The sequence below is a fragment of the Ptychodera flava genome, chromosome 4 (assembly GCF_041260155.1).
Source record: "Ptychodera flava strain L36383 chromosome 4, AS_Pfla_20210202, whole genome shotgun sequence".
Taxonomy (NCBI): domain Eukaryota; kingdom Metazoa; phylum Hemichordata; class Enteropneusta; family Ptychoderidae; genus Ptychodera; species Ptychodera flava.
The window spans coordinates 39060571-39204749 of NC_091931.1; the positions used below are offsets into that span (position 1 = coordinate 39060571).

The window sequence follows — 144179 nt, forward strand, 5'->3', positions numbered from 1 at the left end:
GTATTTATGGACGTTTGATAATTCATTTTAAAGTACTTAGTTAGACTAGGATGGTTAAAGGTTGATATGTGTGCAAGAAATTGATTTTGGAATTTCACCAAAATGTTGATTCACTATACATTGGAGTCTATGAGAAAACTATGAATAATATTTTTAAAATGCTAGACTAAAATAATTTGTGCTTTTATAGGTGTTTGATAATTGATACAAATGTACTTGATTTAAATAGGTTATTTGAAAGTTCAGATGTTGACAACAATTATGATATTGGAATTTTACCTAAAAGTACAATTTCACTTTTCATGGTACTAGTAGTCTACAGGTTCTGTGACAAAAACTGGCTATATATCTGATATGTAAGTAATAGGAATTGTTCACTGCCCTCAGTGAGCTTGATTTACAATAAGACAAGCCTCAGAGTTGCCAAGGCAAGATATTCATATGACAGGTAACTATACTTTTGTTCAGATTTTACATGGACCCCCCTCTGCAGTTTTCACATTGAAGGTGACCCCTGGATTTTGCCAGCTCACCCCCGGCCATAATTACTGAACGCTCCCGTACCTATACATTTTCATAAGTCCTTTTTCACCTTGTTTGGTCTTGATCACAATATGAGCTCATTTATACTTTAGAACTTCTATTGTTTGGAGCTATATTTGGCACAACATTCCAGCTCTCACTTGGAAACACTTTAATTGAAGTTAGAAGTATGTGTGTGAAGTTCAACTTAACAAGCAGCATACAGCAAATAATGTTTATCAACCTGTTCACCCCCATTGCCTGTCAAAGGTCCACCCTCATCGTCAAAAACAATTGGTTTGGGTCAAACCATGGTGGTGAAAGGGTAAACATGCTTTAGCGAAGACTTCATAGTCAGGGATCCTGGATGGTTGAACTGTGAAGTCCTAAATTCATCATAAGGTTAACGTCCAGATATCTTGTAGTGAAAGTGTCAATGAATACTCAATATCTCAGTAGGCCTTGAAAATTAGCAGCTAATGTGCAGCGTGCTCGGAAGGTTATATGTGATTGGTTGATTGTCACTATTCCCAGCAACTTAGGGAGTCTTTTTGTACTCTTTCATTATAACGGTAAGATTCAGCCATCAAATTGGATATCAGCTTCCGATATGTGATTGGTCGATGTCATTATTCACAGCAACTTAGGGAGTCTTTTTGTATTATTTTATTATAACGATGAGATTCAGCCACTCAATTGGAGCTTCGAGATGCTACACATTGCCCCAAAATTGGCAATATTTTAGTGACAAATACAGCTACTGTACACATACAATTTTAGCCTTTTCGTTTGTAGATGAACGTTACAAGCACACTGGTTACTGTTTGGCTAACCATAGTGAACAGCCATATGACACCAGTACAGGTATGTAAGCTTTGATGTGTTGGCATGATTTCAGATGCCAGAATAAAACCATTGGCTTGTGATGATTGTCACTAATATCAGGCCTAACCATCAAAAAGGAAAGGGTTCAGGGGAAACCGTAATGGCATTCACCAGGATATGCTGTGTAATAGAACAAGGAGAAGAATTTACAGATTATTCTGCATTCAAACCATGATAAAGAAAAAAATAACAGTACATGTTACTTTCACTCTCCAACCTTGATCCTCAGTGGCAGAGACTCAGAAATATTCCTAGACATGACAGCAAAGACCACACACTACATTTAATAGTTTATGTATATATAGATACATGGTAAGTTTTAATTGAAAGAGGAACACATGTACAAGTAACATATTTGCCTTTTTGGAAATAAAAAAAAAATCTTTTGAGGATCAAAGTTTGGGCATGCCACTTGTAAAATCATACATAACAAAATTCACTCATTAAATATAGAGACAAAATATGTACACTGCAATTCTCCCATCCTAATCCACAACCAAGTCTGTAGACTCAGAGATCTGACTGTTTAGTCAGTCCTATGTACCGACCTAACACTCCAGCACACGTCATTGAAATCAGGAATACTGATATCTTCTGGTGCATCATCATCATATATCTGCTGGTTACTGTTCGCTGGCATTCACAGAGATTTCTGACTCACCAAACCCTCACAGAGTACTTCTGCATATTCTGCCTATCACTCCACCACCTGTTGTTGCTTTCCTACAAAGAACTGAAGCATGCAAATGCTATTAATGAATTTACAAGACAAATAGTGAAGACTTCAACATAAGGATAAAGAAATGAACACACTCCTTTGAAAAGTGAGTAACATTAAAGGGACAAGAACTGTTTACTTCACATTCTTATGATGGCTTTCATCATCACTGTGAATGAAGTTTACCCATCCTTACCACATAGTATTCAAAATATTGGCAGTTATCTTTTGAAACTTTTCAAACAATATTTTCAAAATCTTATCTTACTACTAATACTGTAAATTGTTTGCATAAGCACCCTGGGTTCAGGGAGAATAATATTCCTCAGAAATAGGGTGTGGGCACGTACTCAGACCCTACCTCGACATTTTCAAATAGAATCAGTTTCATTGTCATCAAAAAGAACATTATAAAATGTGACATGCCATGTTGTTCCAAATTTATGGTCAAATCTCTCTGATTTCAAATACATAATAAATGCCTCTATTTCAGACCACCACATATGAAAAGAGAACAATGTAAACTGAAGGAGACTTAAATACAATGATTTTTAAATGTTTTATTTTGCATGCCCTAAAACAAACTGAGAAATCAGGGTGGGCACTTGCCCAAACATCATCTTGATTTGAAACTTTCATTGAAGTTGGGGATGGGCCTTTGCCAGAGGGTGCTTATGCAGATAAAAATGGTACACCGACAAAAGATAATATAACTTAGGACATAATGACATGAACAGTGGAAATGCATCCAACTTTATTGATATTTAAAAAATGCTTGGGTGATTTTTTATTTGGTTGAAACTACCAGAAAAGTCATGAGTTTATGCACTATGGAGCTCTCAGTGTCCTTGATCTCTAAATTTATGCACTATGTAGCTCTCAGTATTCTTGAACCCTCAATTTTGGTGGATATTTCATGAGACATCTCTTTCAACAAGAAAATTTAATGTCCGCCTTTTAATTTTGTAAACATTTTAAACATACTTTCTACCAATAAAAACATGGATTTTTTAAAAGTTGAAGCTTTCATTTGGTTTTCAAGATGACATTTACAATCAAAATAAAAATTTTACAAGTTTGATAGGTTTAATGACATATGACTATGCATAAAACTATGTCAACACTCAAGCTCCAACACTAGAAGTTTTCATATGCAAATAGGCTCAGGGTGCAGCATATTTGAAATGTTATCAACTGCACACACCCATTGAATCCTTAAGTATTGACATTTAACATCATAAATCATACCTTTCTGATGGTGGCATATGCCGGTCCAAATTTGGTCATGATTTGTACTTTGTCACGAATCCAACCAGGAAGTTTACTGTGGACATTGGATCTGGAATAGCGATGGTCTAATAACACAATGGTGGCATAGTCACCTCGATGACGGATTGCACGACCTAAAATAAATAAAGAAGTCCATTTATATTTACAGATGGCAAACACTGCGAGATATTACTTCTGTATGTTTGGAGTTGCATATTTCCCTCTGCTGGTTGATTAAGAACTTCAAAAGTGAAAGACTGAAAACTTTTGCTCAAACTTGTCTCAATGAAGCTATCAAACATTCTCTCACCAAATTGAGAATAAAAATCTGGGGTCATTGTGCAAAGTTTGGTAGTATGAGAACAAAGTGCCTGACATTTACCAATATTTGAAATTCAAAATGGCTGCCATCCCTCAGCTACCTCTATGGAGCAAAATAAAATTTTCAATTTTCGAAAAAATAAGATGGTGAATTTTTTTTACTCTAAGAGCTCTAAAATGAGCCCCATTGTGGTAGATCAGAAAAGGATTGTAAAAATCTGAGTCTGAACATCAGTCTTCAAGGTGCATCCTACCATACTTAAGCAGGGGTGTTATTTTCATGATATACACTCACAGGCAAAGGAATTTCCAAACTTTATATAGTGACCAGAAACTCAATTATTGTAGACAAGTACTGAAATGTTGTTCACTATAAATGAATTGTTGTTTGAAGGTAAAACATGTCAAACAAAAGTCTTGAGATATTTAGAATCAATTGGTCACTGTCACTAGGCTGCAGCTGCACATGAAATCAGTGAGTGGGAAAACTTTCACGTTCAAGGTAAATCCCTTCATGAAAGTTTCCAGATATATGAAAAGCCACCACCGGAGGCCTCTACAGCATAGGGTAGCAATAAGTGTCAATTTCTGTACAGCCAATGTGACATGAAATATTCTGAAGAAACTGAAACCATACGCTGAACAGAACAGAGTTCAAATTAGAAGCCACGGGCACTCGGCACATTTCTGGGATAATAATCATATTTGATATGTAGAATTTCTATAAGACATGAGCATTCAATAAAGAACCAGGGTACATGATATTACTGTACATGGCTATGGCGCCCTGTGAGAGAAGGGCAACTGACAAAAAGTATATCGGGTGGTGAAAAGCCTTTACACCTGTGGTTTTTTTCTGTGCAGCAATGCACCGTGTCGCCAGGCAAAGCCATAGCCACTTGGTTATGCTAGCTGACATGTACAGTAATATCATGTACCATAATTCTTTATCAAAAAATCAAGTCATATAGACATTTTACGGACTAAATATAATTATTATACCAGAAATGTGCTGAGTGCCTGTGTTAGATGTGATGCCAGGTACTTTTTCCTTCTTGTGCGTACATATTTGAAGTGCATTTTTTCTTAAGATGAAAGCACAAAATTGACGAAACTGATTGAAAGAATGTTCAATTTTGCCTACTTCCAGAGTTACTTTTATTGTCACCATTAACCCCTGTAACAGCAACCTTTATTATAACAATTGATGTGGAGGGGTCAGAAACTTGTGTGCTATCATGGGTTGCATTGTGGGCAAACAATTAATGCTATTTATTTAGGTAAAATGACCAGGTTCTCTTGTCAGTTTGGCTGAAATTCTTTGTTGGTGGAATAAAATGTTTCACCAGAATTTTTTCCTGAAAATCTTATGGAATGAGGGCAGAATACTTAAATTTACAGATTCAGCAGTTTGAAAATTGAGCAATAAACTACACCGAGAAATGGTATACCATGAGATTTTGACCAGTTCCTGACATATACGCATGAGCAATAGTGAGTGTATATATGTCATGAACTGGTCGAAAACAGAGGGGTATCGGTATACCCTGTGCTGGAGCGACTTATTTCTATTTTATCATGACTCAGTATATTGAAATTCTGGTGTGAAATGTTGGAAAAGGGAATTTTCTCTAGGTAAGAGCTCGCACATGTTTGTAAAATGAAAATAGCTCAGTGTGCTGCAATGCCATGGTCAGCATGGTGTTGGATATTTGAAGCTTGCAATTACACTTTGCATCTTTAATGTTAGTTTTGACAGGACCTTAGCTTCACATTGCAAGCTTACTGCATCATAATTGATTAGTGGTATACAGGTTTAAGAGATCATTTTGTCCTGATAACCAATTGCACAATAATACAACATAAAATTGATGCACCCACCTATGGACTGATTGACAGCTTTCATACACAGGTTCTCATAGTGTACCTGACCTGGCTGTCTACCATCACTCGTACTCTTCTGTAAGAAATCAAAACAACCATGTGTTTTCATTTAGGCTCACTTCTGCATGGTTGCATGGTAGTTTAGAATAGTAATTTGCAGTTGCTAACTTTTGTCACTTTCATGATCACCAAGCCATGAAATAAATCTCCAAATAGCAGACATGGCAAAACCAGGAAAGTTGTGTATGTATGTTTGTGCATGTGTGTGTGTGTGTGTCATCAAAAGATACATGCAGTGTGTACCAACTCTATTGATCTGGCAAAGCATGTAACTGACCAAATAAGACCAATTCAAGACAGTATCTCAGTTTTTTAGGAGACAATACATCTGCACTACAGCTATGGCTGGGGCATATCCTCATTATCACTATGACACTCATTATGGATGATGCATGGAAACATCTGATAGAAATGTAGAGTGAATTCCTTGTTAAAAGTCACTTGCACATTGATTAAAGCATAGACTGATATTCTGTCTGATTTGAAAGATATCCTCAACAGCAGAAATATGGTGGAAAGTATGTACATTATATCTTACCATGGTACTGTTGAGGTAGTCCATCTTCTCTTTCAGTTCTGGTGATTTGACGTTGGGATAGGGTAGACCTACCATTACCACACATCTGTTTCCATCAAACCAAATGTCAAATCATCCAAGGTCAATACAGAAGTCTGACATGAATTCAAAGTTCACTCTCAAATAAATTTTGTTTTCCTTTTAACTTATCAGGCTGACCCAGAGAAATTGCAGAATGTTTTTCTGCTGTTTTAAGTGTTTACTTATTTTTGCCGGGTCATGATTTCGCTTTGTGCTGTTCTTAGAGACTGAAATGAGATCCTACCTTCCAAGATGATCAGAGAAGTTTATTCCCTCACTCATTTTACCACCAACTACTGATAGCAGCAGTGCCCCGGTAATACCTCCAGACTGGCCACTCTTGAGACATCTCTGAATGTGAAAATAAACAAATTCTGACATTAGACATGAATCTTGCATTTTTAGACATGATTTTATGATACATTAGTTCCCTGATATTGACATGATTGAAGCCATTTGCCTTATTTTCAAAATACAACTGACAAATATTCCATCATTGGTTGTGGCATCTGCTCTCTATCACTATCTGTCTGTTTCAAGTACATGTGTGACTCAGTTGTCATAAAATTCACAGATATATGGTATGTCATCAAAGAAATTACAGCTATAATTGTAATTTGATCATTTCTGTCTATATCTCATGATTTCATGACAAATTCCCTGAACCTATCATCCTAGATTTCCTACACAAATGTCAAACAAAACAATGACAACATTGAAACACAGATTATCAGTAATAGCAAGTTGGACACTGGAAACTGACAGGTGATGGAAAACACAGTCAAGCCTTTCAAATCATGAAAAAGCAGACCCTCAATTTTGTCTTCAATAATCAAAGAAATGTGGTGCGTATTCTGGCACTTAAGTGTCCAAGGATGATTAATACCATGACTATGACAGCACTACACAGATGATCACAATTGGCCAATTAGAAGGCTAAAAGTTGTTTAAATTAACTTGAAGTTGCTGAAAATTTTCTTGAAAATGCAACAATAAATCTATGGCTTCTCAGCTTGGCTGAAACTGGCAGCCATTATGAAAACACCCTTCACAGTAGGGCTCACATGTTCATTTGTAAGCTTACAAAAGACGACAATCGCTAACATATATAACGCGTTAATTTTCAGGCGTTGATCTTGGTTTTCAAATGACTTACCTGATTTGTACTGTGAAAATGTAATTGTTTGTATTTAGATTTTCTAGGAACAGCTTTCCTCACATGTATTTAACTTTATTTTAAAGTGACTAATAAGCCCGTTGTGGTTGGTGTTTATCACTAGTCACTATAATAAATTACTACTACTACTACTGTATTCTTTGAGTTGTGGTTTATGAGTTATGATATTTTTTGAATACACCTTTATTCTGATGTTTGAGTGTAAGTGTATACAATTGATTTGCAATGTATGTAATAATTGAATAAATGTTTCATTATGACGGCTGCTAGTCCTGGACAAGTTTAAAGTCATTGATAACTGTTCCAATTTCCAATAAACATTAAAAGCACCCCAACCGCCTAAATGGTGAATTGTGATCATTTCTGTACTTGGATTGAAGATCTTCACTAACCTCAATACAGCTTTTATACTCTGTGAGTACAAAGTCTAACTGGCTAGCTTTCTTGGGCTCCCTCAGTATCTTCTTCCTGTTACTGAGTCTGGTGATTACACCAGACTTTGTCCAATACGTGTGCACTTGATTCTCATAGTCGTACGATGGAAAGAAACACACCACTCCCCCAGGAACCACACTACAGACATTACATAGCACCCTACCAAGTTCATCCATCTAATGATAAAAAATATGGAGTTACAGATCTTTATGTAGTTTACACCTTGAAATGAAAGACTAAAACCTTTGTTCAAAATATCAAACTTTCCTAAAGCAAACTTTCAAACATTCTCTTTCATAATCAAAAATAGAAATCGGGGGATCAACATGCAAATTTTGGCACTAGAGAAACAAAGTACCAAATATTATCAATATTTAAAATCCAAAATTGTTGCCATCGCTGTGTTCTCTCTATGATATTCCTGATGTTCACAAAACTAAGCTGCTTAAAACTTCATTTATTTCATAAGCTTCAAAATGAGCCCCCGACAAATGGTAGGCCATAAGAATATTTCAACCTGTTGATGTCCAACAAGTGTTTTTTTTCATCACTTTGACAAAGCAAACAACAGAGTCCAACTTACTGTATTTGGCAAGTCCCTGGACTGGTATGTGAAATCAAGTTCAACTCCTGTGGGTCCCTTGCAAAGTACCAATGGCAGTAAATGATCATGTGGTATGACATGCCCTGCAATACACAATACATATTAACAACAGACTCACAGGCTATTGAAATTGATAGAATGACAAAAGATCTTGATGACAATGGGTTGAGAGGTGCGTCTTAGATCAAAGATCATTATGATGTTGATTGAAATCATGCAACCTCCAAACAAGCACTGTCATCTTGATCACGGTCCCTCCACAAAACGGTCAAGAAACGCTTTTGTTCAAAGGTGCTAATCACCTACACAGTTGCAACAGTCCGCGTTGCGGTGGACGCAGGAAGCGAATGACGTCATAGGCAAGTTAGCGTCTTGTTTCAGTGGCGTCTTGTGACACGGTCCCGCTCCGGTATCCTACGATTTTCAGTCAATCAAGCTACTTTATTTTCATCTTTCTGCACTGTTTCGCATGTATTTGAAGACTGGTGAGAAGATGAGTAAAACAGTTTCTTAAAGATCTAGGTCACTATCGAGAAATCTTGGATGATATTTTATGGCTGAGTTCAGCTATGAGGTGATCTTGACCGACGCCATGCATTTCGGAAACACTGTGAATTTTACTCCCCCGTTTGTTTTTTCACCTTTCATCAAAAAAGTAAGTCATGCACCTTCTAACAAGGCAAAGACTTCGAAAAAATAGGGAATCGTGTTGTGTTGTTATTTTGAAACCTAATTCGACAAGAAAACTAGTCTTTTTATATTTTCAACTGAAAACAAAATGGCGTCGCTTGGGATCGACGAGTCGTATCTGCATTACATGGGAAAATCCTAAAATGTCTTCCTTAACTCCCTTTTGATATCGATTTAACATGATAATTCCTCAGTTCCAAACTTTGAGAGTTCGATTTGAAATTTTTAATCGTTTTCAACAAAATTCAATGCACGAAATCAAGGAACTCTTACAATGACCTTGTTTTTGCAAGGTGCTCCCGTCGACCGTGCGTCGACCCATTGAGAGTTGGCGTTATGGTAATAGTGCAACGTTTTTCGCCCCTTTTTTCTCCTTTATCGATCGTTCAGAGGTTTCAAGTGCGTCCCTACCGATCGTTCAGTCTTCTCAAAAGTAGGCAATCAGGTTCATGACGGAATCTGTTCTTTCTTAAAGACACAAGTTACTGCCGAACCCAATGTTTTGATTTTGTCGACCTTTCGAATTCTCAGACCGCCAAACCCTACAAGTGTCGCGACATTTTGGTGACATGACCTCCCCAAGCCTGTGTGCCAGACTCTCTGCCATTGATTTTCCTGATTGAGGATCAAGTGAGATACAAATCATGTCGTGTATGGGTTTCGTATGTTACCCACGAGAGACCCGTGGTACAGCCCATCGATGGGTATTTATGTACAAACTGATTGTATCGGTTGCTACACTGTGGACATTGGAAGACCACGCAAGGCTTGGGTTTCGCAGCAGTACTATTATTATTATTATTATTATTATTAATCTTTATTTAAACTCGATAACTCCATAGGTGAAACACCTCTTTTCGTGGAGGTCGAATAGACAAAAGAAAGTCATAAAACACTTTACAGCACAGACATAAAAACACAAAATCACACAAGAACAAATAGATATAAAAAACTACGAAAAGGCATCAGACAAGTAAGTATTATACAAAAAGTTGTTACAAGATTTCTTAAAACTAGTCAGTGACTCAGAGTCCCTTATTGATTTGGGGAGATTGTTATATTCATCCACACCCGCAACTGAAAATGTGTTCTGATAGAGAAGTGTACGTGCCTTGGGAACTTTAAGGAGATTCTGATTGGAAGAACGAAGTGATCTAGAAGGGATGTAATTATTGAACAAACTGGTTATGTAGTCGGGGGTTAAATTGTGAGTTGCTCTGTAAATTTGGGCCATACGGTTACAACGGAGTTTCAAGTTAATAGGCAGCCAATGAAGCTGAGTATACATTTGAAAAGTGGAAAGAGGCGGAACAATGTCAAGAATTAGTCTCATTGCACGTCTCTGTAGACGCTCCAATGCATAGATATTGCTACTGGAAGTAAAGCTCCAAACATTAGAACAGTAATTGATGTGTGGTGAGATGAAACAGTAATAAAATAGCTTGCGTGAGTGGAGAGGGAGAAATTTTTTTATGCGTGCCAAAAGAAACAAATTGGAATTGATTTGCTTTCAATGGTTGAAATGTGTTCGCACCAGTCCAGATTATTAGAAATAGTGACCCCCAGCAACCTCTCTGATGAGACGCGGTCAATAGTTTTACCAGCCAAAGTGAGGTTGAAGTTTTCATTGTTAATGTGCCGTCTCTTCTGAGAAGATGTGATAATCATTGATTTTGTCTTACTGGGATTGATACAAAGTTTGTTAGTAAGACACCAATTTTCAACTATTTTTAGATCAGCATTCAGGTAAGTAGAAATGGTGTTTAAGGACTTGTGTGAAACATGAAGTGTTGTGTCGTCTGCAAAGGAAGTACAGGATGAATTTCAAGGTGAAGGGCAAATCGTTAACATAAATAATAAAGAGTAATGGCCCCAGTATGGAACCTTGAGGCACACCGACCCTGACATCAATAACATCTGAGTTTGTACGATTAAATTGCACAAATTGTTTACGTGTAAATAAGTATGATTAAAAAAAGACAGGGTATGATCAGAACACCCGTAGGTTTTTAGTTTGGACAACAAGATTGTGTGGTCAACGAGATCAAACGCTTTGCTCAGGTCTAAAAATGCTGAGCCAACGATGTTTCCACAATCGATTTCTTTAGTCCATGAGTTGACCAGACCAACAAGAGTACTTTCACAAGAATGTTTGGCACGAAATCCAGATTGATTAGAAAAGAAGAGATTGTGTGTTTCCATGAAATTTACAAGGTGATTGTGAACATGGCGCTCGAGGAGTTTGGAAAGTACAGGAAGTACACTTATTGGCTGTAGTTACCAGGTTCGTCTACTGGACCTTTTTTATGGATTGGACTAACACGAGCCAATTTCCATAAAGATGGAAACTGACTTTTAACAATGCAGCAGTTAAATGCATACGTGAGAGAAGGTGCTATAGTGTTGGCTGCCAACTTTAAGAATTTGGGTGGTAGTATGTCTGAACCTGGAGATTTCTTACAATTTAGACAATTGAGATGGGAGAGAATGAAATTAATAGATATGTGTCACATGATTCTCCATGGTTCAGATCATATCTTTAATAGTACGTGTCGACGCAGGATTTTTATCTTCCAAAATGAAGTCCCAATCAACATGGGAGTCGTCAAAATTGACGAAATCGTCTCCGAACTTGTACATAGTTCACGCTGCGTGACTCCACGGCAGGCAGCTAGATGTAAACAAACTTTGGCCTTTAGACGCATGCGCAGACAATAATCAGAATGCATTCTGGGAGAATAAAGTTTCTGCTTACGATAATTTTATGCACGTAACTGTTAACACCTCCCGCCGCACGCGTGATAATCCAGGATTATCCCCATCAGTAAAATCATAAAATCAACAGAAAGCCCAATCGAAACCCGGACTATAACAAAAGAAACTGGTGGCGTTTCTTGACCGTTTTTGTGGAGGGACGTGTCTTGATCCACTGCCTACACCTGTTCTCAAGGAATGCATCGATGTCCTGCTACCAACCATTGTCAAAATTACCAACACGTCTTTGTCCATGGGTCAAGTTTCCGACTCACTGAAGAACGCCATAATAACTCCTTTGTTAAAGAAACCACAGTTGGATCCTGAAATAATGAAAAACTACAGACCTGTTTAAATTTATCATTCTTATCTAAAATCCTTGAAAAGGTTGTTGCAGCAAGGTTAACAAACTATCTTCAATCAAACAAACTGGATGAAATTCTACAATCAGCGTATAGAAATGGGAATCACAGGTACAGCCTTATCCTGTTCAGATCATATCTTTCCAATCGTAACCAATCGGTGCAGATAGGTGATATTTCATCCACACCACACGTTCTTGAGTACGGTGTTCCACAGGGATCGGTCCTTGAACCGATTTTGTTTACTATGTATACCACACCTCTTGGAGACATCATTCGGCAAAATAATACTGACTTTCACGCCTATGCGGATGACACACAATTATACCTGAGTTTTGAGATGGCAAACATTGGTTACAGTTGTTCACACATGGAAACCTGTATTGCTCACGTTCATAGTTGGATGACAGATAATCTCTTGAAACTCAATGCGGATAAGACCGAACTGCTATTGTTTGGGTCTCGTCAAAACTTGTCTGACTTGACCGTGCCATCTGTGCATTTGCAGATCAATGGAAATGTTATTACACCATCAACAACAGCAAGGAACCTTGGTACTATACTTGATATGCGAATGAACATGGAGAATCATGTGACACAAGTCTGCAAATCAGCGTATTTTCACATAAGAAACATTAGCAAAATAAGAAAATATCTCACTGAGGATACAGTCAAGCTATTGGTCCATGCATTTGTAACATCGAGGCTTGACTATGGGAACAGTTTACTGTATGGCATTCCCATTAATAGTGTCAGAAAACTTCAACGAGTACAAAATACTGCTGCTCGCTTGATCTCTAAAACCAGAAAATACGATCATATAACAGGAATTTTACAGAATCTCCATTGGCTTCCAATATCTGAGCGGATTAAATACAAGTTACTACTTATTACATATAAAGCGATAAATGGACAGGCCCCTCCATATCTCTGTGAGTTACTTCATCTATACAAACCAACACGAAATCTCCGCTCAAAATCCAAATTACTTCTTGAAGTTAGAGCCTGTAAGTTGTCCTATGGTAAACGTGCCTTTGCAAATGCTGCACCCTTGTTATGGAATCAGCTTCCCCTAGATATTAGACAATGTGATAAACTGGTGACTTTTAAGACAAAACTGAAGACCCATCTTTTTAAAGTGGCTTACAATATCTGAGTTTAGCGTTTGAAATTTTGTATACGTATTTTTGACTACATTTTTGCGGGTATTTTATTGTGATTTCTACTGTCATGTAAAGCGCCTATGAACTTTTAAGGAAATATGGCGCTCTATAAATCTTTTATTTATTATTATTATTATTATTATTAAATCTGGAGGTTTGGGCATACAGGATTTTATACCTTGGTTGATCTGATAGATAGATGTATGGTAGGTGGAATATGAAGATCATCAGGGATATGGAAGAAACACTGCACCTACCACAGGAGAACTCTACAAGTCTGTCAGCCTGTACACCAGCACTACTGAATAGCTGTTGTTTGAACTCAGAGACTGGCTGCATAGTACCGCCTGCTATGACCATGGCCTTGCATTGCTCTACAATTTCACTGAAATGAACTGCTGGGTTTAGCAGGAGAAACTTGATACTTGATTGACTTAATAATTCTGAAAAAGTCAAAATACAAAACAAAATTTGTTTGGGTCAAAAAAATACCTGAATCCTCATCAAGAAAAAATATTATCAAAGTTCTGCCCTGAAAAATAGCACAGCAATTTAAAGATTTATCTTGTTTGGTTTAGTTGAAGGACACCTTTGCAAACATGTCAGTTTAAAAAGTATATGTTTCAGCAAAGCTTTCTAGCCACAGAAAATTACTCTATGTAGTGTATTGGTCAACCCTTTCCCCATCAATGGTACGGTCCACTTTTCAATGGTGAGCTGGGCCAAAATACAGCGAAACGGAGTCGAAAAATTTAAATGTATCTATCGAATATTCATAAAACAGAATGCATCCTAAAGTCAAGCGAACATGCAAGCAACATAAAGGTAATTGATCAAAAATAGGCAGACACAGTACAGATAAATAATATTCCAAAAGCAAATTGGTTTGCCTGCATGACTACTTCAAATTTGGATACAGATGGATTCAGATGAATTCTATTGGTGCACACACCTTGTCTATTACTGACAACTCTACCATCCTTGTCAGCATTGGTCAATGCCAATAAAAGCTCTTCAATTTGACGTAGAGGTGATGTCCAGCTCTGATATTCCTCATCTGTCCTCTCATTCACTTCTGGATGATCAAAAATATACACAAAACATGTTCACCCACTCAAAACCTCACATAAAGTTGCAGCAAACCTATTATTTTGGGGGCACTTATCGGGGTTTTACCTAAAAAGGAACAGATTTTTGAGATGAAAAGTGACTGGGCTATTTCTAATTGCTTTTGAAACAATTTTTTCTATTATTGTGTGTGAGTTTTATTTCAGCATAAATGTGGGAATCTATATTAAAACACTCCCCATGTACTGATATTGGCACAACATACTTTATTTTCAAATGTTATGTAACTTGTTTCAAATACTGCCTTCTGGTAGCAGATTCTAAAACAGCCAGAAAATAAAAAAACACTACATAAAAATTTTTAAATTTCTACATTTGTCACTGCCAACATGGTTGCCTGATGAGCAGAACTCTCTAATTTTTTACATACTACTTAAAAAATTATCATAGTGATATATGCTAAGATACAATATTGTATTTTATCTGGTATTTGAAAATTCCAGTACATTTGGAAACAAAGCATATAACCTTGATTACTGATTTGGTCAAGAATACATATATCGCATGTCAAATATATGCAGAAAGTGGCTGATATAAGAAAATTCAGGCTGCAGAGGCAACACAAGGCACATATTGCTGTTACGTACCGACTATTGGTGCAGCATTGTTTTTCGCTGCTGCTAGAGGGCGCTTGCTGATTTCCTGGAGAAACTTGCTAGTGGCAGACTGGTTAGCTGGTTCTTTAGCTTCAATTTTGACTTCCACCGATGGCTGATACTTCTCAACAAAACCATTCAGCTGTGGGAAATAAATCGAGGAATGAGTATCCATTTTAGAGTTAATACTTCAAACAACTACGTATGGCACAATTAAGGTGTTTTTATTTTGGCATGTTCACCAGTATTGAATTGAATTGAATTGAATTTATTTGGCAATTAAAATAAAATATATAAAATGTACATTTCACATTACTGCCGAGGATAACACAAGAAAGCAATTGATGCTTATTTCCATTGTGGTCCTCGATGTTAAAAAAAAACAAAATGACGGATTTGATTTTGATAAGACGGCAATTGTTCTGCTTGATCTATGGAATACATGGGGAAAATGTCATGACAATTATGTTTTAAAAAGTGTAGATAGATATATATCATTCATTAAAATCAGAGAAACATTCTTGACATTAAGTGGTCTTTTACTCTTTTTTTGAATACACTGATTGACTCACAGTGTCTTAGTGACAAAGGTAAACTATTCGAAGTACGGAACCTGTATAATTAAAGGAATTAATGCCACAACCTTTTACCCTTGGAATCTTGAAAGATGCAACACTATTTCTTGTATTGTAACAGCTTATGTGTCTTTGTACTTGATTTCTCATGTAATCGGGAGCATGGTCATTGAAGATATTATGCATATGATTAAGTTTAAGTTGGTTTACTCTCTGTTCAACAGGCAACATACCTACTTGACGGAATTCGCCCGGCCCAATGTGAGCTCTAGGCGGGACATTCAACAGAAATCTGATAACTTTATTTTGAGCCACTTGTAGCCGTGATTTAGATCGTTTTGTAAGCCCAGAGTACCATGCAGAACAAGCATAATCGAAGTGACATTGAATCAGCGCCGAGACAAGGAGCTTCTTTATATCAAGTTTAAAATCCCTTGCATTTCTGTAAAGAAATTTCACTTTTTTAGAACATTTACTGACAATATCATTTACGATGGAATCACCCGACAGCGACTGATCTAATTTTACTCCTAAATATGCAACTTGCCGCTTTGACTCAATGTCAGTTCCACAACACTTGACCTGTAGTTCGTTTGAATTTTTAACTTTCTTTTTGTTCCAAATAGAATTGACTCGGTTTTACCGAGATGCAAAGACAACTTGTTGTCAACTAACCATTCTTGAATTGTCTCCATTTCACTACTCAACGCCTCCTGTATTTCATTTATGTCTTTGCCAGATACAAACAAAGCCGAATCATCGGCGTACAATAGAATCTTACACTTAACAGCTGCTGGCATATCATTTACATAAATTAAAAATAAAAGCGGTCCCAGTATTGACCCTTGTGGCACACCACATGAGCAGAATGAAGTAAACATGGCAATTAGTCTCAGTAGCTTTATACCCAAATTGTATGTCTATATGCTCTGATTTTCTGTCGAAGCAAAAAACTGCTCATTTGACTGTTGATTGTGAAAGGTCTCAAGCCCAGAAAAATTACGCGATTCACATCCCCATGGGGCTCATTCAGGCAAACCTACGTAATGTACATACGACCAGTATCCAGGAGACAGAGTTGTGTTGGGCAAAATATACAAGAATGAAGTAACTCCCATGGCATTCATAGCCAATTACTAGAGGGATAAATATAGTAATTGATTTCAAGAAGATGCCAATTTACATAAACATTCTCAGCTTGGGTCCTTTAATAGTTGAAAAAGCAGTCTCATGGGTTTGATAGAAAATTACAACACGATGCTTGACATAAGTTCTGAGGTACCATACTGACGCTATGGAGAGTTTCTAGACACGCCGTCATGCACAACAAGTCATTTCAAGTTTTCAAATGGGGAGCATATGTAATAACTCCGATTCATACTTAATTACTTTGTTTTTTATTCATGACTGGTTCCACAGGGTAAAGAAAGCATCATCTACAATGCTACCAGTATTACAAATAATCACAAAGTTCCTCTCAGATTCATGACAGTAATTAATAAAATACAAATGTTCAGTTCTGTTATCACATCCACACATAATTGATCAAATTCAAGAAATATTTTAGCAATAAACCACACCAAGGCTTCCAAGCAACGGTATACCATGAGATTTTGACCACTTCACAACATACATGCGCAAGCGACAGTGAGTGCATATACAGAGTAAACTGGTCAAAATCAAGTGGTATATCATTGCTGGGTGTGATTTATTGCTATTATATCATAAGGGTATGTTGAATTCCTGGCCGGAAATGCAAAAATATGGAATTTTTCTCCAGCTGAGAGCTCTCATGTGTTACAACCGTGCTAAATCACAAATACAGCATAGTTATTTTCACATCTCCACCAATCAGATCGCTGTATTTGTGCCATCAATATACTGGTATGATATAATATGTTTTATTATCTAGAAAGTTGAAAGGTGAAATATTTTGAGGCAGAACCTTCCAAATGTATTACTTTTCATCAGCTTCACAATCATTTACAAAATTACCTTTTTTGATATCTCACTTCTCTCACAGTATTTCTGCACCTACAGCACAAAATGGAAAAAAACGAACATTTTTTACACAAATACCGTACTCGTCCGAGTATAAGCCCCGGTTCGGCAACATTTAACAGCCGTAAAACTAGGGGAGGGGCTTATACTTGAGCAACCCCATGTTATCTGGCATGGACACTTAATTTATGCTAATTTTATGCACAATTTTTTTTCAACACCACTTGATCTTTCTGTCGCTTTCAAAATCGACTTACACATCCAAAGAAATTGATTGTACAATCTCTGAATACAGAAGTGACATTTTGGTGAAATTTCAGCGTCGAAAAAACCCCAAACTTGAAACAAAGACGTCATGTATGCTGCTGATCAACAGTAATGTGAACAGGCATGCATTGCCCACGCGGAAAGGCAACTCAATATTCCAATATCAAACTGTCTACATCTTGTGAAAACAACAACATAGCAGTGAAAATTGTAATAGTCACCAGGAAAAGTCTTCACAAATGAAAGGATAATTGCTTCAAACAAAAGAAACTGCATGTTTCAAGTATGAAAACATCGTGGCCGTGAATGAAAATAAACAATGGCGGACGTGAGTGAGACTATTCTATTTAGACGACGGGGGTGAGCAGGGTCAAAGAATCAAGATAGTACTGGAAAAACGTGTCATTTTCCTTACGATATTGTCAAGGGAACTCCAGTTTCCATTGTTTTAACATCTTTTAATAGTTTCTTTTATCTAAAAGTAATTTTACCAAGTTAAATGACCATATATAGTCTCCTAACCTTTCTGTATTTGAGTTACACTAGGGTAGGGGCTTATACACGGATGTAATGCATTTTCTAAAATCCTCTAAAATCAGTAGGGGGGGGCTTATACACGAGCAGGGGCTTATACTCGGACGAGTACGGTAAAACCAAATGCTATGCATTCTATATGGTTGATTGCTGGTACATTGTACATGCATTATACCCTTGAAAATTACATCTTAAAAGTAACTGAGGGGAGAGATTTGTCCGTCAATCAAACTACGGAAGAATGATTTCAGCCAAATACGTAGGGACCAAGTATAAGTATCCTACTAATTTCATCAATCTGAAAGACAAAAAGTAATCTAGCAGTTAAAGCAAGTCATACTATCAATCTGCGACAAACACCATGATAGATCAAATGTGAATCCATGCTGGGTTATATTTACACACATGGGAAACTTTGTACTACCAAAATATGTACATCAAAATGAGAAAGACTATATCAAAATGTGGGGAAAATAGACATGATAAATTAAATTTTGCACTACGTTACCAAAAATGGGAACAAAAGTACTTATTTTTATTATTTATTAGTAATCCATCAATTCTAGAGGACATAGCACATTTTTATTTAGTTCAACAGGCCACATGCATCTGATATTTGTGAGCAGATTTAAGTATAACATCTTCACTTTGAAGAAATGGTGAAAGAGTCGTCTTCAGAAAGTGCACCTTGTGTTTGAAAAAAAGACAGATTACTATAACAGTGTAGACATTTTACATCTGTTACGCAGCAGTGTGCAAAAACTGCTGCTACTCAGTAGTATATCAAACAACATATCCTGCTAACAACAATTCTATGGTAAAGTGTCTTTTTCTAGGGTCTGTAGTTGTATGCCCTGTGTGACTGAATGGTGATTGGTTGATGGGTTCAGGTCAAAGGTCAGACTTACCTTGAAGAGGTTAATATTGTCCATTTCATTTGTAAATAGGAAGTCATTAATGGTCATTTAATCACGTCACTGAATGGCGATTGGTTGAAAGGTTCAGGTCAAAGGTCAGACTTACCTTGAAGAGGTTAATATTGTCCATTCCATTTGTAAATAAGAAATCATTAATGGTCATCAACTTCACATTGCTTGGACCTGTTTTCTGAGCATGAGGTGCTATTCCAACTTTACCACCAAGGCATTTGATGAGGCAGGTCAGAATGTATAAAATCTGTTTGATATACATCAGATTCTTTGCTTTAAGTCGACTCTTGTATCTTTCCATGTACTGGTTTAGCTGTGAGTGTGCCTTTACCAGCTGGAAATATTGGGACAAAGTGCACGTCCATGAGCTAGAAAGCCTTGCATATTGTACTATAGTTGTTCAAATAGAGTGCATTTAAAACCCTAATTCCAGTAATCTTATACAGGAGGTAACCTGATCTGAAATATTCCTAATCTGACAAACTATAGCATATATTGTAGTGTATATGAAACCAAGAATAGTGGCAAACTTCATAGGTAATTTCATGAAAGCCGATTCTTTCATTATGCTTTGCCAACAATGTTATGAAAAACATCAACAAAATGATATATTACACCCTTCTAATATTACAACAAGTTTCCAATTACAATAACTGTACTGACAAAATCCCGTAATGTTATCACTTGATGTGTTCATAGATATTAACAGAAGTGGGGCTGGTCATTGACGTTACAAAAATACCATACAATGATTCTGTTTAATTTACTCCAAACCAATGTAAAGGGACTCATAGCCATATGGGAAGTTTTTATCAGATTGTGATTCATATAATAGAAACACTGTAATTAAGGATATATTAATATTGAAAGTGAAATCACTGAGGAAAGGTTGTAACTTGCTTCATACAAAAATACACAACATAATGAATATAATTTTTCTCACTACTTGAAATTGGGCTCTTTCCCGGTTTTCTGCTCTGAATTTGGAGCAAAATTTTTTTTATTTTCATTTTTTATCTTTTATATGCATACTTCATGGGAAAATCAACATGTCACATTTCACATGAACTTCTCTAAATTCACCTGTTCACTAGTAATGGTAGTATGACTGTATAAATATCATTGGGTAATTCTACAAGTATACAGTGATGTTCATAATAAAAGTTATGACTTTGTTCTACATATAAGCTCCTATTTTAAAAGACTGCCAAATGAGATATTTTTCTTGATTTACCAATGTTTGTGTATAGTCCATATACAAATAAAGATAAAAAAGTTTACAAAGTTTTCAACAGCTCGAAAGCAAATTTTTTTTTCAAAGGTGAAGTCATGAAAATGAAGTTGTATGTGAATTATCAGCTTTCCTTAACAGTGTTTACCTGCATTCCTGTGATCTGTATACTGTGGATGTTACTGATGGTTTCCAGTAAATTGTGAGCTTCATCGATTATGATGATGTTCCCTTCAAGTTTAATGCCACACGCTTGCCTTGTTGACCTGTGCAACAGTGTGTTGTACGGCAACACAACTAACTGAAACACAAGCACAGCATAAGAACAAGGAGTCATCTATTGCATACAAATAATTCTACCGTACTGAGAAACATAGCGGTACAGGCAGTTTACAAAGTTCTTATCCATGATGTAGTTCAGTTTATTTGCCAAGGCAATTGCAAACAGAACACACTGTTTTACCAGTAATTTTTTTGGTGTAATTTTACATTGCCTTGCACAGCAGCTGCACAGGGCAGCCACTCTGAAAACATACTTTCAAGCAAACAATAACTCTCAATTCACATTTTAAATGAGGAAACAGCACTTTTTGTAAAAGTCCCCACTGATTGTGTCTTCAGCTATACAGAAGAGAGACTGTCTTATGAAACAAACGATGTTGATTTTTGTTAATGGAAATGGCAAAAGAAATTTACATGCTGACTTTCCTCAGACCCCTTCAGTTTGTCATAACTTACTTCCATAAAGTATGGCATTTACAGTACCTGCAGAATGTAACTCTAACACTTTGAGTGCCATAATTTTTTCCACCAAAATTTTAGTGCAACATTTTATCAGTTTTTATGAATTTTTCAGTAATTTTTTTTGATTATTTCGGACCAAACGGGTTTCATATTTCATTGACTACAGTTTTTCATCAAAATTTTGGCAAAAATCTGTAAAAATTTGACTAATGTACATTTTATAAAGGTGACAAAAATTGACTTTGGCACTCAAAGGGTTAATGGCTAGTTAATGATTATTTTGAAAATCTTTGCCTAAAAATCTGAACATACCTTTACTCAACAATTATTTAGATGTTTCACATCATTGCTTAAATGTAGTGCAGAAAAAAGTTATAAGAAAAGTAAGCTTCATTGGTGCAAATCAAAATGAATTGTGGGTATTTATCGTGCTGTTCTATCTGATAAGCTCTGTGTTGTTGACAATGGAGCCAAAAAGATTATCAAAAAATAAACTATCATTTACTAGCATTTTAGAATTGAAATTTCCAAACCTTTGCTGTATGAGCTGAGGGGTTCAGCCCCATATTAGTTAATACACAGGTAATTAATTCTTACCTGTGCTAGTGGTACAGAGTACCTTGTGCCATAGTAGGGACAAGTTTTAGTTTCTTTACCCATGCCGACCAACTGTTCTATGTCCTTGACCTCTATGAGAACCCGGTCTCTGAAATCTGTCATGTTTTGATAGAATGGGCAACTACCTGAACCAACTTTCCTTTTCTTTCTTGGTTTATCATCTGTCTCTGAGATTTGTGAGTCTATCACAAAGAAAACAACAGATATAAGTATTTCAGCACCTCCCGTCTGTATTCTATCCAAACACTCAAATGAGTCGGTTCTTTTTATCTACAATGTTATCTTCAAAACTTGTGTGTGACGTACAAAACAGTAAATGTAATGTATATGAGACTGTCAATCCTTCCTGGTTCTTGCTGTAAGCGTTCTAGTTTCAAACGAACATACAAACTTTATGACCATTTTGCCAGAGCTGAATAAAATCATCCCATGGAGCCTACACCCTAAATGTGAAAGTTATTGGAAAAAAAGTTTTATGGAAGAATAATTTTGAAGGAAATATTCTCAATAAAATTATGAGGGAGAATTTATGTCAATTTGAACAAATCTGAATCAAGACATGCCTTGGAATACTTACACCAATTATCAAAGTTGATTGAGGGTTGAGAGAAGAGCTTCTGCTTAACAAAAAGCTGACCACCCTGACCACAGACATAACCAGTCAGTCACCCATCAGGTAAGTTCAATGTCATTGATAGTGGAGCATATGGTTGTCATAAGAATGCCACAACAAGGATGTAGAAAATAGTTGGCAGCAGGCCAAAAGAACTGGCTGTCAGCTAAAATTTGCCTGCTGTGAAAATTTAGTAATAGTAAAAAATTGCGACATTTTGCACAAACTTAATGTGCACATACTCTACTTGTAACCACCTGTACTTTTATTTTTGCCATCTGTTACCAAAATTTTCTACATCCCTGCACAATATAGACTAAAACCGTAAAGTAGCGTGAATTAAAGTTGTATCTAGATCCAAAAATCTTACTTGTTGGGTATAGTGTTGAACTCATTTCAGCAACAATGGAGAAAGTACGAAGTTTTAAAGTTTGACTCAGTTATTCTAGCAAAATTCTGAAGCAATCTAGAAAAATCTTCTTCACTAAATAATGATAAAATATCATTTGTAAATGAAAGACGATGTCAGAACTTCTGATACCACTGACCAGGCTGAAACATCAATCCCAATACTGTTATGTTTGATCACATATGCCCCTGGGACCGATTTTTGGACTCTCAAACCTTTCCAATACTTTGTAGTCCACTCCTTGAGAGGGCTCATTTTGAAACTCATGGGGAAAAGGAACTTTTCACCAGCTTTATTTTTATGAAAATGGAAAATTCAATTCTTCCAAACAGAGTTCACACAAAGATGGCAGTCATTTTGAATTTGAAGTTTCAGTAAATATATTAGGTAACTTGTTTCTACATTACAAAATTTCGAACCATGACCCCTGATTTTTTTCTTTATTTCCAAACAGGAATGTTATTGAGATTTCTTTATGAAAAGTTTAAGAAAACGTTGAACTCCTTCAATTTTGAGGTGCAAACTATCTTCAAACAACACAAAAAGTACAAAACATATTTGAACTACTAAGTTTTTGTCAAATGCTTTCCACAAAGGCATACATTTCTATTATAGAGGGCCATACCTTTCTTCTTGTTCTTCTGCATTTCTAAGCATTTGTCATTCATCAGTGATACAGATTTAAGCCTCTTGACAGCTTCATTGATGCACAAATTCTATAAAGAAATAGTTGTGAAAAATGTATGACTTAAGGTCAGACACAGAAAGATGAATCAATCTTATACAGACTTTTGCCTGCATTACTTTTATTTTTTTAAGAATATATTTCAAATAATAAGTTGGGAGAAGACTTGAATTAATCAGCTAGAAGACATCATTCTGCGGATTTAACAAATATAACTTTTTCTTCTCAAACTTAGGAAATAACAAAATTTATGCCAAAGATCTAAAGTATTCTCCGCAGGTACATTTTGGTGTACTTCCTTTGAATAATCAGTAACATAAGCTAAGTCGATCACTGAACTCTAAACAGAGGTCACTTCATCCCCAAATAAACTTTTTTGAATAACTTGTGTGTGATTTGCTAGAATTTGCTTAGCTATGACATCACACTAGCTGTAGAGTGTGGTGTCTGAGAATGATAAACTTTTAATCTGAGTACAATTTTCGCCATTAAACTTCATAACCACAGGACATTTCTCACTACTACACTTCATCTATCAAGAATATCTGTCAGAAAAAAATTCACTCTTTGAAATCGTCGGTACCTGTCGAGATCCTAGTGAGACAACCTTTGTATCTTCACCAAATGGACTCTTCTGTACCTCTCTGACAAACTGTGCCAGCTGAGAGTGAGTTCTACTGCAGTAATATATCTGCAATAAAGAGAGGAGTAGGCATCACAAGAACAGCACAGTGCTAGCTCACTGTCGGCTTATCTTTTTTGTTCATTTTATGAAGTCTGTGTGCCATGTACAATAGAGAGTATGCATGCACAACTGCTCCATAAACTTTACAGCCATGTTGAGGGGACATGGTCAGAAAATTGCAACAACTTAACTTGGTTATTGAACACCTTTTGTAAAGATGGGGATACAGTTGGGTGGTTATTCTGATAGCTGATCTCTCCTAAAGCTAGGCAAATAGGCACTGTGGTATGTAAGGTGTTGTATCACATTAATCCATGTACGAGGTATATTAGCATGTATTTCTGATAGATAACGGAAATTGTCATAATATCTTGTCGTTGATCTTTTCTATCTTTGTTGGGAATTACTGTTGTTTTACGACTTATCCGGACACCTAACTTGCTAATTACCCAGCAACTTCGCTGATGATATTGAGACTTTGATCGGTAATTACCAAAGCACTTTTGGTAATTCACCTCAAACTTGATACTTGATCTGGCTGCATGAGTGCTCCATGGGGTACACAATGTGTATACAAAGTCACTGATAAGTATCATACTAGTGCCATAAACTAATTTGTGACCAGGGGTTGGCATTCCACTGAACAGCATTCCTCAGTAAAACCAACATATGTACATGTGTGCTGTTCATCTGTGCTACATGTAAAACTCAACTACGGAGAGGTAAGGAGAGTATAATGGGTCGTTAGAGTTTGTTAAATTACTTCTTAGAGCAGAAAAACTATTACTAACGTTAAAACAAGCTGACATTGGAATTCCTGTTACACCATTGTGAGGAAAATCCTACATTATCCAGTTTATTTATAATCCTATGACCCTCCGTCTCCGTCACCTAAATATAATTTTCCCACTCCACGCATCCGCCATTGGTTTTCCTCCTCTAAAACCTGCAGTTTCATTCATTTGAAGCAATTATCCTTTCATCCGTGAAGAGTTTTTACCGGTGACTATTACAACTTTCACTGCCAGTTGTTGTTTTCATAAGATGCAGACCATTTGATACTGATGTAGGTGAGTTGCTTTTATGTGCAGGCAATGCAGATGCCACTTCACAGTTCACACTGTGCTGTTGATCGGCAAAGTACAAGACGTCTTTGTTTCACTTTTATTATGTCAAGATATGATTGATTTTACCAAATATCACTGATGGGATTGTGTTTTCAATTTCCTTTGATGCAGGGATATGAAATACTGCGTCAGTTTAGCTCTGAATCGTTGCTGAGTTTTGCTGCCTTTTGGCAATGGTTGTCTATCAGCATAAATGTGATCGAGGAATGCCCGTTCATGAAGATAGAGAGATTGAAAATCTTTTCTGTATTCTAGCTTCCTTTACAATTTCTTCAGGTGTAAGTTGATTTAGGAAAGTGATTGAAAGTTTTAGTGGTGTTCAATAATTGTGCCTAAATCAGCACGAATTGAGCGGAAAAAGTATTTAAGTAGGACTGTTCAATCAGACATGATGTCCATTGAAGTTACAGAAATCTTTGTGGTGCAGTGGGTAGGTTTACTGCAATGCAAGTTGTATTTGTCCTGTGTCATTTTCATCACTTTGTTCAGCAATTTTTTGTATGGGTACACTGTTGAAAACTTTGAGTGCAAACTCATGTCCGTCAAATTGGTTTATGCTATCACTGTATGCACTGAGATGTCGGCGTCTGTGTTTACACTTTGCCACCCATGGAGTTACTGCAGCCAGATCAAGTATCAAGTTTGAGGTGAATTACCAAAGTGCTTTGGTAATTACTGATCAAAGTCTCAATATCACCAGCGAAGTTGCTGGGTAATTAGCAAGTTTGGTGTCCGGATAAGTCGTAAAATCACTGTAAATGATTTTCAGTCAATAACTCTGTCTGTTATATTAAAACATGTTAAACAATGAAATTTACTCCTCATGAAATTTCAAACAAGAATTTGTCCCTTTTGCTATTTTGTAAACTGTGGGTGTTGTTGGTGCCTTGTTACCTTGGTAATATTAGGTTCATCATCATTTTCTGTTTCATCTTCATCATCATCATCACCAATTCTCCTTGCAGCGCCTTCCTCATCACTGTGATACTCTGTCACAACCAAATCATCATCATCTTCATCCTCCCTGATGCTACCTGAAGGTTGCGACACTGAACCCTCAACATCTTCATCTTTGGTGACAGACTCGGCCGTTTGCTGGGAGTGAAGATTGCATTTGGCAGAGGAATCATAAATTTCATTTTTAAAAGCAACAGTTACACAGTAAATAAAAATGTGAAATTTCTATCAGAGATTTCTATCCAACAAAAGATAGCAGATGTGTCAGAAAATTATTATTTCATGATAATTATTATCCATTTACTTGTTTCCGTTCAGTGTTGATGGCAACAGAATACCGTTGATAAGGACAAATGTGACTCATCAAGTGAGGTTGGTGTCAGGAATTACTATCTTTGAAATCAAATCTTTCTACATCGCTAAAAGTAGATAAGAAGAACATCCAATGCAGTGAGATATGAATCCTAGAACATGACACGACCACCTCAGAGAACAATTATCCAAAACACCTGTGTGCTCTGGGGAGGCCATTTCATAATACGCCTATTTCACCACATCAGTGAAAACCCGCCACCTCACCCAGCGAGTTGGTCCAGGTAAAAATGGCAACAAAGGACGCACTACAATAAACAATATTTGCTCAGTAGAAATTTTGTCATCTACGATACCTCCTTACTGTAATTCTCAGTGGCTGAGTCTGGGAAATACTTCTTAATCACTCAAAATTGGTTTGTTGTGAAGATGGACAAGTAGCTCTTTGTGTCGTACTGTCTTGTGCAACACTTCAATTATGAGGCAGCCGACACGTTGTCACAATGGCAGCTCTGTTATCACCGTAACAACTGTGGACCCTACTGGGATTAATCTCCATGGAAACATTCAAACAAAAGTCAACATGACCATGAAACACTCCCTGAGATGAAAATGTTAGTTCTATGGGGTCTGTGACTGCTGTGTCACTGCCAGCAAAGATTTCACACAAGAGTTTTACTGTAGTGAAGGCTTACCTTTCTTTTAACGGAATATTTATGCCGAGTCTCATTTTTCAACTGCCGCAACCTCTCCTCATATTTCAACTTTCTTTCAATTTCTTCCTGTCAAAGGTACAACACATGTCTTAAATAAAGCTCAAAGCATCAACATGATTCAGGATCGGAAAAATTTAAACTGTAGGTACTGTCAATCAAAATACAAACTTAAGGTAGCTACATACCAAATAGACACTTGATTTCTATTTTTTTCTCAGTTATAGAAGTCCCAAACCCCTATAAAGTATATATTTTCTGAAAGCCCTGATATTGGGAAATCAGACCTTGCACAGTACATAGTCATTATTTGCATAATAGTCATGTGACAAGTGTTTTGCTGAACCTTTCTAAAATCTGTTTTTCCTCCTTTTAGCAAACACACTGCAAGATTTCCGATAGAATTTATGTATTGACATGCCCTAGCAACACCCTGCAAATCCAAGTCTCCATTCAAATTATATGGTGCGACAATTACAATTCCTTGAAAAACACCTCTCAGTATAACACCGTTAATAGTGGATTACAAAAAAAAGGCATATAAATGAAATCCCAGACATGGATTTGAAGGGTACTACCAAGGCTTGTCAATGCACAAATTTCGATCAAAAATCTTGCAGAGTTAGAGAGTTGACTTTTCACTAGTCAGCCCTGTCACCATTTGTCTTTTGGCATGGAATGGACTCTTATTCAGTTTCTTGTGCACCTCTGATTTTCCGATACCTTTGCCATGTTCCCATCTAATCACATGATTCCATCTAGGTGATTGCTGTCTATCATTTGCTCTTGTTCTTTGGTTTTCGCAGAGTAGAGGAAATTTAATATTTGACCTCACTCGAATATTTGTATTTATTTGTAGAGGCTATTTTTCAAGTTTTAACTTGGAAATTTCGAACTCTATAAGATGTAAAAATCTAGTTTGTGTGTTGATCTGCAATCTTTGAAAACAGTTCTGTGGTCATACTTCAGTAAAAATTTCTAAATAACATGCACTTGACTTCAAAAATATTTTATCAATAAAAAATTTAAAAATTTAGACACAGCTAACGGGGCTTCAATTCCCATACTTTAGGATTGTCTGTTTTAACTTCCTGTACGTTACAGTCCCAGACATCGACTACAGGATATTGCACATGAGAAATACTGAATTACTGTAAACACTTGCAGATTTTCATTGTAATCTGCAGTATTTTAATTCAGCTAAAAAAAACATCATAACCATAGTATATAAAGGGAAAAATTTAAATAATCATTATCTTAAATTACTGAATTGACAATTGATTGAGTGATTTTGAACTTACAATATGAAACAAGTTCCCATGGTAACAAAAAAGAAGAAATGCTGATGGGAATTGGGGATTTAATGAGGCTAATCTTGGCAAGCCAATGGTGTGAGAGTGTGTCGTGACGTCAATTTCAAGGTGGCCTAGCCACACTTACGAACAGAAGGTAAAAACGGAACAACAGCGTCACCACTGAACAGTGAATCGTCTTGTCAAAAGCAAGGGACAACTTGCACTTGAAATTATTCTGTTGATGTACGGGCGAGAGCATATAGATGCGATCGCCACATTACGGCTGAAACAGTTCACCAGACTGCTCAAGATCTGAACACAAAGTCTTATTCTGTCATCGCAGCTGATCCACACAACATCCGCCCTGTGTGGCCACTGGTGAAGTAAAACCCGTCTGATCTGTTCGAATGATGTATCCAATGCCAGCTTTGCCCCAGGAATCTGATGGAATCAACGAAACCAAAAGGATCCCGACGAATACCGTCATTGGGGTGTTAGCCCCTTGCATCCTAGTTGGAGTTGTTGCCACACTGATCATCATCATAGCTATTCTACGGAATCAGTACCTGAGGACTTTAGCCAGTGCCTTCATAACCAGTCAGAGTTTCCTTGACTTGCTGACAATGATGGTCGTTGTTCCCCTGCAGTTCTACATGTACATGTTCAGTGGGGTAGGTGAAACTACACTGTGCAGAATTCACCAGTACTTATACCACGTGACCATTTCTCTGATGTTGTACCACTCCATGTGCCTCGCCATCAACCACTGTGTGGTGTTGGTCTATGCCAGTAAATGCACAGGTTACTCAACGAACACAACGGTGGTGATGTCCCTGGTGCTTTGCTGGTCTTCCAATCCTCTCATCTGGTTCCCAGTTTTGATGGCCAACACCCAGGTCAGCAAGGAGCAGATTGCGACGTCAACCGGCCACTGTTCCTTCTGGTTTGGCATGTACTCCTACTTCACACTCTGCATAGCCTATGTACTGCCATTTTCAACGACACTGTACTGCTACGGCCTGACCTTCCACCAGATGCGCAAACATTCCAGACAGGTGGGGAGCACCACTGACTACACAAGCTCGCCTGATCATCCGGCACAGAATGCCGCTATGCAACTGGCCAAGGCATCTCAGATCATATTCCTAATCAGCTTGGTTTCTGCACTGCCATACACCATCCTCAGTTCCCTAGCAAGATCACAGGTGTTCTCCGAGGCACCAACGCTGGGTCTTGTCGTGACCTCTGTGGTCTTCACAGCTGGCTGTGCGATTCGGCCATTTGTGTACGTTGCGTTCAGCGACAACTACAGGTCGGCTGTTAAGAACATGTTTTGCCGCAGACGGAACATTAGAGTGCCTAAAATCACAATACAGAGGCCAACAGCTGGACCCATTGAAACCCCATCTGAAACAGTTTCCGCAAGCTCCAGTCAAGAACACTTATGTCCAACCAACAATGTAATGTTTGAGAATACGATAACAAATCCCGTTTCTTCTGAGGTTTAATTTGCAAAAAAAATTCAGACTCATTGAGTGTTCCACTGATATGCTTCATAACTCAGATGAAGTTTGTGTGTACTTTTAAATGAAACCCGTTTTCTGAACAAATAAGACAATGAACTGAATTGCTCCTTCTATTACATTTCAATTTTATTTTCATTTTCACTGTGACATTTTACTTATGTCTATACAGCGCTTTCAAACAATTTTACTTGGAAAATAGAAGAGCCACCAAACAAAATAAGCGTTAAATGTTAGGTTTGAAGAAAAATCGCCTTTGTCTGCAACTAAAAAATCCTAAGGGTCATAGAAACTGTAAGATTTGTATCTAGCTCTTTTTATAATAATGTGAAATAATTCACATTTCCATTCCATTCCAACATATATAATTGCCATATTTCGACAGTGAAATTTCAATTTCTTCAACAGGCATCTACAGTATTGAGCTGGAAACAAAACTATAATTTTTACCATTGTATATTGACATTGAGATGAATCATTCTACCCAACAATGATTTTTCATCTATTTTTTAATGTTCTCTATGATATGAAATATGATTCATATTGATTAAATGGCAAGCTAAACAAAGTAAGTATTACCTTTGGTTATGGTAATATTAAAGCCCCATTAGCTGTAGCTTTTGCATTTTGCTTACCGAGAAAATACCAGCCAGTAATGATAGAGATGTGTTGGATTCCTGTTATTACACCACATTGTCTTTGAAAATGTCAATATTTCAATCTTTGGTGCTGGATTTGCTTGCACATATATATGCAGTAGCTGTATTAGAGTTGCAACTCCAAATTCATTTACTTGTTAAAATCTATGCTGTGCATCCGTCACCAATTTTTCTACAATGTTCTACGGTCACACTTGGGTAAGCACTTTTACATTAAAGTTGTGTGTGATGTCCAACCATCATATTGAAAATATAAAAAAAGATACAGCTGATGGGCTTTAAAATGAGCCATGTTCATTCACCTGTTATTTTCATGATAGACCATTATTTTGATTGTAAGTCAAACTCAAAGAAATTGCTGACTAATTTTGATTGATGATTAATACATTAAATGTCAATGACTAAAATGATTTTACAAATGTGCAAGATTAGCAATCTCTATATTCTATAAAACCCCCATATTGTTAACTCTCTCACCACCATGGTTTGGCCCAAACCCATTGTTATCTATGGTGAGTGTGGACCTGTTTACAGGGAATTGGGGTGAACAGGTCAAAGAATTCCAAATACGACTGATTGGACAGCAAAATAGAGCATCTTTATTTTTCCTTCTTCACAGCCATTAGGGCAGGGCAATCTACACTACGCTACACACCCTGCATTTACAGTGCTTTTTAACACATTTTCAGAAGCACAGAGTCAAATTGCTGCCTCATTAATTCTACAAGAGATTATGTATGATATTAAACGCTGATTGCAACATTATCAAAAATTCAATATGGTTCCATTCATACAGAGTATCAAGTCCCTAGTGCATTAGTAACAGCTAAAAAGTATATTCTCATTTTTTTTTTCATTTGTCCTTATTCATTAAGACTTATTTCAACTTGTGCTTTGAAATCTTAGTTTATCTATCTACCTCTATTTCAATGTCATCGCAATGTTCATATCACCTACTTGCTCACACCACCCCTCTTATTGAATTCCTTGGTTGTATATGCTTATTGCTGCAAGCATAGGTAGATTGACTCTGGGTGCAATCACAACTTGATTTCATACATTTGAGAATAAAATGCTTATTTTACATCAAAAAAGACATCCTGACGTAGATTTCTGTTGTTTACATTTTGATATAGAGTCCTTCACACATTTCACCTCCCCTACATCCTGCAAAAATCCTTGTTTACAGATCACACTAAATTGCTACTGATAACGTAGTATTCATTGTTAAGCTTGTCAAAGACTAACATCATTTTGAATGCAATGTGAAACCAAAATACTTTTGTTGAGGAGGTCGCTGTGGCCTTACATTTCAGCCCTGTATGATTCTGCCTGTTTTGTTTCTATGACAACCTCATTATCTGCATCACTCATTGCCATAGCGACTGACAAACTGAATGCAAACAGTATTGGCAATGAAGGCCTTCAATGGTGGCCCGGAAATTGCTGACAACCTGTGAGAGGAAGACAAAACACAATCACCCTTGAAACGGTTCTTTCCTTCTTGTAAGGCTATCTTTTTACCTTGAGCTCAGCGGCTTTTTCAGCTTGTGCCCTCTTCTCATCAAATTCTGCCAACCAATCCGGCTCATCAGTTGTTTCCTTCACTAATATTTTGCTATCGCAGTCGGCACTGGGGATGATAAAAAAAAATGACACAGCAATATAAAAACATATTCTTTTTCGACAATATCAATATTTTAACTGGTTTTTTTTTAGTTTTTGAGAAACCTGTAAATGGGACTTGATCCAGTAGGATTTCTGAATAAATAAATATAAATGAATAAATAAATCATAATGTACACATTGTAGAATCCAACTGCTTGGTTAAAAAGCTTTAATTGATCCCTAGTGTCGAGAATGGGCAGTAATAAATGGCAATTATATCCATGTGTACAAGCTAGACAAGGGCTTACTGGTACATCTATGATACCACTCCTATGAAGAGATAGGTATTCGACCCTATATTGTACCTGTACCAGTAGCATCATATTTTTGCTGTCACTGATAAAAATTATCATCGCATGTATTGTATATGCCTTGGTGTAAAATTCCTATTCGCTCATTACATGGCCTGTAGCAAAGTGGGTCAGTCATTTTAAAAATCTTATTCTTCTTTACCAATTCTGTTTGGAAATCAAATTACACAGTACAAATGAAATTCATGTAAATTTGATGAATGGTTCAGATTTCAAACAGAAATTCAGAAAATCAACAGTTTTCTCTGAATTTTATTATCACAAGGATTCTTGGTATCCTGCTTCTTCACCTAAGCATACTAACATATTTGGATAACTTTTATTCTTCAAATCCCTTTCCCAAAAAACACACCACTCAGTATGTTCAAAATTGTTCTAAATAGGCAGCAAATTGTGATACCACTGATGTTCTAATTGAAACATCACATCTCAAACTATGACTACTGGCTGCAGGAATAAAGAAAGGCGCACAAAGACACATGTTTGTTTGAACTTTTGTCACTGGCAGCAGTAGCAGCACATACTGGAGTACATTGCTGTATTTAGAGACAAACCAACCATCACTAGTCTTGCCATTCAAACAACACATTGGTGTAAACAGATCATTTCAATCTGACAAGCCATTTGCGAGATATCAAACAAAACAACAAACAGATAGCTTCACAAACATATCTGGCATGTGTGAGACAGAAATTCCCCAATGAGTGTGTAACATTCCATTTCAGTCTATTCGGGTGTGGGAGTATTTTTCTCACGTCTGTTCAATACTTGTGAAAACTGCAGTTATATTTTATTGTCGAAAACACCATTTTCATCAATATCTTTCTTTGATTCATATTAGTCAACATCTATTCACATATAATGTTTTACGAAACATGTCTATTGATCAAGTTTTCTTCTCATTGCTCTATCGGCATTTAGTATTAAAATTTTGCAATGTATTAGTCAAAATATACCATGTGGCATTGTGCATAGTGCGTTGGCCAATCTTCATACATATTTATCGCCGGTGGGGAGTGCACAAATCCATTCACTTTGAAGTGTGTCGTCTGCCAGCGCTGTAGTTCTGGTTTTGTAATGTGCGACCCCACATTTGTCAAGTAGTATGCATGGCTTGGGTACAGGGACAGCAAAGGACCGATGAGTACTTGTCAAATGAACATGTATTTCACTACCCATGCAACAATACAGGATGTGAAAACAAACAGATCCGACTCAGGTGCTCTCACAATCCTCGCATACTAGGCACCTGAGAAATTAGAATGACATTAATTCCTGCATATGTGAATGGGGAGCCATTACAGGTTTCATGAAATGCAAGTAATCAACTCCAATTACACTCTGTCATATCAAAATAACTGACTAGTGTCGAGCAATTTAATGCTATATGTAGGTAGTAATTTCAGCACTTAATCAGCATATCACAGAGTGACACACCTTGTTGCCACGGTAACTTTCCCTTGGAGGATATCCTCTAACTGTTGCCTCTGCTCTTCTTCGTATTTTCTCAGCCAGGTCAAAGCACCACAAATGAGACTTAATGATTTACCCTGAAAAAAAAGAAAAAAGAAACTTATATAAACACTAATTACAGTAATACACTCCTTGGTGAATTTTAACTTTTCTTGCTTCAACCATGCATTGTTCAGGACCACAATATCTTTTCAAAAGTCATGAAGGCATAATAAATTTGGTGTAAAGTCAATGGTTCAGATCTGTCAGTAACATGCAATGGGCAGTGAACAGAGGACAGCTTCCTCCAGCCCCTGGGGATGCAAATGCTGATGCGTTAAGAATTGTCCATGATGAAAGAAAATTTGTTACATTGCCGATGTGTTGGTGGTTGTGTGACTTGATGAAATTTCTAGGGCATCTTGCATAAGATCAAACTATTAATAAAAGAGTTGAGAAGGTGCGCCTAGTCTGAAGTTGAGAAAGTGACCACAGATGAAACCATCATCTAAGTTCTAGCACAGCCAAGCGTCAGTACAGTCTACTGATTTGCTTTGATATATATACTGCTGTACTGATCATGTTAGCAAAACTTCAATTAGCTAGTCTGATATTTAAATGAAAAATAAATTGAAACAATTAAGGACAGTTTCTCACCATTCCCTTACATCTGACAGTAGAGTGACAAATACAATGCTGTCCTGACAATATTGTTCTTTTTATGATAACATTACTGTTGTCTTTATGATACACCTATCTATTATACTTCATGCAAAAATAGATTATTGCTTCACCTGTTTTAAAATTTTTTGATGTAGAATCAGAACATCCAGAGAAAAGTCCAATTTAGCACAACTCTTTTTATTCTACTTTGATATCAAGATCTCAACACAGGTGCCACACTCAAACACTGGCAAATGCTTTGAAATAAATGTCAATGATTGATAAGATATATTTCAAGCATTAGCATCAGCAGCCAAGCCTTTGTTAGATTCAGTTCTGTAACCGCATCGCTGCTTCTGCTACAGCTTAGCACTTTCAATTTTCCATCAATGCGCCATGATTGGTACGTGTTTGAAGTTTGGTGTGGCCAGTTTACCACAACTACAACACATTTGCAATCATCGAATATGAATGATAGAATGTGTATGACAGAAAGTGTCAGAGGGAACAGAGAAAAAAAACTGTGACTTACTGTTCCTGTTGGACTCTCAAAAATTCCAACTTTGCCCTGATCCAAAGTTTTATATAACTCTCTCATAAAACGCTGTTGGATATCATATGGCTGAAAAGGGAATGGGAAAGACTCTGGAACTTTCGTCCTTGGTTCCCTTTTCAGATCCATGAATGTCTTCTAAAACCTTGTCTGGGGTCTGTTACTCTGGATGTGTTTCAACTCTGAAGGCATACCACCTATGGAGACAAACATACAGGTGCTAGCAATCACTCATGGGAACATTCAGAGGTGATTCAGAGGAGAAACAGCGCTGTCATACTCAACTGGATTACAGTAACACAAACACTCGGTGGAGCACATTCATAGAATTGTTGAAGATGGGTATTCATGATGTAATTCATAGTCTCTCAATGAAGTCATCTATGAGCATATGTGTGTGTGTGTGTATTTATGTATATCGAAGTATACAGATGTCCTCATGGGAAATTACAGTGCTTGATGCTAAAGCAGAGCGTTATAAATAATAACTCAAATTATTTGCAGTTATTTGTGTTATATATATATATATATATATATATATATATATATATATATATATATATATATATATATATATATATATATATATATATATTTATATATATATATATATATATATTTATATATATATATAAATTTATATATATATAGTATATTTGTGTGTCTGTGTCTGTCTGTGTGTGCATATTTGTGTGTACATGTTTTCTTTGTGTTCTACATTCAAATAGCAATGCTAATACGCTGAAATTATTTGTTGTCAATACTGTGATGAGAAAGGCATCATATTAAAGGTATCCGGTCACCTGTTTTTTAATAGCCAATCGCAGATTTTACGCGGGTGGCCACTTTTTAAAAAGGGCGCCCCCACACGACTAGCCATGGCATACTTAGCAGCGTCGTCTGCATGTCATTTGACGTATCAAATATGGAGGACCGACAGCTACAGGTGTTACGGGTAGTACGCTAAGCCCCGCCCCTTTACCATTTATGGAATATGCAAATTTACGGTGACAGTGTACCTTTAAGGTATACAAAAGAGAATGGGCTGTTCTCCTAAATCCATGAATTTGGCATAGCCTGAAGTCTGTGCAAGGCCATTGTAATATGGGGGCATTTGTTGACCTCCTAAACACACCTACAGTTCTTGCTGTAGTAGAATTTAAAGATGCAAATATCAATAACAAAATTGCTTGACATACGATTGTCAATGCCAACAAAGAGAATAACTAACAAGATTTTTCATTGTATGACCTTTAATAGCGCAGCCAGCCTGCGCAAAGTAATAGTAATATAATCATAAAGTGGGATTTTTTCTATTGAAATAATAGTTGATTCAATTTGCAACCATAACCTAGTTACAGCTGGCTTGTCTCTCCCGGTCTCTCTACATGGATACTTCAGAAAACAAATGCTACAAGTAAATTTTGGAAGAGCTGAACATTCAGAACTGTTGCAGAGGTGCATGGCAAAACAACTTTTCCTGGTTGATTTTGTAAACAAGTGGAAAATCAAATTTCTCAATCCATTGACAAAATCAACAATAAGTGCAAAAGTATAAGTATTGCGCCGGGAACAACATGAAACTGTGAGATAACGACCATAGTTCACTCCCGGAAGTCCACTGGGGCATGGATGTAAAAAATAGATTGGGGTGAGGTGGGAATGGGAGGGAACATGGGACAGTGGACATCGAATCATGAATGTGCAGTTGCTCGACTAGCAAGCTGGACACCGTTATCCACCATTCAAATAATAAAAACCTACCCTACTTAGAGGATGGGCCTATGGGGCGCATTCCAATTCATGAAAAATACCTGGTCGACGTTTTGGCTTAGACTTTGTCTCCGTATTCCTGTTTCTTATCCGCCGCCTTCCAGATAAGTTCGAAAGGACCGCTTTACGCATGCGCTGTTCTTTGACGTGAAGAGTGACCACATGATGGCGGGCTAATTGCACGGTCCGCCAGTGTTCTTTTCTATCTCCGCATACTGACGGTTAAGCCGTTTTGACTCCCCTTTCTCGGTCTATGTAAGTAAACTTTTGACGGGAGTTACAATTTTTTGACTGGAAATTTTGATATGAAGGGAGACCTTCCACCCTGTCTGTAATTATTTAGCCTAATGTTATGAAATTCGCACACTTCAGACAGACGTCAACATGAGACATATTAGGGCCTACCCTGAAACACAATTCACACAAACTGCTTTTTTATTATCGCATACATCTTTCGCCTTTTCCCCTACTTCCCTTCTGTTTTTTGACGTCAGCAGGACTTTGGACTCTCCATTCTGCCACTTTTGATCCATCCTTTTTGAGAAAATGTAGAGATTTGACATCAAAACATGTGGCAAAAATGAAAATTATTAACCTCCCTTTTCCTTTATGAGACGAAAACCTGTAGAGATTGTGTCTTGTAGTTTGAACCGTAGGCCTATACCTTTTTGTTTTACGGCCATGCTCCAGACGACTATCCTTGAACAAACTCGAATGCTCACACAGGACAGCGTCCACGGTCCAGATTTCTGCATATACTCACCAGGCATATAGACTGCAAAAATATTTTTAAAATATCAAATTTATTAATTTATGTGTAATATTATTGATTGGACCATATCGGCACGTCATCAAGCTTAGGCATCTTTTCCGCACTGCAATAATTAGAAAGTCACTGATCGGTTCAGTGGAGACTGTATCATGAATATAATGACTTACGTAATTCCTTGTAAAACGTCCGTTAACCGGTTGGTACCTGTAGATACCTGTGTCAAACTCGAAGCTACATGTCAATTACTTCCCATTTCAACTGACAAACTCTGCAGCTATCACATCGAAGATTGCTTTCAAATCTTTGCCCTTGATCAAATTTCAAGGGTACGCATTACGAGTAGGCCTACCGGATCCTTCTCGAGTTAAAGTATACTAGTATGCTTTCACAGTTATACTACCATTCAGGTGGCAATATAATACATCTAGATTTGCATGCGAATGCTAAAAAGCAAACATATACTGAAACACACATTCATGAAGCGTGATCTTTATTTAAATGTATAGATGGATGGTTGTGCATTCGGAGAGAGGGAGAGAAAGGGAGGGAGAGGGGGAGAGTCTATCTGTTCGTCATTCTGTCTCCATCGGTCTCTACGTCAATTTTGTATTGAAACCGTTGGGAGTGGACAAATTAAGCAAAGTTAATTAAGATGCGCATTGCACCAGTCGCTTAGAGAGCTAGTAAGAGTGTTTCTGACCACAACAAACATCGATTAAGAAGAAACTCTCGGAATCCAGCCTACAAGATAATAACAGTGAATCGTTTATTCGTATTGAACTTTCATGAAGCTGCACATGTGAAGTTTTGTTCAGATCTGAGAAAGTTAAATATAAGAGTATTAAAGCTATAAAAGAAGGTGAACACTTAAAAGACGCTCTCAGATGCCATAGAAATTTAAATATTTGACTAAAATCGAATACCATCTTATGAGCAAAACAAGACAGTATTGAACAAAACATTCTTGAAAAAAGGCCGATGACCCGAAGAATTTCAAAGGTAATTCCGACATGTCTAAATTTTAACAATAACGAAATGAAAAATATTAAATATGCATGACATGTAATCATTATTTGAAAGTGTCTGATCGGAGATAATAGACTATAATAGAAATTTGAGACCCTGATGAAGAACAACGGTTGCGCAAATAAAGGTGGCGTATAACAATTTGGTATGTTGCAAAGAAAGTCCGATTGAAACACATGTTTTGCGGGTAAAGTAATTATCTGCAGATAAAGACGGAACATCGCAATGTTTGATTGTGTGTATATACTCGGTTGGCAGCGTAATCGTATCGGCGTCTTCACACCCACCAGGTATTCTCTACTTGTTCAAAAATCCGCTTTGGATGATCTCTGCGATCCTTCAGGGTTCCGAGACATTTGTATACAATGTCCCGTATATGTGGCAACCGTGGATTGATTTGTGGACTGTGAAACAACGACAACGATCGACGCGAAATCCCTGAATGGAGAGTTTGTCGACAGTTTGTCGACAGTTAACTACTTCTAATAATGCCAGGCAAGGACACGTCACGTAGGATTAGTCGGATATGTGTCAGGAATTCACAAATCTCTTTTGCACAATTCGTACATCAATAGGTTACCAGGTCTATTACATGTAAAAAACTTTGGAAACGGCAGCAGACTCTAAAATACACACAGCTAATTGCACAACAGGTAATTGACAACAAAAGAAAGCTATAACAATCGCTTCATACAAGAATCACAGCCAGTGTCACAACACAGATAAGGAGATCACATGGTCACAAGTTGTCACAGTATATCATGCTTAAAACCGTTCTGAGTAATTTAAGTTCTAGGCTGAAATATCCGTCGCTCGAGGGCGCTCTCTACGGAGCGTAGAGAGCGTCCTCGAGCGACGGATCTTTCAGTCTAGATAAGTCCCACTCATAATCTAAAATATGAAAAACGACAAGTTTAGAGAAAACACATTTAGTGACGGCTACTTATTGTCAAGATGCTCTATCTTTTTTATGTCCATTCACATTCATACATATCATTCAACAACGATTACATTGTTTTGATTTGTTTGTTTACTTTTCTTACGAGCAAGTACCTGGGTTAGATTTCCCTCCTAGCACTAGTTTAAAAGTGACGCTCCCCACTATTTTCCTTTATCCCCCCGAATGCAGGCAACGCAGCATCCACATATGCCGATACAGCAACTCAGCCCGATTAGAATGTAGGTGACATTTAGCAACCAAAACGAAAACAGGTACAGCGTCTTGTTACAGTAATCGGCGGCATTGACGTCATCGTAACTTGGTTCGTATGTTCGGTAAATCCAGACGTTACCTGGAAATGCAGAAAGAAAGAAGCGTGTTAAATAACGGTTTGAAATTGTAATAATGATAACTCAAAGCTAATATCTGTCTAGCAGTATTCATGCCTCTACCTGCTCGTATCTATCGATCTATCTATTGCTCTATCTTCCGACCTACTTATCTATTTGAAAGGTCTACTTATCTACTGATATTTATCTAACTTATTAGTGAACTTTATTGCTGTGTAGTTTCACCGCCATGACACCGCCATCGTCTATTTTACAGTTACAACGAGCGACCTTAAAGGCTTACGAGGCAGCATCATGAGATATTATTATAAAATTGATTACGTGAATAGGAAGGGGTTCTTCTGTCTTTACCGACAAGAATATTTCGGGTTTAAAACATTTCAAAGGAAAAATAGGATTTGTGCCCCCCCCCTCCCCCCGCTGAGTTGATCAGACAACACAACTTCTTTATAATAATACATCAAGCTGGCGCAGAATGTTTGGTGGTACACAGACATTAAACTAAGATTACACGAATGATTATGAGATACAAGGCTGGCGTTTAGCATAACATACAATTGAGCAAATGTTGGCCCTGTTTCAGTGTGCCGGGACTCTATGCATTAAAGTATAAGATAATTACTGTAGTTTTATGTCTTCTATTTACCTGCGATGAACCAAGCAAAGAGAAATGGTCCAATAAGACATGATATGCATCCTGCGCAGCCGGTAACAGCTCCTCCTTTTCCTGCGGCGTCGCCTTCGCCCTCAGCATTTTCATCTTTCTTGCCCCTTGATTTACCCAAACAGACTGACAGCAGATAGGACAAAATGGTGAACACGCCGCACACGATGAGATAAATGGGGATATTCTTTTCAGCTGGGCAGTCATCTAGGTAAATAGAGCCTGTGAAAATAAAAAAAATACAGTGCCCCGTGATTATCGAGGAAGTATGGTTGTTCTGTAGGTCAGGAGGGAAACTATCTTTGTACATTGTTGGCAAAAAAAAAGGCATGGGCATGGCAAAGTCGTGAGACTTTCACCCGGGACTTTCACACAGTCTTTCATAGTCGTCCGATTCAGTTGTGCCACAGTTACGAGTGTAGTGATACATAGCGGCCGCCGCGTAGTATGCATAGAATAATATTCTATGCATACTACGCGGCGGCCGCTATGTATCACTACACTCGTAACTGTCAGTTGTGCCGTCGGAGAATGATCTCAGAAGGTCGATACCAGTCGATACCGAACAATATCGCAAACTGTTGAGAAAGGATGGCAATTTCCATTCCACACAATTCAAAACTAAACATAATTGCGATGATGCAAACTCTGGAAGTCTGAGACTGTGGATAACTAACGTTGCTAACGAAATCACGCTTGTACTGTATGTAGAGTGACAATGCTGCTGATGTGCAGCGTTGAATAAGCTGTTTCTCTGATTGGTCCATTGTCACTATTCACAGCGACTTAAGGAGTCTATTTTATTGTTTTAATTATATTGGTAAGATTCAGCTACCCAATTGGATAAGAGCTTATTCAATGCTGCACATTAGCCCTGACAATGTAACGCTCGAGACAGAAAACAGCGCCGCCTGGTGTCAGCATTACATCTGTTCACAGAAAAACTTGCAGTGTTCACTGCTCAGTAGGCTTTGTCACGTTGACTAAACTTACCGATGACAATCATGGCGATTGGAATGCCCATTGTTAAGCCTGTACAAATAAGACATCCAAAGACCAGTCCAGCTGAAGAGGAAAAACAGATGGAAAAACATAAACGAACGGTTTGGTGACATGAAATGCAAAATATCAGAAGGCTGTTATGAACGACCTTACATTTATACGATAGATCACGCACTCCTTATCTTGACAAGCGTTATAGACGGTGAATCATGAGCAGACCAGGAACTGAATTAATTTCAGTCGATAGCTTTTCTCTGACACCTTGCACAGTTACCAGCGGAGACAGTTGTGTAAGATCGTTAAGCTATAAACGTGTCGCATTTGATGTATTGACGTTCACATCCCCCCCCCCCCCCCTTTAAGGACTTTGGACGTGTGAAAGAATAAGTGTACACGATGCATTCGATATATTTTGTTTGTAGTTATGTTTTTGGTGGCTTTCCATAAATAACATGATCGGAACTAATTTGGGATAATTGGATTTTAATATTTTTTAAATTTCTCAAAAGTGTTAGGTGCCAGATAGGTGAATGTAGCAATAATACAAATTACTCATAAAAAAGAAAAGCAGTTAAGATTACATTTGTAGATTAAATCGGTATTACTTCACCATCCAATTATCCCAAATTAGTTCCAATCGTGTTAAATGAAAGGCTTATCTCGACATCAGCCATGAACTGTTACATTCACCATGCATAATATATATGAATACGTAATTCTGTATCTATCATATATCATGGGATTTGCAGTTCGTGTGTCCGAACAGTCCTTGGATAATCAGAATACCTGGTGTATATATTCCCGGTAGATACCTGAACTTATTAAGTTCAGTGTTTTGTAAGTGGGCGCGGGGCTTATGGTACGTTTTATCGAACAGTGTTTCGGCACATTACAAGGTTACCGACGTGCACTACTTGGACAAAGTTGTCTAAAATAATGGCTTCGTCCTGTTGTCAATCAACATAGGATTGACCATTTTATGTTTGGAGAGTCAGTGGAAATGTTGACATGCAAATATGGTTCCAAATTTCGGACATATCATTTGGATTATTCACAGAGGGCATACTGCATGTATTTCTTTTCAAAATTCACACTTTTTTCCGAATATTTTTTTCATCGAAAAATTGACAATTTTTACTTGGCAGAGTTGTCCCACTTTTGACGGGCCCATTCCAAGGTGCTTAGACCAGCCCCTCCACAGATCCGATGGTACTTAGACCTGTCCACCCAAAACATGTGATAGTGCACCCATGGACTACTCACTTGTTCCGAGAATGATGTCACAGACAGAAGTTGTGAAATCTTTCACACCGGATGAATCCTGTTTGGCTTGTTTGATACGGCCAATTATGGAACCATAGTCAGGTGGTGGATCTGAAAGTTGAATGAACATGAGAATAAGAACATGTCCTGGCATTAAATAATAATAATAGGCTTGCGCTGAAAGTTTTCACCCCAACGTTTGTCATAAGTTTATGTTATTCTCCTTCCTCTAAGTGACTTTAAAGGGCCAGTAATGCAACTTTTGGTAATATTTTTAACACTTTTGTTGTTCAATGTAAACCATAAATCGTTGTTCTATTCCCCAAGGCATGTTGATTTACTCAGTGCCCAGCTTGTCAACTCAGCTTGTACGTGTAGTAAGAACTGCATTGTTATTGTTGAAAGTGAATTCTGGTCCGGACTAATGTAAATAATAACAATGCGTTTTGCATATATAGACAAGCTAAACTCGGGTGTTGAAACATTCTTTTTGGAGTAGCACAAGAAGCAGAAGTTGACATGCAAAATAAAAATAATACTCCGGTAAAAAAATCACCAAAAGTTAGCATTATTGGCCTTTTACATGTAATGTTTTCTTTGCATGGACAATGTAGACTTTGTTGTTGTCGATGGGAATTCATTAACCCTGCGTAGTTAGACACTTTTTCAAAACGTGTACAGTAAAATAGTCACGGAATTTACTATGAAGAGCGAAATCTGGTGCGAAGTGATCAATGGAAATTGTTTGGCAGCGATTTCTGTCGCATGTTCACGCACGCACTGTCGTTGACGCATTTACAAAGTGCCAAACACCATGATGCACTTGTATGGCGTCTTTGGGGTCGCTTCGAACATATCGGGATCATGGTTTATTGTCACGGTTTAGAAGTTAAAAATATCAGTTTTCTTGTGTAGCGTCGACTGTAGCGCATGAGCATACTGAAATTTAAAGCGATTGGCTATTTAAGAAGTAAAAGTGAAGGAGCGCCCGGGGCGTCAACAATTTGTGCGTATTGTGATATTTGCGGACGTTTTGTGTTAAACTGTTTGTCCTCATTGTGTTTTGCATCTATTCTTATCTCTCGAAAGCGTTTTCGATGTGCATACTGTATTCGCTCTGTAGCCTTATTCCTGAAAGCCGAAGTCATACTCAAAGATGAATACTCTGTCTGTCTGTCTGTCGGTCTGTCTGTATATGTGTGTGAGTGTGTGTGTGCATAGATCGAAAATAAAATCTTTTGAAAAAAAAACTAGTATAATACCGTTTCTCTTAACTAATAATATGATGACTACTGTAAATAATGGGAAAGCGAGCTACCTTAAAGCCGCACTTTTCAATCCCAGGTTCTCGCATTAGTGGAGTTCTCCTCCCAGTCAAACGCTTGGCCAGTACGATGTTTGATTTGTATAACATTGATTACACAAACTGATCTCAACCTTTTGTCACATTTTGCTAATCCTGCAAACATAGTTTATGCAAGCTTTTGATTGACGGTCGATTCAAATCGCAAACAGTCATTGATTCCCCACCACAAAGACTTGAACTTCCTAAAAAAAAGTCTTCCAGTCGCGTTAGACTTTGAATATAACCACAGAGTTCGATCGGCAGCAACTTCGCGCTGACCGCTTGGCAGTCTGTCTATGTTTGTGCGGCTGGGGAAAACTAAAAAGTTGCATTTTCTGGAGCGTGTGCCTGCGTGTTGCCTGTTTGGTGTCCACTTACACAATGAACGCCACCATAACTTGACGTCCTTTTAAAGGGAGGCTCCGCCTTTAACTAAGTTTAATTTTATTCTGACACTTGGGGACTACTTGCCTTTCTGAGCTTCATCGTAAGAGGGCGGGTTGTCTTCAGGATTGGCTTTCACTTCTGCTGCTTCTAAGCTTATAGTTACATCCTGTTTTAATAGAGAAACAAGTTACTTCGACCATTCTTTGAAGTTGAACAATTTCAATGCATTTATTATCTTTCTCTTTCACTCACATAAGGTGTTAAGGTGTCAGAGTGAAGGACCGTAAGTCGTCATGATTGTCTGAACAAAGACTCCGGGCTTCTTAATGAAGTTACGTAACACAAAAAGGGTTATATAATTTTGTCGGAAAATAATCCCAACGGCGCGGCTTATTATCATTTACATGTCGGTAGCGCAAAGGTTGATCGAGGAATATTTCAGGATATCCTACGACGACATACAGGTAGTTCAATGGAAAGCAATTCGCATCTGATCCACACACTCTTTTTTGCTGTCCACACACTTCTAATGCAAATCGAGCTCTCTATGAAATGTCATATTCACTTGTCATTTTTCTACATCGACAGAATTGCTACATTTATTCAGGTTTTGTAAAATTCAATCTTTCTTGCTTCCTTTCTGTTTATACTCAGACAACTATCATAAGTCGTCAGCTATTTATGTTTTGCCAGCTTAGGCGACGCTCTTATTTTCCTGTTCTCTGATGACAATGTACACCAATAGCAGGTTGAAAACAGATAGATAGATAGATAGATAGATAGATAGATAGATAGATAGATAGATAGATAGATAGATAGATAGATAGATAGATAGACAGACAGATAGATAGATAGATAGATAGACGGACAGATAGACAGATACATACATACATACATACATACATACATACATACATACATACATACATACATACATACATACATACATACATACATACATACATACATACATACATACATACATACATACATACATACATACATACATACATACATACATACATACATACATACATACATACATACATACATACATACATACATACATATAAATGTATATTTATTTGTGTTCACATATGGATGGACAGATGAACGCATAGATAGATCGATCAACATATAATATATAATCTATAGAATATAGTCAGGGATATAGATAAATAGATGGATCGATAGGTAAGTAAATGAATAAAAATAAGTAATGTAGAAAACGAAATAAGGCGCCATTTACACTGAACTCATGGAATAAGACCAAGTCAATACGAAGTTAAAATGAAGTGCCTGGATTGCAACATAAATAATCAATTAATTATTCCTCATTGCGCATGATCACCTTGATATATAACCCCCTACCGTCATCCCTTGATCGTTGACCCGCAGATTTACATACATAAAGGTCACGGGTAATTTATTTCACATAATATCACATAATTAGTGGACATTAGAAAACGATTACTTTACATAGGAGCCAGACATTTTAATTACGTTAATTGCAATCTTTAGCAGATAGATTTTAGGTTGTTTCTTTGGTGTAGAACAGTATATGTGGTAATGTTGTTACGATTTTGGGAGCACTCACTCCATACAGTATTGCCAGATTTATTTTTTTCTATTTGGCGTGGGGACATAATATCGTCAGAGCACACATGACCTGGACGCGGCAATAATAAAAATAAATATAAATTTATGCCTCTCCAATGCAAAGCCGATTTGACTAAATATAGACTACACTTATATTCAAAAACCGCACGACTTTTTATGACAGTAAATCATATGCATAGCTGTAATGGATGCTGTGTAATGGAGAGATATAATTGTAAACGAGCGAGGGTAAACCATTTTAGCAACAATGCCCGTTAAATTTCCCGCTGTGCTATAGCTATTATACTTTTCCAACCATTCCTCTCATAATGTCCATTTATCCCATACACTTTTTTACGATGCATTACGGTATCGGGTGAATCAATATACCAGGTATTGATCTCAATTTTTCCGGGCGTTGTCGGTCGACTCCATATGGTGTCACGGCCCACCTGTCTCAAAGTGTTGTTTCTGATCCGAGATGTTTTCCTTTCGTGAATTGTATTGCGTGCAGATCTCTTCGTAGAAAATTTGCAGCCCTTGATCTACCGATTCGAAACTCATTATCTGGTTGGCTGGCACGTTTAACACGATGCGGTTGTCAACAACGATAGTGTGTTGTCAAGATCGACTCAAAACCGGCAAAATACCCTTTCTCAATTGAAGCAAGATTAAGCGAAATTGAAACAATAAATTCTGCACACCTCTTCTTTATTACTCTTGTAGATAATGTTAGCTTGACTTGCGTAAGGTTTATACTGATGTGTTGGGTTGCATTGTCATTTGGATGTGGACACAAAGATGACAGATTGGTCATTGTCTAACCGCCAAACACATTCGATTAATTAGAGACGATACGTGCGACCGCAACCTGAACGTAGAAGTGAACAGCTGTCATCACGAGTTCTGATCTCGCGACTCAGTGCTATCCCAAGATCATTTAATGATTTAATCTCTTCCCATTTCGGCACTGCTTCGTTGATTGTGTGGTATCGTTTGGGCAATGATTACAGAAATGTGTACATGTGGCTCTACAAACAAAACTATTAGAGCAAGTGAATGGTTTCCGGAGGCATCAAAGGGGAGATTTATTTTTGCCATGCATTGAATATGAACTTGAGGTACACAGGTATCACCCCTCCACCCTTTGACAGCCTGGCAACTATAAGATACACAATTACTGGTGTTTATAAAATTGCTAGCCCCTATATAGCTTCTGCAAAATGCAAAATTAAGCCTCTGATTTTGAATTTCGTTCTTTAAATGACTTTTGAAAACATACAATGCAGACTGGGATAGAAAAGGCATAGAACATTGTATACGACAGACTGCAATGCGATTTTGAATCACATTCAACTGTTGTGCATATTTTTAGATGTTTATACTACATCCTTCGTCTAAATTGTGTGTTCAATATGGTGGATTTTCATAAATTCTGCAGGGACTAATTTGCCTCTGCATTGCTCGAACACAGTATATCTTGAACAGTACAACGACAAAACTGCTTTCATCACGAAGCCCCTGTACGGACAACAAACCAATTGTTGTACTACTACTAGCCATGACGATAGCTCTGCGCCCACGCGGTCGTCTGCTGTGAACAACTGAACCATACTTCCAACAGTCCCATTGGCACAACGAGCTGTGACAACTGCAGTGGTCAATAAAGCAGGAGATATTAACGGTTTCCGTTCTGTGTCTTTGAGACGTGAAGACAAAGCAAATTAAGTTGCCTGCGCTTTGTAAGCTGATCCTAACAATAGCTGTAGGCGTTGCTGACATCATTTTGAGCTGATATTAGAAATGAATGTCCTACCTGTTCGAGTTCCTGCTTCTCCGACATCACGCTTTAATAAAAAAGTAACTGTAGTAGTTGTTTGGACTGGCACGCTACACCGCAAGTATGGAACAATACGGAACAGAGAGGCAAACCGAGTAAATGCAATGCCACAGCGAATCCACCCTTGGTGTTTGTACGGTTATGTAACACTTCTTTAGTTCAAGTACATATCTGCGTAGGTGTATTAAAAGTGTTGGTTTCTGGACTACTTTGTGTCACACAAATATGCATATCAAGAGAGGGGATGGTAACATTGCGACGACGATGAGTGCTTTGTAGTTTGCTGTGAATTGATTGGCTGCTTTTTAACTATTGTGCGATTATTTGGTGTCGGACCTGCTTGGCAGGTCGACGGCAAGTAGGAAAAGTAATATCCAGGGTCGTGCTCGATGCTAACCTTGTGGAGGCATCGTCACATATTTGGGATTGAGCAAATCATTTGCGACAGAAAATTTTTATTTGCCATTTTCTGTAATATGATTTAATGCTAATACCACCATACACTTTTGTACACTTCAAATTAATCCCTGGAAAGACACCGAGATGGTTATTTTCGCGAGCGCAAAAATGGGATTGTTTATTTGCAAGTTGCGATAGTGAACTTCGCCCAAATGACACAATCTACCATGTTATTGGATGTTTAACTATTACCGATTGCCACATTTTGCTGGTACCACGAAAATAATTGTTGAAGTCCCATGCTACGTATGTACTAATTTTGAAGGTGTCTATCTTCCAAATAAATATAATACTATCCATCTTCAACTTTCCGCTTTTTAGTTTTCTCAAGCTGCCTACATGCTTCCAAAATTATATATATATATATATATATATATATATATATAATATATATATATATATATATATATATATATATATATATTATTGAAACCTGTCTAAACCGAACCTTTTTCCAAGTCCCATTCCAATACAACTATATGTTAAAAGGACCTCAAAAGGAACTCTTTAAACCAAACACCTCACCAAACCGAACAATTTTCTCAGTCCCTGAACGGTTCAGTTTAGACATGTTTTTCTCTGTGTGTATAGATAGATAGATAGATAGATAGATAGATAGATAGATAGATAGATAGATTGTATTATATACTGTCAGAAAATCTAGGAACTTGTAGTTCTCATTCTACAGGCTGAGCAATCATCAGGAGTGAGGAGGGCAGAAATGCATTGAGCACTATACTTTGCCTGCATTTACTAGCAAATCGCTTTTCGAGTATTGTATATATATATATATCTATATATATATATATATACACACACACACATATATATATACACACACACACACACACACACACACACACACACACACACACACACATATATATATATATATATATATATATATATATATATATATATAGTACGTATACCTATTACTCGAGTTTCACTCATTTACTCTATCGTGGGATACGTAAATTTTATTGCCAGAAATGCAATGAGGTTGATTCAGTAGTAACAGTTGCTGAAACGGTTGAAAAGGACAATGTTGATGATGCATGTAATGTTTAGATTGTTGTATTTGCTCTCCCACACTTTCTGAAGCATGTTGTTATGCAACAGGGTGGATGTTTGAATGATCAGTGTAAGAGGTGAACACATTTAATCTGACTATTCAAACGTTAAGCTTAGCTGCTGCAAACAAGTTTCTGATATGTTGATGTGCTAAATGTAATATTTCTGTAATTGTCATGTTTTATTGCTATTGCAGGCCATTGTTATCGTAGAAAATGTACAGTCACAGCGAAAGTCTTTGTCGCTTGTGCCAGCGTTGTACTGGATTACATAAACAAGGAGGTGGTAGAGGAACTACGTCACTTGTCATGTTCCAACTGGCACTTTCCAAAGGCATTCATGGAATGAAAATAATCAACATATAACATATTGTATCCTTAGTCGATCTTTTTTAAAGTATTCGCAGTCCTCTACAAGGCCCTCGTGTAGAGGAGTATATTTGATGAAATTGTCAAACAAATAGGATTCTATTCTTGGAATGTGGCAAAGCATGGCAAACATCGGTCAATCGAAGAGGTAGCTGATTGTATAGAGAGACTGAAAGCTGCGGGTCTACCGGTGACCAAAAACCACTCCAAACGAAGCGGGTACAGCGGGTACAATTACTGAAAAAATAAGGCAAATGTGGAAACTACTCGTCGAAATATGAAAAAACAAGAGAAAGAGAAGTATAGAGGAGACAGCGCTATACGGTTAATATCATTGTTATTGCGTATTTGAAGTCCCCTTTTTGTTGCATTCAGACTGTATTGCAATGTTTACCGATGATTCAGCAAAAAGTATTTGTCATTCAAATATAACCCCAAGTCTTTCTGTAGCAAGGAACAAATTAAAGTGCAGTGACGAGCTGCTGTATACATTGTTATTCAATTTGAAAGGAGACTTGAACAAGAAAGTGAACAAAGGTTGCCTTCATAGCCCATAAAAAAAGACTCAGGGCAGAAAGCGCTCCGAAGACAAATATCGGCGCTCTTAAAATTGTTGTCAGCTACTTTAGTGTAGTCAGTTCAATCCTTTTGGGGAAATGGAGTTTTCAGCATCTTGTTTTGTGTTCAAATCGAAAACTGAATTTTCAGGATAGAGCTAAAGCAGTCATTTGTGAAAATCGAAAATGTAATTAAAATATTCACATCAAGGACGAAAGTATTTAAATAACTTCCAAGTAGTATGCATCTACAGCCCCATGTCACAATGGACTCATGCTCTGGAAGTGTACAGTAACAATATCGATGGACAACTATGCTGGTACAGCATGTAGATATGCTAGCAAGGGATAGACCATTTGATATCCTTAGGGGGCTATGAAGATGGACAGAAGAGCGTTATTTTTTCTTCTACCTTCATTTTGAATCATTTTTTTCCAACTTGGCCAATTCTGACGACAATTTTTTACTTTCCCTCTCCGCAGAATCTTTTTCTTTTGTTTGAGTCCTGCCCGCACACATCACCGCTGATATTTCTTTTACTTTATCTTTACATATCGTTACATAATTTTAAGGCAAACAGTGTCTGCTTTATGAAGTTGAAAAGTTAATAGTGATGAAAGTTCGTTCTACTCAAAACGAACCTTCTCGGCTTGGAGTATTGAAAGACTGTGCAATGCATAGAGAAGAGTTATCTTTATGATTACATGTATTAACACTAAAGTGAAACAAGTTGTTGATCTATTGTGGGTAAAGAGGAGATGACTCCCTCCTGACATTGAAAATTTCGAATATAAGAAAACAGAGTCATGTGGTGGCCCTCTAGGAGTGCAATTCAAAATTAATTAACACAAGATTATTCCCCAGGCCAGTAGTTGTCGTCAGTGAATAGCTAAGTATTGGAAGTAGGAAAAAATCCTATTGGAAGTTGGGAGGGAAACTTTTGTTAATGCCAAGAAATACAAATGCAGTATCTGCATATTTATATGTTACAGAAGCATTTGGAATTTTTTATTTTTCAAAAAATTAGTAATGGTATAGCTATTAATTTGGATGCAGCTTTGGCAATTACCATTTGTATCCCGTAGCATGCAAAACCAATAATTAAATGAGCATATTCTGGCATTTAAGTTGGTATGTTCAGATATTATAAGAATGATATGCGAGGCCGCCTTATGGGAACGCCGAAAATGAAACAAGTAATATGACAGAATGTGACTTGTGTAAGTGCATTATTTTCACATCGTGTCTTCTTGGATTTTTTTCGATTTACCTGGGGCTTTAACATTTTTCAAATACAATTTATCTTAATTCCCCCAAAAAATCTTCCACGCCTCCCTCTCTCAGGAGATCAAATGAACCATCTCTTGAGGTCCGTTTTTGAAAAAACTAACAAATCTACAAAACTGTGAATGTGTCGAGCGAACGAGCAAAAATTATAAAGTTAAACCCCTGGATTTGAGAGGTCCTGAGTCTAGAATCGCGCCCTCCACGCCCCGTACAAGAAAACATTATTGGAGTTAACAGATTCCAGACATACACACGGAAGTATTATGCTGCACTACTACTGAGCTCACCCAGGCAGCTGGGTGCAGGTGTGCAAAGGTGTGCACCAGTATTTCTGTTCTCAAAGTATGTAAGGTCATCATGGCTCAAGAGCTGGACGACGTCGACTTCGCCGGTCTACCGGAACCCATTCTGGTGAAAATATTCAATATTTTAAATTTGACTGACCGAGGGAGGGCCGCTCAAGTTTGTCGTGCATGGGCGGACGCTTTTAACCACCCAAGCGTTTGGGATGAGGCCGAGGTCGTTCTTCGAGCCGCCAAAGATGAAGAGGAGGCCAAAGTGCTTTTCAACGTGTACTCGCTGGACCATCAGACTACGATGCTCCAGCGTTTCGGTAAATATCTCGACACCTTAACAGTATCGGCTATTTACCTCAGAACGGAATTTTTGTCGTCAGATTACGATGTTCTCCGTGCTGTATTCCGAAACTGCAGCGAATTGGATACCTTGCGCATAGGTGTTTATGGCGCGCACCAGATCATTAAGGTAGTTAGGTTTAAAATTCACCCGATCACAACTCTGAAGGGACTTATTCCAGTTCACACGATTATGCTGCATTTGAAGCGCCTCAGGAAGTTCCACCTGATGTCTTGGCCTCACAAAGATCCAAATGGTTTCACCATTCTGACGACCATGGCAATGAATGATAACATAAGTGACATTGAGGAGCTGAACCTGTACTGGAACTTTGTGCCGAACAACCCGGCGTGGGCCGCGAGAATACTGGAGATGCCGGAATCGTGTGAAGTCTCCTCTTGCTTGAACAAGTTCAGACACGTGAAAATCTTTTCGATTCAAATGAGCATTCTGACAGATGAGATCGTGTCGGTGTTTGCCCGACCGAGGGTCAATCGACTGGCGAAGTTTAAAATTTTGATCGCCTATCAACGGGGGCCCGGCGAGTTCGAGAAGTCCGTAATTCCCGATTCTACATGGAAAGCAGTCAGGATGAACAATCCACACATGAAGGTTGTCTTCACTTTTGCTGGTAGAATCAGGCAAAATGATTTGCTTGCCATATTTCAGCCAATGATTCCCCTGCAAGCTGTCATATTCATGAAATTTTCCCGCGCGACCCAGGTTGCTTTAGAGGCGCTGGCTACCTATTACTACGAGAGTCTTGAGTACTACCGTGACTATTCGGATAGCTTTGGTATTGACGAGGATTTGATCCGAATTGCTAACAGGTGTACCGAGATGTCTCGCCTCATCCACCGAGGTTCTATTCACCCTGACACAGTCCTTTCAATCGCTGAGGTTGCAGGAAAGAGACTGAAGTACTTCGAAGTGTACGACGCCAAAATTTCAACCAAAGGAAGCAGTGCCAGGGAATTCTACGATGACGATGAAGTGTTCACAGTGCAAGAAGATGGGACGTACGCTCTAGTTCAACAACAGCTCAACAAGAAGGAAAAGGAAATTGAAGACGGGAGGACAGGTCTCCTTGAGGAGCTGTATGGCAAAGTGTCAGCGTTACTTGGAAGAAGTTGGAAGGCAAAGCCTGCCCCACCTGAAGAATATTTCAAATTTTGACAGAATAGGCCTTTTAGGTACAGATTTAGCGACAAAGGGTAAAAAAATAAAAAAAGCGTAGTAGGATTTAATTCCCGAAGCCCCGTAATTGAAAGAGACGTACAAACCATTTGGGAACGTCCTGTAGAACAACTAAAATTAGCCACGCCGGACAAGAAAAAGATGGCGACTGGTACTTGAGAAAGCCTTTTGCTTCACAACATTAAATAGAAACAAGCACAATTACAAATTTTTAATAAGTAAAGTCAGAAATTGTTTATTCTACAAATACTTATTCCATGTCAAACATGGGCATTAAGCGTAATTTCGCATAAAATTGAAACGTGCAATTTTTTGAATATGTACAATGAACCGCTACCTTGACCTGACATAATTTTCAACTCTCGACACACGACCGGATGCGTGGTAGAGTAAGCCATGTTAAAACTGCCTAATGCAATTCAAATACAATCGGTAGCAGCTTACCGCCGAAACGACTCTGAGATTAAGCATTCTGATTCGTTCATGTTACGACATCAAATGGAACAACATGTATGGTTCTTTCAAGACACTGAGACGTGCGGGTTTATTTTCAACGGAACCGTGGCATCTAAACCTGAGTGGGATGAGAACACTGAGACGTCGGAAGGCTTCTTATTGCATCAAAGTTAGTTCCTACATCATAACGTGGAGCGATATAGCCTAGATTCTATTCGTCCGCTTTCCTCCGTACCTCCGACCCACTCGGAGGTACGGAGGCAAGTGGACGAATATAATCTAGGCTAGATCATAACGTGGAGCGATATAACCCACGCCACCACGGCAATCACTTCTGCACACAGCTATGTATGTAGTACATTATAATGAAAGCCAGAATCACTGCCTTATGCCTCTTCTCATGGCTTTGTAAATCAAGGTATATCAGCGATATTGAACTTGAAGATTCTATTACGATGATCCACATCAGGTCATTGCCGGATTCTGGCCATTCATCCTGCGCCACTGAATCACATGAATACTAAAAGGAGAAACATGACACAAGGTGTTCCTACAGTGGTCGATGAGCTCCGTCAAGAAACGTACCTCGTAAATGTCAATAAAAGAACTAGCGGTATCGATACATTGAAGAAGCTACACGGTTAACACAGAAATTGAACATTAAGCAAAATTGGTACTCGAGGGTACCCGAAATTAACTTTGAAAACTCTAACTATACTGTCACCACCCATCACACCACTATACCATAGTCAGAGTGCTGCCCCAAACTTAACATTTTCAACTTCTTATAGAAAAAAAACAAACTAAACTGCTTTCGTTTCCCATTCTCCGGCTCGTCAAAAGTGTAATGTTCCAAGGACAAGGATAAAAGGGTCCGCACAGCGTTTAATATTGATTCGAGATAATATAACTTTGTCAAATTTATGTATGCATCAGCAATATATTTTTATATAAATTGTAAGTCTGTCCTTTCACAGAGTGAATTCATATTCCCACAGCTTGTATCTCTAGACCGTCTTAATAGATAAAAGGCGTAGCTATCTCTAAGTACATAAATATATGGCTAAAAAATTGACTATTCAAAAGTGATATGATCATCATTCATATTTTAAGGAAACATTTCTTGAGTAGACGTTATAAGTAAAATTGGCATTAAAATGCGTGGTAAATGACGAATATACGAAATTACTACAAGTCAATATTTTAGGAAGCTTATTGGATACAAAGTGGCCAGTTACTAGGTAAAACTCTATCAACGACGCCACAGTAAAGCTACTCTTAGATAGTTGTACATAGTTGTACAATAAGGTATGATGACGTAATCAGTTTTTTTGTGTGTAATATCTGTAAATTTTTACTCCGAAAAAAGACAATAAAGTATCTGGATCAAATGACACAGTCAGATTAACGCATGAATTTTCGATCGAAAGCAAACTGCTCAATCTGAGCATCCAGGATAGCGCGAAAAAAAACATTTATCAGAATTCGGAGATGCGGAAATTTTAGACGTTTATCCTTCGATATACAGCGAGTAAATTCCGGAGCTAGCCAAGTTTGTTATCAGTGCAAAAGTAAACGAAACCAACAAAGATCAAGTTGATCAAAGCTAGGAAATCCGACTGCATGATGTGAGATATGTAATTCTGTTAAAATCACTTTTAATACAGGCAGAATGTGAAGTTGCCGGTGTGTGTAAAAACAACAGCTACCACTGACACGATTGGAACTAATTTGGGATAATTGGATCTTTATGTTTTTCAAATTTCTCAAAAGTGTTAGGTGCCCTATAGCTGAATGTTGTGATATTTCAAACTAATAATAAAAACAAGTGTGTAACTCAAAAAGAAAAGCAGATGAGCTTACATTTGCAGGTTAGAACGACCTTAATTCGCCATCCAATTATCCCAAATTAGTTCCAATCGTGTTCACGGTGACTGACAAATTGCCAAGGCAGCTCATTTGATTGACTACTCGTGACAACACCAACAGTATTTTAGTTTTTACTCACGTCTACAACCACCAATTTCTCTGGCACTGCCTTTCTATAATCTTTGTTATTGCATGCACACTGTACTGCAGAAGACGTCATTTCATTATACATTAGCTATTTATTTTCTATATAAAAAGAGGCGAATCTACATTGGGTATCCGTTGAAAAATGAGACCAGACCATTGAAGAAACATGTTGTGGAGATTGAAAACGGAATAATAAGGCAGAGATCGTTAACAGTTGGGCAGTTTCGGAAAAGTGAAATCACATGACTTATGCTCGGTTGAGAATATTAGAGATCGCAGAATCTGAAATTGTTTAAAGGGCGGTGGTCGTCGGAACGGCGCTCAAAGGTCGCTTGGGACCCCTACGACCGATATAAACACTGTATCCAAGCTACGTTGGCGATTGATGAAAGTTAAAACATATTTGTCTTAATGCACATCGTAAAATTTAAATGTTGTAGCTGTTTTGACATGATGTAGCTATATGATGCATGAAATACAATGTTTGTAAACAAGAAAGTTGCACATGCGCCGGTCCGACGACCACCGCCCTTTAACAAAACTGTTGAAAAGTAAAGTCAGGAGTGTTCGCGAGAACAAATATTTCGACGAAATCCACACCAACATCGAATGCCTTTTATCGAGTAGTGTGCATCAAATTTCACTTGTAAGCCTCACTAGCCGACGATGAAGACATCGGGGTAACACGTACGACAGCGCAACCATCACAACTCGACATTTCGCCGCTGGATCCAACCAAGTAAAGGAGCAAACCAATTGAACGGTAAATGCTGTGTATTTCTTCAACTCGTCCAAAGCATGCCTTGTTTTGGTACCAGGCAATGTCAAATTCTCGGCTAGGACTACAATATGACTTGCGAACGGCGAGCGACGTGCAACCTCGATCATTGCATTCAGCTTGCGTAAATTTCTTTCGGCCGAACGATCGCCAACAGGTCTCTCCAAAGCGTCAACGTCGTTCAAAACCCAGCGCTGCAGCAAGTACCACGCTAGTGCAGCTACATCCACAGGTATCCCGAAACAGACGTAGAAAACGGCATTTCCGAGGGACTTCGTTCCATTGCACACTGATATTACCAGTGAACTTATCAGATGAAAGAGTCTTTCATACAGACAAAGGGCGGTTCCAACTATTGGCAATTTCTTCATCGCGGCGTAGGCGTTGATCGTGAGAATCAAGATCAAATAAACCACTATCTTTTTAGAAGCCATTCTTGAAGAAGGTGCATTGTCAGTAGCATCAATTACGACCTTTGCTTCTCGGTAAACAGACGCCATCGGCGGCACCAAAATGTAAAATAGTCTCTCGTAAATACGCAAAACTGTTCCGACTAAAGGCAGTGTCTTCGTAACAGCATATACCGTCACCATCAGGTTCACTGCCAAGTAAATTGTTGCCTTTTTCGGGTCCATCTTTGCAAACTGCGCATTGTCAAGCGCATTTGTCGCAAATTCTGTCCCATGGAGAATGATAGATAATGTCTCTTCCATGAAATGAAATAGACCCACATACATACGCAGAATTGAGCCAATCACCGGTACTCTCTTTGTCCCGGCATACACATTACTCCCGAGAGTGACAACCAAGTAGATGAGAACCTTCCTTGTCTCCGATTTTGAAGACGGTACAGTGCCGATGGCATTTTTCACGAAGTTTGCTTCGTGTAAAACCAAAGATACCGGTGTTGTCAACAGGTGAAATACCGTTTCGTAAAACCGCAGAATTCTGCCAACGATGGGTACTTTCTTCATCTGTGCATATACGGCGGTTACGAGAGTCACTATCAGAGACATGATAAACTCTGTGGCCTCCATTTTTGAAACAAATCGTCGTAAAACAGGGAAGTAATATTCAGGATGTGTCCGATGTTCGGTGCGTATGGGAGGAATGGTGTTTCCCTGGAAGAATTTGGGTAAACAAACCCGCGCTTTGTCAAGAAGTTTGTTCGTCGAATCAGCTTTCGACGTTTCGATATTCCAATAATCGAATTGTTCTTTGCGTTCTAAAGAATGCGCGATACCATTATATTAATCAATCAGATTAGGAGGTTACGATACACAAGAAAGCTATTTGAAATACATATTATTTTCTATCTACGAGATTTTTACGTCCAACCCACCACACATAGCATCAGAGTTTTTCTTTGGAATGCATTTTGATAGGTACCAAGAACAATCATAAGAGGTTTACCGAAATTCACCTTTTGGAAATATGTCTCATTTGCATAAATTCAATAGGGCTGCCATCATTCCTTAAAATAACGTGTTTTGCCATATATCACATGTTAAACAAGCTATTCGGTGATTTTAAGTCGACAGTTATTTCTTTGGCACGAGCACGTAGAGTAACCGTGGCACGAGGAACAATTTTAGCGTTTTTATAATTTGCATCAATCCGACATGGCTCCTAGCATTCCTACAAACATCATTCGGCCGTACATCATTAAGCATTCACACTGCTTGATTAGAGTTCAAAGACCGTCCGGTTGGTCCTTTTCCGAACATCGAAGTAGAGGAGAACCCCTGATCTGACAGGCCAATCGTCATGGTGACTTTGATCAAACTCATGTAGCGGAATACAATAATCTTTTGTCACTTCATTTGTCCGTTTTCCTTCAAGACATGTGCCTGTTGCAACTCATTCATATCGTATCACAGGTTGTTGCTGGCACTATTCGTCCAGGAGTTATGATCAATAGTGTGTCATGTATTAAACTATTGTTCATTATACAAGCCTTACCTGTGTCATGTGTGTATCTATTACTTTACCCTCGCTATGCCCGTATAGTATTTTAAAGAAAACAGTCTGTATTTGTTAACAGTCTGTATATCATGTTAACAGTCTGTATCTGTTAACTGCCCTCCTTAATCCCCTTCATTAATTTGTTCTACCGATCTCGTGCCACGAAAACAAGCACAGCGATCCTCTTTGATAAAGACAAACCTTCTTTCTCTCTTGAAGTGTCACCAAATAGAAAAAATCAACGACGTCATCATGATGCCTTTATTTACTTACACGCACGCGCGATCCTGCAGGCGGGTCCCTCATACAGTACATGTTCACACAGGAATCTACCTTAATTTGTTTACTTACACGCACGCACGATCCTGCAGGCGGGTCCCTCATACTGTACACGTTCACACAGGAATCTACCTTAACTACACATTATGAACTTCAATCCATTATTTTAAAGGGAGAACATTCAATATATATCTTACGAAGAAAAAACGTTTGACACATTTCAAGTTTCAAACGGCGAAAAAACGTCGGCTTAATTGTAGTTTTCCCTTGAACGTTAAACGTCTTTCCAGTAGGTCTTTGTCCTTTCCGTTTCCGCATTTTTTGGTTATTCTGTTCTCGATGAACGCGAAGATAGTATTATGTGTATGCTTGCAGAAAAGTCGTACTTGGTACCATCAAACAGCTGAAAGCCACATACATATATTTGTATGGCATCAAAGTCAGTGGTCTTTCCTCTTCTTCTTGATTCTCTCTTTCCTTTCTGCTTGATGCACTAGTAGGTTGTGTCTCTCTTGATCAGACTTAGGGTACTACAGGCATTATTCGTCTAGAAGTTATGAATATAATCAATAAATGTCGCATTTAAAGTTTTTTTCGTTATACAAGCCTTACATACGTCACGTGTGTACCTATTACTTTACCCTCGCTATCTCAGTATAGTATTTCAAAGAAAACAGTTTATATCACTTAATTCATTCCTAATCCCCTTCATTAATTTAATTTGCCGATCACCAACGCGTGGGCCTATCGCCATGACCAAATAATTCGTTAGCAGTCATAAGTGTGTATGTATACGTATATGTGTATCTATAGGGCCTACACACACAAAGTAATGATATATGTTCATGCATCCTGCAATCTTCAGACAGAAGAAGTGAAAGGATTCTTAGCTCGACACTCTCATTTATATGTTCGGGACGTACCATTCTATTTGTTGGCGGTGTAAAAATTTGATAAATAATATTTGTTTTGGTGGCGACGTTTAGAAATCAACTCAGGGCGTTTGTTTAACAGCGTAAATTTGTCACATTGACAATATGTAGCTTTTCTGATTTACAAAGATTACATCGCTTGCTTATGTTAACGTTGAGAGTAACTCGATGTTTTGTCAATAATCAATAACGAGATGTCATAGACTTGGTTCTTTTGTTTTAAGGACCAGACGAACTTGGAAAGCTCTGTGCAGTGCCCGATCATACCTTTCGTTACGCAACGATTGCATATGATAAGCAAAGCGCTTCTTGAAGGTGTTATAAGTGAGGCCGAGGGTTTTTCTTCTGCTTTTTTATTTAGGGGGTCCTGAATTACCACTATACTTGATATAAATAGGCTTTTTCCTCCTTTTTGATGACTTCAAATCAAAACATAGACCCAAAACTTGTCGGAGAATAATGTCATTTTTCTTATTTTTGCATCCATTGTGCTCTGATTAATATCAAGAAAAGGGGTTCCCGGACTTCCCGTCTTATTGGGGGTCCTAAAGGAACCCTACCCCACGCTCTTTTCACCAAAAACAGGCTCGTTTTTGTTATTTTTTATTAGTTTCAGAATAACAGACACATAAACTTGTTAGAAATATTATCATTTCGGTGATTTTGCATATGTTGTGATTTGATTTATTTCAACAACAAAAATTAACAGAAAAAAGGGGGGTCACAGCTCTACTTTTTGGGTAAGTTGTTCCTTGCTTTTTCATCTGCAGACATACTATTCGTCATTGTTGTTGATAATTTCAGGGAAACACATGGCTGAAAGTTGTCAGCGAATACTAGTATTGTCAATTTTCTGCTTTTTGTACATGCAGTGTAAAGTACAGTAAGTAGGCAAAGGAAAATGACTAGTAAAAGTAATGTTCCCATATTGATTTTTTAAATACGTTTTATAGAGTTATTGCTATACCATTTGATTTTATGGAGTGTTAGGACATATTTAAGCCCTTAAACATGTAAAATTTTTGTTTTCTTTGTCTTCTTTATTTTCTCTTCCCTCTTTGATACAAGTTTTGGCAATCTCTTTCTAACACAACATTGCAGAAACAAGGTTTTGATACCCTAAAAAGAATAAAATTGTCGAAGCAGGTACCACTATTAGTGCACAGGATCTAGGACAAAATTGAACAGTTGTGAATTCACCCTTTATTATTACAGAAACATAAGCACAATAACCATTTTGACATTGAACGATACCATCAACTTGAAAATAAACAATACTACCTGGTTGGATACCAGTTGTAGGTTGAGCATTCATATCTACATTTTGTAATGACTTTGAATTTCATTTTGTTGGTTTCACCTTTTTCAACCGTCATGAGGCAACTGATGATCTGTTAGGGTAAACCAGGATGTGTAAATTATACGAATACATGTATTGATATTTAACTTTTCCAAGTTGCAAGGGATAGGGGGTTACTGAAATTCATCATGGTTAGCGGGGGATGGGGGTGTGGTCAATCGAAATTTCGGAGTTTCTTATGTAATTCCTCCGACCCCCACGGCTTAAATAATGTAGGCTCCCTAAAGAACGTAAGCGCTGCAATAGACCTGCAGGGTCAGAGTTCATGCCAGAGATGCAAACCAATCAGAGATTGGTTTAACTATCCATATCTTATTATTGAAAGCCTCAGATATTATATAAATTTAGAGGAATGTTAGAGTAATGGTGACATAGATGGCATTTTGACTGAATATTAAAAATATTTTAGTGTATGTGAAATGAGTATCTCTGTAAATTTGCGATTATTCTGTCTCGATAAATTCGCTTGTTATTTCACGCGGTCATCGAACACATAGACTGTAAATGTTACACTTCATATCACACAGTTAGAAAGGATAATGATAACTCACAAATCGTAGGCACTGGAAGCTGCTTTTTCGGTGTAGCTGGCGTGTTTGTGGAAGTGCAGGGTTTCTTAAGTTTTATACAGCTGTAGAGACTTCTTTTGAACGACAGAGCGAAGCTGCATTCACCAGAGTATGTGAGCGAAAGCCCTGACACTGGTGTCTTCCGTTGATGCATGGACGCTTACTTTACTCTCTGTGACCCCAGCTGAGCAGAGAATCTCGAGTGAAAAAATGGACTCCGACGAAGAATACGACGAAGGAACCAGGCTTTCACTGGCCGGTTTCCTCTTTGGAAACATTGACGAGAAGGGAGAGCTGGAGGAAGACATTCTCGATCAGGTCAGTCTGTTTCTACTAAACCTTAAGTACAGGCGAACTATTATTGTTGTGTGGTGCCCAGTGGAAGCAACTTGCATTCATTGTTTACATCCTTACATGTGCATCTATCTACCATAGTGTATCTACAGACTTTATTCATCTGCAGTGTTCCAACTCGAATTTTGCTTCTGGATTTTCAACACAAGGCTGAAAATTATTTCAACCATTGGCATGGGATGGGTGAAAAACAAATTTCCACAGTCGCTCGTGTGATTTTGTCGGACAGTCCCAATGACGTAGACACCAATTTTTTCTGTGTCATAGGGCTGTCCGGCGTCAACTATGAAGATTTCCCGCAAGTGAAAGCCTATAAACGTGACTAAAAAATCGTGTTCATGAACGTTTATCTGACAGTAGCGGTACTTCAGTAGAACATGGTGGTTCCCAATAGTTGTAATAATGGTCCAAGAACACAGTCGCAATATTTCCCCTCTCAAAGCCAATGCATGGCAAACAAGAAGCAGCACAACAGGCAAAACACCAATGCACTAACATTACAGATCAACTTTGCACACTCAGCAAGAGTAAGCATGGCTATCAGTAAATCTTGCCCAAGCTGGGAAAACGTTCAGATGAGATAGAAAGAAACTAAGTGGCGAATGTCTTCAGTATATATTATTTCATATCATGGAGGTAAAAAAAGAGACCTCAATGGTCAGATTACATGCTGGGTTAGACTGGAAAATCCATTGCTCAAGGGTGCTCTCTACGCTCCCACCTCTTGTAAGAGGAGGGGAGCATCCTCGAGCGATGGGTCTTTCAGTCTAACACCGGGTAACACTAGTCTCTACAATAACACGGCATACCCACAAATCAGGGGGAAGTTAGTACAGGTCAAAATGTAGGTCATAATGGCTACAATAAAAATAAAAATTAAAAGTATCGGAATACACTACAGAAGTATCCGAAGCCACCTTTAATGTGCATTTATGTTTATATATATGTGTGTATATATATATATATATATATATAATTTATATATATGTGTGTTAGATGTCCCAATCAGTATATGTCAATTTTTTTTCTTATGACAATGACAGGAATCGAAACGACACCTATGTCAATTGAGCCATCTCAGTGGTTTTGGTAGTTTGGTGAAGGAAATCACCGATGATACAGACGCTAAGGATGACGACAGTTCCTATGATTCCCATGATGATTCAGGTAAGTTTCGTTCTCCCCAGAACAGTGATGTCATCTTCATTCATTTTGGATTACCTTTTCATTTTCTTAAAGAGCAAATGATTAGGACCAGACAAAATTAATGAATTGATTGTGTGATTTGAATCTTCTTGATCTACAATTATTTTACCAAGCTTTTGAAAATGAACACAAAATCAGTCGCAGGCTTGTTATATGGCGTCCCTCTGTTTTTTCTAAGCTGTGGAGAACACTGCTGAAGAAATTTTTTGGCAAGTGAAAACATACAAATATTCACTTGCTGGTTCCTTTGTCTCAATAAGAGAATATCTGAACAACAGTATCTTTTCTTGCTTGACATAGACTAGTTTAAAAGATACAATTAATAGATCAAATATTTAAAGAAGAATAATCAGATGAGAATCTTTTGAAAATGTTAAATTCTTGTGAATTTAGGTAGAATGTGCCCCAGGGACAGATATTTGGACTCTCAAACTTTTACAATTCTTTTCTGATCTTCCACTTTTGGGGGCCCATTTTAAAGTTCTTGGTGTGAGAAAAATTTTCACAGTCTTAGTTTTTTGAAAATCAAAAATTTTATTTTACTCCATAGAGTTAACACAGGGATGGCAGCCATTTTGAATTTCAAATATTTGTAAATCTTGGGAAATTTGTTTCTCTAGTACCAAAATGTGCACGGTGACCCGTGATTTGTATTCATGATTTTTAAAGAGAATGGTTGAAAGATGTAAGGAAAGTTTGAACAAAAGTTTAAATCTGTAGATGCTGTGAGGAAAGTTTGAGCAAAAGTTTAAGTCTTTCACTTTTGAGGCGCATACTACCTTAATACATACACAGATAACAAATTATATTCCTCTGTGTGAAAGTTGCTTATTTCAAATTTAATCTGCTATTGGTTGTTGATGATATTGTAGAACAAGTGGCTGCAGATGAGACAGCTGTGGATTATTCAGATATCAATGAATTAGTTGAAGATGAAGAGGATACCAAGTACAGAGAAGCCATGAACACAGTGGCAGCGTCTGCCTCTGGTAAGAATGAGAATCTTAATCTTGTATCTGCTGCTAGAAGGTGAATGTGGGAAAACTAAACTGAAATGTGTGTGGGGGAAAACCAATTCAATTATTGTGCCATGAAAATATTCAGGAAAAGTCTGCAGACAACACATTTGAGGCAAAGGTTCAGATTGATATAAGTCATGATGGACCAGTTAGACTTATTAGTCTGTGTCAGATCTAGGGCTGATCATTTTAACACATGAACATTTCATCCTTTCAGCAGTTTGGGATGAAAAGGTCTGTTCAGTGTTATGCTTCATGAATCTTGAATGATTTTGATATCTATCTGCTGTCATTCTCTGTTTATTCCTGCTGTTACATAAAGCTGACAAGGTGATGATCTGAAACATGATACACTTAGGAGTAGGCATATATGCATTCAGTTAACAAAGTGTTGGCCTTACATTTTTATTGCTCCGCTGTCAGCAACGCGGAGCTTATCAAATAGGTTGATTATCCGTCGTCGTCCGTCGTCCGTCGTCGTCTGGCGTCCGTCGTCCGTCGTCGTCCGTCAACAATTGCCTTCTCCTCTGAAACCACAAGTCCAATTGCTTTGAAATTTTATATGCAGTTCACTTGGGGTGACCTCACTTCAGTTTGTTCAAATCATGGTGAAATTTGCATATTTGTATTTTTGGGGCATTTTTTGGTGTTTTTGGTAAAAAAATCTTCTTCTCTGAAACCGCTCGTTCGATTGCTTTGAAATTTGATATGCAGTTTGCTTAGGGTGACTTAAATCAGATTTGTTCAAATGGTGGTGAAATTTGCATATTTGTATTTTTAAGGCAATTTTTGTCATTTTTGGTAAAAAAATCTTTAAAAATCTTCTTCTTCAAATTACTGGTCAGATAGCGTTTATATTTGGTACATATGTCCCTAGGGATGATCTATTTCAGATTTGTTCAAATTGTGCAGAAATATGCAAATTTGCATTTTTAAGGCAACTTTTGCCATTTTTGGTCAAAAAATGTATTTCTCAAAAAGTACTGGTCTGATAGTTTTGAAATTTGGTATACAGATTTCTATAGATGAACTAAGTAATATATATTGAATTTCTGATCAAATCTGTAATTTTGTATTTTTTGGGGCAATTTTTGCCACTTTTGGTCAAAAAATGTGTATTTCCAAAACTATTCATCTGATAGCTTGAAATTTGGTATAGAGGTTTCTACAGATGAACTAAATGATATTTATGGAAATAATGATGAAATCTGCAATTTTGTATTTTTGGGCAATTTTTCCATTTTTGGTCAAAAAATGTGTTTCTCATAAAGTACTGGTCTGATAGCTTTGAAATTTGGTATACAGGTTTCTACAGATAAGCTTAGTAATAATATATATTGAATTTCTGATGAAATCTGTAATTTTTTATTTTTTGGGCAATTTTTGCCATTTTTGGTCAAAAAATGTGTATTACCAAAACTACTTATCTGATAGCTTTGAAATTTGGTATACAGGTTTCCATAGATGAACTAAATGATATTTATTGAAATAATGATGACATCTGCAATTTTGAATTTTTGGGGCAATTTTTCCCATTTTTGGTCAAAAAATGCGTTTCTCAAAAAGTACTGGTCTAACAGCTTTGAAATTTGGTATACAGGTTTCTATATATGAACTAAGTGTGATGTTTTGAAATTATGATGAAATCTGCAATTTTTTATTTTTGGGGGCAATTGTTGCCATTGTTGGTCGGACTATTTTATTCTCAAAAACTACTCATCAGATAGCTTTGGTTGATATATTCTTAGGGATGATCGGATGTGATATATTCAAAGTATGATGAAATCTTCAATTTTGTATTTTGCAGCTTATTTTAGCCACTTTTTTCTGGCCACTGCATTGAGTTATCAAGATTTCCACCTTATTTATCAACATGTATCAAAAATAGTTATTCTGTACATAAACACAGCGGAGCTATATCGGCCGCTAGGTCGCCTTACATTTTTATTGAGTAGCTTTAGAAATTTGCACTGTTGATTAATTTTTGATGATCTCTTCACAGGTGGTGCAGATGATGATGATGATGATTATGATGCAGATGATGATGACACCAGCGATAAGAAGACCAAACCAACCAGTGATGCTGAACTAATGCCGCCCCCACCTGTCAAGGGACCAACACCAACTTTTGAAAATCAAAAAGAACAGGATGCTCACAGTGACAGTCAACTTACAGAGCCTTCGACCACGGGAGTGAATTCTGGGAATTCTAGCCATGGCCAAGATGTAGCTGCAGTAGCTGATAAGAAAGCAGATTCTGCGACTAAGGCAGGCACAGTGACTGGTAGTATACAACTGCCAAAGTCAGATACCAGTGGTAAAAAGATAATGCCAAGCGTAACTGAACTGTTTCCTGAATTTAAACCTGGAAAGGTGAAGAAATTTAATAATTTCATCATGCTTGTTGCTATCAACTCTCTGCTAATGTTTTTCTTGTAAAGAATTTGAGAATTCTTTACTCCAGTAGGTTGGTTGATTACCAGTTGTCACACATGGAGACAGAGGAAAAGTTTAAATTTTGTCATCATTGCATATTCAGGGTGTTTCTGCAATTACCTATCTTACCAAATTGACATATGTTGTCTGTGTGTGTCAAAACATAATAATGGAGCCAGCTATCACCAACCAATGACAGAAAATTCTTTTAAATACAAAACGCTAATGATATTAAACTATCTCATGGAATTTTAAGACAATCTCAACTTTATTAGACAAAATATGATCTTGTTTTGTTCACCAGTTTTGGTAAGACACTGTTCTATCACACTGTCACTCATGACTGAAAGATCCGTTGCTAGAGGGCGCTCTCTACAAGGGGGAGCTCTAATAACTGTTACGTCCAGTTTTACAGTGGCCATGCTATCAGCAAAGTTAATCGCCAAACTGTTTACGATTTCAGCAAATGACTGGCTGTTTTGCTAGTCATTTCTCCATATGGCTGGCCTTAGACTTCTTACTCTGTAATTCACAATGGTTCAGTCATTAGAACAACATAGATAGCTTCTCACAGGAACAAGGGTTACCAAATTAATTTGAAAAGATAGTGTGATTTTGTCCCTTTAATAATGTCCTGAATTCTACATAACACAGGTTCTAAGGTTTTCAAGACTATTTGGAGCATGGAAAGCCACATCACAGCCTCACATATGGAGAGGTGCCAGGAGAAAACGGAAAAAGAAGAAACAAGCTGATGGCCAAACAGAGCAGGAAGCAAGTCAGCCGAAGAAAAGTTCTGGATGGGAATTCCAACCAAGGCCAATGCCAACACCTGATCAGTGCATGACAGATGATGAGGTCAGAGGTCAACCATCATCATATGTAAATGATGCATGTTTCTGATGAAATTGATCATTGTAACAATTGATGTACCCTACTTCTGAAATACATCCTGATTATGTTTATCCACTTATGTTTTGTGAATGCTCCTCCATGCCCAAGAAAAAGTATTAGTGGTTGAATAAATGTTACAAGTGAGAATTAAAAATCATAACAAAATTTTTATAATTTTGATTTATCAGAAAGCATGCAGAGAAGTTCAACTTCTGACAGGCATCATATGGTCTTCAGATCACTGCATTAAAGAAACTTTTTTAAGTTAGAATGCACCTCAGGGACAGATATTCAGACTAGATTTTTTTAATGTGGGAGCTCATAAGTCTTTTGGAGTAAGAAAAATTTTCACCATCTTAGTTTTTTGAAAATTGGAAATTTTATTTTTCTCCTTTGAGTTAGCACAGGGATTGTGGCCATTTTGAATTTCAAATATTGGGGTAAATGTTAGGTAATTTGTTTCTCTAGCGCCAAACTTTGCACATGACCCCTGAATTTTGTTTTTGATTTTGTAAGAGAATGATTGAAAGTTTCATTGAGGAAAGTTTGAGAAAAAGTTAGGTCTTATATTTTCGAGGTGTATACTACCTTAACTTCAGCATCACTTTTTATATCTTTTTTCACTATTTTTGATTACACACATGCCCATAAATAAATAAAAACAGAAAAAAATTGACTGAATTTATCAAGTAGGACCGAAAATAACGCAACTGCTCATGGGTATACATGGAAAAGTGGATGTAGGTTTTTTTATTTGTGTACCTAATGCAGTTGGAAAGAAAGTGAATATGATCACACATGTGTATGCAAACAGTAGTTGGACCCTAAATCATATGCTGTGAAAGCTTTTGAACTGCATCTGCATGTTTGAGTGAAACATCTTGGGAGGGTATCAGCAATATAAAATATTTTTGCTGTAAAATGAATGTGATGTCAGTCTTTATTGTAGCATAGTGTTGTGTGTGCCTTTGCAGATCAGCCATGGTACACCTATGGAAGCCGTCAGGGTTCAAGATGATGGCAGTGGGTTGAAGGAGACAGAGAGAAAGCCACAAATTCCAGAGTGGAGGTACGGACCAGCCCAGTATTGGTATGATATGATAGGAGTTGAGCCAACTGGTGAAGATTTTGATTATGGATTCAGATTAAAGGTTGGAATGTATATCTTGTATTGAACCCTTTTCGTGGCAGTAGTTCGCTTCTGCCTCATTGCATTCTGTTTCAATGTTTGGCCTCTACAGACAGAAATAGAGAAAAAAAGTTTATGAAGGTGTAGGTATAAATGGGAAACTATGCTGGCTGCTTGGTTACCAAATTCATACTTTGATGAGTCCCATAAAACAGAAAAGCAGAATATCTCACTATCATAGCCAATGGAAATCCTGCAATCTTAACATCAAGAGTATGAATTAAGTACACTCATGCACTACTCTATGCATATACATACCTGTAAAATCTGTAATCAAGGAGTCTTACAAAGACAATCTTTTTTTCACTGAAGGAAATATTTTAGCTGAAACCATATGGAAGTATGGAAACAACCAAATGTATACACATTCACTCATAGGGTTTCTTTTTTATTCTTTTAACACATTTGGTCATTTCAGTCAGATTATGTGAATTTATGAGGCAGTGACGTTTCTCATAAGTTTTTCGTAACACTTATAGTTGTCAAGGTATCTTAGTCATGTACTGTGATCAGCCTCCAAAACATTATGATGTGATGTGGGTGTCACCCCCCTACCCCCTCACCCCCTACCCCTGTTGGTTATAATATGACTGTTACTTGCAATTTCCTCAGCTACACTGTGAAATTCACCAGGTAAGATTATGTCAACATTCCATCTACATAAACTTGCATTCTTGCAGCATGAAGTAAAGCAAGAAGAAGAGGAGGAGAAAGAGAAAGAAGATGACGTCGTTGATGAAGAGGGAGAAAACAAAGAAAACGAGAGTGAGGATTGGAATCCGACAGATGAATGCTTTGAGATGGTGACCCAGCTACAGTGGGAGGATGATGTCGTCTGGAATGGAGAGGAGATAAAAGAGAAAGTGATCAATTCCATGGCAACAAGCAAAGCTGGTTGGATTCCCACAAGTGCTAATAGGACAGCTCACCTCTATAATGTGCATATGGGTATGTAGGAAAATGATTTCTGGGCATGTCAAGGATTAATGGCAACATTTGGGAAGAAAGGGCAGTTTTTTAAAGGGCGCCCTCTAACGATAGTCAGCATACTGTAGCATCCTGCATGAATGTCCAGATATTCATTTCTAGTGTGTTGGCTCCCCGCTGCTTGAAGCGTGGATTGCAAATGTCAGCAAACGAAGCCACGTCTCTCAGCAAGGGCACTTTTTATCCACCTGAGAAAAATTTTTCTGAAATTCCTGGACTGCACTAGAATTTTCACTGTCATCAGATGAACTCTGCTGTGAATCATCTTGGCTCTGTCAGATTGTAGACCATCAAATTATTACAAAGTGTTACATCACAGTGTCAGTAATAGTTGTATGGTTACTGCTAAGTCACATGTGGGAAATTTGTAGAAAATTATGGCAGGATATGATCGTGTCGCATACATCAATTTCACATTGTATTCAATTTTTGATTACACAAAGGTATAGCTTTCAAGCAAACTCAAATGATATGGTCATGATGCATACATCAATTTCACATTATATTCAATTTTTGATCCCACAAAGGTAAAGCTCAAGTGTAACCCCAAGTATGTATTTGGTGTATACTATTCATTTCAGGTAACAAACATGCTGAGTACTTGAACACCAAGGTGCCACCTCCGATCACTCCCATACAAACAAAGACTGTTGCTCAGATGACCAAACAACAACCGCAGTTGAACCATAATGGTGAGTATGTCAGATGTTTCTTTGATAATATCCAAACATGCATGTTTAAAGTGATAACCTGAAATAGTAAGTGTATTTTTTGATAATTTATGGACTGTCAAATTTTAGAAACATGAAAGAGAGAAATGCGTTTTGGAGATCTTCGAGTTTTGCATTGACATGAGTGTTACTGAAATGAGAAACGGTTTTGGAATCTCTGATACAGTCGGAGTCTCTACAATCCTGTGATCTGAGATCTGCTATTCACTGTAGAAGTCTGCTGTGAGAGACTGAAATAATTGGTGATTGTTGATGTCAGTGATATTTTACTTTGCCTTGTGTTTGCATGTTAGAGCTTGATGTTTAAATAGGAATAGGAGCCTTAATTAGTTTGACGTCATCGTTTGAACATCATTGTACGGGTGATTTTTTTCATAGCACATGACCTTGTAGGGCATATTAGCCAATGACTTGCATGTTTAGTGTTACTTTGAACCAATCATAATTCTGTGTTACATTTCCTGCTGTTAAAGGTATACTGTCACCTGTTCCAATTTTGCCACAGTTACCATGGAAAGAGAAAATCTAACCAATCACAGATTTTAAACAGGTGGCCACTTTTTAAAAACAGCGCCCTCACATGGGCATTTTGAATACCAAGGAATGCCCCTTTGACCATGTATGGGCATATTTAGATTACGGGTGACTGTATACCTTTAAGGAAAATGAAAGCATTGTTTTACTGTTCAGACTCAATATAACATAGTTACGACTTGAGGGTCATTTTACAGTGTCCACTAGTTTCTCAATGAATAGTTATGTGTTTGTTGTTAACTATCGCGAGCTTTGGTTTCATCTTTGTGAAAGAACCCTTCCCACAAAGTTCCAATTCATCCTTGCTCCTCAGTGACAGTAAATCTTCACCTTCCTTTTCTCATTTTCAGCTTCAGCGGATCAACAAGAAGAACACACCTGGTTTTCCATGTTTCCTGTGGAAAATGAAGAGCTGGTGTACGGCAAATGGGAAGATAAAGTGATTTGGGATGCAGAGGTTTGTAGTAATGGATCTCAAACATGCATTTGAAAATGAAATATGCATGTACAGTCTATCAGAGACTGTTACAGAAACTCTATTAAGTTTGTCCTTTTGAACTTGACTCTATGGCCTTGTCAGCATCAGGGGCAGTTATTAGCCTCCATGTGCCATTGTCAGGTCAACTGCACATATATTCCTCTGTGTCTCCAAAGGAGGTCTGTAATAAGATTTGTCAGTAAGTCAGACAAACATGTTTTGAATTTACCAAAACACTCAGATATCATCATTCCCTTAATTAATTTAGCTTTGTAACAATTACTTTCTGAAATTGGTATTCCTGACTTCAGTCCTTCTGTGATGTTAATGAGCAGCTCTAGCATATATGCTGTTAGGACAACAATATTTAACAATAATGAATCCCTCAAGTGTAGGCATAGAGAATCTGGTTTGCGATATTAGTTTAGTTCACTTGCCGGGCAGAAAATGGCAATATTTACAAACAAGCAGGAAGACACCAAGTTTGTTCCTTTGCTTTTTTTTCAGAATATGGAAACTATTCCGCCACCATTGATCATGGAATTAGACCCCAATGATGAAAACCTTGTGCTGGGTATCCCGGATGATCCTGATCCCAATCAGGAAACTGCCCAAGCCAAGGAAAAGAAAGAACCCCGCAGGTCAAGGATTTTGCTGGAGAAGTCTGGTGTTACCAAACCAGAACAGGAAGTAAGAACTACTTTCACTGACTTTATGATGAATGAAAATCATCCCACAATCTTATCTCATCAAGCTTTATGGGTGATATGGTAGTTAGTGTCATTTACAAAATTTGGCTACTGAAGTGTTGCATGTGATATCTGTGGAAGTTTTATTGGAAATTTGTCCCATTAAATGATGCTTAATGTAGCTTTTTGCAAATACTCATAATTGGATATGGCAAGGTTACATTTATTGACATGTAAGCCTATTTTATGACAAGAACAACACAAAAATTCATGTGGAAATTTTCTAATATATTTACTGCATTTTGTCAACAGTTATTTACAGTTCTGATTTCCTCAATATATTCTCCAAAGTTCTTGACAAAATTTAAGTGTCAAATCATAGGTATTTAGAGTTTTTGACAGAGTAAATGTTCATGGATTGAGCAGCCTTGAGTCAACAGATCATGATCAGGTGACTACAACTACAAACCGGACCAATGCCAACCAAAATTGCTTTGATTGGATGTTTCTAGCAGCAGATCCTTACCAGACAAATCAATTTGCAGTGACAGCGTTACACGTAATTACAAAGGTATTTGTAAAATATATCTCGGTGTCCAATTACAGAACCAGAGTCTAAGTGAACCAGAAAGAAAAGACATGTTCAACATTTCCAATGATGAGTATTACAATCCCAAAGAAACCAGAGAGAATTCACTGAGAACAACCATGGCGGGTGTGTTACAGGTGAGTTTCTATTTTGTATCCAGAATCTATGTGGCAGTAAACTTTGAAAGCTTTACGTAAGATTTTAAATGTGGAATGCTGTTGGCAATATCAAGGCAAGAGCATTTCATGTATACAAAACATTTAAAACAACTTAAACCATGAGCCTCTTGACTTTGAAATAACCACTTATGTTTCAATATAAGTTATCTTAGTCTATGTTTTGGAAAGTGGGAAAAAGTTGTTCACGTAATGAGTACGCGCATGGACAGTTGAAAGGAGGACTGTGTATGGTTACACTCACAAATATAACTTTTGGTATCTGACTTCCAGCATTCCACACCAGCCCTCGAACTGAGACAGCCTTTCTTCCCAACTCATTACGGACCTATGAAACTAAGACTATTTCATCGGCCACAACTGAAACGTTACTCGCATGGACTGCTGTCAAATCCAGGTTCACACCCAGTGTATCCTCTCCTCAGGCAAATTAAGAAGAAAGCCAAGGTAAGTCAGGCAGTAGTACTGTCTTCCTTGTTTTACTTATAGTTTTTGATAAACACAGGCAAAAATGATCACTGTAGTACACTTCTATGATTGCACTTCAAGCAAAATCTTGGAGATTACTGGTTATAAGAAATAAGCACAGAGATGGATAGTATAATTATATATTTTAATATCGTATGCGCCTCGAAAGTGAAAGATTGAAACTTTTACTAAACTTTCCACAACTATACTCTTACTGAATTGAGAATAAAAATCAGGGGTAACTATGAAAAGTTTGGCATTAGAGAAAGAAATTACCTAACATTTACCAATATTTGAAATTCAAAATGGCTGCCATCCCAGTGTTATCTCAAAGGAGAAAGTACCGGTATTTCCAAAAATCTAAGATGATAAAAGTTCTTCTGACACCAAAAGCTTTAAAATGAGCCCCCACAAGTGGTAGATCAGAAAAGTATGGTAAAAATGTAAGAGTCCGAATATCTGTCCCTAATGTGCATTCTACTTTTACATTGTAACAGTTGGACGTTAAGTTGCATAAGCAGACTACGTGGAAATAAAGACATAAATACAAACGATTATAGTGGAACACATCTAAAGATTCACTACGTTTGTGTAGAATGGAGATAAAGCAGTCAGTTGTGTGAGCAGTTAGTTAACTCCCTAGAAATTTTCATGACAGTAAAAGTGATGATGTTAATGAGTTTGTCTTTGTTATCTGCTCTGCTTTTATTGCCCTGGGAAGAACATTGAGTTACCCTTTGTTACAGAAAACTGTCAAACATTACGTTTACATTTTATTTCTCTAAGTCAATGCATACCTGAATGGGTTTCCATGCATTGAATAAATAGAATAGAACAAAGTTCAAAACAATAAATTGGAATGAAAAAAAGCAGAGAGGAAATAGAATGAATGTATTAAATGACAATACTAAAAATCACACCAAAAGTATAGAACATGACAAAATGGAAAACAATAAACAATAAAAGAAACATTACAAAGAGAACAATAAAACTGAATCTTAAAAAGGTAAATTAGCGTTGCCTTTCATTTTCAAGAACAGATGTATGATATCTAAACGAACAGTGGTGGGCTTGTTTGGTGTTTACTTTTGAGTGTTGTAGATGCATGATCAGTGCTCTTCAGCCCACAATAAAATGGACTGCAAAGTTGATAATGCAATACAAGCTACTTTTCAAAGTTGTGTTGTAATTTGAGAAAACTCTGTCGCTCTATCTATTAAACAAAGAAAATTGTCAACAAGAATTATGTAGTGCTCATTCCTAATGACATCATAGTTTTATTATTAATCAATATACTAAATTAATGTTTATCTGAAATTTTTGACCTGACTGTCAGAAACTACCCACACAGGAATGGTGAAATTGGTAAATTGTTGCCCACAGATGTTCTGATGGAAACTATAAAAGTAACACGTCAGAGGATCTGAGGACTAAACTCCAGTAATACACATAGCGACACAAAGATAAAATTTGTCCAGATATCTATCAGCCACAGGAAATGTCATGCATATAGTTATATTGAACAGCAAACCTAGAAATTATTGTGATCAGCATGTAGTTATAGATCGGCATGTAGTGATCAGCATGTAGTTATAGCTATTAGAGCATTTGTATGCAAACAGTGTCATTAACTGACACCAACCAAAGACAGTAGGGTTTATGCACTAACTACTCGACAAATCTACAAGTTCTGCTCCTCTCTCATTGAGATATACCGACCGAAAGGTTCCTTAACCCATTATGATGGTCAATGCACTAACTTCTCTATGTAATCTGTGTAAACAAATGTAATTATTTTAGGGTCTATGCACTAACTACTTGGCAAATCTACAAGTTCTGCTCCTCTCTCATGATGATATACCGACCGAAAGGTTCCTTAACCCTTTCATCACAATGGTTTGGCCCAGTCCCTGTGTGTTCCATGGAAAAGTTTGACCTCTACACAGAGAAAATGGGGCAAAAAGGTTAAACAACAAGTATATGTATTTGTGTCACTCCACAGGAAAGAGAACAGGAAAGGCTTGCTTCAGGTGGTGGTGAGATGTTCTTCATGAGAACGCCGGAAGACTTGACCGGTATGGACGGTGAACTTCTCCTGTGTGAATACTGTGAGGAATACCCACCTCACATCATGAATGTCGGCATGGCAACAAAGGTTAAAAACTTCTATAGGAGGGTAAGTTGGCCATTGCGGTTGTCGATGTCGATGTGAAATCTAGCAAGTGGTTTCATCGAAAAGTAGGCCTACTGTGCATACAGTATGATCAAGTGAAATCTGTCGTATTCTGTAATGTTGTAACAAGGGCTTGTCAATGTAATAATTCAGAAACATTTGTGACTTACTGGTACTATTAAAGGTCAACTAGCTGTAACTTTTGATGAGTTTTTCACTATTTTTGTTTTTAATGTCAAGTACAGTTTCTTGTTCCTCTCCCTAAAGTATGTTGAGATATACAGTATTCAGTTTGCCAACTCAGGCTGTACGTCTGTGAACTGTATTGTTATTGTTGGCGTTCTGCTGCAGACTAGAGTTCAGATTTAAACAATAAACATTGGAGGTGTATAGACGCTATGTTGACAAGTTAAATAGTTGGTGTTTCAACATGCTTCAGGCAGTAGAACTAGAGGTTGCAATAGACGATGTTCCGCTGATTGCGAGATCTCGCAAGACTTTAATACATGCCCGTAGAAACAGGATTCCAGCTTAGTAATACAAGTCAAATTTTGTATGGAACTAGAAAAAGTGCAGAACTGAGCAAAGATTGCAACTTCATATATTTTATGCAGTGTTTAACGTAATTAGCGACTTGTCCTGTTTTACGCAGTTTGTCCTGTGTTGTGGGAACATGTCCACTGCGAACCACATATTCTCGCGATATCTTGGAATGTCTCGCGCGGTTCGGAACAAGGTCTATTGACATATGGAATAAAAATGGTGACAAATCATCAAAACAGCTAATGGTCCTTCAAGTATTTGATAGTGCTTTTGTGTGTGCTTTTGTAATCATTTGAAACCGCCTACAGTACAATATTAATATTTTTTGACCTAAAAATTAAAACAAATATGGAAGGGGCAGAACATTTCCAAATGAATAACAAAAAAAAAAAATCATCTTGCTGGTAAGCGTTATGTGGGACATTCCTGTTCAACCAGGATATGCAACTCCCATAGTCTTCTGTAAGGAAATAAATTTGAGAAAAAACACTCAAGAAAGAATGCTATTGATGATGCTGATACAATATTTTTGTTCTGTGAGTTTCATTGAGTATAAACATGTTGATGCCACAGATCACTGACTTTGATGTCCATGCTTGTCATTTCAGAAACCTGGCATTGATCACAAACCTGTGGAGTACAAGTTTGGAGAGACCAGCTATGCCCATTCTTCACCGTTCCTTGGATCGTTGGCACCAGGGCAGTCATTGCAGGCGTTTGAGAATAACCTGTTCCGCGCCCCAATCTACCGTCACGATATGCAAGTCACTGACTTCCTGGTGATCCGGACCAGACAAGGGTAAGCCACCTAGAGTCAACATCTGGCAATGCTTTTTCTTTTTTTCCCTGCATGTACCACGGAGAACTGAATGTACAAAAGTATGAAGAGTTTTCAAAATGCGATAATCAGTGTATGCTTATGGAGGTTTTTAAAAGTGTGCATGTTCATGTTATTTAATCATTTGATCATATTTGCTGTGTGTATGAATCAAATTTTAAACACATCTGATTTGACAATCAAAGCATATCGGCGCATGGTGGCAACCTCTGTTGTAACACCATCACAAATTTCTGTCTAAAATTTGATCCATGGAAAATTTGTCCATCGATGATCTTTTATTCCAACAACTTTTTGGAATTTTCATTTTAACATTGCACATTTGGTTGAAATTTACAGCTATTACATCCGTGAAGTTGAGGATATTTACACTGTCGGTCAGACTTGTCCACTTATGGAAGTACCAGGTCCAAATTCCAAGAAAGCCAATAACCATATTAGAGACTTCCTGCAGGTAAGCTCTTCCCCGACCTGATAATGCCAGGGTTTGCTGTGCCCTTTTGTCTAATCTAGGGCAACCCAGTCTACTGTATATCTATCCATGTGAGTGGGTATCTTTGATTTATATTTCAACGAAATGAAATCATGATAATTACTTACATTCCTTTTCTTGAGAAATTGCTAGATATATTACAGATACAGAACATTTATTGTGATAAGAATACCAGGAAAAGACTAGGTTGTTAGTAAATACCATACTTTGTCAAAGGGCAAGTGTGTCATCTATAAATAGTACCGGTAGCAGCACTACAGTATAAATCAATATTTTAAAAGTCAGTAGCGAAGCACTGCATATGATGAATGTTACATACTTTACCAAAATATTCAGTGCCAGTCTTTGGAACCCTTTCACCACCATGGTTTGTCCCAAATCCATCGTTTTCTATGGTAAAGTTGGACCTGTATACAGGGAACTGGGGGTGAAAGGGTTAAGGTGGTACACCTCAAAATTAAAAGACTAAAACTTTTTTCCAAAACTTTCCTTAAGGAAATTTTAAATCACTCCCTTTCAAGAAGAAAAATCAGGGGTCACAAAATTTTGTACTAGAGAAACAAATAACCCAACATTTACCGACAATTGACATTCAAAATGGCTTCCATCCCTGTGTAAAGTCTATGGGGAGAAATAAATTTTTTTCTTTTCACAAAATTAAGCCAGTGAAAACGTTAAAGGTATTTACTCAATAAGCTTCAAAATAAACCAACACACTAAAGCAGCAGACCAAAAATTTATTGTAAAAATTTGAGAGTCCATATATTTGTCTGTAAGGCACATTCTACCTTAATCTTGAAAAAATGTTCTCTAAGTCAGGAGATTACTGACAGTATGCATTTAGTCTTATGCCAGGAAATATTATAAATTTGTGTTTTTTTTCAGGTTTTCATTTACAGATTGTTCTGGAAAAGCAAAGATAAACCAAGGAGGATCAAGATGGAAGACATCAAGAGAGCTTTTCCCACCCACTCTGAAAGCAGCATTAGAAAAAGGCTGAAGCTGTGTGCAGATTTCAAAAGAACGGGTATGCCATTTATTGTCTGTAGCCAAAGTATGAAATACCCTCCCACTGACTTGGCTCAGGGCAGGTGAATTTTTGGCCAGTAGCAATTTCTCAATAAAATTACGGTACAGATGAGAATGACCAAGGCCATGGTGTTACATCATGACACATGTGTACATTTCTTTGCCCTTTGTGATATCCAAATAGCTGATGTCCAGTGTCTGTTATATTTTATTGTACTCGGTATGCAGTACCTGAGGAATAAATTATCAGGCCAGGTATCATTTTGCTTTCGTGAACAACTTTTCAAAAACGCCTGCCTGGATACTTAGGTGCTGTTTTCCATGAATTTCCCGGAAAGCAGTAGCCACGTTATAAATTCATAATATTTTCTCTGAGGATTGAGAAAAATTTTCAAGAGGAAACAATAGTATTATCATCAAAGCCTACAAACAAAGACCAGAACTACCGATATGCTGTTGATTAATTGTACTTTTTCACTGTAACAGACTTCAATCATGGACCAAGGTTTGGTATTTAAGAGTGAAATGAACTGCCATAGTCCCAACTGAATTTTCAGTTTTGAAAGGAGAGTTGTCACTCTGACTACAAAGAGTTGAACTCACCAAAGCCAAAGACTGTGTACAATGGAAAGGCCACTATCAAACACTATATACTATATTCACACTATATTGGCATAACTTAATCACTGCTGGGAATGCATTAAAATTCTCAGTCTATTGTCATTAGAGTTTCTTACAGGGAAGCATCTCACATCTTCCATTATTAGCCGCCTTTTCCATTGAGCTTTGTATTTCCTCTCACAGGCATGGATTCCAACTGGTGGGTGTTGAAGCCAGACTTCCGCTTACCAACCGAGGAAGAGATCCGAGCCATGGTGTCTCCTGAACAGTGTTGTGCATATGCCAGCATGTTAGCTGCTGAACAGAGGCTCAAGGTTAACACACAAACTTTTACCGTTATATTAGATTAGTAGATTTTGAATAGATATTAAAGCTATCTTATTGGAAAATTATTCATAAATTGAATCATGGCAGGAGTAATCACATAAAAACACACAAAGATGGCCACATTTAAATGTTCAAGCAATTATATTGCAATGACTCTGAAGTTCGAATGTAATTACCATTAATTATATAATGTATATTCAATAAGCAAGTGACTAATAATAGAATTTTTGTTAGTTCATAATGGTTTCAATTGTTCAGTAAATGTGTTTGCACATGCACTCTTCAAATCATATTATTAAGGGAATATGGTGACATTAGAAAACTTTTATATAATCCTACTGTGACCAAGTCTAATCTGGTTGAATATTTATTTTCTGCTGAAGGCACGTCCCTCAAATGTTTCTAATTGAAGTTCAGAACAACTAACAATGTTAATGTAATTTTGATATTTCAAAAGATAAGCATCCATATTACTGGTATGAAAGGTGATGGGTGTTGAATGGATAGCGTATTAAATTAAATCAATAGTAAGGGAGATATGTTGAACTGTAGGATCACTGCTGGAGTATTGCGCTTGATTCCAGTAAATTTTTACCTGCAGGTAGCTGTGAACTCCTTGGAGAAAGAGGGCATTGATCTGCTTGTTTGTCTGAAGAAGCTTTTATTTTGCAGTTCTAAAGGGGCTAAATGTTTATTACCTAGACAAAGACAAAACTGTCCAGTTCTCAAGCACAATCACACATAGGAAGCTACAAGGGTCAATATTAGCCTGTTGCTGTCTGTCACACTTCTGTCTTTCAAACACATATTTTGTTTGCTTTCGAACAACTCCCAGATCAAAGATCTTGGCGTGTTTTTACCCTGTTCTGGAAAGTCTGTACTACTAAGCTGTTACTAATGAACCAAAAGGCTGTGTGGATTATGAAAGCATAGAGTATGTCTTGCACACTAAGGGACGAACCATTTCATATGTTGGGGGAGGGAGAGGGGAGTGGAGGAAATGGGTCTAAACTACTGTGATGATAAATTGCTTTTCTCAAAATTTTACTTCAAAGTGCAATTGTTTTGTTCATTTGAGATAAAGCAAATTTTTTGAGCAAAAACAAAATATGCAAATAAACACAATCTCGGTACAATTGACTACCATATAGCTTCTTAAAATCCAGTACTTAACTACTTGTACACATGTATATACCTGAATGTATAGATTTCAATGAAAGAGCTTCACTATTGTTTTATTTCACACTGTCTTCTATTAGGATGCTGGCTATGGTGAGAAATCATTATTTGCTCCCGATGATGAGAATGAAGATAATGATGTCAAGATTGATGATGAGGTATGTGTGTATTGCAACATCATGGATACCTATGATGTCAGCAGTCTCTGTGTACATTTTAGATACATCACGGTATCAGCAATCTCTGAGTACATCACAGATATCATGATACATGCAGTCTGTGTGTGTATCCCGTACTGATATATGCAGTCTGTGTGTGTATCCTGTACTGATATATGCAGTCTGTGTTTGTATCCCATACTGATACAGTGTATATGCAGTCTGTGTGTGTGTCCTGTACTGATATATGCAGTCTGTGTGTGTGTATATCCCATACTGATATATGTAGTCTCTGTGTGTATCCCATACCGATATATGCAGTCTCTGTGTGTATCCTGTACTGATATATGCAGTCTCTGTGTGTATCTTGTACTGATATATGTAGTCTCTGTGTGTATCCTGTACCGATATATGCAGTCTCTGTGTGTATCTTGTACTGATATATGCAGTCTCTGTGTGTATCCTGTACCGATATATGCAGTCTCTGTGTGTATCTTGTACTGATATATGCAGTCTCTGTGTGTATCTTGTACTGATATATGTAGTCTCTGTGTGTGTCCTGTACCTATATATGCAGTCTCTGTGTGTATTCTGTACCGATATATGCAGTCTCTGTGTGTATCCTGTACCGATATATGCAGTCTCTGTGTGTATCTTGTACTGATATATGTAGTCTCAGTTTGTATCCTGTACCGATATGCAGTCTCTGTGTGTATCTTGTACTGATATATGTAGTCTCTGTGTGTATCCTGTACCGATATATGCAGTCTCTGTGTGTATCTTGTACTGATATATGCAGTCTCTGTGTGTATCTTGTACTGATATATGTAGTCTCTGTGTGTATCCCTTACCAAATGTGACATGGCATCGGTGTGAATATTTTCAGCATTTTACAGTTCAAAACTTCACGTTGTTCAATTCTTTTGAGGCATCAAACATTCGCATCTATAGTACTTATGTTTGGTTAGGATGTTGCGCATCAGTTTGAATATTTTCAGCATTTTACATTACAGAACTCACATTGTTCAATTTCCTTTGAGGCATCAAACATTCACGGCTGTAGTACTTGTGTGTAGTTAGGATGTGGTGCAATGAAACCTTTGACAAACAGTTTTTGATTATAAACTAAGTTGAAAGTAAAGTAAAGTATAGAAGAGCTTTAAAAAGTAAGTTGTAAGTTTTGGCTAAGCTTTGCGTAAACTTTACTTTTCCATACAGAAGCCCTCATTGTCAACAGAGGAAAATTCAGTCCAATCTTTGTTTAGTTGTTTTCATGCACCCTATTTTCCAATAAAGCAGTATTTGAACTTATAGGCAAAGTACAGCAGTGTTGTTTGCGCTGAGCTGGTTGGAGCATTCACTTAAACCAAGGATAGCACATCGGTCCATTTGTTGTACATGTATATTGATTCTCAGCAAAATTTTATCCCGACATTTTAGGTACGCGCAGCTCCATGGAATACCACCAGGGCATTTATCTCAGCAATGAGAGGTAAATGTCTGTTAGCAGTCACTGATCCCATAGCTGATCCGACGGGATCTGGTGAGGGATTCTCTTACATCAAGATTCCGAACAAACCTCAACAACAGAAGGTAAGCAACCTACATGTATGTGCACATAATTACGTTATTCCCATATTGTTCTTTAGTTGACAGAATAAGATTGCTTTTACAGTTTGTCTGTTGAGGGCTGCAGAGATTCTACTGCAAAGTAAATAAATGATTGTCCTATGAGATAGAGTGAAGAGAGGTTTTACACACTGAAAGTCACAGTTGAAGTAGATTTGTAACTCCATGTCATTAACCCTTTCACCGCATTGGTTTGCCCCTAAACCAACTGTTATAAATGGTGAACAGGTTAAGGATTCCTTTTGTATTTGAAAGGATATCCTTAATCCTTTGAGTGCCAAAGTCAATTTTTATAACCTTCAGAAAATACACCCCTGTTATTTTTTTTAGATTTTTGTCAAAATTTTGATAAAAAGCTGTGGCCAATGAACTGTGATGTCCATTTGGTCTAAAATTATCAAAGAAATTACAGAAAAATTCATAAAAATTGGTAAAATGTTGCACTAAAAGTTTGGTTGGAAAAATTACAGCATTCGAACAGTTAGTTGATACTTTGACGGTGCAAAACAGAAGCAGTATTTCCAGAATAATGGAGGAAATGATTTTTTCAGTTACTTTTCATATTGTAGTTTACCCATTACCTTTTCAGAATTCATCTGTTTTGATCACTCACATCCTGTACTAATTATACTCTGTATTACCATCTGAGAGGTAGTCATGTAATAAGAAATATCTATCAAGTTACAGCAAGCCAATGTGTTGTTGCCTTCACAGGATGACACAAACTCACCCCAGTCTGTCAAGAGAACAGTGACTGGAACCGATGCAGATCTCAGAAGGCTTTCGTTGAAAGACGCCAAGGCACTGCTGAGAAAGTTTGGTGTTGTGGAAAATGAGGTATACGATATAATATGTTTTGTTAATTCTTGAAATATCTGCCTTTGGTGTTGGTCATAATGCAATAATCCTAAAGAATGAGATCTGAGGGGGAATTGGTTAATGAGAACCAACAACACTCAGTATGCTTGAAGTAGACTACATGAAAATTCTCAACTGAGTAGGTACTTTGCCACAGCCAATGATTCAATACAGTAGGTAGCTGCATACACATAGGCTGATAGCCCATAAGGTTCTCCAGTCGAAATTTTATCTTATTTTCTGATTGAAGAATTTCATTTTCGACCTGAAATATCCCTTCAAGTCCTTGCTGATCCCAAAATTTTTGATGACCTCAGATGCCAATCCAATATAATATAGAGCAAGTCCTTCAACATGTGAATGAATAGGTCTTTCCAGTTTTATTGTGCACCAGCATGGAAGCGCTTCCATATTTGTATCAACAAATGTCAACTATGTTTTCAGATCAAAAAGTTATCACGTTGGGAAGTCATTGATGTTGTCAGGACAATGTCCACGGAACAAGCCAAGCAGGGCGAGGGAACCACCAGCAAATTTGCCCGCGGCAACCGATTCAGCATTGCTGAACATCAGGAAAGATACAAAGAAGAGTGTCAGAGAATTTTTGACCTTCAAAACAAGTGAGTAAACGGGAAAAAACACGATATATCCATGTTCAGGCCATCATCAGATACATTGGAATATAGAGTTAGTAGGTGAACTGTTGATGATTAATTGCCTTTTGAAAAGATTTTGATGTCACGTCACAATTTGCCATTTTCATGACTGCTACATGAGCTGGCATCCTCTTATTTATTATGGTGTTATTAAAGTATCTGAAACTCACCACTTTGCTGTGAGAAAATGCATTTTTACTTGAAAATATATAAGTTACAATAACTTTTGGGTAAAGTAGGAAGAGAGAGGGTCATGAAAATTGCTGATTTCCTCATCCATCGGCCACAGTCTCTGCAATATCACCATATTTGCTACTCTAAATGAATGAACAAATAAAAGCATGTGTCACGTTGAGAAGTAAACCACAGCACTGGTCAGACAAACACCGGCATCCACCAACTTATCCAAAAGTGATGAGAGAAGTGGTTACCATGTCAACCATGGACACTGCCATCTTTCTGTACTTTGGCCACACTGGTGAGCTGAAGTTGTAAATACTGAAATTGCATTGTAACCGTAGTAACAGCTATTTTGTAACCATAGAGAGCTCCACATTTCAGGGTGTTGGCATCTGATGAGGTGTTGTCCACTGATGAAGACAGCAGTTCCAGCGATGACAGTGACCTTGAGGAAATGGAAAAGAACATTGAAAGCATGCTATCAAACAAGAAAACAAGCTCACAGGTAACCATACACAAAATATATCCACTTATTCTTTGACAAAAATTTGGAAGCGATGTCAAATCCACACTTACATTTGAATGTTTCTGTTCTTCTAATTGAGTGAAATATACTTCAAACCACTGTTGGCCAAAGATCTTTTATGAACCGTCAACAAAAATCTACAGACAGCTAGCTAGCTAGTCAGGTCAGACATATATATTGAAGGGAAAACAAACAGGCCGAGAAAAATCTTGTTTTATTATTTATATTCAGAGAGAAGTGTTGCTGACAATTAACAAGCTCAAGTTCTGTTTAAGTTCTTCTTGATTTGATTTCATTTGATTAGAGTTGCATTTGATTTTTTCCAATGAAATATTGTATTTGTTTTCTTACCTGTTTCTTTTTCTTGAATTGTAGTTGTCACATGAGAAGGAGGAACAAGAGAGAAAGGAACTGCAAAGAATGCTGATGGGTGAGGAGAGCAAAGATGGAAAATCCCGCTCCAATACACCCATACCTGGCTCCAGTAGCTCTAATAAGGATATTAAAGATGATGATATGACATCAGTTGTCAGTTTTGGATCATCTTTTGTGAGTACATGGTTTGATTTAATACAGTGTTTGCCTAGCCAAGTAGCACACCTATAAAACTGTGGTGTCCGTATCATCATCATGAAGGGAATGCAGAGTTCATATGCTCCTGGAAAGTCCTTGAATTTCAAAGCCTTGTGGATTGTCTTTGAAAGTCTTTGAGAATGAAATGGAGTCCTGGAAAGCCCTGGAAAATTGATAATCCACTGACAATTTTGAAAAAAATGACAAGATGATCAGTTATGGTATTGTGAAAATGATATGCAAGATCATAAATAATGATATATTGTAAAATTGATATGTTGAAAAATGGTATTTTGGAGCTAAACAGTCTTTGAAAATTTCTAAAAAAGTCCTTGAAAGTCCTTGAATGTTAAGTGACTTTGTGTATATGGACCCCCCCCCCCCCCCCCCCATATATATTCATATCCAAGGTGTTATCAATAAGTGAGGCAGGATTATTAACTCCTGGTACATGACATATCTCTCCCTTTTTGGGAGATTCGTGTTGATGGTTATGTAGGGATACAAATTTGAAAAGTGATAAGGATGAATAGCGAAATCAAAAGGGACCCATTCTCATCAAGTCATTTCCCATACAAACATCTCTGATTATTTGACTGAAGTAACATAACATTTATGCAATACTGAACTGTCATCTCCATCTGTTATCTGTACATGATTTGTTATTGCATTGGATCATTTCCAGACTGGAAGGAGATTGAAGATTTACCGTACTTTCCGTGATGAAGACGGCAAAGAGTACCAGCGTATAGAAACAGTCAGAAAACCAGAGGTCATTGACACCTATGTGAGGATAAGACAGACCAAAGACGGAAATTTCATGTGAGTGGTTCAGTTTCCATGTCAGCTGTAAATCAGTGGAAATGTACTGTGTCTTGCACTATAATAAGGTTAGATTTTATACTCAAAGAAAACTGATCAGAGAGCCCAACGCATGCTGTAGTGCGTTTTCCTTTGCAATGGTCAGGTTAGATCGGACAGATGAGAGTCCCAGCACATACATAGTAGTGCTGAGTAGTGTGCAATGGTAAGGTTGGACCTATATTCACATTCGGCGAAAACTGACAACAGAACCCAGCACACGCTACGTTGCTTTTCAGTCTGTCAGGTTGGAGTTAGATGAAGGCATTAATGAGCTCAGCACTCACAGCGGTGCTTTGCGGTGTGACGGTAAGGTTGGACCTACTTTGAGGGAGAATTTATGATAGAATCAAGCATGCACTATACTGCTGTCAACAATTTTGTGTTTATTGATTGTGCAAAACGCCATAAACTCCATAGACAGGTCACTCACAGACTTTTAAATTTTGTTTCGGACTGCTCCAGACGTCAGTTCGCCCTGCAAGATGAGCAACACAGAGAAGAAATGAAGAAAGAGAGAAGGAGAATCCAGGAGCAGCTGAGAAGAATCAAGAGAAATCAAGAAAAGGAGAAAAATGAGCCTCCAAAACCACCAAAGAAGAAGAAATTTAAACCTGATTTGAAGGTATGCCTCTCTCCTTCTGTCACTTTAGTGTGCATTTCAAAACATTTCTAACTGCTGGTGTATATCAAATGTTGACGTTTGCAATGACAGGTTATCATTACCTATACATGGAGAGTCTTCATACCAATAAGTGACAAGCATGCAGTGTTTCACTGACGTTCGGGCTACCTGCTTGCATGTACTGTAGTGTGCGTTTCTTCCAAATGCTCAGACTCAGTTGATATGAATATTCATGACTGCTGCTTGCCTTGTGTAAAACATTTGAAAAGTACATAGATTGAAACAGATACCGAAACTGCTTGAGTTTTACAGTACTAACAACGCTCTGATTCCCGTTGTTTCATATGTGTACTTTTAGCAAGTAAAAACTATCAAACCTTCATGCTTTGTGTATAGCTTATACATTGCATGCAAATAAGATTACTGCTCTTAAATTAGAATGGAAATTTAATTAAAATCGAAATAAAATTAAAATTTAGTGTAAAAAATCATGTTTTGGTTTGCTAGTTTGCAGTGCAACTGTTCATGAATTATCTGTGAAAGTTATCATGTTGATGTTGTCAACATCGAAACATATTGTCCATAGCCATACTCCTCCAGAACCCTAGTCTGTCTGAATCACAAAGGGTGGAACAGTGATGTGTGACATGACAAAAAAACTGATGTGGTCATTACAAATCAATATGTCTCTTATGGCAATTATTTTGTGCAGCTGAAATGTGGTGCCTGTGGAGCCATTGGTCACATGAGAACAAATAAGGAATGTCCGTTGTATCAGAAGGCGACTCCGTCCAATCCGATCCAAGTTGCCATGACGGAGGAGCAAGAGGAGCAAGTAGAGAAGGCACTCCTAGATGATGATGATTTGGTGAAAACTGAAGGAACCAAGATTACACTTGCCAAGTCTGTTATTGATCAGTGAGTACCAACACAGGCATCAGAGAAATGTTTAGAAGTTAATGTAAATGTTGAAATGGCAATGACTGGGCATTCTTGTCTCCGTCTAAACAATTGCCAGCTGATGTCTACCACCTGAAACAGTTTGCAAAATGGTTTGATTTTTTTCAGCCAAGAACTAGTGTAAACAGAATCTTAAAATGGGACACAGTTCTTTGACTCTTCATGATTTGATAATCATGTCACTTTCCATGATGGAGATCATGAAGTACACCTGAAACCAATACGCAGCTGTCTGATCAATGATGCATTTGTCCATACACTGCTGAGCTGTGGTAGAGTCCCATTGTTTTCAGCAGTACAGTGGTACCTAGGTGAAAAAAAACAGGGATGATACTATAGATGAGGGTCAATGCTAGGGGGAGGGGAAGGGGTTACACTGTCCTGAGACATTGAAATTGAGTCTGGTGTACATGCAATGACCTTGATTCTCACATTTCCGCAGTGCTGAGTATCTGAAGAGGAAGTCGCTGGTGTTGAAGTTTCCCAAGGAGTCTGTACACAATAAAAAGAGACGACGCGCTGGAACCGTTGTTCACTGTGATTATTTAAAGGTGAAAATGTAACATGTACTTCATGGATCTCTTCAGAGCATCCTAATTTCTCATTCTAATAAGTGTTCTCCACAGCTTGGAAAATCAGAGGGACAGTCAGTTTACATAACAATACATAATTGCCATATTCTTTGGTTGTGAAAATGTATCCTTTTGTATGGTTATTAGCATATGAATAAATTGCTTTAAAAACAGATGGGTGGCCCATCCCTAAAAATCCCCTTGTGGGGAAGCCTGCAGCTACATTCATCTGAAAAATTTTTTACAGGATTTAACCGTCATCTTCTTACATTTTCTATTACGTTGTGTGTTATGCAATGGATACAGAATAATGAAGTGAAATAAGCATTTTTTTTTTACGCAGAACATCTAATCCTACATTGTTTGATCTGATACAGGAGAGTAGAATCATCCTAGTGTAATATTACTTGGGATTTTGACAATATCTCTTTCTGATTTACATCGCCAGAGACCTAACAAGTCTGCAAATCGTCGACGAACAGATCCACTGGTCACAATGTCAACCATGCTTGAAGAGATACTGAATACCATGAGAGATATGGAAACTGTGAGTGGCTGAATTGATTTGTGTCTTTGCACTCAACCAACTTCACCCTTTTTGTGACAAAAATGCCTGGATGAAAAGTAACATGAAGGGCAGATGAAAAGTCTTTTCAATGAAGGAACTCATCAGTTCTCAGCAATATCCTAATAACCATGTCAGTTCCATCTTGTAAAATTTGGAAAAAATTTCAGGTTTAATGCAATGCAGTGTGTAGCTCAGAACAAAATGTGCATTTTTTAATGAGAAAATTCAAAAAGGTGAGAATCAAAAAATGCCTTTTAAATATCCTTACATGTCTTTACACCCTTACATTTTTTGGTTGATATTTGGTATTCATATTTCAATATTTGAAAATCGTAAATATTTGCTTAGATATATGTAACAGTGCCAAATCAGTTCAGAATTCAGTGAATATGGTCACAGTCTTCAATCAAACTTGTGGACTCATACCGACAAAAAATTACCACTGTGTATGGTCATGTAGGGGTTATGAAAATGGCCGATTCTTATTACAGTAAGAGTGCTTGAGTGTCCCTCTGGTGTCTCTTAGAGAGACTGGAATTGCAAGATTCATAGTCTTTGCAAAAGCGTATGTTAAGTATTATAATTTTTCAACACCAATGGTTCAACTCAAGAATAAAAAAGACGCGAAGTGTTCTTGAGACTCAGTGCGCCCAAGAGATTACGTGATGCTAGTACAAACCAACCCATGTGTAAAAATGTATATGGAAAACGGGTATTTGTTTTTGTGCATGTGGTTTTGTTTGTACCATGGTCCATTGGAATTCTGGATTTAATATGCATAATGGTTTCATGATACGATTCCACAAATTACTAGAAATTGGTTATTTATTTGCTGTTTGCATCCACAGACGTATCCATTTCACCAACCTGTCAATCCACGTCTTGTGCCGGATTACTACAAGATTGTGAAGAGACCAATGGATTTACAAACTATGCGAGATGTGAGTTATTGTCCATCCTTCCTGTTAACTGATGTTTTTTTCCACTATTTGTTAATACTCTCTGAGTGTAAAAGTTTCCTGGTTTTTTTCCCCATAAAGGAAGATTTACCAAAATTCCATATTTTTTAATAATGAAGACTTATTTATTCACTTCGTAAGAGTGAATAAAACAGTATAACTTGTAAAGTTTAACTTTAACTTATAAGGAAGGTGTATACTCTGTTCATGTAAATTTTTATAGAAAATTAGAACAGATGAAAGAATAAAGCATTGTAAATTTTCATTAATGTATAGATAGTGCTAATACCCATTATATGCTGAGATGTCTGTGCTTTTTCAATTCCCATAGTACCAATATTTCAATACATTTACCTAGCATACTCAGTATTTGGTTCTTATATTTCAAAAAGAATGTCCGCAAGAAGAAATACTGCTCCAAGGAGGACTTCTTGGAAGATGTGCAGCAGATCGTCAACAATTCCACAATCTACAACGGGGCCAAGAGTCCACTGACAATGCAGGCACAGGCTATGCATGAAATGTGCAAACAGAAAGTAGCGGAGGTAAGGAGTCAGTGCCAAAGGGTTCTGCGAAGGAAGATTGTAAGGAGTTGATGATCTGTATGGCTAGGATACTACATGATGATTTTTGCTGTGAAAATAATGCTCTGCTAAAATGTGTACCCTGAGACACAGACCTCTCTTAGTTGAAAAAGCCTCTACCACTTGTGGGGGCTCATTTCAAAGCTCGTGGAATAAATAAAGTTTTCACAGGATTATTTTTGCAAAAATCAAAAATTTAGTTTTCTTCCCGTAGAGTGAACACAGGGATGGCGGCCATTTTGAATTTCAAGTGTCGATAAATGTTAGGCAATACTTCATGTACAAAAATTTGCAAGGTGACCCCTTATTTTAATTTCTGATTTTTAAAAGGGATAGTTGAAAGTTTGCTGGAGAAAAGTTTGGACAAAAGTTGAAATTTTCATTTTCAAGGTATTAAGATTTTGTTATTCTTCATGTTTTCTGCAGAAAGAAGATAAATTTGCCCGCATCGAGAAAGCCATCAACCCTCTTCTTGGTGATGATGATCAAGTTGCGTTCTCCTTTATATTGGACAACATGGTCGCTAAAATGAAGGAAATACCAGAGGTTTGTATCACTCTAACAATACAATGGTTGATAGATACAGCAAGTGTTCAGAAATATTCATTCTTTCTGTAGTGAGGGCGACAAGACTCTCAAGGGTCATAGGATGATGATATAATGATCAGACAAAGTGTCGTTCCGCACATACAATTTATTTGAGATGTTTTGCTCAAATACAGGCATGTTACTAGTTCATTTTGAATGGTGTGTGGATGTCACATCTTTCATTTTGTAGAATCTCCTAAACTCTTGGTGAGTTTTGAAACTGAAGTTGTAGCTGAACTAATGGAACTAGTGTAGATCAGAAAATTTTCATAGATTTTGATTATTTTAATGGAAACACTTATCAACTCTTCACACATCTAATGAAATTTGAAAATCACTCACACACTTTTTTACAAAGTAAAACACCATTCCTGCATCGAATAAGTATATCCATATTTATTTCTGTTGGAAGGAACTGTCAAATATTTGTGCTCTGCAAAGCTTTGTCATGCCAACATCAGTCATCATCGAGATGTAAAATTACCAAGGCTACTCTAAGCACTTGGCTCAGGGTTCCCAAATAACAATCCTAGCATCCCATGGAAGTGTTACCTTGGGCAAACTAAACAAATATGTGTGTTTCCAGTAACCCGACCAAGAAAAACCTGCTGAGCCAAGACATCTTTTTTCGCATTTTCAAAAAATTTTGAGTAAAGTCTCTAAGTTTTACCATACTTTATGAGTCTCAGCCAACAAAAATAAAACGAAAAAGAAAGTTTCTCTGATCTACATGTATCCTATTTTTCAGAGGCATTTCACTAGAAACACACATATTTTCATCTGGCCTCACCACCGAACTGTATCAGTGTTCCAAACCTTGGCGTAAAACACTAAGTATATTGACATTTTCCTAAACAATGTAGACTGACTGTAGTATAACAACTGTTCCTGTCTGGTATTTTTTCCACAGTCCTGGCCTTTCCATCAGCCGGTCAATGCCAAGTTTGTTAAAGACTATTACAAAATCATCAAGACGCCCATAGACTTGGAAACCATCCGTCAGAACATAGCTCACCACTACTACCATACCAGAGAGGAGTTCCTAGAACACGTAGAGTTGCTGCATTTGAATAGCAAGAAATACAACGGTGAGCTCTTACATGCAATACTTCTGTTGTGTTTTGTATTATTAACTTTCTTTTGTCATTGTGATTGTCTATGAGAGATGGTAGAAACAAGATCTGTAACAACCTTTTGTGTTATGCACTTGATTACTTCACTTGTACATTGTTAAAACAGGGGCAGTCAACAGGCTGATTTTGAGAAACTCTAACCATAGATGTCTTTACAGTGTATTTTGTTAAAAATTAAAATTTGGAGGCTAAAATACAAGCTGTTCGTAACAGCTCTTCTACTGTGATTTGAAAATTCACCCCTTCAGCCCATAAGTTTTTGTATCCTCACTATCTTCCAGGATATCTCCGAACTTTTCCTTACCCTTGCCCTACTAAGAAAGTCCCCACAGCAGTTTCTCTGCTTCTCGTGTTACCCACCAGATAAACTGCCAAAAACAGTTATTGAATATCCCTGCCCCCCCTCAAATTGGGCCTTTGTCAAGTTGCTGAATAAGATTTCTTTGCTCTGTGCTGATAAGGAATGAAATACTGCCTTTGAACTGATACAGAAAAGCAGCTTTGTTGGTTGCCCCTGGTATTAGAATTGTGTTCTTTCTGATCCTGAACATTTTCATTGCATCTCGTGTGGTGATTATTCAGATACCCAAATCAGTTCTTACTTGCATGACTTTTCATAATATGATTTTCCTACTTGACAAGTTGACAGCATCATTGCAATGCTAATGCTAATTTAAAAATAAGTAGATATGATATTGAAAAAAAAAATGAGTAGATATGTTGATCAGCATTTTGTATTTTGTTGCATCAAAGTTGCCGGAAATTTGACACAATGAATTCGTTTATGAATTAGTGTGTGAATTAGGATTGTTCATGCGTGCAAATTTATGAAATGGCTATTTATCATAATTCATGCACCTCAGATCATGCAATGTATACTTTGTTGACTTGTTGAGAATAGTATGTACAACTACATATCTGTTCTAACTTGGAAAGCATGGATATGAATCAATGGAAAAGTCATCTCTTCCGATGACAGAAACCCTTTATGGTCGTAGAGCTAGTGACCATATCTGTTACCAGTGACAATATTCACCGTCTGGCAAGGTCTTATATCAACGCCAGTCCCGTTGACTTCGATGTGAACTGTTTTACCTTTCAGGAGTGGATAGCCAGTACACCAGCACTGCCGAGCAGATAGTGGAAGTCTGCAAGAAAGAGCTTGCCGCCAATGAGGAACACTTACAGCAGCTGGAGAAAGACATCGCCGCCACACGGGAAGCTGCACTGGATGCGGCAGAGGCTGACAGCCTGTCCATAGCACCAAGCACACCACAGGGAGGGCTGGATGGTGATGATCTTACAGGTATTAATCAGAATTTCTCCTTTCATTGCAAGTGTTGGTCTGCTTTCACTGGGAAAGTTCTTGAATTTCAAAGCCTCCTGGAAAGGCCTTGGAAAGTCTTTAAAAATAAAATTGAGTCCTTGAAAATCTGGAAAAAAGTGAGACACCACTAGTGATTTTTGAAAATAAAAAAAATTAGTCATGATGTGGTCAAATTTATTCGTAAAGTGATTACATGAAAATGATATGTCATAAAAATGATACCTGGAAAACAGTAGGTTAGACCTCAAAAATTCCTTGAAAATTGCTGAAAAAGTCCTTTTATTTTGACTTACTTTGAGTGTATGGACCGTGTGTGCTTTCCATGTGTATTGGAATTAGCAAGCCGTTCCATCATCTACTGCCGTGGCATTGTTTAGATTCTGATGCATTTTCAATTTGTGACTTTGTCCTTTTGAATGGACTGAAATATGTGGAGTACTTGGTGTCAAAACTCAGTGGACAAACATCCTTCAGAATCATGAACTCTATACAGATATAAAGCCAGCACTCACAGAAAACTAGGAGACTTGTAACACTTTGGAGACAAATAACATTATGCTGTAAGAGTGTCATGCAGCTAATGTGTTATGTAGTTTTGATTTGCTCAAAGTGGGTCATGGCATGTGCTTACCTGGAGGGCAGTAAACCTAAGCACGTTCACTCTCTAAAAACAAATTTGTGGAGGTTGATATAATGCTGAGTTGAACTGGAATAACTGATGTTTAACAGTGTACCTTGTTGTGTATTGGCAAAAGACTTCAGTGACATAATGAAAACGCTTGAAGATGATGACTATGCATGAGAAAGATAATTGTTACTGTTCCACACCCCCATTCTTGATCGGCCCTGCAAAATTTAATGTGTATGCGGAGATATTTCATTAATAATATCATTCATCAACACATCAAGATGATTGTACCGTGATGTCAACCACTGGAAATCAATGCAGTGATAGATTTTAATACTTGAACATTCAGAGCAGAATGATATACATGTACGTTAAGTGCGATACTTTCCTACAAATGAAAATCACAACAGTACAGCACAGCCGGCCTTGAATCAGACCATCAAGATGTTTTCAATACGCATCTTATATCTTATTCCTTCTAAGGTTTTGAGGACTCCGAGAGGGTCAAGGACGGAGATGGAGAGTTTGTGGATGTGGAAAGTTACTATGAGAATAATATGGATGAATCAAGAGATAATGACGAGGTAAGGGATTATTTCAATGGATCATAATTTGTGTCCAGTAGCTTGCAGTTAAACATTCCCACCCTTGATTATCAAGACTATTACATATATCATGTTAGCCAGGACCGACTGTTACAAAGTTTTGAGTCATTTTTCCAATGCATGGAGTACAAGTGATTTACTGAATGGAATCAAATCTGAGGGTTTTTTTCATGTATGTGTGGAATTGACAAGAACAGGATAGCATATTTTGGTTCCACAGACCAGCATTGTGACTCTGAGTGAAAAGAAAGAGCCCAGTAGCACCATTCATGATTATTTACATACTTCTAAATATAGCAAGGCATGCATGAAATAGGGTGCTGCCGATAGAAATTCAGACAGGGCTTGTTTGTTTTATGCCCCTGTTTGTCACAGTAGTATGTATTCAGTTCCCTTTCTGTGTGATTTTCATTAATTTCATCAAAAAATTAGCAGTAGAAGACTGTCATTTCACATGTACCTTCAGTCTCTATTGTCTTACACCAAATCATAAAACTTCAGACAAATTGTATTTTTTCCCATTATTAGTGATGCAAGTATGTTGTTGTAATATGATTGGAAGTTTAGGGAGAATAGAATCTTTTAATTGTTCAGAATTATCAAAAGTTTTAGGTGCCCTTCAGCTGAAAGATGCAATATTCCAAATTACCCATAAAAACAAGTAAATTGCAAAAAAAAGAGAAAAGCAGATGAGCTTAAATTTGCTGATTAAACCAACATTACTACATCCTATTCTCCCAAATTAGTTCAAATCATGTTTTGTGTAGAATCAGCCTCATTAAGCCTTCCCCTTCACCAAGAAATATGATTGGGCTGAACCATTGCAGTGAAAGGGTAATCACTCTTGTTTCCATGTTACAGGGTGAGGTAGAGGGGAACAGCATCCTGTATAGAGATCTACAACTCACCCCGGAAAACAGCGAAGAGGAAAGCGAGGATGACACAACATTCCTTCGGCAACAGAGTGACGAGGAAGGATCTTTCTTCTCCACGGGAAATGATGACAGCAGGATGAGTTTCGCTGAAAACGAGGAGAGCCGTTTCAGCTTCGGAGCAAACGAGAGCAGTTTCAGTTTTGAGGATAGCCGGATGGGAACTCCAGTGGCTGCCACTGACAGTTTTCCCAACAGGGAAGATTCAGACTCAGAGAACGAAGATGAATTTAGAGGTGACATGACCAGAGATCAGCAACCACACAATGCGGGGATGGTAGTGGGACGAGATGAGGACGACGATGATGATGAAGATGAAGATGAGGATGATTTCATCGCTGTCGGAGATGATGAGACAATGGACATTTGAAATGTTGTGATTGGATGATAGGTGGACAGGAAAAAGTTTATTCTGTGCAAGAAACAAGTATTATCCTGACAGTGCAGACAGTGTATTTGTCTGAAGAGGATTGTACACCAAACAATGCCAAATACTAAGACATCACACTGTACATATGTTTGAAATGTGTGAAATCGTACATGACATGTAAATCTGTGACATACACATCAGGGATGTGTCATATTAGACATTGGCTGTCACGATTGGCCTGGCCATAAGATGTTCTTGAGTTATGGACGAATTCAGAACAAGACAAAACGTTAAAAACCAGGTTCAAGATCACTACCATATTTTGCAGCATGAACTAGGAATGTATAACCAGCAGAAATAAGTTATGTTTCTAAACAGTCATCCTTTTTATTTTATGGTAATCAAGGAGGGATTCCATCATGTAATTCTCCTCATCTATAAATCAAAGTCCATGCCATGTCAACATGTTTGACGGAGTAATGTCCTGAAATTCAATCAAATATTTCAAGAAGGGTGTTGTACAGTTGAGGTTTTCTGATGTTTGCAGCTCAGTATTGTTCACTGGAGAATTTTCAGTTTTGCCGTACTTAGTTTTCCTTTTTGTACTTCAAATGCCTCAAAACAACTTCTCTTGTATGTAAAGTTGTTACTTGCCCAATTACTGGAAAGCCGTAACCACAGGCTGCAGAAACTGACCTTGACCAACCATTAATTATGTCATTTGTACACATGGTATGATTACCAAGTACTTTATTCTTCAGGAAAACAAAATCAGGAATCATTTTTTTGTCTTTTAATGAGTAAATTATGAGTAAATCTTTTTTGAAATGCTGTGAGCATGAAATGTGATGCAGGATTCCGCGAGCATGAAAACACGCATTGAAACCGTAAAACACGGGAGAACACAAGAAGTGAATCAGGTTCGTGTCTTCATTCGGTACACAAAGGGATACGGGACAATGGGAGAGCAAGATTTTGAAATGTACATAGCTCACGGATTTGAAAAGCAGTGTCCTTGAAGTCCGAACTCTCACCACTGCTGATTGGCCAAGCCACCAACCATCTACAGATTGTACATTTTCTTTTCATCAGTAACTTGTTCAAATGGGAAGAGCATCCCACAGTCATGTCGGCAAACTGCATTAACAGTGTCCAGTACTCATAGCTACATGTCTTTGGCTGTTTTTTCTATTCTCGTCTACGTCTGTGGTCAAATTTTAGTGGATATAAGTTTCCCAGTGATTATTTTGTACTATGTTAGATAGTATAAACACATCAATATGTTGCCGACTTATTTTATATCATAGCCTATGAAGAACTGAGTATTCAATACCTCATGCTGAATAGACTAAAAAATGTTGCTGTGTTGGACCTGAGTGAAATGCTCGGCTTATGGTGATTGAAATAAACCTGAATGTACATGAAATGGAATGTTGATCATTTTTATATGTGTTTTGTTTGCTGTCATATCTTTATCTTCACTGCAAACAGTCTCGGTACAAGGTTGAAGCTGTTCACTGTTAGAACCCAGTGAGCACACCCTGAAATCTTCACTGGCTTAGTCATATGTACTGTGTTGTTAAGGCAGAAAAGACAGGTGAAGTCAGCGATTTCATTATGATGATTGTGAAACAAATTTGTTAAAACTGAGGGGTAAGTTCTGAATTAATAATAAGTTACAAAACACTGTAAAGACCGTAAAGCTTAGCTGAGGCACGGCACATTTACTCCAAACCCCGAACAAAACCAGTTGAAATGCTGTGTCTAGACATTCTGTTCATCAAATCAGACCCTTTCTGACTGGATTGAAGTTCAATTCATGTTTTTTTCAGAATGATTTCTCTCCAGAATGAAATCCCAAAGTCTCCTCTCTATGCACTTCTATATTTCATTACTAAAAATACCCTTTTCTAGAAAATTATAACATACTAGTAACCCAAAAACTTAAAAAATTACAAATTCTGCAAAGACCACATGGCCAGCCTGCATACTTGAAAGTTTTCTATTGACGTGTATATTACAGTGCTATTATAAACTAATAGTGGTGAACTTGACCTACAATCTTCTTCTGAACCGGTCATCGAGGGACAAAGACTATATCAGAGTGTCATCAATGGTTTAGTGGAGTGAGTATCAGCGTATTTTGCTCTCCACCATTCAAAGTGGATCCATGCAAACTGACATCTGCTGACCCCACTTTAAACCTCTTTCTCCTCAGTTGCATTTATTTCTGTGGTTTGTCTGTGAAGCCTGGTAGAAAGGGAATTAAACTTCTACGTACTTTGGAAAGTATTGTAAGGATGTTTAAATACATCTTCCTTCTTCCATGATTAAATTAGTTATTTTAATTCATAACTCTTTATTTTTAATAACCATCTTTTCCTATCCATGTGCACACCAGTAAGACATGGCCTGTCTTATCACTCTGTGAGGGTCTGATTTTAGGTGTCCTCAACTTCTTGCCCACAATAGGTAGGAGTCTGTTGACATTAAGATTCATGTTGTTTTAGTCCAAGTGTTTGTTGTGCTACACTTCACCCACGTCCTGCTTGAACGCAGGCCCATTAGGCATGTACAGTCGTAAAAAACATATTAATGTCATTGTTTTGAAATATGAATATTATTGATATAATCATTTGGGTATTTCTTCTAGGTTGATCTTTCGAAGATCTCCAAACGGGTACAGGTTGTACTTGACACGGTCGTCAATGGCGTGTCAGATCATGGAGGTAAAAAAAATTTTTGCTTCCACGGTCAGATATGTGCCCATATATGGTATTGACATGCCGTATACGTCAATGTCAAGTGTGATCCATACCCGTTCAATGATAGTTTTTTTAAGCGAAAAAGGATCTCGACCATGATGAAATACCATAATGATATCATCAACTATCATATTTCATAATCATTAGAATAATATGATTTTTCGTAGACTGTACACGCCTCATGGAGGTTGCGCTAGAATCGAACTGAAACTTGGTTACACCAAAGAGTAGCTTTTCAGGATGCAAATATACCGATAGATTTAGTGCTTTGTGTGTCTCTGGAGTCTGGAGTTCAGTTTTGCAATTCCATGAGCTCTTTTGCATTGTAGTCCAAACATTTGCGACATTGCCAACCAGTTGGAGATTTCTTATACCTCTTATCAACGTTTAAAGATCACAACAGTTCCTAACAGCGCTATGTGTGTTGACTTTGTAAAATTGATACAATGAATTTCTATACCTTGCACACGAGTCTTATCTTTTTACTTTTGTGAACTGTGTCGAAACGTTTGTTTTGTTCATCTCCGTGGTCATGTCAGTAGATAACGGCTTTTCATAAGTGCTAGCATTCTGTCATTGAAAAACGGGGTACACACGTACTCTGCTGCATCAGAGTGATTTTACCCCTGAGAAAAAGTGATGGTTTTTCAAATATCTATTCTGCCGCGATCTGCAGGAGGACTCAGGCCTTACTTTGATGCTGAACCCGCGCATGATAAACCTAATGTCACACCATAGACTGGCTCATAAAGTCAAATACCACTGAAAAGTTAGGCAGATGCAGATAGTTCCTACGAGCCGTAGCTTTTCTACATTGATGCAAACCTTAACCAATTATCTTTGTTCCTAGACTCTTATACGAAAATTGCTGCCCGAGGCAAAAATTAATTCTCCAGGTTTTAGTTTTCTGCATTGCATGATTACGCAATTATTTTTCAGAGTGCCGTCTCACCCAAAAATGCTTTGCCTTTCAACGTAGACCGTGTGTACAGTTTCCACAGCAAGCGATAAAAACATACAAAGAAAGCGAGAGAAAATTCAATAAATTTGGCCAATTTTCATGATTGCGACGGCTCTCCAGGGAGGCTGGAATCAGTTTATGAAGTCAAACATCGTCAAAGTAATGTTATACGCCCGCGAGACATCCTTTTTTATGTGTTTGTAGAGCTTTTACTACACCTGCTCAACACCCGAAACAATGCGCCCAGAATAATATTTATGTAAAGGAACTCAGGTGTTTGTAGGTTTGTAATTGTAATGGGCATCAACCGTAAGTGCTGGGTGCAATTTCACTCTCCAGTATGTGGTAAACCGCATGTAAATCGAAATTGACAATTTGTCGATTAACGTCTCAATTTAACCTGTACAGCTTGTATAACACCCGTCATGCTCATTCCACGTTACGATTCGTCAGAATACATCACGTGACGAGAAAAGTAGATACGTCCAGTCCCTACTGAATCGAAAAACGTGACGTCAGAGGGTATTTTTGAAGAACTTTTTCCCTAGGGAAACAGTGTTTGGCCACATTTGGAAAAAAAAACGATTGGAACTTATTTGGGATAATTGGATTTTCATATTTTTCAAATTTCTCAAAAGATCTAAGTGCCCTATAGATGAATTTTGCAATATTACAAATTACTCATAAAAACAAGAGTGTAATGTAAAAGGAAAAGCAGATGAGCTTACATTTGCAGATTAAACAGACATTACTTCATCATCCAGTTATCCCAAACTAGTTCCAATCGTGTTAAAAGTATCCGGCCATGTGACCATACGCGTAGTGTCGTCTGCAGCTTTGAAACAATAGCTATTGTGATTAGAGCGTGATGAGCGCCCAGGATGCGAGCCTCTCTCTAAAACAGCGAGATTTTCCATTTTAACAGCGTAGGAACTTGAACAACTCATCGGCGACAAAGATTCAGGTGCATGTTACCAATATGCTTAAGATATTTTTGTGAAGAAATTGGTACTACTATTACCACTGTGGTAAAATCGCCAATAGACCTAACCTTGTTACAATGGATTGTTGCAGCGCATAATATCATAGCACATTAAAAATTATAACATAAAACAACATGAGCGTATGGCGTGTTATAAAACACCTATACTCTGGTCTTTATTGAGACTAAAGCATCAGTTCATTAGCCATCGTGGCCATGCGTTATCTGGAATACATCGCCACGGCCCCTCGGGGTAATAAACGGGCGCTGTAGCCCTCACTACCAGGTAAAATAGGTGTTTGCTATAGGACTCGATAGTCCATGCAATGTCTATACGGGAACCATGTATGGAAATGGAAAGATTCAACGCTCGCTTTAGATACAGAGTCTCAAAGGAGATATGTATGAGTTTCCTCGAACCGCGTTATAATCATCAACGAGTGCTGCTGACTCGTGAATATCCATAGCTATCTGTACAGTTATGCAAGTTCCACCATCCGTTAACTTGCCCGTCTCAGAAAGTCTTGGTCCAGTATCTGCAAGTTCTCACCCCATACCAAGGAAACAACTTCATTTGTAGACTTATTCAAGTTTTGACAATTTTGTTGATTTTTGTAATTTTCAACTGCAAGTTTAAAATTTTGCTTCAGACTTGGTGAACTGTTCCTGAAATCGTATCCTCAGTGTAAACAAAAATTATCCACATTATGTAACTTGAGAAAGACACTTTTTATTTTTAATTTCTATACACAACCTTATACTTCATATTACACTTCATATTAGAGCACACCATAATGTATTTTCCTGATACATGATTGTCGACCAGTAAGTTTGAGTCCTGAAAGGAACGCATCCATTTGCACGAGAAATAAATATCTGGTGCATATTTAATCACCCCTTTTAGGCCTTGAGAGTACTCCAAATACAACTGAAACATTCGCAACAAATGGAAGGACATGCAACGGTTCACACATAACATCGGGCCTTATTATCAACGTCCGGTAAATGATGGATATATCGCAAAATATCTTGTATCTAACTAACAAGTGAGGTCGAAAACTGCCCATTGGCAGTGCCATTATAGCCAGTTCCGCCGACTGGAATAATATTTTGAGTTTGTTCGAGAAAAAAAGGACGTTTTCCCCGTTCTTATCCCTAAATTATGTTGCAATACCTGACTGACACTATAAGCATAACGCTGACTTATGGATTCTAGTCCGGACCGATATTCAGTGACGTCATCGACATGATCCGGGGAATACAACAAGAAACTGTATTTTAAGAACAAAAATATGTTGTGCAGTACGTCAAAAGTTCCAACTTTTGAAGATTAAAGCCCTAGTTCACAATAAGGGCCTTAAATGGTATCGTAAGGAAAGTTTGCTTTAATTTCATCAGCCACTGAAAAAACCACGGTTACTCTACACTTATTCTGAGGCGAATGATACTGTTACGGATAGCGCAGTTCTGAATACCTCAGATACTCATATATCCTTTGCACCATTCTACTGCAAAACAAGCCCTGCTCAAAGACTCATATACGCTCAGTGATATGACATTCACGAATAGATAAATGAAAGAATACAAAGATAATAATAAAGTGTTCAATAAATACGAATTTACACGCCTATCAACACCAGTCTATTGAATGGTGATAAAAAGACACCATTTTTAAATAAGAAGGTGAATGACCATAAAATTCACAGTAGTGTAAGATAATTTGAAGATTACATCTATGTATCTCGATAGCTGAAACATTTTGCTGTCATGGTTGTTATAGCGATGGGATCTTGCGAACATATTTTTGCAGTAGAATTCTCAAATGACACCGTGTTTTGCCATGTCTTATGTCATGATCAGCACTTGTACATACTTTTCAATATCACACGACGCACTAAAAGACAGTTATAGAAAGTCGTGTCACTTGACATTGAAATGAATGATAATTAAATTCTCTGCCTCTAAATACCAGTTTTCTTTGCCATGCCCTTTAACTTGATGCGCCCCAAACTTCAGAAGAGTGCCGACTACAAGCGAGGAAGTGCACTACATTTTCTTCTATATGCGTGTCGTACAAACGGTCTACGATACAGTGTGTCATTTTTCTGTTGCAGTTCTAGATGTTTGATGGACGTTGCAGGAAGACAGTTTTTTTCCCCCGGCGTCTATGTTTTTACTTATGCGCAATAATCCTGAATTATACGGTGAATGATTAACCACAGTCCCTCTATCACATGATGTAGGAACTATGGATTAACTGTTCTTTGGTTAGCCGTAATTAGGGATTGTCACAGCGTATGGTGTCCATGCAAGTGCGTCCGACGACACGTGCCCTGCCGATATGCCTAATCGCATGTCAATCAGGATTATGCGGTGGTTGCTGAACGTGAACCTGTGCAGTTGTTCCTCCGTTCAATTTTCGTGAGAAAAGTGAAGAACGAATACAGAAACTTACGGAATAATAAATTCTTCACGTGGGAAGAACTACAGTATATAAGGAATAGTTTTAAATTGAAATTGAAATTGAAAAATTGAATTGAATAGTTTTAAAGGAGAAGAACAATATTGTTCATGTTTTTGACATGAAAACAATCTATCAAAGCTGGTAAGTTACCCTAAGTGAACGAAACGACCAATATATAATATAATTTACTACCTAATGGATAATGAATGTTCCAAACCGGTACTTATAAAACGTTCTTACATTTTACCCGCACAAGAAGTCAATATAACCATTGTTCGTTGATGTTATGTTTGTCATTACTCGCGTTTCTATTCATCAACATATTTTTGAGTTAGTGTGTGAAGATAACCGCTTGCTGCTCTCAATGCGAAATCGCCAACCAGATGGCGCTACGGATATTGAATCCCAAATTTTGATAATCAGAAAATTGAATGAGATTTAGTTCGCGAAATTCATTTCCTCTTTCATTAAAAGAATATTCTGTTGTTGTCATACACTTTTGAGACAGATAATACCCGGTCTGTCTTATTTGGGTATAACCAACCACCTGGAGCGTACAAAATCCTGTATCCTTTCGACACATGACCAATGGGAGTCGTTAAATTGCATTGGTGCAAAGTAAAACGAAATCAACTTCTCGAAAGATGATTATCGCCTTGTGAACGGTATAAATGTGTGAATTTTGAATAGGCTGTGCTATGGTGCACTGTTCTCTATCAAATCATGAACCCCCCCCCCCCCCGAGAACGAGGGAGAACGAGAGTCTATGATTTGAAGATTGCTTCGAAAATATTTAAGCATATCTGAATATTGCGACTTGGATTATTCAAACAAATTAATTAATTCATAATGCACTCGACCAATTTTAGTCATACAGACAGTGAACACTGATTGAAAAGGCATCGATTAACCTTACCATGGTTTGGCCCTAAGTTATTGTTATCGATGATAAGTGTGGATCTGCCCACAGGGGGTTGGGGCGAATAGGTTAAAACGATGCGCAATTTGAGATTAGCATAGAGCAGCTAGACGACGAAGCGAAAGTTTTTACGTTGCGTACATGGGAAGTATAAAGCACTAATGATGCCACGTTGTTCGTCTTAAAATTGTATCGCATTATTGAATAAGTTGAACCCTATGTTGACTAGAAAGTAAACCTTTTACAGTTAAAGTACACGCTAAACTCGACGTAAAGATTCTGAATCAGATCATGCGACTTGCTGACTTATGCCTGTGTCGTCCGAGTTCTGCTTTCCCTGGAATCCTGCGTGTTTGCTTCTTCAGCGGAGTCGACGCTGACTTTTTGGCCCCTGCAGCAAAATATCGCAGCGACGCCGTTGCGAAACGGCTTGCTCCAGACCGCGTAGACGAAAGGGTTGATGCAAGAATTGCAGGCCGCCAAAATTCGGGTGAAGTTGTAGAAAGTTTGGCTGTAGTTGTTGAAACCGAAGTTGCTCAGGAGGAATATGAACTGATTCGGACCCCAGCAAACAGCGAACGCCAGACAGACTACCAGAAACATCTTGACGACTTTCTTCTTGGCTTTCACGGTCGCGCTTTTCCCACCCGTACCGGAATTGTTTAAGCCGGTGTTACTCTCATTTTGTCGAAAGGCGACCAGAATTCTGCAGTAGGCCACGAGTAGGATCAGAATAGGGATGAAGTATGTGGAGAAAAAGAGGCCGACGCCAACGAAAGTTTGATACCATTCCCCCAGTGGCCACTGATATTTGCAGTTCTGCATCTCTGCGCTGTAGGAGTTGTTGTAAACGCAGAAGCTCTGCATCACGAAGGACAGGAGCCAGACGGCGGTGACGACGCTCCAGGCCGGTATCTTTTTCTTGTGGACGTTGTAACTGATTGGATGTACTATAGCGAAGTACCTCTCACAGGTAATAGCAACAAGGCTGTATGTGGAAGCTACCAAGCTGACCCACAGCACGGTCGCCTTCACCGTTCGACAGTAGATCTCTCCCGCGATGCCTGACGGTATCGGGAACATTCCCCTCATCGTCCGCGGGATCAGGAAAATGCAGGATATGAAATCGGATACAGCAAGACATGCCGTCATCTTGTAGGTGAATTTACACCGGAGAGTCGGAATACCGACCATAACCACGATCACGACAAAGTTGCTAATAACACCGATGATCGCGATGATGACTTCTGTCGTCTGCACGTACATCCACTCTGGGCCGCTGACAGACGGGAGCCCAGGCGTTGGCGCACTGACGTTGCTACCGTGGGTAGTGTTCATTATTTGAACGCCTTGTCTCTGCTTCAAGCTAAGATATGACTTTCAACTTCGTCAGTTGATTCCGGCTCTCGATTTCACAGACAGAATTGCGACGCACATCGTTTTTATAGCGGAGTCTATGCACCAGCATTTTGGTTACCCTGGAGACGCTCATCTTTATTGAATAGGCATAGCCGCGGTGAACGCGCATTCAAAGCTATATACTCGAAAATGTATTCTTGAACTTCCTTCCGAGTGTCCGCGCTCATCGTTCACTCGCTGTACGATTGTGAATCGTCTTTTAATAGGAAACAAAACCATCGAAAGAGCTGAAGATTTATTGCGTCGATTGACTATTCAAAGAACATGCTTTGAACTAGGATATTTTTGCGTGATAAACACCGGATTCCCATGCAGTGTGAGTGAGCATTTCAACGCCGGGCTCTCCTCTGACGCATGATTTGCATATGGGGGGAAATGCATCATTGCTTTTCCAAAGAAGTGTGCACGTGGTGCTGATTCATTCGAATATCTGAAAGATTTTATACCAATTATATTTCTAATAAGCCCTTCAATCGCCTAAGGGCACTCCTTGTACCCGAAGGCAGCGTGCGTAATGAAGAATTAGTCTTGCTACTTACTCCGTCAGTGCGGTCGGTTCAATGAAGCCTTTTGCTTCCTAAATTGAGCTCAAGTAGACAGTGATCCTCTAAATGGCTCTCAAACGTACAAAATTGGGAATAAACGAAGATGAAAGCCCAGCAATACAGCCATCTTTTCAATTTAAACTTCAGCTTAAAGTTTTTTGTAGCGCTAAGGAGCAGGGTTGAACAGTTTGTGAAACCGCTTATTTCTTTGGGACTAGCTAGCATCTTCCAGGGATTAGCTGAGGTCGACCCCCAGCATACTGCAAAACTTTGAAAACATCATGATGGATTACATGTTTGACAAACCAACACAGTATTGATGACATTTTATAAAAGTCGAAAGAAGAAACCGTTAAGATCTTTCGTGAACAGCTCGGTCTTGAATACTATTTTGTGAAGGGTGGTGAGCCTTAACTCTCCTGTCTTTTTCTTAGAATCATTTGAATTTGGCCCCCAAAAGAAAATACAACACAACTCCTCAGTGATCTGTGTCGGGATTAATCAAATTAAGGCCACATGGGATGTACTTCATAGCATAAATAAGAGCGAGTTTGGCCAAAAAAATTCTGGTCCTTGACATTCAGCAAAAGTGATGCGGCGACGCTGTTTTATTTTTTCTTTTTTTTCTTTTTTTATTCCTAACAATGCTGGTTTGGCACTATTGATACAACAGTTATTGTCTTTTATCACTGGGTTCATAATACTTCTGTTTCTGTTTAAGCATTTTTGGACATGCAAACAGGGATATCAGGGATAGCTGTACTGATGAGTATATGTAACCCCCCGAAAAGCCATGACGCGCAGGTTCTGAAATGACATGGTGATCAGAAACGATTTTTATTTTGCCTTACCGCTTTACAGTTTCGAAACTGATACCCGACCGGTTAACAGTTCGCAACAGTCAACTGGAGAACTTGAAAGTCATCTGCACATGAGCACATTCTAGCAAACGTTATTGAAAATGGCAACCGTAGCAGAGGAGGAATTTCTCAATTTGCACAATTTTTTGGAAGACGAAACTTGCTTCTCTAATCCCTGATAAGGATTCAAAACGGACTAAGAAAGCAATCAAGTGTGGTTCAAACATCCTACGAAATTATTGCGCTGCAGCAGGAAAAAGTTTCGCCGTGAATGTGCCACAAAAACAATTTCAAAGGAGCCATCCAAGTGTGCTCAGAGACACAGATTCTAACGCATTCTAGAAACACTTTACCGCTAGTACAATTCAAATCTAGTCATGAAACGCTAAATAGATTTCATCTTTACGTGTCTTTCAATGATTTTTAAAAATCGGTACACTGGCGAGGGGAGGCATATTGGCCTAGTTTCGGTACGTTTAGCGTACAAGAATTATAAGTCTCGCGAAACCCTTAAATGTGATATTTGAGTTTTCCGGCACTTTTTTAAGGAATCGAACGACAAAGTACGTTATTTCACGCATGTACCCCAGAGGTCTATGATTTACATTATCACAAGTCTTCCAACATGAACAATGCTCTGAAAAGAAAACTACGTTATACGAATCAGAATAAATAGATGTACGCTCACGAAGTCTCCCTACATTGTAATGCGCGCTCGGAAATCTAGGCCACACAAAGCACAGGCGACCCAATAAGTACTACTGAGTTTTTCAGTGTTTTCTCTATCATTTTCTCTTCTTTCTTCATGCTCTGAATGATCGGAATAAATAAAATAAATGGTTTATATAACATAACCTAGCCTCTGTGACTCTTTATTTATTTTACACTCCATTACAAGGACGTATATCTCTCATACACACATGCTGTAATTAATTAGTCAACACAACTAATTATGCTAATCCGTGGACTTATCAGGGATTTTACGGGTTGGTCAACATCGCGAAAGATAGGAATGGTTACTAAAACGGGAAGGTAAGAAGCTCTCCTGAAATGTGTCCAGAAATTACCAAATTGCGGCCAGTCATGACCATTTATCGAAAATTTACTGCAGCCAATGTATTTCGATGGCCGAGGAGAGCCAGCTACTCTTATTTCAAACGTTAAAATGGTCGCGAACAGTGCAAACCCTGCCAGTGCCTTGCCTGCAGTTCATGGCATGAGGACGTCCGTTAAAGCAGGAAGTCGGAAGTTCAAACCTTTGACCTTTACGTTGTTTATATGTGGGCAAACTTGTAAACATATTTCCCAGGGACAAGCCTGATTTTGACTAGGGTCAAAGTTCGTGTGGTTAAGCGTGGTTCTCTCAATCGGGTGGTGTTGCTAAGGTTTTGTCTGCCCACCGTCCGTGGGTGGGGGACGGTGGTCTGCCTAATGTCTGCTGTGCGTTCTCGATAATTTTGCTGTATTTTTTCTCACAAACATTGGAAATTTGTTTAAGTTTTAAGAAACATTTCGTTCATGTAAGGAAATCATATAGCAAGTACTTCTTGCGCTGGTGCAAACTCTACGAAATATTATGATATCAACGATGTTTTCCATGATAGTTTACAAGGTTTCTTGTCTAAATTCGCGGAAATCATCAAGAATATGTAAAAAATACTACACGTAATTATGACTACATTTTGTATGTGTAGAGGTGTTGTTTGCCGTTCCGAACGTATGTTCTACACGTACGCGACGTATGGTTATCACTGATCAGCTGACGATGGAACGTAATTACGTGTAACTAAACTTCTCCATAACGATATGTTACCGGCAGACATGGAGATAATAGCGAGTGAATAGAAATGACGGTGACTGGTTTAAAAAATTCACAGTGCTGGTAAAAATTCTCACAGGCTTCTTAACGTAGTGGCCGACATCATCGGTGATGTCAGTTTGTGTTTCGATGTTGCGAGGTCACCGCTCAGGTGACTTTAGAGACGGGCTACACTGAGCCTCGTCAATCGCTTGTACGGTCAGAAAAAGAACGGTCTGCGAGTAGCCATGTCGGGAAAAGCTAGAAAAACGGCAATAGCTTGGTGATTTTCGAGCGGATTCTGGTAGTGGTAGGCTCCTAATAACCATGTTGTCGATGAGTGTTGGCAATTTGGCTGGAAAATATGGACCCAAAGCTAGCCTAACAGTATAAACGAAGTTTTATAGCCCGTGCGCCGCTTCTTTCGGGAATTTGTGCACTAACACTGCATAAGGCACGATTGAAAATCGTGAATTCCTTAGACTAGTAGCGACCATGGAGCTAGAAACTAGCTCTATGTAGCGACCAACTCTCTTTTACTATGCGAAAAAAGTAACCGGCGACATTAACTCTTTGACGCCGTACAGTCATTCTAGTCATGAGCTTGGTTGCTACCGTACACCAGAAAATAACCGACTTTGACGTCAAAGGCCTGTTGCTGGTACGTACTTTGAGACAGAAAATAACGATATGTTACCGGTAGACATGGAGTTAATGGCGAGTGCAGAGAAATGAAGGTGACTGGTTTAAAAAATTCACAGTGCTGGCCAAAATTCTCCAGTGTGTGCTGCTGCTAATGTATCACCATTGTGCCTTGAATCACGACGCCGTTTGTAAATTATACTTGGTATATACACTCCCAGAAAACGATGACGTGAAACATACATCTATATAATTTTGTTGAAAAACTCATGAAACGGCAACTCCGGCGATCTTTTTCTGCTTGGTCGGTCGATACTTTCTGGGTGGCATTTGTTACATGGAGCAGGACCATGTCTGCTTAGTTATGTTAGAATTTGGCGCTTGGCAACGAAAAGCATGCGCGTTTCCAGTCCTTTCGATCTAACTTCCCGTTTATTTTTGAATAATGAGCAGTGTTGTTTGCGCATATCATGAATATATAAGCGTCCACTAGGTTTACGGACGTCCTCGGGACACGTTTCCCAAGATCTTCATACCTTCTCCTTTTTCATTAACATCACTATCTTTCCGATGTTGACCAACCTCTGATAAGTCCACGGATTAGCATAATTAGTTGTGTTGACTAATCAATTACAGCATGTGTGTATGAGAGATATACGTCCTTGTAATGGAGTGTAAAATGAATAAGAGTCAAGATGCTATAGGTTAGGCTAATACTACGATCAGTCAGAGCATGAAGAAAAGGAGAGGGGCTGACAGTGACAGAGAAAACTGAGAAAAACTCAATAATAAGCTTATCAATATGTATGGGCCGCCTATGCACAAAGTCGATGAAAAATGCAATGATTGTTTTACGACAATCTTTTGAAACGAAGTTGAACACGACAAATGTCAACAAGGTGGCGGTACGCGCGAGGTTAGCCTACATGTATTTTGCTGCTAAATCTAAGTGGATAGTTTCGCATGTATCATCAAATTTAGAAGAGAGTTAGAAATTATCTAATATTCTAGAAAATGCCGAAAGACTCCAAGGAAATGTCCTTTTTACTGGAAAAAAGAAGACATAGAGTATACACCCAGTAACAATACACGATAGGAAAAGGTTTCAGCGATTTTCCCACAATCGGCGGGTGACAAGTCCCGAAAGGGATTAAAATATACAATGTAAATATATACGGAGTCTGGTGATGTATGGAAGCTGGGCCGCTGACTGTATGTCTAGGGAAAGGCACCATACAACGTAGAGCAACCTATCGGTAACTAAGGTATGGTGAAACCGATGACCAGTCAACGCCTCGGAATCTGCAGAATTAAGCTTTCATTGATAGCATGATTCATACTATGCAAACGTAGCCAAGAAAATATTCTTTGAAATGACAAAACTTCACTCCAGCATACAGCCATGCATCGGGCCTAAAGGTACGTTTACTTATCGTTGCGGCATGCAAAGTGAGAATAACCAAGCTGACATTGAATGAAGCTAGCCGAGAGGAGAGAATGTATAAAGTGTAGGGAAACACTTTGTGTTCAATCACGTCTCCCAAAATATAGATTGACTTCCATCGTGGTAGCTGTAGAGACGGAAAACAGCGACCAAAATCATCGACGCAAGTACCCGGCATGACGTATGGCTGTTGGCATAGCACTCTTGGTGGCAAGATGAAATCGATCGCAATTGAAGGGCACAAAACCATTGTCCACGAGCTAGAAATGTCACCACTTCACATGTCGGTAAATGTTGGGTAATTCGTTTCTCTAGTGTCAAATTTTGTACGTTGACCCCAAATTTGGTAAGATTATGGTGCTTTATGGAAAGTTTTAGAAAGCGCGTACGATCTTAGTCCAGTCATATCGTTCGCTGGTTCCCAAAACAACGTTAACCTTCTCGAATTTTGCATGGCCCGCACGTTAACAGATCTACACCTTTGTCAACAGTCACCGACAGGTTAAGTGAAAGTGTATGCATGATAATCATATCCAAATGGTGTGGCCATGTGTAGAGGTAGCGTCTCACCAGTTTGATACAACCGATGGGACGGTTACGTTGTTTCATCTTTTCAATTATCATATCCTTTTTGTAAGCTGATTAAGATAGAACGCGCCTTAGGGGCAGATATTCAGACTCTCAAACTTTTATAATTATTTTCTGATATACCACTTGTGGGATTTATTTTAAAGCTCTTGGTGTAAGAAAACTTTTCACCGGCTTATAGGTTTTTGACATTCGAAAATGTTATTTTTCTCCAAGGGATGGCAGCCATTTTGAATTTTAAACATCGGTAAATCTTGGGTTATTTGTTTCTCTAGTACCAAAATTTGCACGGTGACCCCGATTTTTATTCTTGACTTTGAAAGAGAATGGTTGAAAGATTCCTTGAGGAAAATTTGAGCAAAAGTTTAAGCCTTTCACTTTGCAAGAGGATGGGCAGCCTTGGATAGTTTTACCTCAGCACGAGTTGAATAGGTTGTTACCGTATGGATTTAAAATTGACTTATTGACGATCAAAAAGTAATGAATTCTATTCGATATCCTTATAATTAGTATTTAACTCGGTAAAATCCGTGTTTAGAAGCTGTGATCGAACTTGCGGTGAGGGCGATCGCGTTGACTTTGTGTGGCGTTATCAAATCGTCATTTCTATCGTAAAGCTTACTTTGGACTGTTACGGCCATATGGTAAAGTTGAAGCCCTAATCAACGCGAGAGTCTTTATATTTGCATGTCTTTACACGGATCTTTCTAGCGATGCTAATGCCCCAGATTTCCTACAAAACCTGTCCGTTTATAATTTATTGAATCCAAAAAGTATTGTTAACATGCCCGGCAAAGTCTCGTTAATCTTTTTTTTTTAGTTTTCACCAAACCATTATCGAATTCGTTTCTGTTCGCTAATACGATACATATCCTAAATGACTTTCGCCCTCTCAGGTGAATTCCCAATACAGGTTGAAAAGATATTCTAGATTTCGGTCGGAACTATAAATGTACAAAGAACTGGAAAAAAAAACATTAACGGCACTCAGTTCCATTGCTGTGTGAAGTCACACACATTTCCAATATATCTTACGCGAACGACTCGATTGGATGGTCTTTGTTGTTAAGATATCTACCCCAGCAGACGTAATTACAATCACGATTGAAATCCCTTTTACTCTCATACCAGCCTAACTTATATAGTCAAGGGCCATGCGTCAAAATCAAAAGGGTACGTGCACATTTGTAAGATTTAGTGACAGAATCCAACGGATATATAAAAATCCACTCAATCTATGACTACTGATGCCTTTGAAAGTCATAGCGTCATTATTGGAAAACCAAGCCACCATCATTTATTCAGATTTAAATTAAGGTGGGATCTAAATGCGCTCGAGATATCAAGTAATGACGATCAAACCATGGGACCTTCAGGCATTCCCTTCTCTGGAAATCTCCCTCAGGCTTTTAAATTCTCTTTGTCTATAAAGGCCGACTCTCTGCAAAGACCGAAAACAATATTGTTCATCGAATTTTCTTGCCAAGGAATACAGATGATCAGTAAAGATTTTACGAAAAGTAAACTTTCCAAGCGAATTTTAGGGTATTAAATGCCTTTCGCTGCGGGAACATGTTAGTGGAAAGCAACGAACACTATGCTGGTATCATTTCTGATATAAATGCTCTTTGCCGCAATTTTTTAGAGTACATATAGCAACCCTGAAATTATTTTCCCACTTTTTGCAGACGATTTGAGGTTTGAGGTAGCACTGCTGCTTTTCCGAGCAATAATTCTTAATAGATGACGCGAAAACCCCTCACACTATATATTTTCTCGAAGCAAAGAAGCTAAAATTTAGTATGGTAGCAATAGTTCACTCGAAGGATGAAGGGGTACTTATTTGGGTTAGAAAACCTCAATTTTGGTATTAACGATAAAAATTATTTTAATTAAAAAAGTTGTCACTGCTGGTACTTAAGAAATTTAACATCTCATTTGAAACTAGAGTATAAGTAGAAAAAGACCAATTTTGTTTAGCATTATCTATTCTCATTTTTTAATGGCAGGGGATGAAAGACTGACACTGAAACTTAGTGATTAAAATTATGATAAGTAAAATCCAAATGACTTCCTATTCAAAATCCATGAATTAAATTGCTGAACAAAATAGGCGTTTTGTGATGTGTGAAACTGTCATCAGAGTAGAGTGAAAGTTTTTTGAAATGTTGAACACGGGAGAAAAAAGCCAGAAAATCGGGTGATTTGCATATATTTGCATAAATTTACACGTCTTACTCACTCAACTTTAACGAATGCTTGTCATGCTTAAGGGTACCAATGTTATTATCTTGGGTTTACTGAAATTAATGAAAATTGAATGATTCTTTGTAAAAAGTGATTTTGAGCAAATTACGCTGCAACGCTCCCTTAAACCAATTTGTCGGCGCCATACAATTCATGTTGTGAAACGTTGAGCGGATCACTAGCAAAAATCGGATTCAGCCGCATTTAGGCATTGCTACTACTACTGGTAGACCTACGGATGTAGCAGGGCTTTCGGCCTAGACAATGTTAAGCATTGTTCATGTGACTCGCCGCTTCAACTTTTGCTTTTTTTTCTGTGAAAACAAGCTGAAAAGAAGTTCAGCCTAGCTGAACTCAGTCTATTGCTTGATCAGTAACAGTAATTGGGTGCTTGTGTCAGTGTCAAATATGTAATTCCTCCAGTAAGACATAACAGCCATTAGTGTGTATGACACAATTCCTCACAGCCTCGAGCCGCGGCCACAACGCGGATGGAGGTGAAGTGAATTCATTTGACATACATGTATGACACAAGCGACAATTTGACAACATGAACATCGAACGTGCAAAACGTGGTACCAGAGAAACAAATTACCCAACTTGAAATTCAAAATGGCTGTCATTCTGGTATTAGTTCTATGGGGAAAAATTTAATTTTGGATTTTCACAAAAATAAGGTGGTGAAAACTTTCTTTGCTCAATGGGCTTCGATGGGTTCCCCCACAAGTGGTATATTATAAGTGTCGTGAACGTTTTTTTTGTGTCTGAATAGGTCTCGGAGCTGGGCGAATTCCATTTTATTTGTAGTTTTATTCACATCTAGTAAATGAATTAAGATTTGACATGGATTTTTGAACTGCAGGTAACGACGCATGAGCATGGATAAGCTTGTGTCCAAAGATCTTTAGCAGGCAAGAAATCGTGATCTGTCCTTAACATGATGTGTTCTCTTTGAAAAATTTTGTCAAAGTCTCCGTCGTCTTACGTTAGAGGAGCTTCTGAAGTTTTGGAAGAATCTGCCGGCTAGTCATCGTGTGAATGGAATCGGAGGAGAGTGTTTGTGCACACTGGAACGCCCTCATGCTAAACTTGCGACAAGTCAGGTTTTGCGTATACCAAAAACGACAAAACGAAAATTGTCGGCATCAACTGTACGGGGAAAATTTTTCGTTTTACTAAATTACTGTTTCTGCAAAGCGCTTAGTGTTGTTAATAAAACTGTAGTCTAGTCTTTTTCATGTGAAAGAGTGAAGTTTATCCAATACTTGTTAAATCTCAGCAACTGTATAGACATAGGTGCTGTCCGCGTTCAAACTTACTCGTAACCCAGGAAAACGTAATTTAGAGAAATAAGAATTCATTTACTTTGACTTTTTATAAATGTAAATTTCTCTCCCTCTGGACTGTGTCACCTGTAGTCCTCGCGATTTTTATCGGTAACTGAAGTATTTTCTCTGCGTAATGGCAAACACTGAACGAAAGAAAACATGAGAATTTAAGTGAAAATAAAATTGGAAGATATGTGGCGGACTTTGAGCCATGTGCAAATCGACCTACCAGATGCGTATTACTCTATCGCCGATCAACACCTTATCCACTTTAAGCGAAGCCTACAGATTGCGGAAACGTGCAACAATGCCTTTTCTTTTGTGAATAGGCCTATATGCCAAAGGGAAAATTTTGTTGTCTTTAAATGGCTGTTCACACGAATCGAAAGCGCCATTATTGATCTACCGACTTAAAAAGGCCCGCAATGCAAAACTCCTTTGAATCCACAAAATCACAGCAAGACATTTCATGACCATCGAATGGGCTATGACAAGAGAATAGAAAAGCGGTCTATGTTTCAGATGATGCTGTAAAGGTGTTTACCGTCAGTTTTTGATCACTAAAGCGGGAAAAAGTTGGTTTGGACACATGGACCGCGGCGCTATTTTTATCAGGTGTACACATTGTTTGACTTTTCTTACATAAACTGACCGCTTCATGTTATTTCCTTTCGCATGGTTTACACAAGCTCAAAATCAAGGTACGCCTACATGACTACAAAGGTTCCGTTGCCATCTAGTTGTGCGTGGGATAATATAGAACGGGTAAGAACAGGATCAAGGAAACCGCCTTTCAACAGAAGAATTCACATCGATACAGGCACGGAGTCAGGAATCGAGCGAATACAGAATGAAATGAATGCATCAGTAGGTGACAAAACGACAGCCATGGACATCTACCTCATCACGCACAGCCAGTGTTAGAAGATACGCATCCTGTTTGGAAAAGTCGGCGTAATTCATTCACCAAAACGGAATTACCACTCCACTAATTGGACATGTCATCCATTTGAGAACATACAGAATCCCTAGGCCTGCAACAACTTTAGAAATTCGAGTGAAAAATCCATGCACATCTTAAGATTAAAGCCAAGGCGCGCATTTTAATACCAATTCAATACGCGACATAATAAATCTCCACAAAGCAGATAGTCATATACTCTAGATATTGAAATGATTCTGTTAGAATTTTGCCGTAGGGTAAGGCTTGCTTGAGTCGGACAAATATTGCTATTTTCTTGAATTTGAATGAAAACTTCATCCTTTGTAGTGTCAGGTACGAATTTGAATCTTCTAACGGTGACACACTCGGAATCTTGACCTCCAAGCAGGATGGTAAAAATTTCACGACCCTAACCGTTAGCTAGGATAAAGCTTATGACTTCATCACATTCTTGTTGTATATATATCATATGCAGCTCGATGACTTGAGGCCCTTTGAAAAAGATGTGTTACGAATGGTGGAAAATGTTGAGTTCAGGTAAGTGAATGTTCACTTCAAACGAAAACTCAAATTTCCAATTCGTGAAATAGAGAAATCAGAAAAATTAAACACGGTTGGAACTAATTTGGGATAATTGGATGGTGAAGTAATGTCGATTTCATCTACAAATGTAAACTCATCTGCTTTTCATTTGCAATATTGCAATATTCAGCTATACGGCACCTAACACTTTTGAGAAATTTGAAAAATATGAAAATCCAATTATCCCAAATTAGTTCCAATCGTGTTGTTATTTACTCCTGCTGGGATTACTAATTTGCATGAGAACAATAGGTTGCAGTCGCGATTTCAGGGATAAATGGATGGCAAGAACAATAGGTCACATGACCTGGAGTGGTATAAATAAATTAAAGTTAGTAGCGGCTTAATTTCTTTAGCTTAGATCAAGCGGCACCGGTAGTGGTTATGCAAGTCAACAAAGGAATCCAAACAAAGTAACCTGGCAAGATTACGCTAAAAATACACATACTCATTCACTGCTCTCATCCAGTTATGTTAATCAACGCCATGATGAATAACTATATAGATAAATAGTGCGGTGTCTTTGGAATGCTAGGCAGTTATTCGCACGCTTTGCGTTCAAAAGGAGTCTTTCAACAGATCATTGACTGAACTTAAAATTAATTACAAGAAAACAAAGCAATTCTTCATTGAATTCTTCATGGTGAATTTTTTATGAGATGAATGAAATTTTAATCGTTGTTCGTCGAATGATCTGATGTTTTGTGCTTTCTATGTCGCTTTCCCGAAGATCATACGGTACTTATTTATTCAGTTGAACTTAAGTTGAGCTGTTACAGTAGTTTTCGGGTTTATCGCAAGGTACGACTTCCAATTTGACCCATACGACTGGAGCCACGACGTTAAGGCTGCGTTCACAAAAAATTGGTTTAGGGGAGGGCTGGAAAAATTCAGGAGGGGGGTTTCGAAAAGTTTACGGGTAGTAGAGGGGGACTTGAAAATTTTGCTCTGCCTGTAGGGGGGACTTGAAAATATTTTGGTTCCCTTTTACGTTTTACATTTTATAATTCCAAGTTTTTGTAAGTAATTCAATGAAAAATGAATACCATTTTAAGTCATCCAATTGTTGTAATGTTTGTAATAGTTTAACAAAATCTAGAACCATTTGTCACATTTCATGACTTTTATCTTGAAAAAATCTAAACATGTATGATTTGTCGTAAAAAACCAAACTTAACCAAGTAACAGGGCAGATGCTGCAACAGTTGATGGTTTTTGCAATATTTCTGTTCAATATATCAACTACAGTTTCTTGCTGTTTCCCTACAGCATCCTCAAACACAATATTCAGTTTGTCGACAAAGCCTGTATATACAAATAGTATTAGGAGATAATTTAATTAGAGTCCAGACGGACAGTCAGTTGTCAGTGATACAAATGCATGGTACAAAACGTGTCCGCACCTGTTACGATATGCCATGTTATAATTAGAGGTTATTACCCAATATCGCCTGTTCCTGTGTCGTATCAGCATGAGTGTCATTTGTGCTGCGTCAGACACGAGACGAAGTCGAGTGTCTGACGCAGCACAAATGACACGAATGCTGATACGACACAAGGAACAGGCGATATTGGGTAATAACCGATTTATCATATACCCATGCCCATAATTTTAGAGAATTTTTACTAATAGAACGAAAAACCTTTAATTTTGAGGCTTTACTTTATTACGCCTTGCGCATAAATATCAGAATGTTTATGTGAACAGGCTTCATTCATAAAGTATACGACGAAGATGTCAACATCACGCGCGATATCGCTGCAAGTCGTCCATATCTCAATGAAACCCAAGAAGAAAGACACCGGGATACAAAAATCGTCATACAGAAGGAACATTTTAAGGTGCAATATGCTATTACAACTGTAACCGATCAAAAACTGCTCAGCTTTAAATCTATCCTGATTTCGATCGTCGTACGGCACGGAGCTCGCGCGGAGAGGGGACGCCATTTTGTTAGTTACCTTTAGAGTTGCCATGTCAACAGTCGTCGCGCGCGCGACATCGCTGTCACGCCACGCGCTCACTACCTGTTCGATGGAGACTGTGCACAGTGCCGGCGCCGTGCGAACAGCAGAATGTTTGCTAGAACTTGACCAAAAAAATACCATGGGAAAACATTTCAAGACTCAACGTGATATTCCCGTATTTTGCAACCAGAAATACCCGTGTTCCTCGAAGCCCTTCAAGTTTTTACGTCGGCGACATCGCTTCGCAGGCGGGGAGCGGCAGCCATTTTGTTGTTTACGTTGTTTACCAACAAACTGCTAATGTAGTTCGGGAAAACTCTAAAACTGATGACGTTCATCGTGCATATCTCGACGTTTACCGTGAAATATCACGGCTGATATTTTACGTTGAACGTCACTAGGATGTAGCAATATGGGCATGGGTATATGATAAACAATTGTATTATTAGGCGTTATGGATCGTGACAAATTTAGAGAATGAAATGAGGACATGAAGAAACAAGTTACTTCCGTAAAACTCTCCGCCTTTCAAGAGATACGTTCCGCATTGTAATGCATGACCAATTATCATTTAAACTGTAAAAACCCGTCAATTTATGCGTTCTCTCTTGCCTTTCAGATCCCAAAAATATGGCAAATTGGACAAAAATGCAGCCATCAGCCATAACACACCTTCGTTTCCGCATATTCAACACTCGAGTCAAGTGTGTCTCTACTAGCACAGTGGTACATGGACGCTTCCACAAAAAAATCTACGAGCTGGCTCGAGGTCAAAGTAGCAGAGGAACTCGGCGATGCATGAAGTACGCCCTCTCCGCTCCAGTAAAGCAAGCAACAAACGTTTGGGTGGCATATTGAGAAATTTATAATTCTTAATTTTAAGTCCGTGGCGAAACTCGACAAACTCGCGATCGAAAATTACTGTCTTCAAGATGGTATACCATCAAAGATAAACGTATGGAGTCAATATCAAACTTTGAATAAGGGGAGCACGTTTCCTGTGGACAGCAGTTATTGTGTATGTGATTTGTAATTTAAATGCTTATTTTTCATTTTCGTGTAAAAAAGGGTGGTAAACACTTAAATTCTTCTCAATGTTTCAAAACGCGTCCGCGCAAGTTACGATATGCTATTTATAAACAATGGTATTATTAGGGCTTGTGGATCGTGACAAATTTAGAGAATGAAATGAAGACATGATGAAACAAGTTACTTTCGTAAACTCTGCGCCTTTCAAGAAATACGCATTGTAATGCATGACCAATTAACATAAACGGTAAAAAAGTCAAATTATACGTTCTCACTTGCTTTTCATATCTCAAAAATTTGATCGCGCTGTAATACGAGAGACATGGCGATGATACACAGCGGCGATGCTTATAATTCAGTCTTTGATGTAAAATCATACCTCCAAGAACATTTCTTTTCTGATAAGCCAGACATACAAAAAGTATCCCGATTCCATTTTGATATGATTCATCAGACGCTCCGTAAAGGTAAGTATATGCTTACATATTACAATGAATTGTAGAATGTTTTCTAAGGCTAAGTTGCATGCCTACGTTCACAAACACCTCTTGGTGGGGATGGGGCAGGAAGTTTTGGGAGCGGGGCTTGACAAAATTGAGGGTACATAACTTTGTTGACTTGCTCCACGTCTGTGGGCACATATGTGTCAAAATATATAATAAATTGAAGGAATTATCATCAGCAGACTGTCACACTAATGGTAGGCTCTTGCGTAGACCGTGGGTTGAACGCCTCCGCTTGGCCAGCTAGTAACTCAGCTGCCGAGAAAAGCCAGGCGACTGGGGGCCAGGCTAATAACTTTGATATACCATAGTACTGTAAGAGGGAGGCTTGGAAAAACGTAATGCTTCCGATTGGACCAACATTAACAAAAATCATACAAAAAACCCGTTTTCTGTTGTGTATTGTCAAAATTTATCTAAAACAGGTACTTTCTCACACCCATAAAGGTGTTACACTCGTTCTCATCTATCATCGAACGCGCAACTTCATGTGAATGTTGATACATCTCATGAATTCATCAGTGTGTTTCCTTTGAAACTTCATGAGTTGATAAGGAACTTCCTAGGAAGATTTCGCCGCCTCAACGATGTAATTAATAATATTGCTACAGACTTCCAGACAAGTCGGCGCCAACAAATAAAACATGCTGGGGCATACAACGCGCGTGCGCCACATTTATTTTCGCTGAGAGCATGCACAGTTGTCCCTGGAACGCCACAGGTCCAGTAGGCATAGGCCTAATTTGTGATGAGTTTTTCCTATTATTATCATAAAAATTAATTATGAATATTAATAAATTATTAATATGAATGTTACAGAATATTTAAACTTTTTTACACACAATGTCGTCTACTTTGTGTAAATGCTGTCTGGAAACTCCATTGTTGTGATAATTATGATTATTAATAAATTATGATTATGATTAATAAAGTCATATGTTACACATTGTAATGTGCTTATATGAACAACCCTCTGGAAACCCTTATATAGTTTCACAATCTATGCCAAAATATACAAGTGACACCATTGCCCAGGTTCAGTCTACGGCGAGAGTTACCATTGCCCAGGTTCAGTCTACGGCGAGAGTTACTACACAGTGTATATAATGAGAAGGTAGCCAGCTCCACTCGACAGTAAAATGACATACCCATGAATTACCTCCGTTTTCTTCACTTCTGCATGTTGATTCTCAAAATTTCTCCCGGTGTTGGCAAGTCTATAAATCAGCCATCAAATCTACCCAGTTTTGGCCACTTAGACGGAAAATTTGTGAAGTTTGAGGCTGCGAGAAGGTATATATCGCCAATGAAATGGATGCAGCCTTACCGGAATCGACAGCATCCGGGATCTTTTAGGGCCGTTTGCGAAATTTGAATGTAGCCGCCAAGCGGGGCCGAGGGCGGAGCCATGATTTAACGTTATTAGATATGCTGACATAATTGATCGTACGGCCTATGAACGCTCGTGACCTTTGATTAGACCTCTCAGCAGTTGACCCGAATGTACATGTGTCTGATCAACATCAGAACGTGGAATGAGTTTCATTTCTCTAGTTGGACGATGTATTTTTCGAACTTTATAGCAGTTGTAAGGTTGCTCCAAAGTAGCTTACTGGGTATACGATCAATGGAGGTGGTAGCTTCTGCGAAACGGGGACAGCATCAACTGAACAAACGTCAAATACCGCAGTAGGCAGCTCAATATAGATTGCTGCGATCGTGTTTGCCAGCATTATATACACCTTATCCATATTATTTGATGACACCGTCATCACGTATGTGCATTACAAACATCCAGATGAAATTCCGACGACAGTGAGCACACCGTCATCGACTGTGACCGACTCCTCTGCCCCTCTTCCGCCAAACACATCAGCATGATCAGCGACTAATCCGTAGCAATTAAAATGTTTCCACTAGCTGTGATATTTGACCGTGGCGGTGACCTTTGATTTGAACGCGTTCGCCGCTGCGATATCACAGCTAGGTTTCCACGGTATCCACCTATTCCCAAGAACCTCCACCATGTGCACATCGTACCCACAAATACCTTGAATAGCAAGGAACACGACTGACACTTCCAGGCTTACAAACGTGCTGACATTTTCTTGCCCGTTCTCGTTTCAAAATTTTAGTGTTTTTTCCATAGACCCAGCTGCATCCGTGTGTAGCGTCAATTGTTTTTCCCGAAGACAGAAAGTCCTCGCTTCAGTTTCTGAGTGTGATAAAACTGCAGAGCTTCGGTTAGGATTTCCAAATCTGCGTAAGGCTGTTCGCAAATTGTTTTTCTATTTGCGTAAAATGTACAAAAAATGCGTACAACATGACTACATGTAAGTACCTATATATAACAGCTGTCTACGCGATATCGAAAACCGGTTCAAAAGTCAATGAATAAAGTGTTCAATAAACAACATCAGTGACAATGTTTTTTCTTTGATATTAGTTTCACAATTTGTTCTATTTTCTGTCGACGATTTTCATTTCTTACTAATTATTTAGACTACAACTTCCCACTATTGCCTTCGCTGCTTGACCTATCATCGCTGCTCTGAAGTCAAATTCACTTAAGTCTCGGGCCTTCCATGGTTATCACCATCAGATCATTTAGATCAGGCATAGTCACTTAGACAGCTACGTTTCGATTTTGTAATCCTGTTTTGGGTACTGAACCCACGCGCTCACACGGGACAGATGAGACTGGAATCACGGCTGCAATTATGGCCAATTTTGCAATATTCTGGAATAAGTTTGCAGACCGGCATAAAACTATTGTTATAGTCTGCGTAGCATTAACTTAAACTTGATATTCGATCAGGAGATCTTCATGGTTTACAAGTATGCATTGGGCGCAGCGGGAAAAAAACATTTTTTTGCCGCAATAACGACGAACTCTATTGAACTTGTTACATTTTTATGGTACAGACTTGAAGGAAAACGTGATTGACAGGATGTAGGACAAAATATTGCTAAATTATAAACATTTTTATCAGCAAACAATTTATTTTAAGTCCTGGATAAACTTCACATTGAAGGGATGCGTATCGGATTTCGCAGACGTCATTTTACTTTGCGTACTTCAAAGTAATAACATGCTTGAAATACGCAGGATTTTGCGTTAACGGAAGCTCTGTAATAAAACTATTGATAATATTATTAAAATTTCACTTTTTCTCAGTATTTTTTGCAAGACATGGATATATTTGTCTAACATATTCATAAAAAAGTAACAGGTCCTCGTAACGCCAGCACGCGTACGCCTTTTTATAAAAAGATATCGATTTCAAGGTACATTGTCTGTGCTTTGTCTGTAAAACACGTCCGTGACTGCGTTTTTAATATTTTGTTGGGCAGCAAAATAGACGACAGTCAACGCTGCCTGTATTTTCATTGTAAAGCTCTGAAAATCACAAGTTCAATTTGAAGGTGACTGCGTGTTTGTACGTACGTACGCTGTTTTAAGGTCTCCTCGCCAAGTCGCTAAACTTGACATATTTTCACAATGTCAACCGGGTATCTATCATAAACAAACGCATCTGCAACCCGTCATCTGTTTGTAATCACACATACATAGCTTGGACCGTTGACTTGAGGCACCTCCATCCTTAGACAGACCATGAAGTAATCGTACAGTGTAAGTCTGTAAGTGTAACTTTCATGTGTAAAAAAGGTCACAAGCGTTCATTGGCCGTACGTTCAATTATGTCAGCATATCTAATAACGTTAAATCATGGCTCCGCCCTCGGCCCCGCTTGGCGGCTACATTCAAATTTCGCAAACGGCCCTAAAAGATCCCGGATGCTGTCGATTCCGCTGAGGCCGCATCATTTCATTGGCGATATATACCTTCTCGCAGCCTCAAACTTCACAAATTTTCCGTCTAAGTGGCCAAAACTGGGTAGATTTGATGGCTGATTTATAGACTTGCCAACACTGGGAGAAATTTTGAGAATCAACATGCAGAAGTGAAGAAAACGGAGGTAATTCATGGGTATGTCATTTTACTGTCGAGTGGAGCTGGCTACCTTCTCATTATATACACTGTGTAGTAACTCTCGCCGTAGACTGAACCTGGGCAATGGTAACTCTCGCCGTAGACTGAACCTGGGCAATGGTGTCACTTGTATATTTTGGCATAGATTGTGAAACTATATAAGGGTTTCCAGAGGGTTGTTCATATAAGCACATTACAATGTGTAAAATATGGCTTTATTAATCATAATCATAATTTATTAGGCCCCTAATAATCATAATTATCACAACAATGGAGTTTCCAGACAGCATTTACACAAAGTAGACGACATTGTGTGTAAAAATGTTTTAATATTCTGTTACATTCATATTAATAATTTATTAATATTCATAATTATTTTTTAGGACAATAATAGGAAAAAATCATCACAAATTATGCCTACTGGACCTGTGGGAACGCTCCATGCTTTCCGCGGTGTTCGAGTTTTTCCAAACTTTTGTTGGTTTGTCCATGGTGCCGATGAGTTTTGTAAATGAAAATGTCATCAGAATTTGTGTTTAACGTTCACTTCCAATACTATGGTGCACAAAAGATAACATCCGTGTACATGAAGAGAGGGTGAATTCATGAGAATGAAAGCTATTGTGAAAGTTTAAAATGCCGAGGTGGAACTTTAAAGGCGAAGATTTACGTTCAGGATGGGACATCGCCATCAGTTTCGGGCAGAGAAACGTTCTTACACTTTTGTGAAATACGAAAGATTCACATTTCAAGAGAGAAAAAATGTACTCGAAATTTCCTTGAGAATCAACATCGCGCAGGTTCATTTTGAGAGTCAACATCGCGCTAGTTCATTTCCTCACCCCGGCACAAATGTACGTGCGTGTAGTGACGATACTATGAATGATGACGGTCCCATTTTCAAATGTAACCACATTCTCTCGCAAAGAAACGACAAGCACCGGGAGTAATGTTTGCTATGGCATTAGCAGTCGCTAGTTTAGTGAACCTGTAGGCGAAATCTTGATGAGATCTCAGCTCGCTCTTTGTATAGTTGAAACACGGCTCGCAAACGTTGAAAACATTATATGGTGGCTGGTAAATCAGTCGAACCCCTCTCGCCTGCAATAGTATAGTCGTTGGAGATTTTGCTCAACATATCGGGCGCGGTGGAAACCGCAATTATCCATAATTACACAGTCACCTACGGCCAAACAAGGATTTCCAAAATTATCCGTAACTCGAACAGCCTCATCGAAAAAGTTCAATAACTCCAACCCGTTTGATGGTCCAACGATCACATCGGAATGATCGACACCCGTAGCACTGACAAGGATGTTGATCGCGTACGTAGCGTTCGATGCATGGCATGGCGTTGTATTTGAACTGCCGGTGTTCTGATTTCCGCGTGTCCAAAACGACGATTGCCTGTAGTTCTGATCACCGAAGACTCGTCAAACCAATGAATTTGATTTATATTGTAATCAGAAACAGTTTCTATGAAATCCAGTGTATATTGTCCGATAGCTGGAGTCATCGATTCGGCAGCAAGACTTGATATTTTCTTTCGACTCATGTTCAGGTATTCGGTTATCGCTCGGTGAATTGTCGCCAGCGATGGTACGTTTTCGGCCGTACACCCGTTATCATCAAGAAGTTACCTTCTGATTTCGTGCAAGTAAATACTTGGTTGCCGCCTTTTATAGAACTCGATATGTTGGAGAATGTTGTCGACAACTTTAGTACGTTCTGTTACGACTGACTTTTCGTAACTTGTGATCGTAGATGGATCGTCACTCATTCAAAGTCGGGGGTATACAAAACGAAGACCGAAGATCGAAGACCGAACACCGAAGATCGAAGACCGAAGACCGAAGACCCCTGAATTAAGATTAAAGGCACGATGCACTCTAACCGGCAAGGACGGATCGAACGTTATAGTATTTAGTACGCAGTAATTACGCTGTTTCAGACATGATACACGCCAAATTACCATCACATCGGAGTCAAACTGAAACACTCGCCTGCGCGACTTGATAACGATGGCGGCTAACATTTCAAACACAATACACGAAGTTCAACCGAAATTAAGCCAATACGGCGAAATATGGCCCTTAAATACCGGAGATATCACAGTTCTTTCATTTGTACTTTTGACTTTGACAGATACGGCAAGCCGCTAGTATTGGTTTCGGATTGTAATTCTCAAATTAGCCATTTTTGATATAATTGTGGATGAATAACTCTCACCTCGACCAATTGAAACAATCCCGACGAAATATGGACGATTATTACGAAAGATAGGCCAGGGTCTTCGTTTTGTACATTTGGACTTGAAAACCGCCCAAAATTAGTAGGTTTTTCTTAAATTACTCCAAAAATATACGTCCAAATTTTGTTTCTGGCACGGAATTGACTTCCTCCCACTATTCGTCACAAAATAAACCAATACCGACAATGAATGATCCTTAAATACCGGAGATATCAAGGGTCTTCGTTTTGTACTGTTGACCTTACAGATACGGTAAGCCGATGGCATTCGTTTCTGATTCTGATTCTCAAATAAACGTAACTATTTTATGTTTTAATGTTTCATATGGCCATTTTTGATATAGTTGTGGATGAATAACTCTCTCCTTGACCATTGAAATAATCCGACGAAAAATGGACGATTTTTACGAGAGATATGCCAGGGTCTTCGTTTTGTACATTTGGACTTGAAAAACGCCCAAAATTAGTAAGTCTTTCTTAAATTACTCCAAAAATATACGTCCAAATTTTGTTTTTGGTACGGAATTGACTTCCTCCCACTATTCGTCACAAAATAAACCAATACCGACAATGAAGTGCCCTTAAATACCGGAGATATCAAGGGTCTTCGTTTTGTACTTTTGACAGACTCGGATACGGTACTAGCCGCTGGCATTGGTTTCGGATTCCGATTTTCAAAGAAATGCAACTATTTTAGGCTTTAATGTTTCATATGGCCATTTTTGATATAGTTGTGGATGAATAACTCTCTCCTTGACCAAATGAAATAATCCTAACGAAAAATGGACGATTTTTACGAGAGATATGCCAGGGTCTTCGTTTTGTACATTTGGACTTGAAAACCGCCCAAAATTAGTAGGTTTTTTTTGACATTACTCCAAAAATATAGGTCCAAATTTTGTTTTTGGCACGGGATTGACTTCTTCCCACTATTCTTCACAAATTAAGCCAATACCGACGAAATATGGTCAATAAATACCGGAGATATAAAGGGTCTTCGTTTTGTACTTTTGACTTTGACAGATACGGCAAGCCGCTAGTATTGGTTTCGGATTGTAATTCTCAAATAGGCGCAACGATTTTAGGTTTTAATGTTTCATATGGCCATTTTTGATATAGTTGTGGATGAATAACTCTCTCCTTGACCAATTGAAATAATCCCGACGAAATATGGACGATTTTTACGAGAGATATGCCAGGTTTTTTTTAAACTTCTCCTTAGTTTTTGTCTTTTTCATTATTCTCGGTCAGTTCTATTATATTTTTACCCAATACCACATAGATATCAGTTTTTACCTGTAAAATATTAGTTAGCCGCCTCTGTTGACTACATTTTGTCGTCTGCCACACAGTTACGCGTGGTTCGATACATAGCGGCCGCCGCGCGCGGTATGCGTGCATACCACGCGGCGGCCGCTATGTATCAACCGCACGTATGTGCTAGTCACCTATGCGAATTCTGGCGGAATCAGCAAACTTTTGTTTTCCGTCTTTTCTCCGAGTCAGTAAGACTCGGCTTTCCCCCATGGGGCATGACCGATCACCGACGCGAGTGGTACTCTGGCATACAGCAGCGTCAGCGTAGATTCGTACTCCATAGCTTAGTTGACAATGGCCCCAGTGCCGAACGTTCGATGTTCGGAAGCTGAATTGAGGTGGGCCACCGGAATTCAAACTTTTACTTTTTTGAGGACATGTTTTTATCGATATCTTGCGATCCGCGCGCAGCCGCCACGTCAAATATCGACCGTTGGCATTAAAAAATACGTTTTAAAAATGTTACCAAGTGGGAGTGCCTCTTTAAGTAGCACATAGTGGATAAATCGAATGGTCGTACTGGAATTTGTTTCATGCATCAAAATTGACTAATGTTTACTTTAACATGGTATTGTGGATATATTGAAATGGCTTAAGTGGTTACACAAATTCGTTTTTTGTATTGTTATTGCCAAGTACGTGACCTAAACAACTATGTGTTTCTTGTAACATGTCTCCGAAAATTTGGTTAGGTAGGACGACGATTGTTTTTGTTGATAACACGATTGGAACTAATTTGAGATAATGGGATTTTCATATTTTTCAAATTTCTCAAAAATTGTACGTGCCCTACAGCGGAATGATGCAATATTACAAATTACTCATAAAAACAAATGCATTACAATCCGAAACCAATACTAGCGGCCTACCGTATCTGTCAAAGTCAAAAGTACAAAACGAAGACCCTTGATATCTCCGGTATTTAAGGACCATTCATTGTCGGTATTGGTTTAATTTGTGAAGAATAGTGGGAGGAAGTCAATTCCGTACCAAAAACAAAATTTGGACGTATATTGTTTGAGTAATTTCAAAAAAACCTACTAATTTTGGGCGGTTTTCAAGTCCAAATGTACAAAACGAAGACCCTGGCATATCTTTCGTACAAATCGTCCATATTTCGTCGGGATTATTTCATTTGGTCAAGGAGAGAGTTATTCATCCACAACTATAGCAAAAATGGCCATATGAAACATTTAAACTTAAAATGGTTGCGCCTATTTGAGAATTACAATCCGAAACCAATACTAGCGGCTTACCGTATCTGTCAAAGTCAAAAGTACAAAACGAAGACCCTTGATATCTCCGGTATTTAAGGGCACTTCATTGTCGGTATTGGTTTATTTTGTGACGAATAGTGGGAGGAAGTCAATTCCGTACCAAAAACAAAATTTGGACGTATATTTTTGGAGTAATTTCAAAAAAACTACTAATTTTGGGCGTTTTTCAAGTCCAAATGTACAAAACGAAGACCCTAGCATATTTCTCGTAAAAATCGTCCATTTTTCGTCGCGATTATTTCATTTGGTCAAGGAGAGAGTTATTCATCCACAACTATAGCAAAAATGGCCATATGAAACATTAAAACCTAAAATAGTTGCATTTATTCGAAAATCGGAATCCGAAACTAATGCCAGCGGCAAGTACCGTATCCGAGTCTGTCAAAGTCAAAAGTACAAAACGAAGACCCTTGATATCTCCGGTATTTAAGGGCACTTCATTGTCGGTATTGGTTTATTTTGTGACGAATAGTGGAAGGAAGTCAATTCCGTACCAAAAACAAAATTTGGACGTATATTTTTGGAGTAATTTAAAGAAAAGCTACTAATTTTGGGCGTTTTTCAAGTCCAAATGTACAAAACGAAGACCCTGGCATATCTCTCGTAAAAATCGTCCATTTTTCGTCGGGATTATTTCAATTGGTCAAGGAGAGAGTTATTGATCCACAACTATATCAAAAATGGCCAAATGAAACATTAAAACCTAAAATAGCTACGTTTATTTGAGAATCGGAATCAGAAACGAATGCCATCGGCTTACCGTATCTGTAAGGTCAACAGTACAAAACGAAGACCCTTGATATCTCCGGTATTTAAGGATCATTCATTGTCGGTATTGGTTTATTTTGTGACGAATAGTGCGAGGAAGTCAATTCCGTGCCAAAAACAAAATTTGGACGTATATTTTTGGAGTAATTTAAGAAAAACCTACTAATTTTAGGCGGTTTTTAAGTCCAAATGTACAAAACGAAGACCCTGGCATATCTTTCGTAATAATCGTCCATAATTCGTCGGGATTATTTCAATTGGTCAAAGAGAGAGTTATTCATCCACAACTATATCAAAAATGGCCATATGAAACATTAAAACCTAAAATCGTTGCGTTTATTTAAGAATCGGAATCCGAACGAACGCCAGGGCTTACCGTATCTGTCAAAGTCAAAAGTACAAAACGAAGACCCTTGATATCTCCGGTATTTAAGGACCCTTCATTGTCGGTATTGGTTTATTTTGTGAAGAATAGTGGGAGGAAGTCAATTCCGTGCCAAAAACAAAATTTGCACGTATATTGTTGGAGTAATTTAAGAAAAACCTACTAATTTTGGGCGGTTTTCAAGTCCAAATGTACAAAACGAAGACCCTGGCATATCTCTCGTAATAATCGTCCATTTTTCGTCGGGATTGTTTCAATTGGTCAAGGTGAGCGTTATTCATCCACAACTATATAAAAAATTGCCATATGAAACACTTAAACTTAAAATAGTTGCGCCTATTTGAGAATTACAATCCGAAACCAATACTAGCGGCCTACCGTATCTGTCAAAGTCAAAAGTACAAAACGAAGACCCTTGATATCTCCGGTATTTAAGGACCATTCATTGTCGGTATTGGTTTAATTTGTGACGAATAGTGGGAGGAAGTCAATTCCGTACCAAAAACAAAATTTGGACGTATATTGTTTGAGTAATTTCAAAAAAACACTACTATTTGTTTGGTAATTCAAGTCCTACTAATTTGGGCGGTTTTCAAGTCCAAATGTACAAAACGAAGACCCTGGCATATCTTTCGTACAAATCGTCCATATTTCGTCGGGATTATTTCATTTGGTCAAGGAGAGAGTTATTCATCCACAACTATATCAAAAATGGCCATATGAAACATTTAAACTTAAAATAGTTGCGCCTATTTGAGAATTACAATCCGAAACCAATACTAGCGGCTTACCGTATCTGTCAAAGTCAAAAGTACAAAACGAAGACCCTTGATATCTCCGGTATTTAAGGACCATTCATTGTCGGTATTGGTTTATTTTGTGACGAATAGTGGGAGGAAGTCAATTCCGTGCCAAAAACAAAATTTGGACGTATATTTTTGGAGTAATTTAAGAAAAACCTACTAATTTTGGGCGGTTTTCAAGTCCAAATGTACAAAACGAAGACCCTGGCATATCTCTCGTAAATATCGTCCATTTTTCGTCGGGATTATTTCATTTGGTCAAGGAGAGAGTTATATTCATCCACAACTATATCAAAAATGGCCATATGAAACATTAAAACCTAAAATAGTTGTATTTATTTGAGAATCAGAAGCCGACACTAATGCCAGCGGCTAGTACCGTATCCGAGTCTGTCAAAGTCAAAAGTACAAAACGAAGACCCTTGATATCTCCGGTATTTAAGGGCCATTCATAGTCGGTATTGGTTTATTTTGTGAAGAATAGTGGGAGGAAGTCAATTCCGTACCAAAAACAAAATTTGGACGTATATTTTTGGAGTAATTTCAAAAAAACCTACTAATTTTGGGCGGTTTTCAAGTCCAAATGTACAAAACGAAGACCCTGGCATATCTCTCGTAATAATCGTCCATTTTTCGTCGGGATTGTTTCAATTGGTCGAGGTGAGAGTTATTCATCCACAATTATATCAAAAATGGCTATATGAAACATTAAAACTTAAAATAGTTGCACCTATTTGAGAATTACAATCCGAAACCAATACTAGCGGCTTGCCGTATCTGTCAAAGTCAAAAGTACAAATGAAAGAACTGTGATATCTCCGGTATTTAAGGGCCATATTTCGCCGTATTGGCTTAATTTCGGTTGAACTTCGTGTATTGTGTTTGAAATGTTAGCCGCCATCGTTATCAAGTCGCGCAGGCGAGTGTTTCAGTTTGACTCCGATGTGATGGTAATTTGGCGTGTATCATGTCTGAAACAGCGTAATTACTGCGTACTAAATACTATAACGTTCGATCCGTCCTTGCCGGTTAGAGTGCATCGTGCCTTTAATCCAAATTCAGGGGTCTTCGGTCTTCGATCTTCGGTGTTCGGTCTTCGATCTTCGGTCTTCGTTTTGTATACCCCCTTCAAAGTCACGCAATCGAGAGGTACTACGGGGAATCGTAATACTTTCAGTAACTGGAACGTACACCAAGGAATCAGTTTAACTCACCACTTCAGATCTTTATTACTAAGGCAGAGCGGCACCAAGTCCGTACTCAGGATACAATTATCGATCAGCAAAGACTCTCACAAATGTCTCAATTCCTCCTTTCTCTGTCTCAAGTTCTCCCCGAACTATCAAAATCATTGGCTTTTATACATTTCATCCAAAATTATATCACGTTTTGACTTCATGTGACATACGTTCATTGCACGTAATGTCACTCGTGTACTTACAACGTGAAAGAGTAGTTATACAAGTTATGAAAGTCGGTAAAAGGTTAAAGTAATAAAATCCTAAATATCGGTAAAGGGTCAAAATGTCATCATTTTCAGGCGTTACACTTCTCGCGCTGGTCTATCACTAAGGGAGCCTGTTCTCTCGTATTTGCAGCAGATACTGTGCGCTGTTGATTTAGACACTCCGGTCGTCGATGCAATTTCACCATAAGAAACGCCTTTCAAGTGAAGTTCTCAGATGCGTCTTCGCGTCAGAAATGGTGTCGGAAAACCACGTTGCATTTTGGAAGTGTGTACTATACTGTGCACGGCAGTTGTACAATGTTGCAGCAACCCTCAACTTTGCCGCCCAAACTATTTTTGTATCCGCGATCTGTTATTCGCATCTTAGTTGTCGTATTAATGAAATGAAATTCGCGCACACATTTTACCGGGCTAAAACTTCGCCCATTGTTTTTGAACAATTCATACGAATCGCTAATGTAAAGGTACGTATTCACGTAGCTAGGAATATGACGTTTACGTCAGTCGTTTGCGTACAGTGTATCTTATGTTTACATAAACTTGTAAACTTGTCGCCAGCGCGGCGCGGCGGCGTCTGAAATCTTCCTAGGAAGTTCCTTATCAACTCATGAAGTTTCAAAGGAAACACACTGATGAATTCATGAGATGTATCAACATTCACATGAAGTTGCGCGTTCGATGATAGATGAGAACGAGTGTAGCACAAACAACATGAAACATCTCCAGCCACTTTGTTGTATCAAGAGGAAGTTGCTTATATAATGACTTAGATTACAATATCCCTCTCGGCTAAATTGTGCTTGAAAAAGTGTTTTGTTTCCCGTCAATTGCGGGTCATGTGAAAACATGCGCCTCACGACTTTTTTGGGTCGAGGCATAGGGGGTCGTACAAATGTCCGTCCCCAGTGGTAGGAGCTGGACTAGAGGTGTCTTAGTCTCAGCGTAGTTTTCATGGTTTATTTTATTTTAATACGTTTGACTATGACATGTATTGCCGATAAAGATTTATACTGCCAACATTTGTTGTCTTTGTCTTATGTTAGTACTGGTTTTGGAACGAGATATTTTTCTCTGTCCGCATCTCTGTTGTGTCACGTATTTGCCCTTTGACAATCCTATGAAAACTTTTATCACTGTGCTGCGTCTATTATCTGATGTGTTTGATTGCCTGATTCGCCAAAGCAAGCAAGGGTAAATTACTAATCTGTGGACGCTGTCACCAGATTATCACAGGATTAACTTTGACAAAGTCAACAACGAACGCACCAGCTTGTCCGTTGTTGACATGTCTTTGTTGCATGTTCAACTTAGAGTTGTAATAATCAGAGGTCGATAACATTTTTGCTCCTATGTTCGATATAGTTTCTCTAATGCTGCTAACATTTATTTTACACCCCATAATTGCTCATTTCCATTTCCCCTTAACTGCAATTCCATCTGATTTTTTTCACAGGCAACTTCACGGGACCCCGTTTATTAGAAATTGGCGGTGGCCCCAACCTCGGCAACGCAATACAGGCTTGCACACGATTTCCTGAAATTGTTTTCTCGGATTATACTGAAACATGCAGACAATCTGTCGAGAAATGGGTGAAAAATATGCCAGACGCAATTGACTGGAGTCGGCAAATTCAGCGTACTTGTGATAGAGAAGGCGAAGGGTAAGTTTAAATATAGTAAATTAAGTGAAACCGCGCGGGTGTTCTCTAGACGTTGTGAACCTTTCTGTAAGCAGTGGTGAAACTGCCTTGTTTTATTCTTTGGCATTTACATGCAAGGAGTTTAAGAAACTGATCAACATTTCTGATAAGATAATTCATCAGGTAGGTAGCTAGCTAAAGGCAGTCGGTCAAGCAGGCCCATGTGACTTCTGCACATTTCAATGCCATAGCAGTTTCTCAGAATGAAGGCTTCTGACATTCTGTATCAACAACCTGTCTCCATGACGACGTTTGGTCATTATGCAAGCAGTCGGCCTACCTCTTGCTAATGTGCCTGTAAACTATCACTCACGCACCAATTCTCCATTGTCGCGAGCCAGAGCAATAATTTCCGCTCAGCTGACCTACGCAAAAATCAAGGGTTAGCGCTGAGCTGTTGCCGTAAAGAGGCGAGTAGTTTACGACGATGCAATTCTCATACTGAAGCTACTTACGCTGATTGAAATGAAGCACGGTACACTGCAATATGGAATCGGAAGCAGTTACAAAATGCATGGCCTTGAAATAGCTGAGGGATAGACCACAGTGGGTAACATAGGTTATGATGGATTGCAAATTTAGTAATTCTTACCGAAATATATAATTACCGAAAGTCTCGCACAAATTTCAGACAAATATTTTAGGTTTAACTGAACTATGGTGTCGCTAGAAAGCAACGCTATTGGTAAGCTTAATATACATCTACTAAGCATCAGCCGGTACTTAAAAAAAGGATAGGTATTAAGCGAAAGATGATGGCTAGATACAGCGGATAATCTAACTTTTTCTGAGATTCTCAGCGGGATAAAAGTCATGGGAATAGTCATAACACTGGTGATATTGTTTACGTGTCAACTGAACACAAATTTACACCGTTACTTTCAACCCTCTTACTACATTACGTCTGAGGTTATTATGTATGATTTAGTGTCGAGTATTGTACGAATTACTACAATACACGAATTCCTTTGAAAATGATGTAGAATTATTATATATAATCCCCTGGATAATTCACCCGTATTCCGAAGGAGTGTGTCTGCGTCGCGGACGAGTGATTCCCCGTGTAACGGCCGTATCCCTCCGAGCCGAGGGAGAGGGGGACACGGGGGAATCACGAGTCTGCGACGCAGACACAAGAGTGAGGAATACAGGGGGATTATATATTTATCACATGCATAGACCTAGTTTTCCGTGAATAACCCTTTCAGGAATGATAATACTGGGAAAGAACGAGAGGGACTATTTTACAAAAATTCATGCCCTTGTGTTATGCGGTCGCGGTGGGTCACAGCTGACTTGACTGCGCTCAGCTGTCGTATTTTTCGCATAATCTCGTGCAATTATCAACCACAAACAAAGTCTCCAAAAAGTTTTACACCTTTGAAGCTCATTTTAATATGAAAAGGCCATAATCTACCGAGACGACCATAGAACAAAAGGCATGCCGCGTTGCTAGTCTGTTTTTCTATTTGTCTGTGGCTGTACACGCCTAAGCTGCTGTTATGGAAAATAGCGTCTCTCGTAGGGCTTTTTCTGTGCGAATCAAACGGAAATAGGAAAGACTGTTAATTTTTAATGCAAGGTATTTATTTGGTCTTCACTATAACATTAATTTGCGTAAAAATTGATTCATAAAATTACTGGACGTGCAAGTGGGACGTCGCTACACTCAACCGCGGCTATCGAGAACGGGGTTATTTTTGTCAACATTCGAACATCATTCAAAGAATTCTGCTTTGCAAATTTTGTTTGTAATTTTTAAAATTACCAATTATTATGTTTTACGAAATTATCAATTGTATGTTTAATATTTTACGAACAAATGAGCTTGTTCAAATATTATGAGTAACAGTGTTCGGCTGTTATTCAATCAGTAAGATTGCAAGAAACATGTCTTTCTGAGCTCAGACGCGAAACGACGGAAGTTCACCAACAAGGTAAAATACAGGAAACGTGATGCACAATATGCGTGGACAAAAGAATAGCTTGCACCTTTAAATGCACCGATAACCTTGTGAACTCGCCGCTCTTGAAAAATTAAATAGCATTTCATCTGATGCGTCTCGGTTTTTTGACGAGGTAGGCAAGACAAAATGTCGGTAACATAGCGTATTAAAACGTGAGGGTGTAGAAATCAAACTTTTAAGTTTCAATAGCAAATCAACCACGAAGAAACAAAATCATAAAAATAATAGTATCGACGGTATTTTGTATTTTATATATATATTTTAATACGCCATAATTCCTCATGCTTCATTACCCTCCCACTTTTGCATTTAGGCATTTGAAAACAAACTCTGAACAGCAGATTTTTTGTTTACGTTTTAAAAGTAGTCCGGGTCCCATATCCACCACAAGTGGAATATGGATTTCATCGTAGTCACATACCTATAGTGTGACGTCATACTATAGGGATAACTGGGTCTATGTATGTCTTGCCCGTATCTCCACCTGTGTGACGTACACCGGCACAGATAAGAAATCCACATTACCCCTGTTGTACGTCATCAACCGGAACTTTTTCCTGCAATGGTATCGTTCATACATGCACACCGCGACACTGACCGATTTGTCGTGACCGATGCCGTGCTCTCATGGCATTTTCACAAAAAGGTGACCCGATAAATCCAGACATGGAAACATAAAGGCATGTCCAACGAAATTTAGAGTCGCTAAAGCTTTAGCTATTCCCAAGAATCGAATAAGGATACCGTCGATCTATTTAATGGCTCAGTAACGTCACGGCGTCAGTCGTAAGGCTAAATGTGGATGTCGTCGTACCTGGCGATCGCCAAGCGACGTCATACCTGGCGATCCCAGTTGGCGATAAACCCGAAAGATACTCCTCATCGTAAGTTCAACTTAATAACTGAGTACCGTATAATCTCCGGGAAAGCGACATAGAAGGCACAAGCTGGGCTCGAAATTAATTTTTTTTCCTGGTAGTCCCATTTGGCTACCAATTTCTGAAGTTGGTAGCCCAGTGACAAGGTCTGGTCGCCCATGCATGAACGAAGAGTTTTTTTTGTAAAGGATATTTTTATTTATATCTAGACAATGAAAGATTTATTTTGCGTGATTCTATCCAGGAAGTGAATTTTCTAGTCATTTGACATCAATACCTGTAGATCATAGCCTTAGGAGAACGGTAACGCCTCAAAGTTTGACGACGTATTGACGCATACGCAGAGCTTGTATGCAAATTTTGATGTTCGCCATGACAACTCATGACTCTCAGCAAGTGTAAACATAACATGGCTAAAAACAGATTGGCTATGAATTTCAGGATGACAATTTGGTACAGTCATGTTCCCAATACTTTCGTGGCAATTTCGGCTATATTTCTCCACCATAGTACACTATCATGGGATGATTTTGTACACTTCGGAAAGTGTAATTTCTGGATGGCCCGACAGCTTTTTCTTCGCAGTTTGAATAATTTTGTGTTTAATTGTGATTGATACATTGCGATTAAATAACTATGAAAATGAATTTTCATTGTCCATCATTTCCCGAGCCTGTCATCCAGTTACATCAGTTCAGATAATGATATTTTATTGAAAGTTTGCCGTAACAAATTCGATTGCACTGTCGCCTTTTAATTTGCTTAACAAAGTCATGGTGTGGCCTTTCTGTGTCCAACTGGGTTGACTGTGTGAGCGTCGGTCATCTCACAGCGATCAACATCATGTCGCCCACTAAGTAATTTCGTGTACCAGGCTTTGGTAGTCCGTGTGGACTACCATTTCATGGGTTTTGGTAGCCCCAGTGAAAAGTTGGTAGTCTGTGGACGCGGGACTGCCGTTAATTTCGAGCCCTGCACAAACATAAAGCCATTCGACGAACAACGATAAATTTCCTCCATCACTCAAATTATTCCGTTGTTTCTCGATCGGAATCAAACCTGCAGCGTGAGGCTGTAGCGAAGACATAAGCTGTCAGCGCTGTAGAATCCAATGTATTTCGAAAGTTGACTCGGACAACACTCACAACAGAACAGAGTTCCCATCAAGTAACAAACTGGGGATGTACCTACGGGTGGTATATGTGTCACAGCAAACATCAAAGTCCGTAAGACGAAAACATTGACGACCAAGACGGCCACCGGCGGAGACCGGCGACGGCAGTACTGCGCCCACTACATGTGTACATTGTGTGTGTCATCGATCGGAATCTTTCGGGCTCGCCAAGGTCGTCTAAAACTTGTGATATTTTAAAAGCCACGGCATCTGTAAGAATAAGAAGTACTGTTTAGATCGTGTCGTTGCATTTACTTCATAAATATGATTTGTAAATATTCTAATTAACTAAAAATACTATGGCTATCCGTCGCTAGTGCGGTGAAAGCTATGTCCTCCGCCGATGGCCGACTTGCCTTGGCATGGCATCGGTCCAGCGCGAGAAAATGATTGACACGCGTACGTGACCTAATCCGTATTGTCTTATTGGTGGCGATACCATCTGATGTATCAAAATTTCAGCTTAATTGGATTTATGAATGAAAGTACACCTGTAAACATTTGCACATCTCCTGGGTGACGGGTCGCTTTACTCATTAAATGAAAGTAATCCGCGTAAATAAAACACAAAATCGCGACAAAAATCATGCAATTTGTTACAATAATTTTGATCCATCCACATCAAAGAAAAATAAGAAGACTGTTCATGTGATAAATATATATAAATCCCATGGAATTTTTCTCTGTTTAACGTCATCGTATACTCGTATTCTACGTGGTACCTTCGTCAGTACCCGAAACGTCTGTGTGTTTTAGTCTCTGCGATTTGCAAGTGTTTTATTTCCCGCTGCTCGGTCAGTATTTTACTGTATTTGTTTTAACTATTGCAGTTTTTTATCCTCTGCCTTTTAACAAGTATTGTATCGGCCTAATTTTACTTTATTCATTTTCACTTGCTGCAGTTTTATCCCTCTTTTGAGGTCCTTTGTAATTTTTATCGACACTTAGTCTTAATTACGTGTAGTTGTTTTTGAATTTTCTTGATTTTTTTCATTAATTTAGACAAGCAACCTCGTATAGTATGATAATATTTCAAACAAGTCATCGTTGACGACACAGTCCCTACTTGTTAATGTGTACTTTGATTACAAGTCCTTGGAGAGGATAGAGTCCTGTTCATTAATTGGTCTGTGATTAAGAATGAGTTCAATGGTGATGAAAACGTAAAACCAATGTGGGCTGCCACCCTAATTACATAAGTTCATTAAATAAGTCAATAATTAATCGACAGGATGTTGCCAAATATTTTTGCATTCCATTATAACACTGACAGATTATCACCTGTACCACATTTCATGAAATGTGATGAACCATTTCTTGAAATACCAGCATAATCACGAAAATTCATTAAATATGGAAATCAGCAATTTATTGACATTTCTTTGCGTGCCATAACATTACAGAAAGATAAACATCTGTGCCACGTGTCATCAAATTTGATGCAGCATTTCTAGACAGATCAAAGTAATTATGAAAGTTTATCAAATACGCAAATTAGCGATTACTTGAAATGATACTGCTTGTCTTCACACAGTATTACACATCAAAGGAAATTTGCAAATTTAATTTGAGAGTCGGACGAGGTTTAAGAATAGTCGTTACATAAAGAAATTGGTCTTTCTTAAAAATTACACACGCATGTTTCTAAGAAAAATGCAGCGATATCATCGGGAACGCGGTACTATATATAAAACAATTCACACGTTAGCACGGATACGTCAGGCGTGCGCGTGATTATGTTGGGGTAAACAGCTTTATCGAGTCTGTAATAGCTATTAAATTCTGCTGTACCACTAGAAACAAGATGTTGTCTGTCTTGAGGGCAGTAGATAATCTAACCTGTTACCTTTTCGACCTACAGAAGTACATGGGAGGATAGACAGGCCTTGTTACGCCGATCCATCAAAGAGATAATACCCTGCGATCTCCTTAAGTCAAATCCACTGGAGCCAAAAGTGTATGAACCGTTTGATGCCATAATGACCTCATATTGTGTGGAAGCTGCCAGCCCCGACAAGAACTCCTTCAAAGAATCCATGAAGAGCATTATCAAACTTCTGAAGCCTGGTGGTATCCTAATCATGTTCAATACGGTCAACGAGTCTGACTACACCGCCGGACAAGCGCACTTTTACAGTCTTCAAGTCGATGAACCACTCGTAAAAGAAGCCGTCGTCGAGGCAGGGTGCCGTATCGTATCCTCAACAATTTCCGACACGTACTCAGAGGGGTACAACGGCGAAAGGGTGACAGATGGTGAAGGAATATTGTTCCTGGCTGCTATAAAACAGTGAACAAATTGAGACACTCAGAATATACGTATTGTAACGAAGTATTTTAATCCTCCATATATTTCTCAGCTTCTTCATAAGGTAAAAAGAGGGAGACTAATACAACATTGATTAATTAATAGAAATGTTTGATATAACGTAATCATATAGACGACATGACATTTGACAACAAAATATTTGTTTAAGGAATCTAATAATTCCGTGGTGGTTGTAAAGTATCATTAAAATTAAAGTAATCGTTATATGTGAGCTTGTATGTCGACTTCAAAAATTGTGTTGATATTTATGATGGGATGAATGTTTTGTCTGTAATTCACAGCTGCTGTACGTTGAAGCCACATCTTATAGATTTTATTCAAAAACTTGTGCTCCCGGACAATTTTACTCTATATAATATCTCTCACGCCTTACAGAATGTGACTACTGGACATAAGAAATGAACATATTTTATCTTGGGAAAAAATGGAAGCCAAGACTGTGTATACGTATCTCGACGACCACTCGCTGGCTATTCCCCAATATTTGTGAATAAAGCCTTAGCAATTTCGCCCTCCCACTGAAATTATGATGCCCATTACCCTCCAGTATCTATGGTCTGCCCGCTCCCCACTCCCCACAACAATTCCAGCTCCCAACTTTCCTCTTCCCACCACTGAAATTCCCCGTTGCCCACTAGATGCCCACTAGGAAACCTAGATTAACACAAAACCGCGCCAGCAGCTTGCAGTATACCTTGAAACATTGCTCCCATCTACGTTAGGCGCTTAATCTCCCCTCAAGTTCTATCATCTACCACGGCTCTCCCCTCCCTCTACGTATTTTCCGATACCCAACAATTTTCTCCTCGCCCGCTGAAAATAATGAAATTTCTTCCCTCCCACAGTGAATATCGATTTTTTCTCCCCGCCCACTGATGAGTTTTGAAATTTGCTCGCCCGCTGAAAAACTGCACACGAACACCTTTTTGTACTAACAGCTTAGTCGGCGGCACCTGTCCGATAGAAAGTGTGAAAAAATAACCGACAAACTGTACAAAAATATTTTCCGTTTCACTCTCTACCCTACTGACAAGGGCATAAAGGCCGATGGACAGCGACTTCGCTCTCAGGAAAACTTGTGATCGCATGGACTGCAACGCGGCACTTTTTTCGGGTTCGAGATTCCAGCATGGCTTACATTTTAATCGTCTGAGTTTATCGTACCATTCAAGAATCATACAAATAGAAGAGCCACGTTCAATAATTCGGTTAATCTTGGTCGAAAGAGGTGTAGCTTGCAATGATATGATGTACCTGTGTTTTAACTGATGATTTTGCAAATGTGGTTTTATTTAACCAGATTTTCTCAGAGCTTTTACTCGCAACCTCGCATAAATAGTCGCTTATGAAGAGATCGTGCACGTTTATTTTCTATATGAAGACCGATGGGCAATTTTAGGACAAGCACCTTCTTCTTCATGTGTTTTTTGCCGATTTGAATTTTGATGAGTCATCTCAGGCAAAATTTGATTACACGGAGAAAATGAAATTAAAGCACAATGTCCTTCTACAACAGGCTTAAGTATAGTTTCAAACAGTCAAAATCATAATATAAGTAATGCATGGTGGTACCAGGTGTCCGGAATTGCTAGACCCTGCAAGCAAGCTGCGCCCATCAAGAATGGCCCAAAAGTGCCAAAATCAATGCTAATCCAGTGAACTAAATAACTTTATTAGTCAAAGTTAGGAATTCGGTTATGTATCATTTGTGTAACAGATATGTTGTATTCGGAAAATATGTCTTCATATCTACCATAGAACTTCTTAAACGATCTTGCAAGCCTTCTTTCCGAGAAGCCCTGCCCGACTAACTTTATTGCCAATGATGTGTGTCTTACTCAAAAGTCGTCATATGAACAGCAAGCTCTACAGTATCCCCGGAGTTGTGAAACACATACACCATAAGCTGGAGCAGATGGAATATTGCTGGACAAGTACGCATAATTGATAATTTGAAAATCAAAATCATCCCGCTTGTCATATAACTTTGTGCATAGAGTATTCTGTCTTCTGTCTTATTTAAATAAACAGCTTAAGATATGAAGTTAAATCCACACTTTATGTTGTTTCTTTGATCTCTAACTCATCTGAATAAATATGATGGAGATAATTTGTTCTACTGGGATTGTTCACACTGAAAAGATCATCAAGGAATATGTCTTTTGTTAAACTGCTTTGCAATTCTTTCACATCCAGATTTATATAGAAATTGTATAAACTAGGATTCATGTGAAAATTGCTGATTATTATTGCGGATGGAACTTTATTTGATGTTATTCGATTGCAAAGTATGCAGTAATTCTTTCAAATGTTTTAGTATCGATGTTTGATTTGATCCATTGGTATTATAAACTTTGTCACAATAACGGGTAAGACAAGTATGGTTGATGGTAGTCAACATAGATGTGATAAACGTTTCGCTGTATACTTTCCGGAACCTGCCAAAATAACAATGTACAACTTAATTTTGATAATATTGGAAGTGAATACTTTGTATTTTTATACATACAATTGGGAGTGGGACAAGAAATTCAGGTTTAAACTGAGAAAGAAACCTATGATTGAAGATATGTCTTTTGATTCAATTATCAACAATTATAATCGTCATATTGGCTTTGTTTACAAGCTGCATATTTGGTATTCTGACATGCCACAGGAAGAACAAAACACCATAATGAACACAACAAAAAACTACCTGTGTATTGTGCATTTGCACCGTTGACAAATGGCCTCCAGTGTGGACGATAATCAAATCGTCAACAATAGTATGTTCATATACAGGCTTTGTTGACAATTTGAATATTATGTGTCTCAGCATGCTGCGGGGAGAGAGCATGAACACGTTGTTGATACATGGAATGGAAGTATTGAAAAGGAAAAAAAATTATCAACAGCTGCAGATTTGTCCACTGTTAAATGTCTAGTTGTCGTTTTTATGACAATTCAACTGCATTCATAATATGTTAGATTTTTTCAAAATAAAAATCACGAAATGCTATAAAATCATTCCAGAATTTCATTTCACGTTGAATCACCTGATCAACTGTGGTAT

The 144179-nt window shown here is 38.2% G+C and overlaps 6 protein-coding genes across 11 annotated transcripts; 3 read left to right on the forward strand and 3 right to left on the reverse strand.

The window, feature by feature from the left end:
* Nucleotides 1-1614: 1614 nt before the first annotated feature.
* On the reverse strand, nucleotides 1615-37612 carry LOC139131716 (ATP-dependent DNA helicase DDX11-like). 6 transcript variants are annotated; one of them, XM_070697909.1, is made up of 22 exons: nucleotides 37455-37595; nucleotides 35670-35887; nucleotides 34460-34572; nucleotides 32568-32676; nucleotides 27549-27635; nucleotides 26479-26679; nucleotides 24356-24463; nucleotides 23713-23803; nucleotides 22045-22247; nucleotides 20852-21004; nucleotides 19567-19806; nucleotides 17737-17775; nucleotides 15158-15308; nucleotides 14395-14517; nucleotides 13700-13885; nucleotides 8453-8556; nucleotides 7827-8045; nucleotides 6502-6608; nucleotides 6198-6282; nucleotides 5597-5675; nucleotides 3374-3528; nucleotides 1615-2140 (listed from the first exon to the last, which is right to left on the reverse strand). In XM_070697909.1, the coding sequence occupies exons 2-22, from the start codon at nucleotides 35817-35819 to the stop codon at nucleotides 2105-2107; spliced, it is 2739 nt and encodes a 912-aa protein (XP_070554010.1). In that variant the 5' UTR covers nucleotides 35820-35887; nucleotides 37455-37595; the 3' UTR covers nucleotides 1615-2104. The 6 variants fall into 6 exon arrangements, with proteins under 6 accessions (XP_070554010.1, XP_070554011.1, XP_070554013.1 ...); XM_070697910.1 differs by having other exon boundaries at nucleotides 1658-2140; nucleotides 37505-37612; XM_070697912.1 differs by having other exon boundaries at nucleotides 1698-2140; nucleotides 5597-5672; nucleotides 37505-37588.
* Nucleotides 37613-38977: 1365 nt separating this feature from the next.
* LOC139131717 (transmembrane protein 272-like) lies at nucleotides 38978-48936 on the reverse strand. Its single transcript, XM_070697915.1, has 6 exons — nucleotides 48628-48936; nucleotides 45297-45378; nucleotides 43481-43591; nucleotides 42209-42280; nucleotides 41198-41437; nucleotides 38978-40553 (listed from the first exon to the last, which is right to left on the reverse strand). Exons 1-6 carry the CDS (start codon nucleotides 48652-48654, stop codon nucleotides 40363-40365), a joined length of 723 nt encoding a protein of 240 aa, XP_070554016.1. The 5' UTR covers nucleotides 48655-48936; the 3' UTR covers nucleotides 38978-40362.
* A 3818-nt stretch (nucleotides 48937-52754) lies between these two features.
* LOC139132281 (F-box/LRR-repeat protein 21-like) lies at nucleotides 52755-54209 on the forward strand. Its single transcript, XM_070698669.1, has one exon. It carries the CDS (start codon nucleotides 52755-52757, stop codon nucleotides 54207-54209), a length of 1455 nt encoding a protein of 484 aa, XP_070554770.1.
* Nucleotides 54210-62539: 8330 nt separating this feature from the next.
* On the forward strand, nucleotides 62540-98261 carry LOC139131718 (transcription initiation factor TFIID subunit 1-like). The gene is made up of 35 exons (XM_070697917.1): nucleotides 62540-62903; nucleotides 63983-64106; nucleotides 65018-65134; nucleotides 67167-67537; nucleotides 68255-68458; nucleotides 69469-69645; nucleotides 70364-70631; nucleotides 71252-71362; nucleotides 72286-72392; nucleotides 72921-73103; nucleotides 73709-73828; nucleotides 74141-74314; nucleotides 76338-76511; nucleotides 77660-77850; nucleotides 78229-78343; nucleotides 79268-79409; nucleotides 80216-80346; nucleotides 81619-81696; nucleotides 83137-83289; nucleotides 84040-84162; nucleotides 84628-84803; nucleotides 85401-85524; nucleotides 85921-86094; nucleotides 86804-86940; nucleotides 87445-87604; nucleotides 88317-88522; nucleotides 89007-89115; nucleotides 89585-89683; nucleotides 90553-90645; nucleotides 91056-91208; nucleotides 91674-91793; nucleotides 92746-92923; nucleotides 94071-94274; nucleotides 95407-95507; nucleotides 96390-98261. Exons 1-35 carry the CDS (start codon nucleotides 62796-62798, stop codon nucleotides 96828-96830), a joined length of 5646 nt encoding a protein of 1881 aa, XP_070554018.1. The 5' UTR covers nucleotides 62540-62795; the 3' UTR covers nucleotides 96831-98261.
* A 6966-nt stretch (nucleotides 98262-105227) lies between these two features.
* Nucleotides 105228-106259, reverse strand: LOC139132282 (allatostatin-A receptor-like). Its single transcript, XM_070698671.1, has one exon. The coding sequence runs from the start codon at nucleotides 106257-106259 to the stop codon at nucleotides 105228-105230; it is 1032 nt and encodes a 343-aa protein (XP_070554772.1).
* Nucleotides 106260-120573: 14314 nt separating this feature from the next.
* On the forward strand, nucleotides 120574-143181 carry LOC139131719 (indolethylamine N-methyltransferase-like). Its single transcript, XM_070697918.1, has 3 exons — nucleotides 120574-120781; nucleotides 134533-134740; nucleotides 140660-143181. The coding sequence occupies exons 1-3, from the start codon at nucleotides 120637-120639 to the stop codon at nucleotides 141090-141092; spliced, it is 786 nt and encodes a 261-aa protein (XP_070554019.1). The 5' UTR covers nucleotides 120574-120636; the 3' UTR covers nucleotides 141093-143181.
* Nucleotides 143182-144179: the final 998 nt, after the last annotated feature.

Bases quoted from the DNA above. Each gene is read 5' to 3' on its own strand.
- LOC139131719 (XM_070697918.1), top strand. From the start codon at position 120,637: ATGGCGATGATACACAGCGGCGATGCTTATAATTCAGTCTTTGATGTA. The intron at 120,782-134,532 runs GTAAGTATATGC...TTTTTTTCACAG, and splicing joins TCATCAGACGCTCCGTAAAG to GCAACTTCACGGGACCCCGT. The intron at 134,741-140,659 runs GTAAGTTTAAAT...TTCGACCTACAG, and splicing joins TGTGATAGAGAAGGCGAAGG to AAGTACATGGGAGGATAGAC.
- LOC139132281 (XM_070698669.1), top strand. From the start codon at position 52,755: ATGGCTCAAGAGCTGGACGACGTCGACTTCGCCGGTCTACCGGAACCC.
- LOC139132282 (XM_070698671.1), bottom strand. From the start codon at position 106,259: ATGAACACTACCCACGGTAGCAACGTCAGTGCGCCAACGCCTGGGCTC.
- LOC139131718 (XM_070697917.1), top strand. From the start codon at position 62,796: ATGGACTCCGACGAAGAATACGACGAAGGAACCAGGCTTTCACTGGCC. The intron at 85,525-85,920 runs GTAACCATACAC...CTTGAATTGTAG, and splicing joins ACAAGAAAACAAGCTCACAG to TTGTCACATGAGAAGGAGGA. The intron at 90,646-91,055 runs GTGAGTTATTGT...TATTTCAAAAAG, and splicing joins ATTTACAAACTATGCGAGAT to AATGTCCGCAAGAAGAAATA.
- LOC139131716 (XM_070697909.1), bottom strand. From the start codon at position 35,819: ATGGATCTGAAAAGGGAACCAAGGACGAAAGTTCCAGAGTCTTTCCCA. The intron at 21,005-22,044 runs GTAAGAATTAAT...CTTGTGTTTCAG, and splicing joins ACTCTGTACCACTAGCACAG to TTAGTTGTGTTGCCGTACAA. The intron at 6,283-6,501 runs GTAGGATCTCAT...TGATGGAAACAG, and splicing joins TTCTCTGATCATCTTGGAAG to ATGTGTGGTAATGGTAGGTC.
- LOC139131717 (XM_070697915.1), bottom strand. From the start codon at position 48,654: ATGTCGGAGAAGCAGGAACTCGAACAG. The intron at 43,592-45,296 runs GCAAGTAGTCCC...TTCAACTTTCAG, and splicing joins TTACGATGAAGCTCAGAAAG to ATCCACCACCTGACTATGGT. The intron at 40,554-41,197 runs GTAAATAGAAGA...CTGCATTTCCAG, and splicing joins CTTTGCTTGGTTCATCGCAG to GTAACGTCTGGATTTACCGA.